This window comes from Taudactylus pleione, unplaced genomic scaffold (assembly GCF_031769625.1).
Source record: "Taudactylus pleione unplaced genomic scaffold, aTauple2 ptg000412l, whole genome shotgun sequence".
Classification (NCBI taxonomy): domain Eukaryota; kingdom Metazoa; phylum Chordata; class Amphibia; order Anura; family Myobatrachidae; genus Taudactylus; species Taudactylus pleione.
The window spans coordinates 619,537-741,650 of NW_028284814.1; the positions used below are offsets into that span (position 1 = coordinate 619,537).

Below are 122,114 nucleotides of genomic sequence, written 5' to 3' on the forward strand. Positions count from 1 at the left end.
CACATGATGCGCTTGAATTCACCTGCTGAGCACCACAGATTCCCAATGTATTTTCATTTAGGGGGCGATGTACTAGGAAAGTGATAATTTTGAAAAGTGATAAACTACCAGCCATTCAGCTCCTAACTGTCATGTTACAGGCTGTGTTTGAAAAATGACAGTCAGGAGCTGATTGGTAGTTTATCGCTCTCCAATTCATCACTTTCCAGTGCTTAGTACATCTGCTCTGTATTCATGATTGTAAGCTCTTGGGTGCACTGCAAACCCCCCCAAGTTTCTCCTTGCCCCCTCATGCCAGCACGTGTCTTTACAACGTTGGTGCTACTTACAGGAGAAAGTGATCTATTTATTCACATTAATTAAAAGGTAGATGAAGTTGTCTCATTGGGGAATAACATCTCTCCATCCCCAGCAGCCTCAGCACGTGCCACTTATCTGTATGAAGCATTAGACAATGCCCAGGTAATTGAGAAATTGAAACGCCGGTAACAGGATATGGGATCTGTCCATCACCCCTCTGGCTCAGCACGGCGGGATGTGACACATTACTGTATGGTTGGGACAACATTTTATTGACTTCATTCCTTGTTATATCTTTAATCTCGCTCTGCCTGTTCCGTAGTAGGTGCATCTCGCTGTCGTCCTGCTTGTGCCTGCGCAGCAGTGTTACCGTGCTGCTGCCTCTCCCATTCTAGGCTGTTCCTCCTTTCAGCCTGCAATCGCTCATTGTGCCATCTTCCCATTGTGTTTCATATGTCAATCTCCGTCATCTGTGGGAGCAGGGATGCTGTATTAACATACTGACTAAATGTGTTGCGGTAGCGCTGTGTAATACCGTACAAGAGGTTGCCTCATCGCTCTATGAAAACTGGTGGCAGAGCCAGATTAAAAACCCCCACGGGTCTCTAGGCAATATGCTGGTGTCGGCCCCCTCTCACCCCTATTTGTTAAAATAACAAAATATAGAAATGGGGGGGTGAGGGTGATCTGGGACCCCTTAGTACCTTCTGGGCCCTTGGCAGGAACTTAGAGCCTGATTCAGACCCGCTCGCACGCAGCCGTCAGCTACCGAAGTATGCAAATCCCGCGATCGCACGGCAAGGCATTCGCACGCCCACTATGTCTTGACGTGCGATCGCGGTGCGTATTTAGACGCTCACCAGCCTGTCTTAAGACGCCCACTTTCCCTTAGTGATACTCGTCATCTCCAGGAAGTGTAAGCAACAATCGGTAACATCGAGTAAAATAGGAACTGTACGCAGCACTTGTGGCTGACCGTACCCTACCGCAATCACCGCGAGTGCTTCAGTGTGTAATGCAGCCATGTGACGTGTATTATGACGCTGCGTCTTCATTATGCACGCCTCCGAGACGGCGTTAAGACGCTCACACACGCCTGCCTTCGCACCACCACACCCCCCGTTTCCATCGACCAGCCCCTGTCACCACCCACAAATGGCTCGTCCTGTCACTCATGCTAGTGAGGCATCTATGTACAAGGGACTGGTTCGCTCACGCGCATTGTGTCTTATACATATGCGTAGATTGCAAACATCGGCAGGCGATGTGCTGACGCAGCCTAGCGAACGAGTCTGAATCAGGCCCTTAGATTGCCTAATGGACACATGGCCGAGGGAAGTGGAAATAATATGTCATAATATAGAACTGCCAGGTTCTTATCTGCGGAATCGGTATGATTTAGCGTCGGACCCCTGGCCGGCGGTTCAAATCCTGACAGCGGCAGCCCGAAAAGGATGAAAATCCCGATCGTCCCTAGGTAAGTATTCACTAACCTAATTCTACCCCCTAACCCTCCCTTAGGGGTGCCTAACCCTAACCTTACCCCCAATGCCTAACCCTAATCCCCCCTCTAAATGCCTAAACCCAACCTCCCCTCCCCGCCGCCTAAACCTAAGTCCCCCGGTGGGTGCCTAACCCTAAGTCCCTTCCGGGGGTGCCTATCCCTCCCTCCCCCCCACCCCCCTAGCCTAACCCTAACCTCCTGGGGGGTTGCCTAAACCTAAGTCCCCCCCCCCGCGCTGCTGTTCGCGCTTGGCATCACTCCGATTGGGATGCCAGGCGCCGGTCTCCCGGCGTCGGTAAAATGACAGGCGTCTAGATTTTTAGACGCCTGTCATTTAACTCTCGCCGGGATGAAGCACTCGGGAAGCCGGCTGTCGGGATTAGGTCCACCGGCTTCCCGACTGCATACTTTATCTGCAGAGATTAATCAATATGGCGCCCATTATGCCTGTTCTTCGGGACAGCCTTGATCATTGCTACTGAAAATCACTCGTCAGATGCAACGCAGGTTTGGATCGATGGCAGTGATGTGTGCAGCATCGGCCATCTGAATAAGCGTACGTTTACTCAGAGTGGCCACCTGCTGCCCGCTTGTGAGGCTAGCAAATCTGTGTCGGAAGAAACCCACACTGACCCCTGCACTCCCAGAAAACGGCGCCTCCCCGTCTCTGGAAACGCAGGCAACGCCGCCCTGTCCCCGAGCGGCCACAGAATGTCAATTATGCTGCGGCTTGGAGGGGGGGGGGGCACTGCGTGCAATGTTGCAGGACTCTTTCTGCGCAGGAGCAGTACATGTCCTGCGCATGCATAGTCCACCCACTATCGGAGTTGTACGCAAACTATCGGCTTTCCGCACAATCCAGAATCTGGCCCTACTGTAGATGCCCGAAATTTATATATTGTGTTTAGTTATCGAAAGGAAAACAACAGAAAAGTAACAAAGTTCCGCGGTTATACTTATAGCACTGGTTTGGCAGAGCTGCCTCCTGACGATCCCCGTCACAGCCAAAGAACAAGGTGACTTTATCGGACCAAAATAAACAGCAACATGAATAATTAACCAGAGGAGTATAGCGAGGCACTGACAGACCTGTGTCCTCACCACACCATCTTCACACTTAAATGCAGTAGTTATATTTGTTGTGTCTTTGTACATAGAGTATACAGTACAGTGAGGGCTTGCAGGGACTTGTAGTTCCACAACATTTGCTTTTGCGCCACCAGTTCCCAAGTCTGCTGTATAATAAACATATAAAATACGACTTTTTTTTTATAGTAGCAGCTTTAAGGAAGTTGTTTTAATTATGAAAAACAAGGTTACGAAATACAGCTCCGTGCCTATAAATATTTATAACCGGCTTTTAGCAACCTGCGATGCGAGCCCTGCCAGTAAGCATTTTTTCCATGTCACATTTAAAATGGCTGCATCGGCGGCTCGCCGTCATCCTGATCTTTTTAGACATATATTGTTCAAAGAGTTGGCTACTTGACCAGTGTGAATTCTTGATGACTATTAGGGAAGAGAGACGATTTTCTGCTTATTAGTGACAGGAACTGAAGTCGATAAAAGTGGGAGAGCGGCAGCTCAGCGCCCACCTGAGGGAGATGATTAGGATCACGCGCCGCCATAACCCAAATTTAAATAACAATGAAACCTGTAAATGTGGACAGCTGAGGACACCCAGCATGGAAAAGCAATTTCACTGGCATTATTAAAAAGGAGTCAAAGATCTTACCGAGTCATTAAGCTCTCCTGCTCTTCCCCTGGATCTTTGAAGTCTCCTTATTGGAAGGTAAAACCAGTGTGGATCCAGCATCGATAGGTGAGGGGACAGATTGCCTCCACCAAAGAGGAGAGAGAATATATTAATTGGTGAGCAATAAGGTGAAGCCTAAATTGCTTTCACTCCAGTGGCTGCAGTCTGTGTGGGCATATACGCTTGGCTGTCCTTACTGACGTTTACTGTCCATACTTTGCAAAGGAGAATAAATCCTATTTATAAGTGTATCTCCGAATTAATTCCTTAGTAAAGGCCCCATATACGATGCGATTGCACCGTGCGAGGCAATTATGGGATCCGTCGTCCGACATATCGGGCGGTCCGCACACACTGTGCGATCGGGTGGCCGACCTCCCGATATACCGACTCCCCCCTGTCTCACCCGCATAGCAATCAATGGGATCACACATCGCATCCCCCTGATTTCATGGGATCGCCTGCTTTATCGCTCTGTGTATGGGGGCCTTAACTAATTTGTACCTCAGTACACTAAGGGGCCCATTTATCAATAATTGCGTTTGCATTGTGACCTGGGCGTGATATTAGTGCCCAAAATCCCCTTGCAGGATGCGTTTATACCACCCTGACGTATTAAATAGCACATGCGGGGATAGGGGCCCTGAAAGAGTGAAGAGACTGCGACAGCGGTCTCTTCACTCCTTCGCCAGGACTCCTGCACATGCCCAGTCTACTGACCACACATGCACGGCAGCCACTGCCAAGGAGGGTTCCTCAGGAACCCTCTCCCGGTAAATTGTGCAAAGTGTAGCCTATAGGCTACAGTAGCACAATGCCATCTTCAAATGGCGTTAGCTGCGGGGACCAAGCTCCGGGACGCTTCACATTCCGGAACTTGGTAAATCTGGCAGCATCGCATCCCCCGTAGAAAACTATGGGGGCTGCTGCGGGCGGAAAAGAAGATATGGAAATGGAGATATCTGCTGCCTTCCATCCTTCATACATTGGGGTGATAAATATTTGTGAATATCCCCCGAAAATATACAGTCACACAGAGACAGTGGCGGTAACCAGCAGTAGTTAATAATAAATGTAGAAAACGGCCCTGTCTATCCTTTTCACTGTAAAAAAAAAAAAAGTAACAAAACTTTGTTTGTCTACAGCAGGGATGGGGAACCTCAGGCCCAGAGGCCATATAAGGTCAGGGGAATCATTTGGTTTGGCCCTCTGAGCTTTTTTCTGCTAGCCTCATCTGGCTAGCAAGGTGCTTACAATGTCACACCATAGCCAGAATCTATGCAGCAGAGTCGCCTGGAGCATCCTTAGGACTCCTCAGTCGGTCACACCGCTGCCCTTACAGCTCCCCGGAGCATCCTCAGGATACTCCAGGCATTGCTGTAATCAGGGGCTGGCTGGCAACTTTTAGCCTGGGGGGCAAATGCATGCAGGCGGCCCTGGCAGAGTAGCGTGTAGCCAGGGTGTCCGAAGAATATGCGTGCTACGGCGCCCCCCCCCTCAAGTGTTCCAGGGAGGAGGTGGGTCCATATGGGATTAATGTAAGGTAAAAATAAAGATTAGGGCAGCCCCCTGTCGTAGTACCCTTATGCAGGCCTCCAGTAGTGCCCCCATTAGTAGTAGTCCCCCCCTTGTAGTGCCCCCAGTAGTAGTAGTCCCCCCCCCCTTGTAGTGCCCCCATTAGTAGTAGTCCCCCCCTTGTAGTGCCCCCAGTAGTAGTAGTCCCCCCCTTGTAGTGTCCCCAGTAGTAGTCCCCCCTTGTAGTGTCCCCAGTAGTAGTAGTCCCCCCCTTGTAGTGTCCCCAGTAGTAGTAGTCCCCCCCTTGTAGTGTCCCCAGTAGTAGTAGTCCACCACCCCCCTTGTAGTGCCCCCAGTAGTAGTAGTAGTCCCCTTATAGTGCCCCCAGTAGTAGTAGTCCCCAGTAGTAGTAGTCCCACCCCCCTTGTAGTGCCCCCAGTAGTAGTAGTCCCCCACCCCCCTTGTAGTGTCCCCAGTAGTAGTAGTCCTCCACCCCCCTTGTAGTACCCTTATAGTGCCCCCAGTAGTAGTAGTCCCCTCCCCCTTGTAGTGCCCCCACTAGTAGGTCCCCCCTTGTAGTGCCCCCAGTAGTAGTAGTCCCCCATCCCCCTTGTAGTGCCCCCAGTAGTAGTAGTAGTCCCCTTATAGTGTCCCCAGTAGTAGTAGTCCCCTCCCCCTTTGTAGTGCCCCCAGTAGTAGTCCCCCTTGTAGTGCCCCCAGTAGTTGTAGTCCCCCCCTTGTAGTGCCCCCAGTAGTTGTAGTCCCCACCCCCTTATAATGCCCCCAGTAGTACTAGTCCCCCCCCCTTTGTAGTGCCCCCAGTAGTGCCAGACACCCCCCCCAGTAGACACACGTAATATAAAAAACAAAATAAAAAAAAACACTTACCTGAATCCCCGCCGCCACCGCCATCTTCTCCGTCTGTCCTCCCGGGCCGGGCCGCTCTGCATTATGGGAGAGACGTCATATGACATCATGACGTCTCTCCCATTGCCCACTGCGGGAGCCGGAAGATGGAGCGGCTCCCGCAGTGGGTGCAGCAGCAGCTAATGACAGTCTGACAGACTCTCATTGGCTGCTGCTTACAACAGACACACAGCTGCTGGAGCCGGCGGCTGTGTGTTTGTCAGTGTAGCGCTGACCGAACTCCGTCCGGTCAGCGCTACACACGCGGTGCAGTCTGTGTCACAGTGACACAGACTGCACCGGCCCGCAGCCCGCATGACGCTGCGGCCCGCCACTGGCTGTAATCACTGGCGATTGTGGCCCCGCCCCTGTGTGACATCACATGGAGGTGGCGTGACCTGCATCGGGTCCGCAAATGTTATATATATATATATATATCAAAGTGGCCCTAAGCAGAAAAAAGGTTCCCCACCCCTGGTCTACATGTATCGCTGCTTATTGACTTATCAGGACACCGGCTAAATGCAATGGTCCAGATGGTCAGGTTCTAATACATCTCCAGCCTCCCATTGCACATGGATTGCTAATGCTATAATATGCATGTCCTTAATGCATATGCAAATATGTGATTGCACCGCCCCAATCCTCAGTAACCATCGGCCCTTACACCTACCCCGTTTTTCTAATAAACATAGTGGCCATGGGGTAAATGTCTGAGGGGACATACTGTGTATGGAAACCTATGCAGGTAAATGTCATGCCTGTGCTATGCAGGCTTCTGCGAGTTTTAAAGGGACAATCATCTAAAAGGTAAAACAAAGTCGGTTTTGCCTTTTTAAATGAGTATCCTTTTAATACATCGGCCAGACTCGCTGAAAAGTTGCCGATGTCTGCATAGCGCAGGCAATTACATTAAGCCCCATTTGTTTCCCAATATTTCCACTCGGAATGTGCAGCCACATTGTGTAATGACATATATGGTGACTATGCAGCCATTCAGTACAATGGCCCCCAGTGTAATCACTGAGGCATAAGACACTTCCACCATCGTCACAAACATTGTGAGCTCACTGGATCCTATATCAGCCCTCCATCTAACTGCTTCTGCTGTATGTAGGTGTCAGTCTAGTGGAAGCTTCCACATTGATTACTAGACCAAAATGAAATCTGACCGAAAGATGTAAAATCGCTACCACTAATGACTAAATAATTATGGGAAAAGATTGGCCATAGAATTTATTATATTTTTGTTTTATTCAGTAAAACCGCTGTAGCAAACACATACTGGAAAAAGTGTTCTCACCCTGGTGTAAAGGGAAGTATTGCTTAATTATAAATATGACTTTCACTTTGTCATTTCTAGAAAAGATCAGTAACAGACAAACATTAGCTATTAAGCAATAAGGACCCTGCACATTTACATGAATGGAAGTGGAAGCTGCCATGCTGCTTACCTGATAAAGGCTCATAGTCCAGTAGCCATGGAAAATGGTAGTTATGTGGTTGTCTTTACCAACAAAAAGCTTTGATCCTGAGCATCTTTCTGACACAGGGGATTTGTGTTTTATATACTGTATGCATTACTACTCTAGAAGTCCCAAAGGAGAATAGTGGTTATGTTGGTATGGATGGCCCATAAAGGATTAGTGCTTAAGTTAGTCTGGATGGCCCATAGGGGAATGGTAGTTATGTTATTATGGATGACCCATTGGGTAATAGTGGTTATGTTAGTATGGATATCTCACAGAGGATGGTGGCTATATTTGTACAGATTGCACATAAGGGAATCTTGGGTGTAATTAGTCTAGGTGGCTTGTAATGGAATGTGGTTATGTTAGTATGGATGGCCCAAAGAGGAATGTGGTTCTGTTAGAACCACCATTCCTCTATGGGCCACCCATACTAACAGAACCACCATTCCTCTATGGGCCATCCATACTAACAGAACCACCATTCCTCTATGGGCCATCCATACTAACAGTATGGATGGCCCATAGAGGAATGTGGTTCTGTTAGTATGGATGGCCCAAAGAGGAATGTGGTTCTGTTAGTATAGATGGCCCAAAGAGGAATGGTGGTTCTGTTAGTATGGCTAGCCCATAGAGGAATGGTGGTTGTTATTATGGATGGCCCATAGAGGTAGGGTGGTTATGTTAGTATGGATGGCCCATAGAGGAACGGTGGTTCTGTTAGTATGGATGGCCCATAGAGGAATGGTGGTTGTTAGTATGGATAGCCCATAGAGGAATGGTGGTTATGTTAGTATGGATGCCCATAGAGGAATGGTGGATATGTTAGTATGGATGGCCCATAGAGGAATGGTGGTTATGTTAGTATGGATGGCCCAAAGAGGAATGGTGGTTATGTTAGTATGGATGGTCCATAGAGGAATGGTTGTTTGGTTAGTATGGATGGCCCATAGAGGAATGGTGGTTGTTAGTATGGATAGCCCATAGAGGAATGGTGGTTATGTTAGTATGGATGGTCCATAGAGGAATGGTGGTTCTGTTAGTATGGAAGGCCCATAGAGGAATGGTGGTTCTGTTAGTATGGATGGCCCATAGAGGAATGTGATTATGTTAGTATGGATGGCCCAAAGAGGAATGTGGTTCTGTTAGTATAGATGGCCCAAAGAGGAATGGTGGTTCTGTTAGTATGGCTAGCCCATAGAGGAATGGTGGTTGTTAGTATGGATGGCCCATTGAGGTAGGGTGGTTATGTTAGTATGGATGGCCCATAGAGGAACGGTGGTTCTGTTAGTATGGATGGCCCATAGAGGAATGGTGGTTGTTAGTATGGATAGCCCATAGAGGAATGGTGGTTATGTTAGTATGGATGCCCATAGAGGAATGGTGGTTATGTTAGTATGGATGGCCCATAGAGGAATGGTGGTTATGTTAGTATGGATGGCCCAAAGAGGAATGGTGGTTATGTTAGTATGGATGGTCCATAGAGGAATGGTTGTTTGGTTAGTATGGATGGCCCATAGAGGAATGGTGGTTGTTAGTATGGATAGCCCATAGAGGAATGGTGGTTATGTTAGTATGGATGGTCCATAGAGGAATGGTGGTTCTGTTAGTATGGAAGGCCCATAGAGGAATGGTGGTTCTGTTAGTATGGATGGCCCATAGAGGAATGTGGTTCTGTTAGTATGGATGGCCCAAAGAGGAATGTGGTTCTGTTAGTATAGATGGCCCAAAGAGGAATGGTGGTTCTGTTAGTATGGCTAGCCCATAGAGGAATGGTGGTTGTTAGTATGGATGGCCCATTGAGGTAGGGTGGTTATGTTAGTATGGATGGCCCATAGAGGAACGGTGGTTCTGTTAGTATGGATGGCCCATAGAGGAATGGTGGTTGTTAGTATGGATAGCCCATAGAGGAATGGTGGTTATGTTAGTATGGATGCCCATAGAGGAATGGTGGTTATGTTAGTATGGATGGCCCATAGAGGAATGGTGGTTATGTTAGTATGGATGGCCCAAAGAGGAATGGTGGTTATGTTAGTATGGATGGTCCATAGAGGAATGGTTGTTTGGTTAGTATGGATGGCCCATAGAGGAATGGTGGTTGTTAGTATGGATAGCCCATAGAGGAATGGTGGTTATGTTAGTATGGATGGCCCATAGAGGAATGGTGGTTCTGTTAGTATGGAAGGCCCATAGAGGAATGGTGGTTCTGTTAGTATGGATGGCCCATAGAGGAATGTGGTTCTGTTAGTATGGATGGCCCAAAGAGGAATGTGGTTCTGTTAGTATAGATGGCCCAAAGAGGAATGGTGGTTCTGTTAGTATGGCTAGCCCATAGAGGAATGGTGGTTGTTAGTATGGATGGCCCATTGAGGTAGGGTGGTTATGTTAGTATGGATGGCCCATAGAGGAACGGTGGTTCTGTTAGTATGGATGGCCCATAGAGGAATGGTGGTTGTTAGTATGGATAGCCCATAGAGGAATGGTGGTTATGTTAGTATGGATGCCCATAGAGGAATGGTGGTTATGTTAGTATGGATGGCCCATAGAGGAATGGTGGTTATGTTAGTATGGATGGCCCAAAGAGGAATGGTGGTTATGTTAGTATGGATGGTCCATAGAGGAATGGTTGTTTGGTTAGTATGGATGGCCCATAGAGGAATGGTGGTTGTTAGTATGGATAGCCCATAGAGGAATGGTGGTTATGTTAGTATGGATGGTCCATAGAGGAATGGTGGTTCTGTTAGTATGGAAGGCCCATAGAGGAATGGTGGTTCGGTTAGTATGGATGGACCACAGAGGAAGGGTGGCTGTTAGTATGCATGGCCCATACAGGGAGGGTGGTTATGTTAGTATGGATGGCCCATACAGGGAGGGTGGTTATGTTAGTATGGATGGCCCACAGAGGAAGGGTGGTTCTGTTAGTATGGATGGCCCATAGAATAATGGTGGTTATGTTAGTATGGATGGCCCATAGAATAATGGTGGTTATGTTAGTATGGATGGCTCATAGAGGAATGGTGGTTCTGTTAGTATGGATGGCCCATAGAGGAACAGTGGTTATGTTCGTATGGATGGCCCATAGAATAATGGTGAGTATGTTAGTATGGATGGGCTATAGAGGAACAGTGGTTATGTTAGTATGGATGGCCCATAGAATAATGGTGGTTCTGTTAGTATGGATGGCCCAAAGAGGAATGTGGTCCTGTTAGTATAGATGGCCCAAAGAGGAATGGTGGTTCCGTTAGTATGGATAGCCCATAGAAGAATGGTGGTTGTTAGTATGGATGGCCCATAGAGGTATGGTGAGTATGTTATTATGAATGGCCCATCGAGGAACAGTGGTTATGTTAGTATGAATGGCCCAAAGAGGAATGGTGGTTCTGTTAGTATGGATGGCCCATAGAGGAATGGTGGTTCTGTTAGTATGGATAGCCCATAGAGGAATGGTGGTTGTTAGTATCGATGGCCCATAGAGGTAGGGTGGTTATGTTAGTATGGATGGCCCATAGAGGAATGGTGGTTCTGTTAGTATGGATGGCCCATAGAGGAATGGTGAGTATGTTATTATGAATGGCCCATCGAGGAACAGTGGTTATGTTAGTATGGATGGCCCAAAGAGGAATTGTGGTTATGTTAGTATGGATGGCCCACAGAGGAAGGGTGGTTCTGTTAGTATGGATGGCCCAAAGAGGAATGTCGTTCTGTTAGTATAGATGGCCCAAAGAGGAATGGTGGTTCTGTTAGTATGGATAGCCCATAGAGGAATAGTGGTTGTTAGTATCGATGGCCCATAGAGGTAGGGTGGTTATGTTAGTATGGATGGCCCATAGAGGAATGGTGGTTCTGTTAGTATGGATGGCCCATAGAGGAATGGTGGTTGTTAGTATGGATAGCCCATAGAGGAGTGGTGGTTCTGTTAGTATGGATGGCCCATAGAGGAAAAGTGGTTATGTTAGTATGGATAGCCCATAGAATAATGGTGAGTATGTTATTATGAATGGCCCATCGAGGAACAGTGGTTATGTTAGTATGGATGGCCCAAAGAGAAATTGTGGTTATGTTAGTATGGATGGCCCACAGAGGAAGGGTGGTTCTGTTAGTATGGATGGCCCATAGAGGAACAGTGGTTATGTAAGTATGGATGGCCCATAGAATAATGGTGATTATGTTAGTATGGATGGCCCATAGAATAATGGTGATTATGTTAGTATGAATGGCCCATAGAGGAACAGTGGTTAGGTTAGTATGGATGGCCCATAGAATAATGGTGAGTATGTTAGTATGGATGGCCCATAGAATAATGGTGATTATGTTACTATGAATGGCCCATAGAGGAACAGTGGTTCTGTTAGTATGGATGGCCCACAAAGGAATGGTGGTTCTGTTAGTATGGATGGCCCATAGAGGAACAGTGCTTTTGTTAGTATGGATGGCCCATAGAATAATGGTGGTTATGTTAGTATGGATGGCCCATAGAATAATGGTGATTATGTTAGTATGAATGGCCCATAGAGGAACAGTGGTTATGTTAGTATGGATGGCCCATTGAATAATGGTGAGTATATTAGTATGGATGGCCCATAGAATAATGGTGATTATGTTGTATGAATGGCCCATAGAGGAACAGTGGTTAGGTTAGTATGGATGGCCCATAGAGGAACAGTGGTTATGTTAGTATGGATGGCCCATATAATAATGGTGATTATGTTAGTATAGATGGCCCATAGAATAATGGTGATTATGTTAGTATAGATGGCCCATAGAATAATGGTGAGTATGTTAGTATGAATGCCCCATAGAGGAACAGTGATTATGTTAGTATGGATGGCCCATAGAATAATGGTGAGTATGTTAGTATGAATGGCCCATAGAGGAACAGTGATTATGTTAGTATAGATGGCCCATAGAATAATGGTGAGTATGTTAGTATGAATGGCCCATAGAGGAACAGTGATTATGTTAGTATGGATGGCCCATAGAATAATGGTGAGTATGTTAGTATGAATGGCCCATAGAGGAACAGTGATTATGTTAGTATGGATGGCCCATAGAGGAACAGTGGTTATGTTAGTATGGATGGCCCATAGAATAATGGGTGGCCATTAGGGGCACGGTGCAGTTTGCTTAGCTCCACCCACAATTAGTAGGGTTATGATTAAATGTTTTATTACATGTTCTGTTGGAAAATGCTCTTATAAACTAGTTATAATCTGATGAATAATTTCTATTTAAATAAGTTTCTTACTGCATTATTTATTGTGGAGGGCTATTGGATGCTGTTTATCCACAATGATGGTTTGTGGCATGTGGCATCATGTATGCTGCCAGAGCGCAGATGTCGCCTCCAACAAAACTATTGTATATTTTATCAATTATCCTTTCTGTCTCGTTTACAATATTAATAGCATCAACATGTTTTCCTGCACCTCCTCCAGTACGGCATCTTTTGCCCCCCTCCGTCAATCGTGCTCCTCTGACACCCTGCAGCAGTGCATGCCCTCTCATCCCTCCGGGTCACGGATTGCTGGCAGAGGACAAGGCATGGGTCACGTTTAATGAGATGCTAATGAGCTCTCTGCTGATCAGTCCCCTGGTAATCAGGACTCTGTGCTGACTGTGGGGTTTTGTTTCATGTAACTAATTTTATATTTAATCCATTGGCTGAGAATCCTCACTTTCCTCTGACACAGCTGGGACGTGCATCCAGATATGTCTGTGCAAATCACTGCCGCAACCAGCCACTTACTGGGCGAGAGTTCATATTCGGCATGGAGTCATAGTACTAAAGCTGCATACACACACAACGATTTTTTTAATGAACGATTTGAGTAAACGATTTTTTCCCTTGAAAAAATTTACTAAAATCGTTTACTAAAGTTGTTCATTTACTAAATGTCATGAACGATTTTTATGAACTACAAACGATTTTTGCATATTCCCTTAATGAAAATCGTTGAGTTGACAAGTCTGACTGAACGACAAACTACAAACGTGAACGCGCATGAACGATAATCGTTCATCGTTTGACTCAGAAAGTGAACGATTTTTGCCATCAATTATCGTTAAACGATATCGTTTAACGATAATCATTAAAAAAATCATTGTGTGTGTATGCAGCTTTAGCCATTAGTAGCTGTGAGAAGCTGTTTAAGACCCCATGGTGCAAGATACTGACGGTATCCCATTTATATATACCTCTCCCGTATAGTACATTGTTATTCAAAATCATTGAATTCTCTAATTACTTGTTATATATAATCATACACTTCTCCATTATACTTGTATTTCTACATAACTCTATACTTCTTTATTAAACTAGTAGGCAGATGGCTCTTTATACAGTAGCAAGAATTCTTTTTCTATCCCATAAACTAGAGATGACCATCAATGTTTTCAAAACATCGAACGTGGCCAACTGAAGATAACTATTGTTGACATCTATGGGCCGTATTCAATGAGACGCGAAAAGGCGACATTCATTTCCAGGATGTTTTCGCCTAAGCGGAAACTCAATGCACTGGAATAGGTGGAAACGTTTCTCCAATGAATGGCAGGCGGAAAAGTTTCTCCAATGAATGGCAGGCGGAAAAGTTTCTCCAATGAATGGCAGGCGGAAATGTTTCTCCAATGAATGGCAGGCGGAAACGTTTCTCCAATGAATGGCAGGCGGAAAGTTTCTCCAATGAATGGCAGGCGGAAACGTTTCTCCAATGAATGGCAGGCGGAAAGTTTCTCCAATGAATGGCAGGCGGAAAGTTTCTCCAATGAATGGCAGGCGGAAAGTTTCTCCAATGAATGGCAGGCGGAAAGTTTCTCCAATGAATGGCAGGCGGAAAGTTTCTCCAATGAATGGCAGGCGGAAAGGTTTCTCCAATGAATGGCAGGCGGAAAGTTTCTCCAATGAATGGCAGGCGGAAACGTTTCTCCAATGAATGGGAGGCGGAAACGTTTCTCCAATGAATGGCAGGCAGAAACGTTTCTCCAATGACTGGCAGGCGAAAAAGTTTCTCCAATGACTGGCAGGCGGAAACGTTTCTCCAATGAATGGCAGGTGGAAAAAAGTGCAAAGTTCTATTTTGGGGTGCAAATGTGGGAAATTGATTCAGAACCCTCCCACCCCCACAAATGGACAAATCTGCCAAAAAAAACCACGAAAAAATGACCTCAGAACACACCAAAAACAAAACGTAATTTTTTGCGCGAAAATTTAAAAAGTGGGGGGACAAGGATAAAAACTAGCGAAAGATGTTTCTTGGGGGGCTGTATTGATGGGGCAGGTGTTTTTAGGATTGTTAGTGAAACACAAAAATATGCTAGCACCCATTTTCAAGTACCCCAAATTTCCTGGACTATTTATTTTTACCCAAAAATACTGTTTTCTATCAGTCTTCACCACTTAGAAATATACTTGTAGAAAGCTTTTAACACAAATGAAGGACACAAAGTACTTTTATTAGGGCTAATAGTACTCATCTGTAATGATTTCCAGTGTCAGTGCTTCTTAGTTTGGGGTACAGACTGATTCCCCCAATCTATTCAGTACTTTCCGCCTGTTATACATTCGCCTATTTGCATTTTCACCTGTCCTGCAATTGAATAGGGCGAATCGTGGGGAGGTGCATGCCTTGAATTCGCCTCCCAAATAGGTGAATGCGGCGGAAAGTGCAACAGGCAAAAAGTTTCCGACTATTCACATCTGATTGTATACGGGCCTATGGCAGAGAACCAATGGTTCTCCGCCATCCATGGATGAGAAATAGCCGATATTTATTATTTCCCTTCTCAGTATGGCGCTTAGCTCCGCCTCCCGGTGGCTGCTAAGCCCCACCCCCATTATTTGATTGGCCGGCAGCCCACCGTGCCACCTGCAGCAGTGGGCATCGAGGGGGTGCCAACCATCGATGATTCACCATAGATGGTTTTTGTGCCATCGATGGGAATCACCGATGGTCCCATCGATGGACACCCCACTGATTGCCATCCCTACTATAAACTGATTACATCCTGATGCTAGATGTACACCAAGGGGGTGTAGTAGCGGCCGGCAGTTCAAATTCTGACAGCGGCAGCCCGGCAAAGGTGAAGATCCCGATCGTCCCTAAGGTAAGTATCGCTAACCTAACTCTACCCCCTAACCCCCCCTTCCCCTAGCCTAAACCTAACCTGCCCCGGGGGGGGTGCCTAACCCTAAGTTACCCCGGGAGCCCTAAACCTAACCCTCCCCATGGGTGTGTGTGTATATATATATATATATATATATATATATATATACACACAGTATATTCACTTATTTTGAAATCCACAGAACTTGCGGAAATAAAAGGGAATAATAATTTAATTGAAATGAAGAAGGTGAGGGTCTTGTTTACATTGCAGTAACGGTGGGCTGCAGCACCCCCCTGTGACGAGACCTAATAGAGGCTGAGATCTGTAGATAAATGATTGGATATAGCAGGGTAATAAGTGATACAAATAGACTAATGCAGCTGAATAACTGCTGCTGTTGGGACTTTATCCTATCAATGCAACTATCTTTTACCCAGTTACAGTAAGGACAGACCCTGCGTTATTGCGCTAACACCAGGTACCCCACTGTTGGCATTAGTTGGAAATCTCTCTGTAAATGGAACATAAATGTAAAGACATGGGGACTGATTCCCAATTGCGTGTAATGTGAGCAGAATCCCGTACACCCACTGCGAACAGAGTGCTAATGCGCCTATGTGCATTTTCTGAGTCGTGCGCACCTACGCCATCGCACCTCCCCATTTGTCCGTCCGCGAGAGCAGCGTCATCTTATCCTGGGCACCTACCCCATGCTGAACGCAGGAGACCCGTCTGAGTTTGGCGTCACACAACTAAGAATTGCAAGTAACTCAATACACGCCCACCACACACCCTAGCGCACCCACAAAAAATTTATCTTGTGTGCGATCGCATTATTGTCGCCCAGTTGTCTCCCAGGAATCCATCATAAGTTTGCACAGTTGCGTATGCAGCCCGCGACGCATGAGCAGCTGGCTAAAAATCGCTATATGAAAGGGTCCTAGACTGCACACCCTGAATATATATAATGGGAGGTGCTACCTGTTTAGACTATTAAAGCAGGCACAAAAAAAGACAAATCACAGGTGCACAACTCTAAATTACTAATTATATATAAATACATTATCCAATAAAATTTTCCAATAAATAAATAGAGGTTTTTAGCATAATCATGGCCAAGGTTACCCACCATATCTAGGTAACCTCTGTAGGGTAGGTCCCTAATACCCCTTTTACACCAGAGCAAAAACCTGGGTTATTGCTGGTTCTACCCGGGTCGCAGCTCAGTGTAAAAGGGTCCCTGAAACATAACCTGGGTCAAGTGACCCTGCAATCCAACCCAGGTAGCTACCAGGGTTGGACCCAGGATGGACCTAGGTAATGGTGCAGTGTAAACGGCGCAACCCGGGTTATCTGACCTGGATCATGCCTAAAATGAGCGGATTGGTGGTTGTGGAGCAGTCACCTCCCACTTTTTATGACCTCACAGGTTTAGCAGGGCAGACCTGAGCTCAGTGTGAACAGGGCTGACCTGGGAGTAACCCAGATCAAAGGTGCAGTGTAAATGGGTCTGACCAGGGTTGGAACCATGTCCAAAAACCCAGGTCGGACCTGGGTTTTTGGTGGAAAAGAGGTATAACATACTAGGGTTCAAATCCAGAGTGCAGGACACCCCCCCAAACCAGCTCAGCCGAGCAACCCCAGGGCATCGCTCTAATGAGAAAGGTGAAGTGTAAAGTTAGAAAGGTAAGAGCAGCTACATATATAGGATACAGAGGTGAAAATATAAATATAAATAGTAAAAGTATTAAAATGTGCAAAAAAGGAAGAAAGTGTTATAATGCGATGCCCTGATGCAGACCAACCAAAGCTATCCAGGGGACCCATGCCCCAAAAATCAACCCAAAGTTGCACTACAGTATATAATTTGTAGGACTTACCTAAATTGTGCCTGTTACTAGTGTGCATTCACAATACCAGACTCCATGCTTTAAACCAATAAGGGAGGGGTGCTAGTCCAGTCTATTTATTTACCGCAAAATGGTATTGCATAATGAATTTATATATAATTAGTAATTTGGAGTTGTGCCCCTGTGAAAATAGCTATATGCAAGCGTTTTTGTTTTTTTTCGGTCTTGCGCGCAAATCAGAATCTGACCCTTGGGGGGAATTCAATTAGTAGCAGGTTTTACCGCACAGCTTCAGCTCCCGGTAATGTGTGCGCAGAAATCCGTGTGAAGTGATGTTTCGTGGGCATACTGCAGTCAGGATGCTGGCGGACGAGATACCAGATGTCAATATACTGACGCCCGTCAGAATACTGACGCTGCCATCCCGATGAAAAGTATGTGGGTTAGGCCAAGGATGGGGGGGGGTTAGGTTTAGGGACCTCCCGGGGTGGGTTAGGGTTAGGCACCGAGCGGGTAGGGTTAGGCTGCGGGGAGGGGGGCTTAGGGTTAGGCACCAGCGGGGTTAGGGGGGGAGGGGGAGGGTTAGGTTACTTACGGGCCCTGTTGGGATCCTGAACATCGGGATGATGCTGTCGGTCTTCTGACCGTCGGCATCCAGCTCGCCGGTCAATCGTATGTATTCCAGTGCAGGCTGCTAACTGACTACCTCCTGGCACTTAACCTGGGATCTGAAGACGCGCGGTAAAGTCGCTTCTAGTAGAATTCTGACTTTAAACTTAAAACTACGGAGGACAGCTCCTCTCTGTTTGCCCACATGTAAATCCGCAGTTACAGCCGAGTTTACTTATTCTCCAGCCAGGTGTCAGACTCAGGAACCCACTGGCTGCTAAACCCTTTCACCCCCGGACACTTTACACACCAAGGGCTTTCCTTTTCACGTTTCACCGTCTTGTTCCGCGGGAAGTGGTCCTCATTCCCCAATAGAATACGTACAGATGATGTGTAAGTGGGTTGCTTGGCATTTAAACATCTGCCTCCTGAGATACCGCAGATTAACCACCCTCTGGGCCTGATTCAGGTGTGGACGCAATGCTGATGTTGGACGTAGAGGAGCGATTTTTTTTTTTTTTTGCTACTGCGCATACGTCTACGTCGCACCGTGCATTGGTCCTGATTGTGTACTGGCAGAGTTGCAGTTCTACTTTCATGCGCATGCAGGGAGAAGTGTAGTAGAGGCGGCTTATGGGTTCGTTGTGGTTGAGTACGCAGATGTTAGACCACTCACATAGGTTACTAGGGCCTGGACTTGATAGAGGGGCCAGGCAGAAGTGCGGGTTTGCCGCCCCCTGGCAGCAGACTGTTTCTCCCCAGTACAGAACATGATGCTGTGTGTTGAGCTGCAGTGGGTCCAGCTGCAGTCTCCTCTGGCTGTGTGGGGAGGAAGGGGGCAGCGATCACATGATCCTTACATTAGGCCATTCCCCTCAAAAGTACACAGGCCAAGCCCAGCTCTCTATGGCCCTGGCTCAAAGTGGGCATCTCAGTCCTTTGTACATTCAGATATACACAAGGGATGGACTTGGTAGATACTTTTGCATAAAGTCGCAGGCAGGCGACCACCAATACACAGCTGAATACGGCAGGTATTATCTTCTAGAAGGTGCTAGATAAATGAGAAGTAGAATCTGATTGGTTGCTATGGGCAACATCACTTCTTAATAGAACTCCCATCTTAGTAAATTTACCCCATGCTCTTGTCTGGGTGTCAGGGGAGAAAGGTGAAGTCTCTACCCCTTAGGGCATGAATTTTTCCTTTTATGTCCAGTATCTCCCTAACTTCCGTTGCTATGGGACATATCTAATTAGCTGCCATAAGCCACAGTTGTGCGAAAAGTTTACACTTCTGCAAACTTTTCACCAATAATGTGTATCGCACTATCCTATTAGCTGCGTCTTTTCGCACATGTGAATTCTCCATAATTAAAAGTAGCAGAAAGTTTTCACCATCTCGGAGCTGGTGAAAAGTTGTGCAAAACCCCTCTTTTTGGCCAAATATTGCAGGACTTGGTTCAGAACCCCTTGGGCACCCCACCCCTTAATGACTAATTAGGCAAAAATAATCTTGTAATTAGCTTAATTCAGCCAATAATTATGTCATTTTTGCGGTGTTAGCGTCTAATTGGATACGGCCCTATGTATTTAGAGCTGGATCTGTGCAAAAAATGTTAGTCTAGACTCAGCAGTGGGTGGGTGCCTGTGTGTTCCCTAGTCATCTGATCAGAACACTCTGTATGGAGTTTGCATGTTCTCCTGTGTTTGCATGGGTTTCTCTGTGTACACCAGCTCTCTCTTACAGTGGTAGGTTATAGCGTGTGTGTGCGCAGGGGCGATATAAAAGAGGAGGTGACCGCGTGCTGTCTCCGGGCAGGCTCCCTCTCTCTCTCATGGCGCAGTTACCTTTTATGGTGCCACAAGGGATCTGCTGCGCCTTACCAATGAGCAGAACAAGAAAACAGCGACTTACAGTACAACACAATGCAGGGCACGGACATGGCTTATAAACATTGCTGCATACGCCAACGTAACACTCAAATAAGCAGCAGGGCAGCAGCAACCAAGGGTTAGGTGCCGTACTCCCCCCACATCCCGCCATCTTCCTAGTGAAGTGGGGAGAATAATTCAGCTGTTCCGTGAGGAGGGGGTCATTCTATGATTATCATCATTTTGTCCCATCGCCTATTTAAATGTGTGCGATTCAAGACTTCTGCCATAAGCGGTTGGGGCCTAATTATGCAAATAGCCCTCCCCCCATCACCACCCACCTGCGTCTCCTCTCTGGGCTTCTCCTGCAGAGGAGATTACTAAAGTAATTAATAAAGTAGGCAAGTAGGGTGTAGGGTGTTCAGTGTGGGCCCTGCACTGCACAGCACAACCTGTGCCCTTTAAAGCACTAGGTCTGATGCCAGTCCAAATGCCCAAGCGTAGAGCGCTGCATACGCGCCTTGATGGAGCCTCTGTACGCAGACAGCTCTCACTGTCCATGAAATGGTCATTTCTGGGTGTCAGCTGAGCGGCTACCTTGCGAACGCATGCTAGGGTTCCGTGGCTTACCTGCATCCGACTTAGGATCAGGCCCCTTGGAGTGTAAGCTCATTTGGTGCAGGGGCTGATGTGAATGATTAAACATTCTCTGTAAAGCAATAGTATTACTAGCAGACCTTTTCTGCAAATTTGTCCTTAAGGCGTAACATGCAGTAATCTCATTACGCTTTTACTGTATATAGCAAATACAATGTCCTTCATTTCTAACTCATCGCATTTTGCATCCTGATTGGAGTGGGGGGGTGCGGGTCTGAGGCGTGACGACGCAATTGCATCATTGTAGTCCCGCCCCTTGCTATGTAGTGCCGATATTACCAGCATAGTGGATGCCATACTCAGGCGGAGAGACTGCACCTTCCTTAGGGGCACACGGATCTACACCAGGGAAGGGCTTTGTAGCTGCATTTTCATAAAGCCGAGACTCCCCATTGTACGGGCCCTGATTCTAAATAATCCACAGCCATAAAGCGAGGAAGTTGTGTCGGATCGCACTGCAATAACCAGGCTGACTCCATTGTGTTATGGCGGTATGGCTTAGTCTAAGATACACAGTTGGCATGCTGACAGGTTCTGCATCCGTGTACCATACAAAAGGTTGACAATGATTTGGACGACATGGAAGAAAATCAACATGACAAAAGGTAGACAGTACAGAAGGTCGACAGTTTCAAAAGATCGACACAGAAATGTTCTACACTTTTTTTTTTTTTTGTTATTTAGGGTTAGGGATAGGCACTTACCGGAGTGCTAGGGTTAGGCTGCGGAAGGGACGGTTAGGTTAGATACCAAAGGGAGGTTTAGGATTAGGGTGAAGATAAGGGTTAGCAAAAAAGAAGTCGACCATTTCTGTGTCGACCCTTTCAACATGTCGACCTTTTGTACATGTCGACATTCTGTGTTGTCTAACTTTTCTCATGATAGCCTTTTGGTGTCAACCAAATTATAGTTGACCTTTTGTATCACACCCCTGCATCCTGCTGGTCATTTAAACCAGCTGCGCCCCATGGTTTGGATGCCCACCAGACGGCCCAATTACCTTGTAAAAAAAAACTAAATAAAATCTGTATATCACCAAAAGTTATTTGAAAAATACATTAACAATGATTCCAAGTTAAACTAAGAGTACAGGGGCAGTTGACCCTTGGTGAGCTGCAGACAATGGTATTTTTGCTCCCTCCGAAGAGATTCCTTCTCTGCAGCCTTTTCCTATCTGCGGCTTTTCCCTGACAGAAGCAAATGAGAACTGTGCACATCGCTGTCCTTTAATCACGAAACCCCTCTGTCCCCCCCCTCCCGACCCTGAATCAATGTGAGCGAGTTAATCAGGCCTGCAACAAACACATTTCTGATCATTCAATCACATCTCCGAGCTGCTCCGCCAGGGCCGAAAACAGACCCAGGGAGGCGAAGTATTAACCAGCGTCTTAAAAAATGACCCGAGTCTCGGATGTGACAGCGGGAAAAGTACTTGCAATAAAATACATTTGGAAAGCAGAGATGGTGCAGGGGGATAATATACATCCAGGCTGTTTTATACACACTGGAATTAACTGTTAGGATGCAAAGGAAAGTAACCTACAATATAGATATACTGTATGTATGTTATAACACGTTCCCCTCCCTCACCTGTGTAGTAACTAATTTTCCTCTCTCACCTCTGTAGTAATACATTACTTCCCTCAAACCTGTACTAACACATTACCCTCCCTCACCTGTAACCTAAAAGCTATTGAGGAATCCTTGAAAACACATGTAATTACCCCTTTGCTGTGCTGTCTGCCTCATAAGCCACGTGAGGCTGAAGGCTCATACACACTACACGATGTGCCATATGAACGATATGGTGAAAGATTTCCCTTGAACTTTCTGTAGTGCAGGACAAACAGTGTTGGGTGTACACACTGAAAGACATCCTGCCACATCTTTGAACAGGCAATTCTTGACGATATCATCAGATTGGCCTGCATGTGCAGACAACAAAAGACATCATTAATGACCAGCAGTGGCGTAACTAGGGCAGGACCAGCAGGGTGCGTGCCGTGGGACCGGTGGCGCGGGGGGGGCTCCGCGGGCCACGGTCCGGCCCGCCCTAGTTAGCCACCAGTGTAGCGCCGACCGCAATGAGTGCGGTCAGCGCTACACATTTACACAGGACCGGTGCTAGGCTTCCAGCGCCGGTCCTGTGCTGCACACCTGAGCTCGTTCCCTCCTCCTGAGCGCTTGCCCAATAGCGCCAGGAGGCGGGCTCAGGCTGTGCATAACACACACATCGCCACCAGCGCTGGCGGCGATGCGTGTGTTAAACAGCAGCCAATGATAGTCAGATAGACTCTCATTGACTGCTGCAGCACCCACTGCAAGAGCCGGACTTCCGTCCGGCTCCTGCAGTGGGTAATGGGACAGACGTCATGACATCATGACGTCTCTCCCATTATGCTGAGTGCGCCAGCCCGGGAGGACTGGCAGGCGGTGGCGGGAGAGGTGTCGCGGTCCGGAGCAGCAGCGTGGATTCAGGTAAGTATGTTTTTATATATATATATATTTTTTAAAAACCTGTCAGCACTAATGGGGGCACAACGGGGGAGGGGGGTGGCTACTACTGGGGGGACCTCTACTGGGGGGGGGTGGCTACTACGGGGGGCACCATCATTGGGAGGGCCTCTACTGGGGGGGTCTATTACTGGGGGCACCATTATTGGGAGGACATCTACTGGGGGGGCTATTACAGGAGGCACTTAATCGGGAGGGGGAACCTCAACTGGGGACCACTACTTGGGGGGGGGGGGGGGACTACTACTGGGGGCATTATAAAAGGGGCCTACTACTAGGGGCACTGCACTGGGGGGATCACAACTGGGGGCAATAACAGGAAGGACCACTACAGGGACCACTGGATAGGGGGGGCTCACTACTGGGGGCCTGCATCAGGGGGACCACTACTGGGGGCACTGCATGGGAGGGGGGGACTACTGCTGGGGGCACTATATAAGGGGCTTACTGCTAGGGGCACTGCGGGGACCACTACAGGGGGCACTAGATAGGGGGGATCACTACTGGGAAAACTGCATGGGGGGGACTACTGCTGGGGGCACTATATAAAGGGCACTGCATAGGGGCGGGGACTACCACTGGGGGCACTATATAAAGGGCTCTGCATAAGGGGATACCACTACTGGGTGCACTGCATTGTGGGGACTGCTACTGGGGGCACTGCATAAGGGGGAACACTACATAGGGCACTGCATTTGGGGGGACCACTACTGGGGGCACTGAGTAAGGGGAACTAATTGGGGGCTGTATAAGGGGGACCACTACTGGGGATACTGTATTAGGGGCACTACTATGGGCCTGCATAAGAGGGACCACAACTGCATACTGGGGGTACTGTCTAAGGGGTACTACTGGGGTTAAGGAGCATATGGATAGGAATGTTCAGCGTGAAAATAAAGGGGTGTGTCATGTTGACACGCCCCATTTTTAAGTGACCACGCCCATTATTATTTTTTTCACGCATGCGCCTGCGGCGCGCACATATCGGGTTGTTGGGGGGGGGGGGGCGCTCCCTTTTCAAATTTGCCCTGGGCTCCAAATACCCTAGTTACGCCACTTGACCAGCCCCGCACATCGTTGGTCGTTCGTTGCATACACCCTGAACGATATGAACGATATATCGTTGAACGATATCGTTCATAAAAATTGTGTACTTTGTATGCGGCTTTATACAACTAGTGTTACACTCCGGTCTCTGCAAGCCCATGTGTGCTGGGAATCGTTCAGGTGGATCATGTGACCAGGGTGCTGTGACAATCCCCTACGGTGTGTCAGCAGATTGTACAAGCCAGCACCCATTTTTGTTAAAGTATGGATCTATTTCAGCCCAGTCAACAAGGACGGGGGGAACCGTGATGAAGCTGCACTAAACCCTGGCTAACTGATCATTAGGCAAGCGCGTATTTCTCCTCCTGCCAAATCATAACCAAGGCCCCTGTCATTTTCAGGGCAATTAGAGGCAAATGAGTTATTCTTGGGGGAAAATGTTCATCTGCTCAGTTTTTAAGTTACGGAGACTGGAAATTACTTATCAGGTGCTTTATGGTTATACCCAGTGGCGGCTCCAGAGGTATGGCTGCAGCGCAGTCCAAAATTCAAATAGGGGAGCCACACTAACTGCCACCCCAAACACTGCCAAACATAGATGGCTGGGACTCACTGGCAGTTGGTGTGACTCCCCTATTTGAATTTTGGACTGCGCTGCAGCCCCACCTCTGGAGCCGCCACTGGTTATAATATCTGGTTGCGCTCCCGGCAGCGGATGATGTCAGTGTCTTCACGTAATAGCATACTTGCCGACAATCTGGCTGCTCCTTCCGGGAGGGAGCAGCCAGATCGGCAGAACAGGGGCGTGGCCGGCAAAAGGAGGCGGTCCAAACGAGGTGAGGTCGGTTTGTGGGCGTGACAGGGGCGGGGCCACGCGATCACGTCATTTTAGCCCCGCCGCCGCTACACAATGCAGGAAAAAAAGGCATTGCAAAGCTGGGGGCGGGGCCAAAATGACGCGAATCGCGTCAGAGGCCCCCCTGCTGCGGGGGTTTATCAGGTAATTCGGAGGGGGGGTCGGGGGATCGGCGGCAGGCGGGAGGCTTGCCTGCCTTTACGGGGGGGCGGGAGCTGCATCCGTTTATCGGGAGGCTCCCGCCCGAATCGGGAGGGTAGGCAACCCTGCGTAATAGGCCGTGCCCAACTCATTTAATCAATCGTTAGGACTTTGTCTGGGGGTGTTAATTTAGGAGACGCTGTGCGCTGGTGAGGGGGGCGCAGCGAGCCCCCTCAGCCCGGCGCATAACCAGTGGGGGGCCACGATCAGCTTGATCGCTCCCCCCACAGGCACAGGCTTCTGTGGCAGGCTCCCAGTGCAGCCCAGCACACAGCAGCGTGATGTCACAAGGGGGGAGCGGTTCCGGATCCGGGCCCCTCCAGCAAGCCCAGGCTCGGGTAATTGGTACCCGCTCACCCCCCTCTCGGCACTCCTGGCTGCAGTACATTTAAAGGGATAGTGAATGGATTGTATACACTCTGATGAACCTTGCACAATTATTTCTGTCGCACATATATATATATATATATATATATATATATATAATAATTACGCACTCTCCGGATTGTTTGAAGTGTTTAGAATTTTTATTTTGGAGTTTTTTAACAACATACCATCATGCCGCCGACGTTTTGATTCCTTTGCGAATCTTTCTCAAGGCTGTGTCATAGGCAGTAATAATAATGCACTGTAATACAAATAGACACAATATGAGCAAACATATAGACTCCCAGGTCCCTCTAATATTACAAAATGACATTCCTTATGTACAGTATACTGGGCTAACACGACATAATATCTAAATGTCATATAGCACAGCACAATCCATATCAACCGCCATAAAAATATGAATTTGTCATAAATAAATGTATGGCAACTTTATAATATTCATATATACATTCAACATCCATCAAACAGCATATTAGCATGAATAAATATATAATAATGTTCAATTTACACAAAAACGTAATGTTGCACCGTGTATAATAATCCAGCTATAAATGTGTTTAGTATTTCTACAAAGTAGTTATTATCAGTGCTGACAACCACTAGTGTCAGATACATATATATATATAGAGAGAGAGAGAGAGAGAGAGAGAGAGAGAGAGAGAGAGAGATATATATATATATATATCACAGGAGCTCTGCACTCACCATAATAACTAACAATAATAATAATAAATGGGGTTTTGGTTCATGAATTGATCAATGCATTTAAGATTGCAGCCCCCGTCACGGGACCCCACTTTACTACAAGTCCTTACTCTATAGCTCAGAATTATAACATGGAAATTGCTATCACATTAGTGTTATACTCTAGGTATGCTATCTGGTTTAAAGCTCACAGCAACTTTGCTTTTAAAGGTGAGACAGTCACCTAGCACACCTGTTGCAAAGCACCTAGGAAAATAGCTGGTCACGTACCATGTTGCACCCCAAATCTAAGAATGGTGAGTGCCGTGGATCGAGCATTATATATATATATATATATATATATATACATACACACACACACATACATACAGTCAGGTGCTAAATATTGGGACATTGACATAATTTTCATATTTTGGCCTCTATTCACCACCACAATGGCTTTGAAATGAAACAAACAAGATGTGCTTTAACTGCAGACTTTCAGATTTAATTTGAGGGTAATTACATCCAAATCAGGTGAACGGTGTAGGAATTACAACGGTTTCTATATGTGCCAACCACTTTTTAAAGAAAGTGAAGAAGGACGGCTCTGAATCAGGGCCACAGTTCCCACCGCAATTGCTGGTACGCACACACGCAATGCGATGCTTATGCATGCGCAGTGCAAATTAATCGACCGATTGCGTGCGTATTAGTAACTGCGTTCCTTGTGGTATCAGGCCCTCAGTTATCTAGATCTCGTCCTCATGCAGTAAGTGTTCTTTGTTGTGAACTGATGCCACGCTAATGCTGGTGCTGTGATTGGCAAGGACGCTGATCGTCTATATGGAGGAGGACACCGGGAAGAAGAAAGTAAAGAGAGAACTTCTGAGGATCAGCAACACACAGCGAGCGAGCTGGCACCACGGGAGTCCTGGTCCCGCACAGGGCGCGGCTCACCCTGGAGCTGGCCTTGATAGGGACAGTAAGTTGCCTGCGCAGAAAAGGTGCAATCCCTATTTTTTTATTTCTAATAAATCCGCCCCTGTTAAGAACATTTAGTGATAGGGATGGCCATTGACCAGCGATGATTACCAACCATTGGTGGTTAGCCACCATTGGCCTCTAGTTTTGCCATCGATGGTAGAGATCCAAGGTTTTCCACCATCGATGGCACAGAGCCCCACAATGTTGTTGTTTTTTTCCTCGATGGCGCAGGGCAACGGAGCATAGCTCTGCCTCTCGATGCAACCTGCGAAGCCCTGCCCCCAAATCTGATTGGCCCACTGACTAATAGAGCAGGACTGAACAGCATTGGGAGAAACCATCAATGGTTTTATGCTGATGGTTACACAGTTACACACCATCAAAGTTGACAACCGATTGTTCCATCGATGATTAACCCACCAATGGCCATCTCTACTTAGCAACATTCCCAAATATATATCTGGCTCACTGATTGACAAATATTTTAAATTAACAAAATCACCTGGGAGAAAACTTCCTATTGTAAGACAGACTTCATAGAGAAGTTAAGCCGCCCATACACGGTGCGATTTCCACCTTGCGATGCGACGGGGGATCCGACGGCCGACATATCGGGCGGTCCCCACACACGGTGCGATCGGGTGGCCAACCGCCCGATATGCCGGCACCCCCCTCCCCCACCCGAACAGCGCTGCATGGGAGCGCACATCACATCCTAAGATCAAATGAACCTGCAGTAAGACCTGGAGGTGCGATGTACGACCCCACGGGAGCACGCTCTGTCCGATATCGTGCTCATGCACGGTACGATATAGTAGCGATATCGTACCAATCCGTCGTATCGGCTGCTATATCGCACCGCGTATGGGCACCTTTACTTTTGTCGCTTGTGAGTCTCGTCTACTCCTAAAATTTGAGGCTTCCTTGAAGTTACTGTATTATAAATATGTGACACCTAACCCAATTTTTAAAGCGTCTTTTGATTAAACATAACTTCTTGCCTTGGGGTACAATTTTAATAAAAAGGAAAACCGTGAACACTCGATGTGCTAAAAGTAACATGGACTTGTAAACACGCAAATCACTTATTGACAGGTGTGAACTCTGCTGATGCATTACAACACGCAATGAACAACATTTTTAAACATTTATTTATTTTTGCCATCTTCATCTCTCTGAGTTTTTTTATTTGATTTATTTTTAAAACCAGAATTATAATGTTTGCTAAATTACTGCAGGTTTGGTTAGAAATCAGGATGTCTGGGCCCCGAGAGGCATATTAGAACCCTCCAGGTTTCTAAAACAGGAGGTAACATATTACCATAAATACACACAGGGCCGTAGCTAGGGTAGTGCGGCCGGTGCCATGGCACAGGGCACCACAGGTCAGGGGGCGTTGTTTGGGTCTGTCAAATTTTTGTTTATTATCATTCTTGCTTGTAGCTTCCTCTTATTGCATCCCCAGCATCTCCTGGCCTCTCCTATCTCTTCCCTGGCCCTTCCCCATGAGGCCATGGCCCTTTTTTGGGTGCATTATATCCCTTTGAAAAATGAGGGGGGCACCAATGCTCTTTCTGGCACTGGGCACCAAAAAGTCTAGTTACGGCTCTGAAGACAGGTGTGTCACTATACATCTATCAGTCTTTCCGCCATGTGGCACAAGACACTCGGCATGAGTTAAACCAGGGGCGTATTTATAATGGGTGCAGGGTGTGCGGTGCACATGGGCCTCTGGGTCCAGAAGGGGCCTCCACACCGCACTCCCTGCTCCCATACTTTTTTTTTTTCATACTTACCTCTCCGATGTCCCACGGAGCAGCGCTGCTGAAAACGCCAGAAAATGGCCGCCGCTGCCACTTTCCTTGGGGTTTTGCGCATGCGCAGTAAGAAATCGCAGGGAAAATGGCCGCCGCTGCCATTTTCCCGGTGAACCGCACATGCGCAGTAGACTCCGGGCACACTCTAGAGCCCGGAGTCTACTGCTGCTGTCAGTTCGCTGACAGCAGCCGGGGAGAGAGGTGGGACCCCCGGAGGGTGAGTGAACACTCTCGTAATACGCCCCTGAGTTAAACGCTCTGCCACGGCTAGAGCCGCATACTTTTTCCTAAATAAGTTGCGCCAAATAGCCCTGATTGGAGCAAAGGTTTGCGAGGACACATCTGTCGTTTTGCAGGTTTATAACTTTCCCTGGATGGGTCAGAAAATGTATCGTGGCAATCATCATGGCTTCTGGAAGCGAGGACAATTGGAGGGCTGTGTCAGCTATTAGAAAAGGATTGTAGCCGTAATACCATCATACAATAGTAAACTATGATCATGATGATTCAAGTGCTCTAGAGATATAACTCATGGCCAAAGACCAGCCAACATTTTAAAAGGCCATTGAGAAACTTAAAGGAAAACACCAGACAATAAAGCTGGGCATACACTATACAATTATCTGTCAGATATCTGTCCAATCTGGCTGGTTGGAATGCAAACCTGGGAGTATGGGAGCAAATGACTACAAACGATTTTTTGTAACTTTCCCTTAATGAAAATCGTTTAAGTTGTTCAGTCAGAATGAACGATGAACTACAAACGTGAACGCACATGAACGATAATTAACTCAGAAACTCAACGATTTTTTAAAACGATTGAACGATAACGGCGTCGTTATAGTTAAATCGTAAAAAAAAATCGTGTGTGTACGCACCTTGACAAACCCATCTGTAGGTGCGGCAGCCTGGAGGATATTAACTTATGGGGCATGATTCTGGGTGGCATGCAGATGCTTACACAGCACTGTCTACGGACAGTCAACCGTATGCCACTTTTTGCAATGCCGCCACTCCTTTCCTGGTGTACATCCATTTCAGCATCTGTAAACGCAGTAATACCGACTGGTGCATCCTCCGACGCCATCATCCATTGCGCCATGGACACTTGCAACAGCCCCATGGTAGGTGCAGTTATTTCTCCGTCTGACCTGGGTCTCTTATGCCTTTGGCTGTGCAGTGACGCGCCCCCGACACTCTATTAACGCGCCCACCGAACTGACTATTTTTGCTTGCACTATTAGGCACCTCGCAGGAATGCCCCGTCACCTTTCAACAATTCTGACACTCAGTGTCGGACTGGAGCATGAGGGGCCCACCGGGATAATCAATGGTAAGGGCCCATGCTTAAGGGGAGTGGTCATCCACCAGAGGGGGTGTGGCCTGCCACCACAGACAGTTGGCTAACCATTAGGCAAATCTTGGTGTAGATTCTATAGAAGTGAACCAAGCCCCCTTGTTAATCCGTGGTCCTGCTCCACCAGATAACTGTCTAATAGTGTAACAATTTATAATTTGGGGTCTGAAACCTGACACCTAGAGGAGGGGGTGGGTCCACAGGCAATGGGGCCCACCGGGGATTTCCCCTATACCCCTGTGGGCCAGTCCAAACCTGCTGACACTGCACCTCTCAATCCCCACGACTAATGGGATATGCCCCTCTATGTAACGCATGTGCTGTACAAGTTTTTAGGAATTGCAAAAAAGTCAACTACGGGATCACAGGCACCGCGTGTCTCTCACAGCGGCACTGGGTTGTAAGGGTTCCTTATTTTGAAATACAATATAATAAAAAAATAAGTATTAATGAAGGTTGAAGGTGCTTGTCGTGTGCGTCTACTTCAACTGGTTACCCCTCTTTTCTGTCTTGGGGCCTGATTCAGAGACGGACGCTAATTTCTTTCCGTTACTGCTGCGTTTTTGCCCACAGTGGCTGTGCAAAATTTCTGCAAAAGCCGCAAGAGGTGTCTTTAGCAAATACATGCCCACCGCCCAGGGGCGTTTCTAGAGAGGAGGGGGTCCGTGTGCAGTCTCCGACACCGGCCCTCTCCTCTCTACCTGGCGGCCGGCAGCGCACTGAGCTGTGCGCGTCCAGCGCCGGAGTTATAGACTCTGGGCACTGTATGCACAGGTCACCGGCCATTTTCCCTGTACTGCGCATGCGCAAACGAAGGGGAAAATGTCCGCTGCGGCCATTTTCTAGTTGTTTCACAGCGCCGGTCCCCGCACCGACGTGGGACTTCGGAGAGGTAAGTAATATTATGGGTGTGCGGTGCAGGGCCCCCTTGGACCCAGGGGCCCGTGTTCCCCGCACACCCTGCACCCATTATAGATATGCCCCTGCCACCGCCAGCTTCTGTGATCCGCAGCTGTGTTCGAAGACACAGCTATTGGATCAACTGCATGAACCTCGGACATCCGAATAACCCTCGGGCTGCTTAGGATGACCGGCGAAATCACGTTGCCGGGCCCGTAACACTGCGTTCAGGGGAGCAGCCTCTGGCTTCGGCATGCCCTTAAAAGGGGGCCGACCTGCCCCCTTTTTTTTCTTCAACGCTCCACGTTGCCGCCCCCATACGCCAGAAGCATTTCAATCACGCAGCGTTTTTTGGAGCACTGTGTCTAATGTTGCAGGACCGCATATGCACCTGCGCAATGAGTCTCCTGTGCATGTACAGGTCATTAAACATCGGAGATTTATGTAAATATTAGATTTACGAAAATTTTTGAATCGGGCCCTTAATTCTGTGCAGTGGTTCAAATGGGTCCTGTCAGACAACACCAATTTTTTTTCTCTTTTGGATCTATAATGTATATATTCATTTATCCGAATAAATTCCCGTTAGTGACAACAACTGAGTCGCGTGTACTTGTGGGCACTGTTAAGGGAAAAGCGTGCACACTGCGAATTACAAGAGATACATTCCACAACCAGGAGTATATTTAACTGTACAGTTTGGGCAATAAATGGAGGAATTAGTACATAGGGCCTGATGTAGCCGAGGATGGAATTGCAAAGCTGTACACATGCCTCTTTGCAGTTCCATCCTTGCTAATATGCAAATGCAGCAGGAGGTGTCTGACACCCCCCCCCCCCGCTGCATCTGCGATCCCAGCACTGCGACCAAGGACGGAGCTTAGAGTCGCTATTGCGCCGGCCAGCTGAGTAAGCCTCAGCTTGTGCAGACTTGCCAGCATGCGAGGTCAGGAATCTGCGTTTCCGGGAACGCAGGCCTTTCCCGCCCAGCAACCGCCTCTGCCTGTCAATCAGACAGGGGCCTGCGCTCGATCTCGCAGGACTCTGTGAAGGGGCAAATTCCAAATAATCAGGAATCTGCGATCAGCAGCGCTGAATCAGGCTCACATAGACCTATACATCACACTCAGATGGGGACTATTACTGAGGAATGAGGGGCAGAGGTTTGGATCCAATAGAGGGACTCCCAGGAGGTGTGCAGTCAGCATGGTCACGTTAGGAAATAAAATACGCTGTAAAGAGAACTGTACACGGAGCCGAGTTGCCTGCAGAGTGCTGTGCACAGCAGTAAAGGGTGGGATCCAATGAACTGTCCCACTGATTATAATGAGAGGCTGATGGATGGGATCCGAAGATGAGAAATTTGCTTTGTGAGCTAATCTCATCTTCTGGAGGATTGCCTGTCGCAGACACCCAGCTCCTCGCAGGCTTCTGGGCAGAAATTAATCATAAGGCAGCAGAACTAGGGAGGAGGCCTCCAAGGGAGGGGCTGACAATACTTCCAACTCAGCAATCAGCAAGATGACGAACTACATGAATACCAATTGGGTGTTAATAATGTTTCACCATTTGGGGAACATGCAAAGAGGCTGGATACTATTTACCATGCGGCCTGAAAACCTGGTTTACATTTGTTTTTCATTTGATATCCTTCAGTTGACAATAATACCCTGGAAGTGGATAGATCCCCATCAGTATTTGTACCCTGACGTCATCAGTTACTGTCCAACGTCATTCCCTACTATTTACATGGACATAGAGGTGGGAATATAAACCTGTGTGTGGCAAGCGAAGCAAGCCACCGTGCCCGTAGCGTGGCGAGCGAACAGATTTCTTCTATTGGTGGCCTTTATGGGCATGGAACCGCACTTCCGCCCTTGCTCCATGTCACTTCCGGGTGCAAATACTGAAGGGGATCTATAACTTTCCATAACACCATAAACCGCTGTTGGTGGTCATGTGGCTCGGGACCAGCGGCCAGCAGAAACGCTATGAGTGACAGTGGTGGTTCTCAGCACGGGGGGCACACACGGCCATGCCAGGGACGCACATGCCATGTAGGATTGTAAAGTGGATCATTTGAGTGGACATCTCCCTTAAAAAATCAAATACACATACTGTATGTCCAGGTGAAAATGTGCTAAGGCATGACGTAATATATAAGGGTCTCATTCAGAGGCGGTCGGAGGATGCAAGCGGTCGCTCAGAAACTGGGCGGCCGCTTGCATCCTGACCGCCCGCCTCTGTTTCGGTCGTTAGGCTGTGGGTTTACCATCGGGGCTTATGACGAGACCCTAGGGTAGGGTCTCACTTGTCGTAAGCCCCGGAGAGCTTCTGGCTCTGTCAGAGCCGGAAGCTCTCCACTGACATCACTAGTGATGTCAGTGAGGCCTCCCCCAAACAGTAGGCGTTCCCATGGGAACGCCTCCGTTTGGGCTGCCACCCCCCCAGGCCCGCCTTCCAAACGGGGCAAGCTGTCAATCAACATCGACAGCTCGCCCCCTTTGGAAAGAGAGCCGGCTCCCTCGTGCGCATGCGCACTTGACAAACATCGAGGCGGCCGTGCGGTCGTAGTCCGTACGGCCGCCTCTGAATGAAGGCCTAAATACCTTTGTATAGGCCAATACTAGAGTACATGGTAGAGACAGAGGCCCTGATTCAGAGCCGGACGCTCTGACATAGCGCTCGCTCTGAATCAGGGCCGTCCATCTCTATTTTTAGAGCGGCCTCCTGGCCGCTCGCATAGCTGTGGGTGACCACCCACAGCTATAGCGAGCGGCCAAAAAGATGGTCTTGACCATCGCGACCATCGGGCTTGCAACGAGACCCTTGTGGTAGGGTCTTGTTTCCGCAAGCCCTGGAGTGCTTTCGGCTCTAACAGAGCCGAGAGCACTCCCACTGACATCACTTGTGATGTCAGTGGGGCCGGCCCCATACGGCGTTCCCATAGGAACGCCTCCGTCTGGGCAGCCACGTCCCCGGCACGCCCACCAAAGGGGGCGTGCTGTCACTCACCATCGACAGCACGCCCCCTTTGGTACGAGACCCATAGCGATGGCTTGGGTCCGTCGTGAGCATGTGCACTGGGCCAACATCGACCCGCTTACGAGCGTTCATCGCTCGCGGGTCTGAATCAGGCCCAGATGCTGCACTATTACATTGGTATACGTTTAGGAAGCCGGCGGACGGGAATGCCGACTGCTGGCTTCCAGACAATTTAATCCCGATGAGGGACAAATGACAGGCGTCTAACTCTAGACGCCTGTAATTTTACCGATGCCGGGAGACCGGCGCCCGGCTTCCCGATCGAGCGGATGCCGGGTGCCGCAGCGAACAGCCGCAGGGGGGAGGGTCAGGTTTGGGGCTCCCGGGGGGGACTTAGGTTTAGGCACTCTAAAGGAGGGTTAGGGGGAAAAATAGGTTATTTTATACTTACCTTTGGGACGATCGGGATTTCTTCCTCTGTCAGCCAGCCGCTGTCGGGATTTGAACCGGTAATTCATACCGATTCCATTACATTTACTATGCAAAAATAACAGCAGGAAAAAACGGGGGGAGAAGTATTTACTTAATAAGTAAAATTGATCCCACACGCCCCCCTCCTCCTCCTCTACCAACGCCAGTATGTCCCTTAGTGGCAGCATCCCAGTGTATTACATCATGTCTGCGGGATCTTTATATAGATAATAAGCAATGGTGGTATAGTGGACTTTGGGGTCATTATAAGTATATATATATATAATTATATATATATATCTCCTAATGCAGGGGCACATCTGTTCGATGCTGTGGAGGGAGGAGAGTGAAGGATGCAGAGGGTAACTGCGCATACGCCAAAGGCACAGGTCGGAGGTTGCGCCTACAGCAACAGCCCAAAACGAATGAAAGAGAGAAATACTGTACAGCTAGTACTGCACAAGAGAGAGTTGTACTCAGCCACCACTAGAGGGCTCCCTGCATCACTCAGATCAATCGTAGGGAACCTGATACACTTCAAGGGTCGCAGGCTAATAAGCTAGAACAAAACATTTAGGGATATGGTCGCTCAGCCGGCTGAGGACCACACCGATGATCCGATGCTGCGTCCATGGATCGCAGCTTGGATCATTAATGTATGCAGGAGGCGTGAGGCCTCCCGCTGCATTAACATAATAGCAAGGACGGAATTGCAGAGCTGCTTGTGTGCGACTCCGTCCTGTGATGAATCAGCCCCACGGTCAGAGCCCGGCTATATAGTAACATCATCATTATTTTATCACTGTATTAGTTATTTATATAGCGCACACACAGGGCCTTATTCAGAGATGGACGCAAAGCCGATATTTCCGCAATTGAGTGATTATTGGTAATCTGGACACAAGTCACACGGCGCGTGTCACGGCGCCTCAATGCCGGCAGCCCAGCGACTATTTTCCCACAGTGTGATTGACAGGGAGCGTTTGAAGTAGGAGTGGCAGCAAAAATGCAGGTGTGTCGCAACCTGTTTTCAGGGCATATTGCAGCCCGCGTCTGCCTTGAAAGCAGTCGCGTCACGCCGTACACAGCCAAAATGGCTCCTCAGGTGACTCGGCCATAGCCGCTTATTGATGGATCTACGACAGCGACTATGTCATTGCGCGAGGACGCTTGGATTGCAAAGCTGCAAGTGGACGTCTCAATACAGATCCCAGCAGCTGTGACATTTGCGTAATAGTGCACAGCAGCTTGAGTACACATTCCCAGCTTTGGTGTCATTAGCATCTATCTATTAACCAGGCCCATATTCCCCAGCGCTTTACAGAGAATATTTGGCCATTCACATCAGTCCCTGCCCCAGTGGAGAATACAATCTATGGGCCTGATTCAGACCCGCTCGCAAGCAGGGCGGCTCCGGGGCCCGCTACAAACGGGGCGGCTGTCGATGTTGATCGACAGCTCGCCCCGTTTTGTAGGTCGGGGAGAGGGGGTGGCTGGCCAATCGGTGTTCCTGAAGGAACGCCTGCCGTTTAAGGGCGGCCCTACTGACATCACTTGTGATGTCAGTAGTTGAGCTTCCTGCTCTATTAGAGGAGGAAGCTCACTGGGGCTTGCGGGAATGAGACCCTACCACAAGCGTCTCGTCGCAAGCCCGATGGTCACGACCATCGTGACCATCACCTTGCCGCTCGCAATAGCTGTGGGTGGTCACATACAGCTTAGTGAGCGGCCAGGAGGCTGGTTTTAAAAAAAGAAACGGCCGTCCAGATTCAGAGAAGGGCTCACAAAGAGCGTCCGGCTCTGAATCAGGGCCTATATTCCCTACCATGGGGAGAATATACAAACTCCACACAGTTAGGGTCATGGTGGGAGTCGAACCCAAGACCTCAGTGCCGTGAGTCAGTAATGCGAACCATTACCCTATGTCAAGCACTCCACATAGCAGGTAACCAGAAATATCTTGAGATCACAGAACATACTGAGAGTTGTAGTCCAATATTCTCCAGCAGCTAAGAGGTAAAGTTGCACTACTTGTGGCCTGCCCGTGGCCAGTCCATCTAAATGCCCAGATATACTGTGTCACTTACTCTGCGGAGAAGTTCTATCGGAGAAGAGGAAAAATAGACTTAGCCAATCCATTATTCAACATGAAGAATGCAAATTAGAAAAAAAAAAATTAATGATCATTTTCCTAGTCTCCTTTCTTTCTCCAGCTCCCCCTTCCCTCTCCTGCCTCCCACTAACCGAGGGGTTACTGACAGGCCTTGCATAATTCCAGAGCCGCCTGAGGGCTGATGCTGGCACAGAGACGCTTTGTCTATATATTATTGATGCAGAAAAATTTCCCAGTACTTTTACAAAAGACAACAAACAGGATGTGCGCAGCGGCTGTTTTAAGGTAATGGTGCAGGTTCTGGTGATAAATGTAACATAACGGGGTGCGAGATAAAAAGGAAAACAAACCTTCATGTGTGCTGTCAGGCGCATGGCGGTGTATGGCAGTGACCAGCGCTTTAATGTCAAAGAAAAAAAGCAAAGTGAACGTGTACAATACAGCGTAATAGAACAACTGCAGCGCAAATGCTCTTTGGTAACATTAAATGTCTGCTTTTGCGCAATTGGTCCTGGATTTGTGAGGAAGCAAAAAGATTTGCTGGACGAAATAAGGAATCAGATTGGGGGGGGGGGGTGCAGAAGTTTCCGGCTAAGGGCCTAATTCGGAAATGTGCATTCATCCGATGAAGAACGCGCATTTACGATGTTTCCAGGTCTGCAACTGCGCTGGTCCTGTTCTATGCATGTGCAGAACGGTTCCTGCAATTACACTCACAGACCCTCCCCCCCCTCCCCCCAAGCCGCAGTAGGGGCGTAGCTGGTCATCCAGCATGTGCCGGCAGGTGCCCTTGTGCTGCGGTGGTCACTCCAGTCCTCTCTTGCACCTGGCTGTGTGTGACTGCAAAGGGGCTGCTGCCGGCTGATCATATACACAGGTAGGTTGGTGGCCGGGAGCCTGGGACCTACGCTCGGTTTGGGGTGGCTGGTTGCGTTGCCTCTTGACTAGTCATTCTAGTGACTCAGAGACGGCGACATGAGGAGGAGAATCACCAATGGTGAGTGCGTATGTGTGTGGTAATGGCACACGGATAGGGGGTGTGGTCGCAAGCTGCTTCCGGGACACCCCCAAGTGTTTTGGTTCGGATTGGGTTCTGGTTTTCTTTAAAATTGATAAATACAGAAAAAAATAATGTCATTGGACCTGTTGACATGCAATTCAAAACCAAGTTTCCGATTTTAAATCCAAGTTCCGAACTTACAGAAGACCCGAATAGGGACAAGGATTTACTGGGATCCCCAAAAGTGATCCGAGCCGGGAAACAATTAGACTCGGAATCTCTAAGTTCGGGTGTGTTAGTATTTCAGGAAAAACGACCCGCACGTCTCTAGAGAGGAAAAGAACTCCCCCTGGCATGTGATTAGCAGAAAGCGCTTGCCATGCTGGGCAGTCACTCAGGATTACTGATTTATCTGGGGGGTGGGTTTGCACTGCTCATACAGTGTCTATGTCATACGGGCCTTCTCTCCCAGAAAGTCCGGGGAGCTCCCAGCAGAGTCGGACACCCTCCCGGACCCCTCCTTTGTCTCTTGCACACAGGAAAAAGTGACTTTGCACTGCAGTTGGGGGCAGATCTGTAAAGACTCTAATGATTTTATCATGGCCCACACAATTACTATTCAGACCCCACCGCCCCTGTAGGCAGTAGGAATTAGCTATATGAACAGCTCCTCTGGTGGTGCCCTGGGGTAGCTTGGCTGAGCTCGTTTGGGGGTGTCCTGCGCTCTGGATTTGAACCCTAGTATGTTAGGGACCTACCCGAAAGAGGTTACCTGGATATGGTGGGTAGGCCCATAACCTGGCCATGATTATGCTAAAAACCTCTATTGATTGCAAAATATTATTGCATTTATATATTATTAATAATTTGGAGTTGTACACCTGAGATTTGTCTGTTTATTTGCCTGCAATTGGTCTCATCAGGTAGCACCTCCCATTACACTGTATATATAGTCAGGTTGTGCAGTCCAGAAATCTTTCCCATATACTCCTTATGCAATATCCCCTGTAGCTGTGCCCATTATAAAATACCCCCAGTAGGTGTGCCCCTTCTGCAGTGTTCCCTGTAGCTATGCCTAGTATGCAATGCCCCCTGTAGCTGTGCCTATTATGCAATGCCCCCAGTAGTTGTGCCCCTTCTGCAATGCCCCCTGTAGTTGTGCCCATTAAGCATTGCCCCCAGTAGTTGTGCCCCTTCTGCAATGCCCCCTGTAGTTGTGCCCATTAAGCATTGCCCCCAGTAGTTGTGCCCCTTATGCAATGCCCCCTGTAGCTGTGCCTATTATGCAATGCCCCCTGTAGTTGTGCCCATTAAGCATTGCCCCCAGTAGTTGTGCCCCTTCTGCAATGCTCCCTGTAGTTGTGCACCCTAAAGAAGTGCCCCCCAGTACTAGGTCCCCGCTCCTGAGTCCCGCCGTCACTGCTGCTGCCTGCTGGATCTAACTGGATCCAGCAGGCGCGCAGGCTTCTCACATCGTGGGTGACATCATGACGTCACCTGCGCACTGCATCACTGGGAACACTGGCCTCTGAAGCGATCAGAGGCATCTTTAGCCCCAGCTTTCACAGTACCAGTGAGGGTCTGCCGAGCCGGGAGCCGCATTGAAAAAACAAAAGAACCGCATGCAGCTCGAGAGCCGGGCTGGCAACCCCTGACATAGGGCCTGATTCACTAACGTTCTCAACTGAGATTATGCACGCAATCTGGCGATTGTTGTGTTCTTATGCATCACAGGGCGCGAACCGGCCACTGCGATCAGGACTGCGATTGCAGTGACTACGCAGACCCATCGCAGAGTGATTGACAGGAAGTACAGTTTGTGGAAGGTGACCGGGGGTGGTCTGCGAAACGCAGGCGTCCCAGTGCTTTCGGACGACGATGCAGGGGCGTGCATAAATTAGCCACCGCTATGCCGTACGCAGTCTGAGGCCTCATAGCATGCGCTGAAGTTAGCAATTCCTGAGTAAGGTCAGAGCTTGTGCAAGTGTGCGTGAGGCTGCGATGGTACTCCATGTTACCGATGGTTTCGCAGTCTTGCTAAATATTACGGATGTGTGCTAAGTAAGGTGGGCGTCCTTGTGTAGTGCTGTGATGGGATAGCAATTGCAATGGATTAGCGTACTATCGCAGTTGAACTGCGTACGTAATCGCTACTGCATTCTCAGTTGCAATCCGTAGTCAATCAAGACCATAAGTAGCACTTACCCAGCTGTAATATGCGTCATACAAAGCGTATTGTGTGTCATAATTCTTAGAAAATGATATCAAGGTATAAATCCCCTTTGGGAGGTTGTTATATACATATATATTCCAAGAGAACTCCGCAGTGTAACTTTTTGGACATTTATATTGCTCCTCTTTCTGTGCTAGGTATGTTATTGGTATTTTTTACATGACTACTATATTTAGTAATGACAGGTCTTTTATATATAACTAGATTTATTCTAATTTTAATCAACTAATTATATGCATTTTTATCAGTATGATTTTCTATTTGTAATTATGCATATATGCGTGTGTGTTGTTTTTATATATAAACTTTTGGGTGTAGCTATATGTATCGTATGTATGCCTTTATATTATAATATAATATAATGATGAGATATTTGAAGGGATTGTTGCAATTAATCCATATTGACAAATTATGTAGAGGATTTGCCTGGAGCCCAATGACGATACAGGGTTTAGCAGTAAATAGAACTCAACTACCACCTGGAGTGTATCCAATGAAAGGACTTCTCATGCTATTTAAGAATGATATGGGAAATAGAGGGGAATTAGCTTGAAAAAGTCTAGAGTAGACGAAACGCGTCGCTGTCCCAGTCTATGACCATCGTGGAGCTGGTGGATTTGCCCGTCATTATTTTAGCCATGTACCCGGACGAGGAATATCTTGTTACCACTAACACTTCTGCCGCTGTTGCCGCAATTTGTGCTGAACTGAACAAGGGATATAAATACTGCTATTATACAATGCATACATACAATTACAGACCCCCTGGACCGTCCAAGGCACAAGCCGCCACTGCGTTGTAGCTATCGGAATATTTGCATATTGACATAAACCAAAAAGTTACTGGAAAACTCATATTTTTCATTGTGATCATTTTTCGTTCTCAGAACATGATTTTTTTAATTGATATATTTCCTGTGGAATCTCACTTATATGTAACAGTGTTATATTTTGCTGTCATTTGGGAGGTCCTGCTGCCCCCTGCTGGATAGCTAAAAATCCCAGACAACGTTTAGCGTCTGTAAATGATTATAATTCATGTTTATGTATAGAGCGCCAGCATACTCAGCAGTAACTGATTCGGTTTAGAACACAGCTAATGGGTATATTTACTAAAGGTTGAATTTAATCGATCAACATCGATGTTTCTGGGGCAAAATTACATGTTTACTAACGGACCATTTTTGATTTGGTTGTTTTTGTAAGTATTTAGTAAATGTGTGATTTAGCCCCAGAAACACAACAGTTTTTAACTAAAATGTTGCTTGATTTAGCTCATTGATAGCGGACATTGATCATAAGGGTGACGAAACATGGAAGCTCTCATACATTGTATCGGCCCGATCCGCCAATTGTTACCGGATCGGGCTGATAATTTGCCGTGACTGATCAGAGTCGGACATGAAAAATCTTCCAACATGCCCAACTGATCCCATCATTGTCCGGCTGTATTGGTCTCCCCTTCACAGTGGAGGAACAAGGATATATCTCCTGCCCCAGGGGAGGAACGCAGATATCATGGGCTTTACACTGTTTTCGGATTATGTCGTAGCCTGTGTCTGCCCTGAAAACGTTCATAGTGTATGGCCACAATAACTGCTGGGACAGACATGTTATCTGACAGTGCATGCCCAGCATTAGTTACATGGGGCAATTGTCAGCATGTGTCCAACATTGTATTACATTACTCAGAGTTTCTGCTCCCTGCATTAGTGCAACATAGAGGTGGGAAACAGGTCCCATTAACAAGTAGGACCGAAAGACTGCCGACTCTTAGCTGGTGCAAATATCTCCTTTTTGCAGATTGGAAGGGACTATTAAATGTCTCTTTTGTGTGGCAAAGTATTGTATAAAAAATTTTTCATCCCCATAAAGAAGAGCATCAGTGATCCTACATCGGGATCCCGGTGGTCAGAATCCCGATGCCGGCATCTTGGCAGGGTTAAGATGCCGACACCTGTCGGCAAGTATCCTAACCCTCCCCCTAGTGCCTAAACCTAACCCCCCCTAGTGTCTTACACTAACCCTCCCGATAGTCCCTAACCCTGACCCCTAACCCTCCCCCTAACCCCCCTACTGATGTTGGGATTCCAGCGGGCAGGTTGCCAACACCGGGATTCTGATTCCGTACTTCCCCAGCTCTTGCCCTCTACCACTGCTAATGCACCCAAGTTGCTTAATAAATCACTTCTTTCCAGCAAAATTCCAAGCGTGCTTGCATACATCGGTGGATCCAAAGCTACTTTTGTGCTTTATAAATAACCTGCATAATTTATATAGTAAACTTCTGATTGTGAATGTGATGTCTTTATGCATTATTATGTTGATTGATATCATATACTCTGGCAGTTGGGAAGTTACTCTGTTGTCTTTTTTTGCTAATAGGTTACTGTGGAAAGCAACACTGACACTCACAGGATAATCTTGGTATTACAGTACATCAGGTAAATATTAAACAGTGATTCATTAGAGATAAACACAATTCAGCCTAGCAAACAAGCATCTTACTAAATATGAGGTCTGGTACAATGAAATATAATAAAATATATAAAAAAAATATGATACAGATTTAATAGCAATAAAATAAGCTTTACCTGTATAAACATAATGCTTAGAAGTAACCATAGTGAAATTTCCCGATGTCAGATTTTTAGACCATATCAGTATGTTCCAGCATGTCACTGTGTATCACCTGATGGCATCTATTTAGCTGCACGTGTAAGCTGGACACGTGCGTTGCAATACTGTTGGACAATTGGCTTGTTATAGCTGAGTGTGAGGCACCATTAATGCAGCAATACCAGATAATAACCCTCTCAAAATTTGGTAACATCATGAAAACACCATGTGACATAAAATGAAGATGATCACTATCAGACTTTAGATAGCGCTGCCTGGACTGACCGCTGGCCTCAACCTGGATCTCCTAATTACTGCCTGGACCAGCCTGAACCACCTAATTACTACTGGACTAAACTATGGCATGGACATGGATCTCCTAATTAGTGACTGGACTGACATATGGCCTGGATCTCCTAATTAGGGTCTGGACTGACCTGTGGTCTGGATCTTCTAATTAGGGCCTCGACTGACCTATAGCATGGATCTCCTAATCAGTGTCTGGACTGACCTATGGTCTGGATCTCCTAATTAGGGCCTGGACAGACCTATGGCCTGGATCTTCCAATTAGGGCCTGGACTGACCTATGGTCTGGATTTTTAAATTAGGACCTGGACTGACCTATGGTCTGGATCTCCTAATTAGGGCCTGGACTGACCTATTGTCTGGATCTCCTGGACTGGCCTATGTTCTGAATCTCCAAATTAGTGACTGGACTGACCTATGGTCCAGATCCCCTAATTAGGGCCTGGACTAACCTCTTTCAGTGACGCTCCCGCAACACCCCTATAAGATGCAACATCTTCATGCATCTTTTAGCCACCCCGCCCCCCTGTTACCTCCCAGTCGGTGTCCAGGAATGGCCCATACATTGCTACTGCTGTGCATCCAAATCTGTACTGAGACTTTGTACAGACAAAATCGAGACACATGCGCAGTACGACTCAGATGCATATGCAGGCGAATAAGTATCGCCCGTTTGTGTGAAAATGGATTAGCCTCTAACTCAGAATCAGGTCCTATGGGACCATAAGTTCATACCAGGAGTCTGGGGGCGAGAAAGTTGTTAGAGGCCCCCTTCTGTTTGCGTGCACTACCAACACGTCAGTCCCAACAGCACTCACAGGCACGCCCTCAAACCCACATTCAGTGCCAACACCCCAGCAGCACCCAGTCACATGCTCCCTTCCCCCTTCATTCACTTCCAACCAGGCGCGCTGGCCCTGGGACAAGGGGCGTGGCCTAATCCCCCTTAGGGGGGGAATGCTGGGGAGGGGGCGCTGTGAGTCCCTCAGCCCGACACATAGCCAGTGGGGGGCGCGATCAGTGTGATCCCTCCCTTTACAGGCATAGGAGACTGCTGCAGCTGCTGCTTAGCAGCCGTGAGCAATCTCCCAGTGCAGCCCAGCACACAGCAGCGTGTGCTGGGCTGCTGTGATGGAAGAGGGAGGTGGGGGCGGCACACGATCCGGGCCTCCGCTGGGCCCCTCCAGCAAGCCCAGGCCCTGGTAATTTAGTACCCGCTCCCCCCCCTCTTGGCGCCCCTGCTTTCAACTACCCAGCAGCACCCAGTCAAATACACTCCTCCCCCTGCAGTCACTGTGAACACCCCAGCAGCACCCAGGCACAGTTCCTCCTACTACATTCACTGCCAACACCCCAGCAGCACCCAGACACACACACTCCCCCACCACATTCACTACTAACACCCTAACAGCAAGCAGACACACACTCTCTCCCCTGCTTTCACTGCCAACACCCCAGCAGAACCAACACACTATCCATCCCGGCATTCACTGCCATGCCAACACTACAGCAGCAACAACCAGACACACACTCCTCCGCCAATTAACTACCAACACCCCAGCACACAAGTACTTCCTGTTGCTGATCAGGGTTTTCCATTCTTGCTATTTGCTGCTCCCACAGCAATAGCAGAGGGATCAAGACCCGCATTTGTGAGGGGGAAGACTTTGCCATGTGCCTTTTATGTATACTGGTGTGGTTCTTTGCTGGAGATCATCCCTAGAGACCCAACTCCAGGGTGGGGGTCCTAGGAGAGAGAGGACCATAGCACATACTGTACCAGTAGGGCTCCCTACTTCGCACATAAAGCAGAACCTGGAGCAATGGAGGAGGTCAGTGTGCCCCCTAAATGGCTGGCACTCAGAGGCAACCGCCTTCCATTGCCTACTGTATTTATGGCTCCAGTTAAGAGAGAATAATAAAAAAAAACTTTACACCAGGTATATTTTTAGGAAATCAGTGGGCATGTGTGCAAGATCTGTGCTTGAATTCCTCCCCCTCCATATACATATACTCGCACCTGCATGAGAATGAGGTGTGGTCACACTACACAGGGATGTGCAGCCCTCTTCTACTCCCTCCAAACATACCCCTTTTAGGGAACACAAACTTGTGGCTGATCACTTAGTCTTAGTGAGAAAGACATGACGGTGGACAGCTCTCTCAGAACGGCACTGCCCTGCCATAATCAGGACAGCTGGCAGACGGTGCTGCTCTCTCCTACCCGCTGATGTATTCATTTCCATTGCCGCTTGGTCAGATCCTCCAATGATAAGACCATGCTTGAAAATGTATAGGTATTTCCTCCTGGAAAGTTGATACACAAGGGAAAACTCAAGAATATTCTTCCTCCCAACATTAAATCAATAGCACCCACTTCTAATAATTTGGCTTGCTCCCCCAACTAGCCCCACCATGAAAATAATAGCCCCCATATTCAATCAGAAACCACAATGGATTATTAGCCCTTACAGCATATTAATAGCCCTTATCAACATTAATGGCTCCACACGTAATAAAAAGAGACCCCATGTCAAATGAATAGCACCCAATTGCTACAGTGTAGAAATACATTTTCCCCATCACAAACACACACGCACACATTACATTATTCTTGTTCATACAATAAATACACTTATTTGATAAACAGATCAAATAAAATTCGCCATAGTGATCAAAATCTACTTCTTTAGTATTCACAAGCCTCTGGCTTTATGGCAAAAGGTCCACACTGGGGGGGTGTAGGGTGTGCAAGCTACTGGCATGGAGTCTTCCTGACTCATGGGCCCCGGTGCACTACTTTATAGATGTGCCACTGCTTGACACTTCCACATAACAAACCCCTCTATACATGTCAAGGTGGATGTTACCTTAGGGTGAATGTCTGTTCTATTTATTTTCTTCTTACAGATGTCCATGTCCCCCCCAACTATTTACTGAATGGTGCTTATGAATCTAATAGATAATAAATTGTATTATTGCAATATTCTAAAGTGGAATTAAAACGTAGCCAAACAGAGAATGAGAATACTCACAAAGCTAGCATCAACCTCTAGCCACCCAGAGAGTGATATTCACAAAACTACCATCAACCTGTAGCCAATCAGGGAATGAGAATACTCTCAAAGCTAGAACCAACCTGTAGCCAACCAGAGAATGAAAATACTCACAAAGCTAGAATCAACCTGTAGCCAATCAGAGAATGAGAATATTCACAAAGCTAGAACCAACCTGTACCCAATCAGAGAATGAGAATACTCAAAAAGCTAGCATCAACCTGTAGCCAATCAGAGAATGATATTCACAAAACTACCATCAACCTGTAGCCAATCGGGGAATGAGAATACTCACAAAGCTAGCATCAACCTGTAGCCAATCAGAGAATGAGAATAGTCACAAAGCTAGAACCAACCTGTAGCCAACCAGAGAATGAGTATACTCACAAAGCTAGAATCAACCTGGAGCCAATCAGAGAATGAGAATACTCACAAAGCTAGAATCAACTTGTAGCCAATCAGAGAATGAGAATACTCACAAAGCTAGAATCAACCTGGAGCCAACCAGAGAATGAGAATACTCACAAAGCTAGAACCAACCTGTAGCCAACCAGAGAATGAGAATATTCACAAAGCTAGAATCAACATGTAGCCAATCAGAAAATGAGAATAATCAATCTGTAGCCAATCAGAGAATGAGAATATTCACAAAGCTAGAACCAACCTGTAGCCAACTAGAGAATGAGAATACTCACAATGCTAGAACTAATGTGTAGCCAACAAGAGAGAATACTCACAAAGTTAGAACCAACCTGTAGCCAATTAGATAATGAGAATACTCACAAAGCTAGAACAAACCTGTAGCCAACCAGAGAATGAGAATACTCACAAAGCTAGAATCAACCTATAGTCAACCAGAGAATGAGAATACTCACAAAGCTAGAACCAACCTGTAGCCAACCAGAGAATGAGAATACTCACAAAGCTAGAACTAACCTGTAGTCAACCAGCGAATGAGAATACTCACAAAGCTAGAATCAACCTGTAGCCAATCAGAGAATTAGAATACTCACAAAGCTAGAACCAACCTGATGCCAACCAGAGAATGAGAATACTCACAAAGCTAGAACCAACCTGTAGCCAATCAGAGAATGAGAATACACACAAAGCTAGAATCAACCTGTAGCCAATCAGAGAATGAGAATATTCAACCTGTAGCCAATCAGAGAATGAGAATACTAACAAAGCTAGAACCAACCTGTAGCCAATCAGAGAATGAGAATATTCACAAAGTTAGAACCAACCTGTAGCCAATCAGAGAATGAGAATATTCAACCTGTAGCCAATCAGAGAATGAGAATACAAACAAAGCTAGAACCAACCTGTAGCCAATCAGAGAATGAGAATACTCACAAAGCTAGAACCAACCTGTAGCCAACCAGAGAATGAGAATATTCACAAAGCTAGAATCAACCTGGAGCCAATCAGAGAATGGGAATACTCACAAAGCTAGCATCAACATGTAGCCAACCAGAGAATGAGAATATTCAACATGTAGCCAATCAGAGAATGATAATATTCACAAAGCTAGAACCAACCTGTAGCCAATCAGAGAATGAAAATATTCACAAAGCTAGAACCAACCTGTAGCCAATCAGAGAATGAGAATATTCAACATGTAGCCAATCAGAGAATGATAATATTCACAAAGCTAGAACCAACCTGTAGCCAATCAGAGAATGAGAATATTCAACCTGTAGCCAATCAGAGAATGATAATATTAACACAGCTAGAACCAACCTGTAGCCAATCAGAGAATGAGAATACTCACAAAGCTAGAACCAACCTGTAGCCAACCAGAGAATGAGAATACTCTCAAAACTAGAATCAACCTGTAGACAATCAGAGAATGAGAATACTGACAAAGCTACCATCAACCTGGAGCCAACCAGAGAATGAGAATACTCGCAAAACTAGAATCAACCAGTAGCCAACCCGAGAATGGGAATACTCACAAAGCTAGAATCAACCTGTAGCCAATCAGAGAATGAGAATACTCACAAAGCTAGAATCAACCTGTAGCCAACCAAAGAATGAGAATACTCGCAAAGCTAGCATCAACCTGGAGCCAACCAGAGAATGAGAATACTCGCAAAACTAGAATCAACCAGTAGCCAACCAGAGAATGAGAATACTCGCAAAGCTAGAATCAACCTGGAGCCAATCAGAGAATGGGAATACTCACAAAGCTAGAATCAACATGTAGCCAACCAGAGAATGAGAATATTCAACATGTAGCCAATCAGAGAATGAAAATACTCACAAAGCTAGAACCAACCTGTAGCCAATCAGAGAATGAGAATATTCACAAAGCTAGAACCAACCTGTAGCCAATCAGAGAATGAGAATATTCAACATGTAGCCAATCAGAGAATGATAATATTCACAAAGCTAGAACCAACCTGTAGCCAACCAGAGAATGAGAATACTCACAAAGCTAGCACCAACCTGTATCCAATCAGAGAATGAGAATATTCAACCTGTAGCCAATCAGAGAATGATAATATTAACACAGCTAGAACCAACCTGTAGCCAATCAGAGAATGAGAATACTCACAAAGCTAGAATCAACTTGTAGCCAATCAGAGAATGAGAATATTCACAAAGCTAGAACCAACCTGTAGCCAACCAGAGAATGAGAATACTCTCAAAACTAGAATCAACCTGTAGACAATCAGAGAATGAGAATACTGACAAAGCTACCATCAACCTGGAGCCAACCAGAGAATGAGAATACTCGCAAAGCTAGCATCAACCTGGAGCCAACCAGAGAATGAGAATACTCGCAAATGTAGAATCAACCAGTAGCCAACCAGAGAATGGGAATACTCACAAAGCTAGAATCAACCTGTAGCCAATCAGAGAATGAGAATACTCACAAAGCTAGAATCAACCTGTAGCCAACCAGAGAATGAGAATACTCGCAAAGCTAGCATCAACCTGGAGCCAACCAGAGAATGAGAATACTCGCAAAGCTAGCATCAACCTGGAGCCAACCAGAGAATGAGAATACTCGCAAAACTAGAATCAACCAGTAGCCAACCAGAGAATGGGAATACTCACAAAGCTTGAATCAACCTGTAGCCAATCAGAGAATGAGAATACTCACAAAGCTAGAATCAACCTGTAGCCAACCAGAGAATGAGAATATTCACAAAGCTAGAACCAACCTGATGCCAACCAGAGAATGAGAATACTCACAAAGCTAGAACCAACCTGATGCCAACCATAGAATGAGAATATTCACAAAGCTAGAACCAACCTGATGCCAACCAGAGAATGAGAATACTCACAAAGCTAGAACCAACCTGTAGCCAATCAGAGAATGAGAATACTCACAAAGCTAGAATCAACCTGTAGCCAATCAGAGAATGAGAATATTCAACCTGTAGCCAATCAGAGAATGAGAATACTAACAAAGCTAGAACCAACCTGTAGCCAATCAGAGAATGAGAATATTCACAAAGTTAGAACCAACCTGTAGCCAATCAGAGAATGAGAATATTCAACCTGTAGCCAATCAGAGAATGAGAATTCTAACAAAGCTAGAACCAACCTGTAGCCAATCAGAGAATGAGAATACTCACAAAGCTAGAACCAACCTGTAGCCAACCAGAGAATGAGAATATTCACAAAGCTAGAATCAACCTGGAGCCAATCAGAGAATGGGAATACTCACAAAGCTAGAATCAACATGTAGCCAACCAGAGAATGAGAATATTCAACATGTAGCCAATCAGAGAATGATAATATTCACAAAGCTAGAACCAACCTGTAGCCAATCAGACAATGAGAATATTCACAAAGCTAGAACCAACCTGTAGCCAATCAGAGAATGAGAATATTCAACATGTAGCCAATCAGAGAATGATAATATTCACAAAGCTAGAACCAACCTGTAGCCAACCAGAGAATGAGAATACTCACAAAGCTAGCACCAACCTGTATCCAATCAGAGAATGAGAATATTCAACCTGTAGCCAATCAGAGAATGATAATATTAACACAGCTAGAACCAACCTGTAGCCAATCAGAGAATGAGAATACTCACAAAGCTAGAACCAACCTGTAGCCAACCAGAGAATGAGAATACTCTCAAAACTAGAATCAACCTGTAGACAATCAGAGAATGAGAATACTGACAAAGCTACCATCAACCTGGAGCCAACCAGAGAATGAGAATACTCGCAAAGCTAGAATCAACCAGTAGCCAACCAGAGAATGGGAATACTCACAAAGCTAGAATCAACCTGTAGCCAATCAGAGAATGAGAATATTCAACCTGTAGCCAATCAGAGAATGAGAATACTAACAAAGCTAGAACCAACCTGTAGCCAATCAGAGAATGAGAATACTCACAAAGCTAGAACCAACCTGTAGCCAACCAGAGAATGAGAATATTCACAAAGCTAGAATCAACCTGTAGCCAATCAGAGAATGAGAATACTCACAAAGCTAGAATCAACCTGTAGCCAACCAGAGAATGAGAATACTCGCAAAGCTAGCATCAACCTGGAGCCAACCAGAGAATGAGAATACTCGCAAAACTAGAATCAACCAGTAGCCAACCAGAGAATGAGAATACTCGCAAAGCTAGAATCAACCTGGAGCCAATCAGAGAATGGGAATACTCACAAAGCTAGAATCAACATGTAGCCAACCAGAGAATGAGAATATTCAACATGTAGCCAATCAGAGAATGAAAATACTCACAAAGCTAGAACCAACCTGTAGCCAATCAGAGAATGAGAATATTCAACATGTAGCCAATCAGAGAATGATAATATTCACAAAGCTAGAACCAACCTGTAGCCAACCAGAGAATGAGAATACTCACAAAGCTAGAATCAACTTGTAGCCAATCAGAGAATGAAAATATTCACAAAGTTAGAACCAACCTGTAGCCAATCAGAGAATAAAATACTCTCAAAACTAGAATCAACCTGTAGACGATCAGAGAATGAGAATACTGACAAAGCTACCATCAACCTGGAGCCAACCAGAGAATGAGAATACTCGCAAAACTAGAATCAACCAGTAGCCAACCCGAGAATCGGAATACTCACAAAGCTAGAATCAACCTGTAGCCAATCAGAGAATGAGAATACTCACAAAGCTAGAATCAACCTGTTGCCAACCAGAGAATGAGAATACTCGCAAAGCTAGCATCAACCTGGAGCCAACCAGAGAATGAGAATACTCGCAAAACTAGAATCAACCTGTAGCCAAGCAGAGAATGAGAATACTCACAAAGCTAGAACCAAGCTGTAGTCAGAGACTGAGAATACTCACAAAGCTAAAACCAACCTGTAGCCAATCAGACCATTAGACCAGTCAGTGTTGGATTGCTCCCGCGAGTGTAAGCTAACCTCCCGGATCTCGCTTATCTCTATGGTGAAGTAGGTGGATATATGATGATGTGATTATAGCATAATCAGGTTCTATCACAGCTGCTCAAGGACATCAGTTTCTTCATCGGGATGGCGGTGGGGGTGGTCTGATGATGTGAAATAGGACATTATGCAGGAGATTTATAAAGTGCCAACCAATCAGCTCCTAGCTGTCATTTTTCAAACAGCGTGTAACATGACAGGTGCTGATTGGTTGGTACTTTACCTCTCTCCACTTTCTCTCCAAGGCTTAGTACATTTACCCCTATGGTTGGAGCTAACCTGTAGTTAATCAAAGCATTTAGATTAACGAGTAATGCTGGACATACACTATACCAGTGGTTCTCAAACTCGGTCCTCAGGACCAGGTCTCCTTACAGAATCACAAGTGAAATAATTAGCATTATTGCAGGGTTAACCTGGGTAGCTCCTTGGTGTAAAAGGGTAAAGGGTTGGATTGCCGGGTCGAGTCACCCGGTAATCCAACTCAGGTAAATTGCAGGGTTTAACACGGGAATAACCCGTGAGACCCTGCAGTGTGAACGGCGCGCTCCGGGTCACGATGACCTGGAGCACGCCGCATACCGGCCGATTGGTCCGGCTTCAGTGGCTCTTGGAGATGACGTCATCTCCAAGCGTCTACTTCAATGCCAGAAAAGCCGGGTCAATGCAGACCCGGCTCCGGTGTGAACAGCGCCAACTCAGGAATATCCTGGGTCGGCGCCAGGGAAATTCCGGGTCTAATTCGGGTGGGAACTCTGCTGCCGATGTTCGCTAATCTGCGCATGCGTGTGCATCACAGTGTGCGTGCGCAAACTACTCTTAGCGATCGGGACCCGCTCGCTCGCCGTGCGAAGACAGCCCAGTGTAATGAGTGACAGGAGAGGCCGTTTGTGGGTGGTAACAGGGACAGTCCAGTGAAAACGGGGTTGTGAAGGTGCGAACGCAGGTGTGCCCGAGTGTCTCAACGCCGTTTCAGAGGCGTGCATAATTAACAGGCAGCGTCATAGTACACGTCACCAACCTTATTTTACACTGAAATCCTCGCAGTGCTTGCGGTAGGGTAGAGGCAACCACAAGCGCTGCTATCGCTTCTGATGGTGCTCGATGTACCAATGCTTTAATAGACACTTCCTGGAGATGACGTGCGCTAGTGGGCGTCTCACCATACGCTAATGGGCGTCTGCATACACAAAGTGATCGCTCGCCAAGACATAGTGGGCGTGCTTGTGCCTTGCTGTGCGATCGCCTGTCTTGACGTCACTTAGCTGAATTTGCATACGCAGGGAGCGAGCGGCCGGATCTAGCGAACGGGTCTGAATCAGGCCCCCTGTTCCAACTCCGGGTCAGACCTGGAATTTCGGTGTAAAAGCGGTATTAAACATCACACTTGCTTTAAGACAATCTGAGACCCATGTAGTCGTCCAAGCTGTAGCTGAACTAACCACAACATGATTATGTGCTTTAGTTTCTTGCTTATGGTGCATACACACGGTGAGATCTGTCAGACGAACGATTTTACCAACGATTTCAGACAGTATTAAAATGAATGGAATCGTCCAAATCTGACTGCAAACACATCAGATGTCAATATCGTTATTCGTTGCAGATTTTTTTTCAGATATGAACAATTGAATGATTTTTAAAATCGTTATCGTTCAGATCTGAAACAAAATCTGACCGTGTGTGTGCACCATTAGATTACCTGGCTCTCTATGACGTTGCATTACTGTGGATGGAATGCATTGCCTGCCCTCCAGTCATTCATCCCATTCTCCTGAGTCAGTATCTGGAGAGAATGTGAGGTGACGTAATACTCTCCTGCAATACCTCACTCAGGCACTAAGGGGCACTGCTGCTCTACAAATCTCATTTCTACATCCTTAACTGACCTACTCGCTGCGCCATCAGACATGAAAAGAAATGTGACTGGAAACTAATTATACTGAAAATAATGCAGAGTCTGGGTCTGATTGAGAGGCATAAGCTAATGGAGCCACAACGTTTTGCACAGCGCAACTGTGCCTTTAGGCGAATGCTGCAGCAGATGGGATTCGTATAGAGACCCCCACCATTTCCCAAACATTCAGTGCATCTCCTGTGCGCCTTTTCGCACCACTGACTCTAGTGGTGATACCAGGGGTGTCTTAAGAGAGGAGGGGGCTCATGTGCATTTCCCTCCTCTCTCCCCGGCGGCCGGCAGTGTACTGACCGCAGCAGTAGACTCCAGGCACCAGTCTGTGCCCAGAGTCTACTGCACATGTGCGAAGCGCGATTTCTCCGATGCGCATGCGCAAATGCCAGGAAAATGGCTGCAGCAGCCACTTTCTAGGTGTTTAGTTCAGCACTACTACAGCCGACGTGGGACTTCGGAGAGGTAATTATAAAAAAATATGGGTGCAGGGTGTGCGGTGGGAGGCCCCCCCGGACCCAGGGGCCGTGTGCACCGCACACCCTGCACCCATTATAAATACGCCCCTGGGTGAAACAGGTGGATGCACGGAACATATATGAACCCGTGGGTGTATGTGGGCATTATACAAAGGTTCAGCAGTACATAGTGCTGGAAATTTGGTGAGTTTGATCAGGGATGTGCGGAAAAGGTAGACAGGTGAGGCAGTGCCTCACCTGCCATACACTTTGTACTTTGTACTACAGAGTTTTGACTATAAAAATTATTAGAATAATACAAAGAAGATATTTATAATATTTTCTTTACATTTTTCTTATAATTTTTATAGTCCAAACTTTGGAGTATACCGAAGTATGACAGGGGAGGCACTGCCTCACCTCTTCGCACATCACTGGTGGCTACACAGACACCTAGCGTAGATCACGTCCTCTTCGGCAGTTGCACAGACACCGGTGACCATGTTCAGTCGGACAGTCTCCGCCTGCCTTAGGGTAGATGCAACGCCTGATTGTGTGACCAACAGTGCGTCTTTGTACATACATATCGGCGGATTTGCACCGCAGCCGGTGGGAATCCTAATAGGATGCCTATTGCCCACGACGTTAGAACAAAGACGCGTTAGCAGCTGCTACTGCGATACTCTGAATAACCCCTCTCTGTGCGTATGCTATGTAGCTGCGCCACTGCGTCCGATATCACCGCCGCGCCCAACTCAGAATCAGGCCCTTAAGAGGCCCAAACATCTGTGACTGATTTCCGTAATTCCCCATTCTGCCAACACCGGGGATATTCAACATGTTGAACAATCTCGATACCCTGAACCCAACCCAAAAATGGTCTGAATTACATGTTGAATTATCCCGATCCCCCAAATAAAGTGCTCCCATGTCTTCTGGTTTTCCTTGTTTTTTTTTTTTTATCATTACCAAGACAACAAGGTGGCGTAGTGGTTAGCATTGCAACCTTTCAGCTCTGATAGCTGGAAGGTTAACTGGTGAATGTATGTTTAATCAGCACGAACACCCCATTAACTGTCTGGAAAAATGTACAGGGGGCCTGATTCAGCTTCAGACGGAATTTGCAAAGCTGCTCGCAAGCAGATTTGCAATTCCGTCTGTGCTGATTTGGTAATGCAGCAAGGGGCATCACGCCTTCTGCTGCATTACGTATCCGAGCTGCGTTGTCCAACGCAGCATCGTATACTTTGCGGGATATCGGCCTGCTAAGGTGACCCATGGGGGTCACGCAGCTGGCCGATGCAGTTGAGATGAAGAAGCCATCGTCGCCCCCTCCCCCCCCCCACAAACGGCAGCAGACTGTCAATCACTGCCAGTCTGCGAGGGGGATGCTCCTGTAGCAGATTCCTGAATCAGACCCACGGTCTGATGGGAACACCACCGTTATATAAAGTTGCATAATGCATTTAGCACCCAGCAAAGAAGCATAGGGGGTAAATTTACTAAGATGGAGTTCTATTTAAGAAGTGATGTTGCCCCTAGCAACCAATCAGATTCTACTTCTCATTTATCTAGCACCTTCTAAAAGATACTTGGAATCTGATTGGTTGCTATGGGCAACATCACTTCTTAATAGAACTCCCACCTTAGTAAATTTACCCCATAGAGCTGCTTTATGTACTGAGAAAGCTTTACGTCATGCAGAATGTTGCTTTACCACCACTGTACCAGCAGGACCTGATCCCTTAGCACCACTGTTAAGGACTAGTAGAATTAAACATGAAGCGTGCTTTTGTGCCAGTCCCTGCACGTGTCGCCTGTAGCGCAGTCTTTCAGTAGATAAGAGAAGTGATGCTGCGGGAGGCAGTGACCTGTCCTCTCGTGTGATTGTGCGTGGTGTGAGGACAGGACTGCATGTGACAGGAGCAGTAACGTGATGTGAGGAGGGGTTCAGGTGTAAGCAGGGAGCCACACGTTGAAGGAACAGCATCCTCCATCAGGACACAGTGAAGCTCCTGTCAAACTAGTTCAAGATTGCGATGTCAAACACTCTCCTGTGTGAAATAAAGTTTGTTTCATTCAAATGGTTTTAATCTGTTTTTTTTTCTTCTTCCAATAGATGTTTATTAAATATTCCAAAAGAACAAGTGGGTACAAGGTGCAGCAGGCATAGAAGCCACCTAAACTAAGTAGGCTACACCACAGGGACCAATGAGACCTTTAACTTAAGTACGTGATACGTGACGCCGGCCGGGAGACGTGCCCACTCACCCGATTTCCGGGGGCCCCCCAGCAAGTAGGCAGGTATGACTAACTATGTATACATTCACACAAACACGCACTCACCTCAAGCTCATTGGCTGCAAGGATTCCAGCGCCGTCAGCTGATCCAGTTCCTTCTGATCCAAACATGTTTTGCCTTTAAAATGATTGCCGCTTTAAAATTATGGGAAAACTCGCAGGAGTTCCCGTGGCAGCTGTAGATCGCCACCTTTTACATAAGCCACTTGGTCTCATTGGGCGCCGCTGTGTGTCTGCCGGCCGCTAATGATTGGTCCCGCATCTGTTACTGGGCCTCTAATGATCGGTCCCGCATCTGTTACTGGGCCTCTAATGATCGGTCCCGCATCTGTTACTGGGCCTCTAATGATCGCTCCTGCATCTGTTACTGGGCCTCTAATGATCGGTCCCACATCTGTTACTGGGCCTCTAATGATTGGTCCCGCATCTGTTACTGGGCCTCTAATGATCGGTCCCGCATCTGTTACTAGGCCTCTAATGATCGCTCCTGCATCTGTTACTGGGCCTCTAATGATCGGTCCTGCATCTGTTACTGGGCCTCTAATGATCGCTCCTGCATCTGTTACTGGGCCTCTAATGATCGGTCCCGCATCTGTTACTGGGCCTCTAGTGATCGCTCCTGCATCTATTACTGGGTTGCTAATGATTGGTCCTGCATCTGTTACTGGGCCTCTAATGATCGGTCCCGTCCTGCACATTGAAGAGTGATATCTACATACGTGACACAAAATTTTAAAGATGAAAAAATAAGTGTAAATGGTTCTTGTGATACCCAAAGCACACACTCCAAGCAGTAGCTTTCTTACCTTAGGGACTCTTTTCCTCTTATACCCCTTTTACACCGGAGCTAAAACCCGGGTTTTTGAAGGGTTAACCCGGGCAGCTCCCTGGTGTAAAAGGGTAGAGAGTTGGATCGCCAGGTCGAGTGACCCGGCAATCCAACCCAGGTAACTAGCAGGGTTTAACACGGGCGTAGCCCGTGAAACCCTGCTGTGAGAACAGCGCACTCCGGGTCACGATGACCTGGAGTGCGCTGCTGGCCGGCCGATTGGTCCGGCTTCAGTGGCACTTGGAGATGACGTCATCTCCAAGCGACCACTTTCACTCCGCAAAAGCCGGGTCTATGCAGACCCGACTGCGGTGTGAGCGGCGCTGACTCAGGAATATCCCGAGTCGGCGCTGGCAAAATTCCGGGTCTGATCCGGATAGGAACTTTGGGCTTTATTCAGAGGCGGCCATATGGTCTACGACCGCACGGCCGCCTCGATGTTTGTCTAGTGCGCATGCGCACGTGGGAGCCGGCTCCTTCGTGCGCATGCGTGAGACCCGCTGCGACCAACAGCGCCGGTCGTAGCGGGTCTCTTTCCAAAGGGGGCGAGCTGTCGATGTTGATTGACAGCTCGCCCCGTTTGGAAGGCGGGCCGGGGCGGTGGCAGCCCAAACGGAAGCGTTCCCATGGGAACGCCTGCCATTTGGGGGAGGCCCCACTGACATCACTAGTGATGTCAGTGGAGAGCTTACGGCTCTGACAGAGCCAGAAGTTCTCCGGGGCTTACGACAAGTGAGACCCTACCCTAGGGTCTCGTCGTAAGCCCCGATGGTCGCGATGGTCAATGACCATCGCGACCATCACCCTAGCGGTCGTTAGAGCTGTGGGTGTTAACCCACAGCCTAACGACCGAAACAGAGGCGGCCGGTCAGGATGCAAGCGGCCCCCCAGTTTCTGAGCGACCGCTTGCATCCTCCGACCGCCTCTGAATGAGGGCCTTTGTTCCAACTCCGGGTCAGACCCGAAATTTAGGTGGAAAAGGGGTATTAGTCTCCCATCCTACTGAGTCTGTGAAGCCTGCTCCTGGCTCCTCTCCATGACAAATGTCATACAGGACCGGCTAGGCTTACCTGCACCCAGTGCCGTCCAGTGCTGCTCTGCGGTGCCTCAACACTCCCCCGGAGCATCTACCCATTAATGCCAGCGGGGAGGGTGGGGGCGGGGTATTCCGCTGGAACCGGCCGTGCACTGGTGAGTTCAGGCCGGGCTGAGCTATGGGTGATATATAAGGGTGGTGTTATAGAGGGGGTGTTATATAGGGATGGTGATATATAAGGGTGGTGTTATAGAGGAGTGATACATAAGGGTGGTGGTATAGAGGGGGTGATATACAGTATAAGGGTGGTGGTATAGAGGGGGTGATATATAGGGATGGTGTTATAGAGGGGGTGATATATAAGGGTGGTGTTATAGAGGGGGTGATATATAAGGGTGGTGGTATAGAGGGGGTGATATATATAAGGATTGTGCTATAGAGGGGTGATATATAAGGGTGGTGTTATAGAGGGGGTGATATACAGTATAAGAGTGGTGTTATAGGGGAGTGATATATAGGTATGGTGTTATAGAGAGGGTGATATATAAGGGTGGTGATATATAAGGGTGGTGTTATAGAGGGGGTGATATATAATGGTGGTGTTATAGAGGGGGTGATATATAAGGGTGGTGTTATACAGGGGGTGATATATAATGGTGGTGTTATAGAGGGGGTGATATATAAGGGTGGTGTTATAGAGGGGGTGATATACAGTATAAGGGTGGTGTTATAGAGGGGGTTATATATAAGGGTGGTGTTACAGAGGGGGTGATATACAGTATAAGGGTGGTGTTATAGAGGGGTGATATATAAGGGTGGTATTATAGAGGCATACTTGCCTACTTTTGAAAAAGCATTTCAGGGAGATTGTGAAAGTAACTCCGGTGGTAAAGTGGGCGTGTCATAAAATTACCTTACATCCACATGTAAACGAGCCCAAAAGCAGTTTATTAAATCTATTTGTTGATGTAAACACACAGATACTTTTCAGAAAATGCATGTAGCCATAGGAATCATTGGGGAGATGCATTATAGCGGCACGTTAAGTGCCACTATATCGCTTCCTGCTTCGCCTCTTTACCGAGGCCAAGCAGGAAGCACTAATGAGGAGATGTATGAACATCTCATCGGCCGGAGTGGGGGAGTGTTAACTCCCCCCTCCGGCGATTCCTGCCTGAGTACACAGCGCATCGGCCTAGTGCTGACGCGCTATGTCTCTGTCCCGGCCGGCTCCACTGAGCACGCGCGGGATCTCGCAAGTATCGCGAGATCCCACGTGCAGCCCTGGAGCCGGCAGCCCCCACAGCAGGGACAGCGCTGATAGGGCATTGCCAGGCTGTAGCTGTTGATAGCGACAGCTGCAGCGGGCGGAATGGTCAGGCGAAATGACCGTTCATACATTGCCCAGGCTATTGGCGCTGCTATCATAATGGGAGTAAGGTGCAATCAGGGAGATTGCTAGGCTCTTCAGGGAGTTAGGGAGATTGCTACTATTTCAGGGAGTCTCCCTGACAATGAGGGAGAATTAGCAAGTATGTATAGAGGGGGTGATATATAAGTACCGTCTTCACTCTAACAATCCCTGTGTGTCTCTCCAGCTTACCCCCTTCTGTCCTTCCAGCAGCTCCCTGCCCCTGTGTCCCCCACCAGCAGCTCCCTGCCCCTGTGTCCCCCACCAGCAGCTCCCTGCCCCTGTGTCCCCCACCAGCAGCTCCCTGCCCCTATGTCTCCCTGCCCGTATCTCCTCTCCCACCAGCAGCTTATTCCCCACCTGCCACGTGTCTCTCTAGCAGCCTGGGTCTTCGTGGCTCCTCGTTGCACTATGCAGCGGTGGTGATGGCATGAGGTCACATAAGCCGTGCCGCAAAAGAAGACCCCGGGACGCAGGGCGGCCCCACGAAGTCAGTGACAAGAGGGTCGGACCGCGAGCGGAGGAGGAGGTGGAACATGGAACCAGAAACCGAGCAGCTCTCTGTCTGTGGGACTTCTGTGCATGGATGTGGTGGAGGTGGAACTAGTGCCACCTACCATTACAGGTGATGGCACTCAGGGCTCGATTCAGACCCCATCGCTAGGATGCGTTTGCACGCAGCTGTCAGCAGCCTGAGTATGCAAATTCTGTTATCGCTAGCAAGACATTAGCACGCCCACTATGTCATGCCATGCGATCGCGGTGTGTATTTAGACGCCCACCAGCCTGACACAGGACGCCCACTTTCCTTTAGTAACACACGTCATCTCCAGGATATGTATTACACAATCAGTAACATCGGACCCATACGCAGCACTTGTGGCTGACCATACCCTACCGCAAGCGCTGCAAGTGCTGCTGTGTGTAATTCAGCCATGTGATATGTATTATGACGCTGCGTCTTAATTATGCACGCCCCTGAAACATCGTTCAGATGCACAGACACGCCTGCGTTCGCACCACCACACCCCCGTTTCCATCGACCAACCCATGGCACTACCCACAAACGGCTCGTCCTGTCACTCATGCTAGCGAGGCATCTGTGTGCAGGGTGCAAACGCTTCCCGAACGCATGGACTAGTTTGCACACGCGCACTGTGTCTTGTACGCATGCGCACATTGTAAACATCGGCAGCCTACGTGCGAACGGGTCTGAATCAGGCCCTCAGTTCCACCCTGTTCCAGCCCACTTTAACCCCTGGAGGGGGTGATATATAAGGATGGCGCTATAGAGGGGGTGATATTTATATAATAATGGTGCTATAGAGGGAGTGATATTTATAAGGATGGTGCTATAGAGGGGGTGATATATAAGGATGGTGCTATAGAGGGGGTGATATATAAGGATGGTGCTATAGAGGGGGTGATATATAAGGATGGTGCTATAGAGGGGGTGATATATAAGGATGGTGCTATAGAGGGAGTGATATTTATAAGGATGGTGCTATAGAGGGGGTGATATATATAATAATGGTGCTATAGAGGGGGTGATATTTATAAGGATGGTGCTATAGAGGGGGCTGATATATATATATATATATATTTATATATATATATATATAATAATGGTGATATATAAGGATGGTGCTATAGAGAGGGTGATATTTATAAGGATGGTGCAATAGAGGGGGTGATATATAAGGATGGTGCTATAGAGGGGGTTGATATATATATATATATAATGGAGATATATAAGGGTGGTGTTATAGATGGGGCGATATCATATGATACTTTTAGATTTACCTGAGAAATGTAATAAGGATAGTACTATAGAGAGAGTGATAGGAGTCATTTGAATTGACAGCATAAGTGTTCGGTGATATGTAATCATATAAGATACCGCATAAATGTGCTGTAGTGAGGATGGTGTTATAGCCGAGGGATGTAGGGTATGATAATAACATGAATACACACTCAGTGACGTCTGTGCAGACACCAGTAGCAGAGACAGTGAGGCCGGCGGTGATATACAGGGGCACAGAGAAGGCGCCGCTGTGTGTGTATGTAGAGGTGGATGACGCTGCTGTGCCCGGCTGGGTCAGACCCGCGCAGTACCGGCCGCTACCGCTGGGGGCGCGAGTCAGCTCATTACTGGAGGCGGCGCCGTGACCGCAGCAGCACCGGGAGACTGTTACTAGCAGCAGACAGGGAGAGAGAGAGAGAGACGGCCAGGACACCGGCAGCGCTGAGCCACGCTCCGGTTACAGCACACCGTAACGCCGGGACATGCTGCTGCTGGCATAGGCCAGGGATCCGGAATCACAGGGACCGGGGCCTCCCCGGTGCCCGGACACACGTTACCGGAGAGACGAAGCTGGGCCCCGGGGGGTGGCCTCGGAGGCGGAGATGTCCGGGAAAATAGAGAAGGCCGGTAAGTGTGAGGAGGTTGTTCCTGTGGAGGGGCTGGAAATCACGGCAGGCCGCGGTGGAGGCCCCGGTACGGTAGTAGCAGACGAACGGGGGCGCCTCCCGCAGCTCCAGGCTATCCTCTCTGCATCTGGCCGCTCCCTGCACCGCCCCGGGGAACACATTCTACTGAGAGTAGCGGCTCCTCCAGGCCGAGCCCACACTGACAGCAGCACTGGGAGCTATCACAGGGGAGCGGGGATGGCAGGGTGTAAGGGGTAGGGAGCGGGGATGGCAGGGTGTAAGGGGTAGGGAGCGGGGAAGGCAGGGTGTAAGGGGTAGGGAGCGGGGATGGCAGGGTGTAGGGAGCGGGGATGGCAGGGTGTAAGGGGTAGGGAGCGGGGAAGGCAGGGTGTAAGGGGTAGGGAGCGGGGATGGCAGGGTGTAAGGGGTAGGGAGCGGGGATGGCAGGGTGTAAGGGGTAGGGAGCGGGGATGGCAGGGTGTAAGGGGTAGGGAGCGGGGATGGCAGGGTGTAAGGGGTAGGGAGCGGGGATGGCAGGGTGTAAGGGGTAGGGAGCGGGGATGGCAGGGTGTAAGGGGTAGGGAGCGGGGATGGCAGGGTGTAAGGGGTAGGGAGCGGGGATGGCAGGGTGTAAGGGGTAGGGAGCGGGGATGGCAGGGTGTAAGGGGTAGGGAGCGGGGATGGCAGGGTGTAAGGGGTAGGGAGCGGGGATGGCAGGGTGTAGGGAGCGGGGATGGCAGGGTGTAAGGGGTAGGGAGCGGGGATGGCAGGGTGTAAGGGGTAGGGAGCGGGGATGGCAGGGTGTAAGGGGTAGGGAGCGGGGATGGCAGGGTGTAAGGGGTAGGGAGCGGGGATGGCAGGGTGTAGGGAGCGGGGATGGCAGGGTGTAAGGGGTAGGGAGCGGGGATGGCAGGGTGTAAGGGGTAGGGAGCGGGGAAGGCAGGGTGTAATGGGTAGGGAGCGGGGATGGCAGGGTGTAAGGGGTAGGGAGCGGGGATGGCAGGGTGTAAGGGGTAGGGAGCGGGGATGGCAGGGTGTAAGGGGTAGGGAGCGGGGATGGCAGGGTGTAAGGGGTAGGGAGCGGGGATGGCAGGGTGTAAGGGGTAGGGAGCGGGGATGGCAGGGTGTAGGGAGCGGGGATGGCAGGGTGTAAGGGGTAGGGAGCGGGGATGGCAGGGTGTAATGGGTAGGGAGCGGGGATGGCAGGGTGTAAGGGGTAGGGAGCGGGGATGGCAGGGTGTAAGGGGTAGGGAGCGGGGATGGCAGGGTGTAAGGGGTAGGGAGCGGGGATGGCAGGGTGTAAGGGGTAGGGAGCGGGGATGGCAGGGTGTAGGGAGCGGGGATGGCAGGGTGTAAGGGGTAGGGAGCGGGGATGGCAGGGTGTAAGGGGTAGGGAGCGGGGATGGCAGGGTGTAAGGGGTAGGGAGCGGGGAAGGCAGGGTGTAATGGGTAGGGAGCGGGGATGGCAGGGTGTAAGGGGTAGGGAGCGGGGATGGCAGGGTGTAAGGGGTAGGGAGCGGGGATGGCAGGGTGTAAGGGGTAGGGAGCGGGGATGGCAGGGTGTAAGGGGTAGGGAGCGGGGAAGGCAGGGTGTAAGGGGTAGGGAGCGGGGATGGCAGGGTGTAAGGGGTAGGGAGCGGGGATGGCAGGGTGTAAGGGGTAGGGAGCGGGGATGGCAGGGTGTAAGGGGTAGGGAGCGGGGATGGCAGGGTGTAGGGAGCGGGGATGGCAGGGTGTAAGGGGTAGGGAGCGGGGATGGCAGGGTGTAAGGGGTAGGGAGCGGGGATGGCAGGGTGTAAGGGGTAGGGAGCGGGGATGGCAGGGTGTAAGGGGTAGGGAGCGGGGAAGGCAGGGTGTAATGGGTAGGGAGCGGGGATGGCAGGGTGTAAGGGGTAGGGAGCGGGGATGGCAGGGTGTAAGGGGTTGGGAGCGGGGATGGCAGGGTGTAAGGGGTTGGGAGCGGGGATGGCAGGGTGTAAAGGGTAGGGAGCGGGGATGGCAGGGTGTAAGGGGTAGGGAGCGGGGATGGCAGGGTGTAGGGAGCGGGGATGGCAGGGTGTAATGAGTAGGGAGCGGGGATGGCAGGGTGTAAGGTGTAGGGAGCGGGGATGGCAGGGTGTTAGGAGTAGGGAGTTGGGATGGCAGGGTGTTAGGAGTAGGGAGTTGGGATGGCAGGGTGTAGGGAGTGGGGATGGCAGGGTGTAAGGGGTAGGGAGCGGGGATGGCAGGGTGTGAGGAGCGGGGATGGCAGGGTGTAAGGGGTAGGGAGCGGGGATGGCAGGGTGTAAGGGGTTGGGAGCGGGGATGGTAGGGTGTAAGGGGTTGGTAGCGGGGATGGTAGGGTGTAAGGGGTTGGGAGCGGGGATGGTAGGGTGTAAGGGGTTGGTAGGGGGGATGGCAGGGTGTAAGGGGTAGGGAGCGGGGATGGCTGGGTGTAGGGAGTGGGGATGGCAGGGTGTAAGGGGTAGGGAGCGGGGATGGCAGGGTGTAAGGGGTAGGGAGCGGGGATGGCAGGGTGTAAGGGGTTGGTAGCGGGGATGGTAGGGTGTAAGGGGTTGGTAGCGGGGATGGTAGGGTGTAAGGGGTTGGTAGGGGGGATGGCAGGGTGTAAGGGGTAGGGAGCGGGGATGGCAGGGTGTAGGGAGTGGGGATGGCAGGGTGTAAGGGGTAGGGAGCGGGGATGGCAGGGTGTAAGGGGTAGGGAGCGGGGATGGCAGGGTGTAGGGATCGGGGATGGCAGGGTGTAAGGGGTAGGGAGCGGGGATGGCAGGGTGTAGGGAGCGGGGATGGCAGGGTGTAGGGAGCGGGGATGGCAGGGTATAATGAGTAGGGAGCGGGGATAGCAGGGTGTAGGGAGCGGGGATGGCAGGGTGTAATGAGTAGGGAGCGGGGATGGCAGAGTGTAAGGGGTAGGGAGCGGGGATGGCAGGGTGTTAGGAGTAGGGAGCGGGGATGGCAGGGTGTAGGGAGCGGGGATGGCAGGGTATAAGGGGTAGGGAGCAGGGATGGCAGGGTGTAAGGGGTAGGGAGCGGGGATGGCAGGGTGTAAGGGGGTAGGAAGCGGGGATGGCAGAATGTAAGGGGTAGGGAGCGGGGATGGCAGGGTGTAAGGGGTAGGGAGCGGGGATGGCAGGGTGTAAGGGGTAGGGAGCGGGGATGGCAGGGTGTAAGGGGTAGGGAGCGGGGATGGCAGGGTGTAAGGTGTAGGGAGCGGGGATGGCAGGGTGTAAGGGGTAGGGAGCGGGGATGGTAGGGTGCTGGGGGCCGGATGTAGGTACGGGGAGGGCGGGGGGCCGGATGTGGGTGCGGGGTACCGGATGTGGGTACGGGGAGTGCGGGGGGCCGGGTGTGGGTGCGGTGGGCTGGATGTAGGTGCGGGGGGCCAGATGTAGGCACGGGGAGTGCGGGGGGCCGGATGTAGGTACGGGGAGAGCGTGGGGCCGGATGTAGGTACGGGGAGAGCGTGGGGCCGGATGTAGGTACAGGGAGTGCAGGGGTAGATTTTAGCTCAAGATAGAAATTTTAGAAGTACAAATCCCCATGGGCACTGATCCCAGACCCCACTATTATATAACCCTAATGGTGCGTACACACTAGACGATATGCTCCCTGAGCGATATCGTCTAGTGTGTCCCCGGCAGGCTTTGCTCAGTGTCGTTCATGACATTGAGCACAGCCACTGAACGATATCATTAATGATATCGTTCAGCACTGGGCTCTCTCCCCCATTCCCTGACATGCAGCAACCTGACGAGATCGTCAGGTTGGCCTGCATGTCAGCCCGATGAACGATGATGACGAACGACCCGCGGAAACGCGCGTCGTCGTCATCGTTCATCTTTTTGGGCTTAAAAAAGGACGATAAAGTGGACGACTGAGCGATAACGATATCGTTATCGTTCAGTCGTCCACTTTATCGCCCAGTGTGTACGCTCCTTAAGTGAGGGAGTGTGCCAGGATAGCTATCCTGATAAATGTGAGGCATAAAATAATTTTTAAAACAAAGTGTATTAAATCTGTATCTTTAGGCTGATGATTGCACATAGCAATACACTATATAGACCCATTCCATGGAGGTGCTGCTGTTACTTCCCCCATTACTTTGATTTGGGGTTCACGGTGAATGTTCCTGGGTAAGAAATCCAACCTCGTGCCCTCATGCCAATCGCTGGCAGCCTAAATAGGAACATGATATTTTGAGCAAGTCAATGTTGTTGGGCAAGAATAAAGGTGTAAGAGATTCTGACCACTTACGATGTTTTCATGGTTTTAGGTAAATGATTTGTGAAGTTTTTTTAAACTTTTCATCCATTGTCAGAGTTGTTATCTAGGTGTGAGAGCTTGGTGGCTCCTGGGGATGACTGCAGTTGTCTTCATATGTTACAATGTAATCACTATCGTAATTCCAGCGTCTTGCTGTTCATTATAGAAAAGTTTGGCCAATTCTGCTTTTGATAGATAGTGAATATAGATATATAATGTAAAATGTATTATGTATTGAAGGGTTTTTAACAACATTTAATAAACACATGACCTCATCCTTTCTCAGTAATTGTTTATAGAGCTGTTTCCTTTTGTTGCTCAGGGTTATGACACATCTTGTAATTCCATTCATTTGTACACGGAGAGCAGATTTCTGTGTAACCAATGACGCATATTATTTTGGGTAAAATACTGTATCGCACCAGGCCGCCCACTGAAACCGCTCGATTGTCCCGGCTTCAGTGGCGCTTGGAGATGACATCATCTCCAAGCGTCCACTGCCGGGTCGACCTAGAAGGGAGCAGTGTTCCCTGCCTCCGGACCACTTCGGAGTAAGGTAAGGGGGTCGCGGAGGGGAAGGGAGGGTATGAAGCGCTGGAGAGCTGGGTCGGTGCTGACCTGGCTCCGGTGTGAACAATGCCCTGGTCGGCGCTGCAGTGTAAAAGGGGGTCTGATCTGGGTTGGAAACGTGTCCCAAATCCCGGGTCAGACCTGGGACTTTGGTGTAAAAGGGGGTATTAGACTGTAGGCTCTCAAGTGCAGGGCCCTCTTCTCTCATGTGCTTTTCATTCCCTCACTTATTCCATCACCTCGTCCCCACTGCCTACAACCACACCAACCCCTTGGGTACTGTGCCCTGCTGCTTATTTGGGTACTATGACAGCTGATGCAGCAATGTTTATAAACCATACCTTTGTCCTGCAATGTTCTGTACTGTAAAACTGGGTACTCACCAAACGGTGTGTACTCGGCCGGGGTGCCGGCATTGACAAGTGCATACACACTTTCCGATGTTGGGAACGATGGCACGTGAGGGGGGGGGGGGGAAGCTGGGGCATGCGGCAGCATGACATCACTAACGACATCCACAGATTGAGCTGCAAATACAGAACGACTGGGGATGTCGTTAGCGACCCGCAGGAGCGCACATCGCGAGCGATCTAGTGCATACACACTGGACAATAAAATGACATTTGTAGTGACCGTGTGTCGTTATCGGCAAAATTGTTTAAGGTGTTTATTAGTGAGTACGCACCTTTAGTCACGGTGTTCTTGTTTTGGTCATACGTTTCTGTTTATGTACTTTGTAAGGCGCTGTGTACCCCTCCTGGTGCCATATAACTAAAGGATGATAATAATAATGTAAAAATCTGTTGGCTGGTTTGTACAAACCACTACATTTGTTATTGGACTGTATACATATTGTAAATTCTTAAATGTTCCAAAGCATTGTAAGAAGTAAATAATTAGAAAATCTCTTCTATACTTAAAAATCCTGAAAACACCAGTTGATCTGTCTGGTCACTGACGTTCATATGGAATATGCAGAAAAAGTGAATTTCGTACAAATGAGTCTAAACAAAGTGCAGTACAAGCGGCACCGACCCAGGGATAATCCAGGTCGGCGCTGCAGTATCGAAGCAGTCTGTCCTGGTTTGAAACAATGTTCCAGATAGCGGTGTCATACCTGGAACTTTAGTGTAAAAGGGGTATTATTTAAATGTCTTCTATAAAGGAGGGCAAGGAGGATAGACTCTTCTGGTACATGGGCTCTGTGCCTATCAAGATTTCAAAGGGGGTCTATTTACTAAGCAGTGTCAGGAGACAGAGTGAGAAGGTGCCAGCCAATCAGCTCCCAACTGTCATCTCACAGGCTGTGTTTGAAAAATGACAGTTGGGAGCTGATTGGCTGGCACCTTCTCACTCTGTCTCCTAACACTGCTTAGTAACTAGACCTCATAGTCACGCTTAAGCCACTTTTAGCTAGAAACGCCATGCTGCCTCCACCAACTGGAGCAAACCGTCTCCATGCGTTTTCTGTAAGGATCGGCATGTTTGTGGGTAATAGGTCAATGCCATAACACACCTGTATTTACTCGGTGGGCTCACGTTTCTTTTCAGCTTGGTAATGAGCATTTCTGTGTTGATTCCCACCAATTGCAGTCACCTACGGTATTTCTGGCATTACTCATGTATCGAGAACCTGTGCTTTGCAAATCACCGCATTTGTTTTGAACCTTCCTTATGACTTGCTCAGTAAAGAATTCTCGGAACCGCCTGAAGGCTTCTTAGGAAAGCAGATCTCGGAGGATATTCAGAGTTTAAGATTTGACGTCAAATTCAAAATACTGTCAAAATCTGATGGTTTTAAATGACCATGAGCTAAACGTATACATAGATTTTATCTTTAGTCTGTGAACCTGTTAACCACTTCTATGGCTCATATCTGCTTCTTAACTTCTAATAAATTAATATAAATCTGTCACCATAAATTAACATTTACCACAGTTTGTGCCTTCTGCTACTTCTTCACAGACAAAGCCAGTTCAAATTACATGGTGGGGACAGATTCATGAGGCAATCTAGTAGTAAAAAAAAAAAAAAATTTCCATCCATTGTAATTATCATTCCTTTTATATGGCGCCACAAGGGTTCACCAGCACCTAACATATTACATAAACTGCCGACTAAACTGATAGACTTACAAAACAATGCAGAACGTACGGGTGTCCTGTTACATCCTTGCCGATCGCGCTACAAACGTGCACACGCATCACGCCATGCGATTACCCGCAGCAGCGTATGCTACGGTACGTTATGGCGTGCACGGCGATCGCACCATGCATTCCTTTGGAGTCGCGGATGCGAACGTAGTGCCTGTATTCACTCAAGGGCCTTGCTCGATAGAGCTTACAATCTAGAGGTGGGGTAGCAGACTCAGGCTTGACACAGAAGGGAGAGAGAGTGAGCGAGGAGCATGGAGAATTTAGTTAGCATGAGAGTTAGATAACTGTAATAAGGAAGTGGGTTTTGAGATCCCATTTAAAGCTTTGGAGAGAGGTGGAGAGCCTGATATGGACAGGGAGAGAGTTCCAGAGGTGAGGTGCAGCACAGGCAAAGTCTTGGAGGCGGGAGAGGTAGGAGGTAATTAGTGGGTAACAAATGTAGGTAGGAGAGGATAGGGTGAGGGCTTTATAAGCGAGTATGGGGAGTTAGTATTATGTTTTGAAGGTGATGAGGAACCAGGGTAGGGCCTGGTGGAGATGACCCAAGCGGCAGCATTGTTGACAGATTGGGGTGGACAGAGGCAGGAGTCGGGGAGGCTAGGTAAGAGGAGGTTACAGTAATCCAGTATAGAGATGACCAGTGAGTGGATGAAGGTCTTCATTGCCTCCAGGGTTAGAAAGGGTCTGATCCCGGAGATATTTTGAAGGTGGAAGGAACAACCCTGGGAAAGGGACTGAATGTAATTTAGGAGAGAGAGAGAGAGATCAGACATGATAAAATTAAATTTCTTTTTAAAAACGGTCAGTTTTGCCAGAAAAGTGCTGTAATGTAGATTTCTATCTGTAGCAATTTGTTTGCATGTTACTGACCACTGGATGTATTACATGTTACTATTTCCGGTTATCCCTCCAATAGCATCCCATCACCTAGATTCCTCTTGCGTTTTTATTTTGCTTTGTGACTAGACTGTTATGAAAACGTCTGGTACGGGACATAAACATTGGATTGGTGCTATAAAGCAATAGTCTTTTGTACCACCCAGAGGAACCATCAGCGAGAAGAGAAATCCTGTGCAGATGGCTTTGGGTAGCGTGTACCATTGTTATCTGTAGCTTCTGTGGTCTGTTCCTCATACACCTGTCTGAGTATATCACATAGGGAGATGTACGCTGAATTCTACCATATATTAGATGTGTGTGGGCACATGCTTGTCGAATGAGCACTAAAGCTGGTTCTATCGGCAGTGATATTGCAAACTGGCATGTACAGCGCTTTGATACTTGGGTGTCTTTATAAATAAAGTATATAAATAAAGGATAAGAATAGACCCATTGGACTATTAGACTGCTCTTGTTTTCAAGGCAGAATTTTCGAGTTCAATGATTGTATTCTTGTTACCACGGAGAATCTAAAATATCATATGGAGTATAAACATTGCTGGTGTTTTTCTCATGGTGACAGTCACAACAGATTATTATGTTAATCTTTGTATTGACGCTGACTTGATGGTACAGTAATTGGGCTGTCTACTCTGCCTGTCACCCACGTTCAAGCCGCTCCTAGCTGTCGGGAAGGAACAAAGGGGGAGATGTATCAAACCTCCTGAAAAGAGCAGGTGGAGGCGTTGCCCCATAGCAACCAATCGGCGTCCAGCTATCATTTATCTTGTATATTCTATAAAATGACAGCTGTAATCTGATTAGTTGCCATAGCCAGCTTCTCCACCTGTTCTCTATACACCCCCTCAGACCCTAGTGACTATTTTTCTGGGTTTCAGGGTCTCTTGCACTACAAGGGTCCTTGGGAATGAAACCTGGATGGATCTACTCGTGGGGGATTATGGGGGAACGGTTCTAGTTGGTGGAGCCTCCGTCGTAGTGATGGTCTCTGCGGCTGAGCATTGCTGTCTGTAAGTTTGGGTTCTTGTGTTTGCTAGTTAGTTGTGTTTGTCCTGCTACATTCCCCATTGCCCAGGACAGGATCCTGCTGTGTTTTACAGTGTTTGCATGTCGGTAGCTCTTGGGCCCGCCGCACGCTAACATCTGGCCAACAGATGTTGGCACCTGACATACAATGAGAGAATCTGTGGAATGGCTTACGGACTCCATAAACACTGCTGCATCCTATGCTAGAGTCCATGCCGTGATGTTATCTATATATAAACCCACTCTCTGCCCAGATTCTGGTACATGTGAGGTCTTATGGTGCATACACACGTAGCGATTAGTCAGCGATACAATATCGCTGGCTGATCATCCTGCACCCTCCCTGGCGTGCTGCTGGATGATCGATATCGAACATCTAGCAACTCACCGACGACTATAGCGATCCGCGATCAACGATCGCAGGTCCCTATAGTAACCTGCTCAATATCGAGCTAGTTGACCTGCATGCACGGCCGATGGACGATATCGCTATCGTCCATACGTGGGCGCGCATCGCTGGTCGATGGTGAGTTGATAGGGACCATTTAAATGACAGATTTGAACGATAATGTTATCATGCAAATCACTCGTTTATATCTCTACGTGTGTACGCACCATTAGGTGGCTTAAAGGATATATTGGCTGCACTTTTTCCCAGGCTCTCGTATTTGTCCAACAATTAATATCCATATCTCTATACCCTAAATCTGTGTCTGCACCCACACTGGGACACCTTCCTACCCTCATCTACATAATATGCTAGAGCCATGTCTACAACCCCTTTGGGTTGAGAAAAATTGCTAACCTACCCGCACACTTCAGCTGCCTGGTATATTCAGGGGTCAATCCTATTGGCTGCGAGTAACTGAGGCCAGATGCTTTTCTTATGTTACCTTGCAACTTGTCCACCTTGCACCTAATAGGATCAGCCTGTGGCTCTACAGCTGTTGTGAAACTACAAATCCCATCATGCTTTACCAGCTAATCGGTGGGAGTCTATGCTGGGACTTGTAGTTTCACAACAGCTGGAGAGCCACAGGTTGGCCCGGCCTGCATTAGAAGATAAAAGTTAAAGTAATCATATGCATTGCTGTATGTTGCTGTTGACCGAATGTGGAATCTTCACCTAAAAACAGTGAAAGCCGCTATTTTTTATGTATTTATTTACACTAAAACCGCATGCAGGCTATCAATCGCCACCAAGGCACTGCCTGACTAACATTCATTCGGTCTGACTTGTATTCATGAGTTAATTGCGCCTTATCAATTGATAGGCTACAGCAATGGTGTCAAACTCGGGCCCTCCAGCTGCTGTGGGACTACATATCCCAGGATGCCCTGCCACAGTTTTAGCAAGCCCTAATAGCAAAACTCTGGCAATGCATGTTGGGATGTGTAGTTCCACTGCAGCTGAAAGGCCCGAGTTTGACACCACTGGGCTACAACCTCCTAAATATTAATAAGTTCAGCCCATAGATGAGAGTTTGCATGTCGGTAGCTCTTAGACCAGTCGTATTGTTCTGAAAAGCTGCCATTTATGTGTGAAGAATAAATAAAAATATATCATTAACTGTTGTATTTGTAGTGAGAAGTATGTTGGGCAGTTTTGTACAATGTATATAAGTTTTGTAATGAGAAGCTCTTTGGTTAATGAGAGCTAAACTTTCCGGTCTTCCCGATTGTTTCGCGGATACCACAAATGAGCGCTGACGCCTGTCTCATTGCTGAAGAGAGAGGAAATGCCAGGACGAGACTGAGTTTTCGTTGGTTGGAACAACGCAGCTGGCAATCAGTAGGCTTCCTCTACAGCCAGCTATGATGATATTGTGCTATAGTTTTAACTACCTATTTTTTTTTTTCGTGTGTTCATTCGCTCAGCATTTTATTTATGCCATCACAGAGGGTTAAAGCAAAGAAGCCTTTTGCGCTCTTCTTTAAATGTGCTTTAATAACATTTGTGGTCTCAGAAATTGCTTAAAGAAAGGATAAATGCCTTCCGAATGTACAAGATCTAAAACCAACTATCCGTTCAACAAGCACAGTAAGTGGATATTGCCGAAGACTAAAGGCGCACATCCACTAGCAGACATAGAAACGACTGCACGATTACGACATTGTAATCGTGCTGTCGTTTCTCAGTCTGGTGCTGGTGCTTACACTGAATGATCAGTCGTTCCAGTGCAGGCTCATCCATCATCCCCCTAACATGCTCATCCTGACGTTATCGGCAGGTTGACCAGCATTTTCTTGCAATGATTGATGTCGGAAACGACCAGCAGGAGCCCACATCGCTGGTCTTTTCCGACATTTACATCCCCGATGTGTGCCCGATTACTGAACGATTGCGATGTCGTAATCGTGCAATCGGGTAGTGGATACGCGGCATACTACTTCAATGCAAACTGGTTGCCACAATGTATGATTATATTCAAATAAAGCCTCAGCAATATAGTCACTGTATGTGTATAGAAATCTGCTGCTGCAAAGTACTTTCTCTTTCTTTCAGTAAGCTATTTGAGACTGGTAGGGTACAGGATGCCGGCGGTGAGAATCCCGATGCCAGCATAGCGACTGGGTTTGAATGCCGACATTAGTCGCTAAGTACCCTAACTCTCCCTCCCCCTAACCACAATACTTACCGTCGGGATACCGGATTCTGGCGCTGGTATTTTGTGCGCCAACAGCCAGAATGCCAACTTCATCCCTTTTGAGACCACAATTTTTTAAATATTTTTGAAACTACAGTCCGTTGCTTTTATTTCTTTTCTTTACACTACAATTGGAGATATTGCACAATCTTTTTATGTCAGCTGAATTCTATTACAGTATTTACTATAAGCTCCACAGGGTAATAATTTTTTTTTAATTTTTTTATTATTCGGGTTCGCCTCAAATAGCCATGAAGGGGGTGCGAGTCGCCGTTGCAATGGCATTAAAGCGCAGGTGCCTCATCTTGCCCCAGACCTGCTGGTTATTGTACTCCGCCCTTTGCGGCTGCGAACACCAATCAGCGAGTCCTGAGCTAGCGTAAGTGTAGCATATAACGGACTCTCAGTGCAAGTCTAACTGAATGGACTCCAGACCGCGACTTTACAGTGACATTTGTGCTGTCCGCTCGGCGATGCGTAGTTTGAGGTCACCGTGATATATTGCGGTCCCTGAGACCGCGCTGTCAGTGACTTGTGTGTCTCTGGTTTCTGAACTATTCCACACACACATTCCAGTGACAGAAGCTTTTCTTCTAACTTCCTGTTCTGCTTTCTCCAACTATCCCAAGAATGTAAGAAATTAGCTGTATATTTCCCCAGTAGCTAAGGGAAAATAATACTAGTCCATTTTATAAGGTAATGGTAACTTGATATGAAATCTAAAGAAATAGGGTTTTTTTGTTTTCTTGTTTTAAGAGTTTATTCCCTTTTTTTATTATTTTGTTTTATTTTTAGACCTCCAGTGACAAGATGCAATATTATGACAGTCAAAATGACTGTTGTACTAAATTTAGTATACTTACGGTAGTGTTCCCGCTAGGCTGTTTTGAGTGGGACGCCGCATCCTGCGGGTGGAAAAAGTTGCGGCGACCTATCACCGCCATGTGCAGACGCATGGCATCTATTCACTGTGAGTGGAGAGAGCTTGGGGGAAGCCCCAGCACCTCCGTAAGTACTGGTCACACCCCCAAGAGTGACTATTGGGGAGTGTCTCCCTTTTCGGGATCATGCATACCTTCGATGGGTGCATAGACTCCCTGACCGCCCCCTTAGCACCCTGCCCGTAAGTCTAGTGGGAACATTATTACTTTGAAGTATAGCATAGGGTGTGAGAGACCCCACATTATTCGCCATGTTGATTTTTTTTCGACCTGGTTCACGGAAGGTTAAAGAACAACGATCTGATTGGTGAGTGTGTGGCACCATTACAATTCCATTAGAGGCATATATTGGAGAAGTATGTCCTCTCCCTTACTTATTCTGATCATTGCATTTCCTCCCTAACCTCCGGCCAGTACATTCATTTGGTTACTATTGCTCATGATAAGTGTGTAACCTTTTATTTATTTACAGACTAAACTTTTATGTTTTCTAGTAACAACTTTTTTGAAAAAGATCTTTGGAACGCTACGCTACGAATCACAATCGTTAGTAAAATTTAAACAATTAGAAATAATTCTTCAAATAAACTTGGTCAACTCTGTCTGTATGAGATCACTTTTGGGTAACATAAAGGTAGGTGCCGAACCAGGTGGGGTAGAAGATGCCCACGCACACTGCGCAAGTGTAGTCGCTGCGCTATTGCTCGTTGCACTAAACCGCCGTCACTGCTCAAACTGGCAATGTCGCAACTTCGGCTACACGAAACTGCAACTTGTGCGCTACAAGTCACGTTAAACATAACGTGCGAGCGTCGTGCGACTCTGTTGCTCCAAGCAGATTTTCGTGCTCCATTTTACCATCAAATGCGAATAAAATGCACAAGCCGCTTCCGCTGATCAAAATGATATGCGGCGTGTGACACTGCGGGCGCATCTGCATGCAAAATGCTACGTTACAGTTGCACACAATATAGGCATGCCGCATATCCTTTTAATCAGCAAAAGCTGCTTGCGCGTCCTATTTGCACCACTTTTCGACGCATTTGATGGTAAAAAGTGGCACGAAAAGACGCTTGCTGCTACCGAGTTGCACAACGCTCACACATTGTGTTTAACGCGACTTGTAGCGCACGGGGGGGTAAGATGTATGTGGACACAGTGTTCATTCTAGCACCCTGCACCTGTCGCTCTCTGCTCTGGTGCTTCTAGCATACTTTGGTCTGTATCTCAGCGTTTTGTTGCTTTAGCTGAGTGTGCTAGAAGCACCAGAGAGGAGAGCAGGCACTCCAGGCAGGAAAGTGGAACTGCACGGGTTGTGACAGGTGCAGGGTGCTAGAATGAAGACTAGACCCATCTGTGATATCAATATCAAACCGCTTTTGTTGTGTGTCACTGCATAATAAATATATACATACACACAGTGGTGGTAGATATATATATGTCCTACAGGTTATATGATTTTGTTTTTTTAAACTCCGTAAATTGTGATTACTGTATGATTGTCTGTGAGAGGGGTATACACAGCCATGTCACAGTGAAGCAAAGATAAATGGATGTAGAGCCGGTGGGTAATTCGCCGCTCAGGGAGAGCGCTCTCCTTCATGTTAAATCCTTTGCTTATGAATCTGTTTTCATTCCAAACTCCCAACAGGTGCTGAACACACTTGAGAGCGAAAACCTGAGTCTCTCACAGGCAACAGTCTGTTTGGCAGGGGCGGAGGGAGGAGGGAGGGGGGAGGGGGGGGTGGGGGGGCAGGGCAGGCAGTGCCGTGGCGCCAGTTATGATCTGTGAGCAGGGATGTTTGGCAGAAGGGTAAGTACACCAGCTGAGGCTGCCTTTGGTGAGGGAAACTAATCTCCGAGGCATTTGTAATGCTGAAACATGACTACATCTAAAAATACTGTGTACAGTTGTATGGTAGGCTCACAGGGACCATATTGGAAATGTAAGTGAACCCAGACATTTTATTAAGCCTTATGACATTCGTATCTGAATTGCATTACCTATTATTTTTTCAGCACAGTACGTATACAAATCCTAATTCCTTTTATAATGAATAAGTCGTTCTCAACTCGGCGCGATGCTGAAAAGCACCCTCCTGAGGAGCGAGCAGAAATCCGACTTAAGTGCCGGCCGCAAGGCTGTTTTCCGGCTTGGCGCGGCGCTAACAGCCACACGGCCGGCACTTTAGTCTGAGATTGAAGGTTACCGCGAGCAAACGTCCAGCTTAAGGCGCGGTAACCGGCATTCTCAAATTTCAAGTGGTTCTAGTCGGACTTAACGGCGCGGTTAATTGAATAGCTCCGGGAACTCGCTGAATTGAGTTGCCCCCTGTGAAAGCAGACTAAATATTCGCAATTTGGCTTCTTCAAGGTAAATAGGGATGTAATCTAAGTGGTTCCTTCAAAATTAAGTTCTCTGACGTTTCAGAGTGATTTGGCCCTTTTTATTTATTTTTAATTAAAAAAAAAAAAAAGTAAGCTTTCAACAAGTGTATGTTTGTAAATGGCCATTCATAATTAAAGGCAAATACATTAGGGCCAGATTTAATTACGTGAGAGCTGCCGTTGCGCCTTATTCTGCCCGTTATGGTAGGCTGGTACTGCTGCCGGTAGGACGGGCCTTCTGTCAGATAAGGTGCAGAACAGGCTGTGCCAAGCAGTACAATTCTTCCTATGTGTAGATAAACCATTATGGCGAAAGGCAACTGATGTGTCCTGGAAGAGGAGGCCAGATATTAGGCAAATCGGTGAAGAAGTAGAGATCGGGGAAGTGGTTAAAGTTCTGCCAGACCTTAGGGGTACTGAGTAGCGGAGGGTGGTATCTCAGGTGATAAACCATGGGGCACATACCTTGTGATAGGTGGCTTGGGAGTTGCATTTCAAAGTAGTAACCAATGAAATCAGAAGCCACTTTACTATACACTTATTGAGCCTGAGTGTCATTCCGCCAACCAGAATTCACTGCGCGCTCTTATCCCCACTGGCAGCGCTGGGGGGAGGGGGAGCCGCAGCAATCCAGGTAAGGACATTTGCCCCTGCTACTTAGATAAAATGGTTACATTAATTTTCTCATGGTATAAAGCTTTTTTTTTTTTTTTTTTTTTTGATTTCTGGGGTGTCTGACATTCTATGTATGATGATATATTATGTATTTTTTTAAATAGTTTTCAAATCCTTTTCTCTGATATTCTATATTAAGCACCTGGGTTTGAGATACAGTCAGTGTTTGTTTTACTTTCTCCTCCTCCGTACAACGCTGTTCAGGGTTACACACTCCTCCCTTATCACACAAGCATTGGTTGAACAAGTAACAAATGATTGCAGAAGGGGAGTCCTGCACCTCTGTTACAGATGGGCATAGTAAGTCTCCGCCTGTGGTTTCCCTGATCCTCAGATACTAGTTATCAATGACTGCTCCAGTTGGCGCTACTTGTCTGATCCAGCCAATCGCCAGCTCTGAGTGTCCACTACACAACAAGGTGGGATCCAACAGGATCATCGCTGTCATTCACTTGGAATCGGCAGTATTTAGATGTGGCAGTACCTCCTCTTTGGTTACTCTTGTTAAACCCTTCCTGGCGAATTACAAGGCCAAGGGCAACACAGACGGTGTAATGGTTAGCATTACTGCCTCGCAGCACTGAGGTTGTGGGTTTGAGTCCCACCACAGCCCCAACTGTATGAAGTTTGTATATTCTCCCTGTGCTTCCGTGGGTTTCCCCTGGGTCCTCCCATACTCCAAAAATAAACTGATTGGCTCCCTCAAAAATGAACCCTAGTGCATAGGTTCTCCAACTCTGTTCTCAGGACCCCAAACAGTGCATGTTTTCCAGGTCTCCTCACAGAATCACAATTAATAATAATTAGCTCCACCTGTGGGTCTTTTTAAAATGTCTCAGAGCGTAATGAATACACTTGTGCTCCTGCTGGGTGACCTGGAAAATATGAACTGTGTGGGGTCCTGAGGACCGAGTTTGAGAATCACTGCCCTAGTGTGTGTGAGCATGTGGTAGGAAGTATAGATTGTAAGCTCCACTGGGGCAGGGACTGATGTGATGTCTATATACCAAAGTGCGGGATTTTAGAAGTGGAGCCCGTAGCAACCAATCGGATTCTAGCTATTATCTTCTATAAGGTGCTAGATAAATGTTAAGTAGAATCTGGTTGCTATGGGCAACATTTCCGTTTCTAAAAACCTGCACTTAAGGAATATACCCCTCTGTGAGGAGTGACCCATTTACACTATGGCTGGAATTCAATTGTTTTCGCGGCCCGGATCTGCCATCTAACGTGACGGGAGATCGTGGGCCGCTATTCAATTGTTCCAGCTTTTCGCGCTGATCGCGCCCAGAGTGGTCGGGTTTAGCCGCGTAAATCGGCAAACCCCGGCCAAAGTGCTGGGCGCGATCGCGAAAAGTGCCGTTTGGGCGCCCAAACAGGTCACTTTTCGACGATTTCAGCTCGCTCCCCTCTGTGGCTGCGAGCTGAGATGGAGCGCTGGCAGCTGATCGCGCCCGACAGGAGCAACAATTGAATAGTTCGTCGGGCGCGATGGGGGCTGGAAACAATTGAATTCCGCCCTATATACTATGAAATATAGGGTTATTAGAAGCCATGGGGGTTTATTACCCTATAAAATCAGGCTGTAGGCTGAATACTTTTACAAAAGTAACAGAAATCTGAAGTGCCTACTGATATGTGAATTTGGGGGGAGGGGGGTCATTATTCTTTTCCTATTGAGCATGGAAGAGAGGACCCCAGTTGTCACCGTTTGTCCAGATTACTTGCAGGATTACATATATCGCCATCACCTATGAATTCAGAACATAAAATTTTATTACAATGTTCCTTCCTCCCTCCTATCAGTAATGTCTGAGCAGGGTCGTCTCTTGGCTTGTAGGTATTGTTGGAGGAGGGTGCTGCCATCTTTGGGAAGGGTTGGCTGTGTAGTTGATAGATAACGTGTATCCTGGCCTTATCCTGCTGTGAAGGAGTCTACCAGGGCCCAGCTAGAGGCAGTGTACAGTGATGATAAACTCCTAACAGAGGGGAGGCTGTTGGAAGCCGGTAATCTCAGGTCAGGAGTGTTCACTAGACTAGGGGGAAGGAAACACATCCTATCACAGCCACTCTTATCAATAGCCGTCTGACTGCTGCAGCTATATAACTCCTTTCATGTTTCTGAGCTGGACCTAAACTTGGATAACTATTCATCCAACTACACCAGTGTTTCCCAACCTCGGTCCTCAAGGCACACTAACAGTCCTGGTTTTAGTGATATCCATGCTTCAGCACAGATGGTTAAATTAAAATAACTGAGGTACTAATTAAGACACCTATGCTCAAGTATGGCTATCCTTAAAACTTGGACTGTTAGTGGGCCTAGAGGACCGTGGTTGGGAACCCCTGTACTACACTATGGTGGACTTGCATCCTATACAGCTGACCTTGCTAAAGCTTTGTGCTGGAACTGGGCAGATGACAAAACCCCCCCCCCCCCCCTCTTTTTTTTTTTTTATATCCTAGTAGAGGCTCATGGGAAAGATGAAGCATTTGGGACCCCACAGTGGTTTTAGTCTATACTCCCCTTTTGTCATTCCGGCAGCTGTATGATTACACACATGTTGTCCTTCCCACAGGGGAGCGACTGTCTGGGGGCGAAAAGCTGCGACTCTCCTGCTTTATGCTAATTGGCAGAATTGTGTCAGCAGGGACCATTTTGCTCCAAACTCTCCTACAGACTTATTACAAGTTGGGGCAGATATCTGCATATAGATAACAGGGTTTGTTTAGCAGGAAATCGTTTTATTTACCTGGTAGACCAGGCCTGGCCAACCTGTGGCTCTCCAGCTGTTGTGAAACTAAAAGTCCCAGCATGCCTTGCCAGAGTTTTAGCATTCCCTAATAGCAAAACTGTGGCAAGGCATGCTGGAACTTGTAGTTTCACAACAGCTGGAAAGCCACAGGTTGGCCAGGCCTGTGGTAGATGTTTGAGCAGAAGGCAGTGAGGGGAATGCTGGTTGTCCCTACATTATAAAATGAGGGAGCTCATTCACAATGGTCTGTTGATTTGTGGAGCTGGTTTTTTTTTTTTTTAATGAAGGCAGGAAAATGCGCGGGAAAAGGGACAAATAGGCGCCTTAGGTGCAGGTCTCACCATAATAAAAGTTAATAGTTTGTCAAATGGTAGAACACAGCTGCCTGATTATTATGCCCAGGTAACATGCGTTTTCAGTGCAGTATATTGTACTGGTACAAGCGCGAAGCATTGAGATGTGTTGGAAATAGGTTTTGTCCATTTTCCCAGTGCTTAACCAGCCTGGATAGTCCCATCTCCCAGCTCATAAATTGCCCTATGCTCTCCCATAATGTTTTATGTAGCGTTACACTATTTTACCGTGTTCCAAATACTTATGCGCAAAAGAAGTAGCCATGTTGTGGGCTGTGCCAGTATTCCTAAGAATAGTGACATCACAGCAGTTGCCCTGCCCACCACAGAGGCACGTTGAGCCTAGTTAATGTTGACTATTCCTGCAGACCCCAATATGACTGCACTTATCAAATGAAGCCTTTAGTTCCCCCCCCTATAATCTGTCAGATGAGATGAGCACAATTGCTCCCTGGAATACTCTTCTGTTGCGGACATTCATATACACTGATGCAAGCAAATGCGGGCATCCTTGTTACATCCGGTATAGCGCTGTACCCTCGTCCAGTGATTACACAGCCGCCCTTCTCAGCAGTAGGGAGTCAATTTACTAAAGGTGAGAGTTTTTAGAAGTGTAGATGTTGCCCATAGCAACCAGTCAGGTTCTAGCTATTATCTTCTAGAAGGTGCTAGTTACAGTAGAATCTGGTTGCTATGGGCAACATCTCCACTTCTAAACTCTCACTTTATAGTATACCCCCTGCTTTTCCTCAGGCACTATGACTAAGGTTTTCTTGACAATATAAAAAAAACAAGACTGGGTTTACTTATATCCATCTAAAGCTGCATACACACGTAACAATTTTATTAACAAACGATTTTCGTTCAGATTTTCCCATGAAAATCGTTAACAAAAATCGTTGGTTGGTTACTAAATTATTGAACGATTTTGTGAACGGTTTTCATGATCGATGAACTATTTTTTAAACATGCATACAGTGAATGGACATCGTTCATCGTTCATTCTGTACAACATGAACGATTTTCTGAACGAAAATCGTTATGTTGGACAGTCAGAATGGAGGATAAACTACAAACCGGAGCGTGCTTGAACGATTATCGTTCATCGTTCACCCCCAAAAAATTAAGTTTTTTTTAAACAATTTAACGGTAATGACGTCGTTGCAGTTAAATCGTTCAAAAAATTGTTACGTGTGTACGCAACTTAACAGTGACGTGCGGTGAGGTCAATGGCTGGAGAGGCACAGCTGTATAAAAAAACGTTTTTATATCAAGACTCTGGAGTATGACGGGGAGTACACCCCTGACTGCACGTTCCTGCCATTGTATGTAGACATTACTACATTTATGTATTGTCTGCTAATAATCAAACCATAGTTTTCTTAAAGTGCAAAGTAATGGCAAAACGTTGTACATTGGTGAATAGACCAATAGTGTGCAGTATTATGTGTGTTCAAATTCCCTTTCAAGATACTTGTCATTGACATTAAGAGAAAATGTCCCTTCCCCCACTTACTGATGGGCATCTGGATATTGTACTGCTGTAAGCAGTGAGATCGTCTGTCATCCTATCTAGAAAATAAAGAGTTAAAATCCGGCCTCAGTGATAAATGTGGAGAGGGTCCCTTTCTTGAGACACCTTTCCTGGCTTAACGCTGCCAGGTCCCAGCCGTAGAGATCAGATCAAATACTTATGTAATAATGGCGTCTGGTTGGTAATGTTGTTAATGTATTACGATTGTCAATACAGTACATCACTGCTAAGCCCCCCCCCCCCCAACAGGGGTCCTCGTTACTAGCCGGTATGGAACCATGCGGCATTGACAAGGGGTCCCAAAACGAGGTACGCCCGCCAATAACCTTTTTTGCCGGAAGGGAAGTGTTGTTTAAATTCTTAAATCTGCAGTTTATTTTATTACTAACCATTATTTATATAGAGCACACATATTGTGCAGCATTTACACAGAATATTTCAGTCATTCACATCAGTTTCTGCAGTGGCGGACACATGGGGGGGATTTGAGTACCCAGAAATACTCATGCTGACCAATTCGATTTTTTTTTTTTTTTCTTCTTTGAGATTGAGACAACAGTATCTCTGCCTCTGAAATGAGGGCTGCGGCTTCTCTGATCGGAAGAACGCTCTGTTCTCTGCAGTCATACAGATGGGCGAGGAGAAGCTGCTGCGCGTGCCCAGCCTTAGCCGCTCCGACTTCACATGCCATTCTGCTCTGCTGCCCCCGTGTCTCCTCCCTTCTGCTCAAACCTAGGGAGACGATACAAACTCCACACTGTCAGGGCCTTGGTGGAAATGGAACGCAAGTCCTCACAGCAGGACCGAAACTAGGATATCTGTCACCGTGGGCAAGGCAGTAATTTTGCGCCCCCTCCCTTCCCATACCTGGATTTTGTCCTTTCTCCTCCGTAAGGCAGTGCACTAGTCAGACGTCCCTGGTATAGTCACTTACATTATTCCGCACACCATAATGCCCATTACACATTATGCCACACATTGTAATGCCTATTACCAAAGTGCCACTTACACATTTGCCCTGACACCATTTTATGCCCCACAGTAAGGCTTCTAATTACTTCTAAATTACCTGCTCGTTGTCACGAGTTTTATGCCCATCACCAAGGGTCTCATGCTCGTTGCTAGTGGTCTCATGCTCTGGGTCTCATGCTCGTTGCCAGGGGTCTCACGGAGAACATGCAGCTTTTTGCATCTTCTCCCAGCAGCACCACTGTTCCCGGCACTTCCGGTAACGCTATGTGCTATGCACTGGCCTAACAGACACTAGAGGTACAGTAGGACCTTTAGCATCTGTCTCCTCCTAGGCGGTGGCCATTTTTGGAGGGCCGTTTTCAGCAGATTCCATGCAGACGAATAGTCACTGAGTCAGCCCTTCAGCACCCCCTCAAATCCGGTGCCTGTGCACCTCTAGCCCCCCCCCCCCCCCCTATTTGCGGCCCTGCTCGCAGCTGCAAAAAAGTCACTAACCATCGCGCCATCCGTGCTGCCCCATGTCAGACTGAGCCACATGCAGTCTCCATGCTCACTTTTAGGCATTCAGATCTGCTAAATAAAGCTGTTTGCTTAGCACAAATAATCAGACCAAAGGCTCACCATGGACCGTCTTGATCCGTGTGGATGTGAAGCCGCGTCAGTTATGTTTGAAGCATGTACAGTGAGGTTACTACGACAAAGATTCCGGGGGCCTGGTGATACGTTGTTAACCAGGATGCCCCCCCGTCAAAAAAAAAATTGGTTACAACTGTGGACCTTTTTTTATACAAGGTTCCAAAATAGGTGTAGATTTTGGAGTGGAGTGTCTTGTCCTTCCTAGACTTCTCCACTCAGAGGGAATGTGGATTTGCAGCAACCCCCATGAAATGCCATTCGGCAAGTCATGCAGTCATTTCGGCATCTAATAAGGGCATCTACTGAAAAGGTTAACGTTTTCATCTTGTAGAGGGTAATTACCAGTGATTTTAAAATAGCTGAAGCCGATACCGTCCCCTTTAACAAGGAGGATGGGCTGAACTTGATGTTCTGAGGAGAAATGTTCATTTCAACTTGCAATTTAGCCACAACGTGCTCTGCAATTTATCTGTCAGAAGTTTTGTCTCCTATAATTATCATTATTATTGTGACTATCGTCACTCCGTGAAATAGAAATGTCATGCAGATCCCAAACCAGGGGGATTCGACATGCGGCCGGCCCTCCTAGCTGCTGTGGGACTACACATCCCAGCAAGCCCTGCCACACTTTTAGCACGTCATAATGGCAAAAATGTGGCAGGGCATGCCTGGATGTGTAGTTCCACAGCAGCTGGGGGGGCCGCATGTTGACTAGCCCTATCCTAAAACCATTGACCTTAATCTTCCATACTACAATATGATTAAATTCATCTATCAGTATTTTCTGCCATTTTCAGGAGTGGAAATATCAAAGCTGATTTATGGTGGGATTTTTCTTTGCCCCCATTCGTTCTGGAGAAGAAACTTTGTTTTTTTTTTAAACTAGACCATTCCATGTATGGATTTGGGGGGGGCTGGGTGGTAACTTTACCCACAAGAGTGTCATTTTTGTCTACACAGATGTTTAGAGTTGAGGAACTGTGTACCGCAGAGACCCAGGTACCAGTCGCTGGCACCTGGAGTTTGTCCAATGTTTGTGACCCTTGCCCTATTTTTAAACCTAGCTTTCAGCAAAGGAGTCGGACATCGTACATAACGGTAAATACTTTAGTTTCAGGGTTAGTACTTAGTTAAGCAGTATTCAGGCATTTAATATATATTAATTGCGCCTTGCAGGCTTTTACTTGTGTGGCGCTATATTATATTGTGATCTGTTCGTCCTCTGTGCTGAAGTAAAGTCCTATTCAGTGACGCTGGCTGAATCAGTAACGGGAGGGAGAACTATAGTGAAAAGTCAGCAATTAATAATGGATTCGATTTCCGAAAAATACATATTTGAGTTTAATACCCAATCGCAAACTGAGGGAGGGGAAAGGTGTAGGAGTCAATACATGCTGTTATAAACTCCTGCCCTGTTCCGCTGGCCACATGCTGCAGGATGGGCCCGATATTTGGCTGATTATTATTGAGCGGCTTGTCTTGAGCAGATTAGGAGGTGACGCCCGCTTCTGAGGATGCTAACGGGCCCAAATTATGCTGGAGGTAATCCAGCCCGATGGTCTCTAATTCGGTCACCTACACACGTGAATAAATTGGACATTGATCCTGTGCCTGAGTAGCAGGACCAGCTCCTGTATGGCGGCCTTTTCATGTTACTGGTATGACGCCAGCCAGAGGGTCCCAAGCAGTTTAAATGGACCTTTCCGTTTATGGGGGGAATTTAATTGCACACGATAATTTTTTGCTCTGTAAAAACAGGGCTTTAGGTGAAACAAAAAATCCCCAATAGTTCCGGCTATTGGAGACAATTGATTAACCTCTGGGGATCAATTTACCGCCGCTAATTGAAGTCCCCACTAAGGGCCGTATTCAGTTAGTTTTGTATCCGCGAAAAAGTTCCGCCTGCCTGACTTTTCGCTTACATTGCGTGTTTTGGACGCGAAAACTTATTGTGCGTGTCCCTGCTTTCCGCCGTATTCAATACCTAAACAGGCGCAAGCGGCGAATGCAGAACAGGCCGAAAAGTACTGTCAGACTTGGGGAAATCAGACTGAACCTCCCCAAAAGAGATGCACTAACATTGGGGATCAATGTAGAAGTGTTCCAATAGCCCTAATAAAACTATTTGGGGTACTGAAGTTGTTTAAAATCCTTTATATTAGCGTCCTTGCAAAAGTGGTGAAGAATGGCATTAAGCAGTATTTGTTGGTGATAATAAGGAGTCGTGTCAAATTTGGGGTACTTGAAAATGGGTGCTAGTTTCAGGGCCAGATTAAGGCTTTTGTGGGGGCCCCCTTCAAGCCACCTAGAGCAGAGCCTACGCCCACTCCCGAAGGCCCCACACGAAGCCACCCCCTGCCCAGGCTACATGAAGTCAGGAGCAAACACATAAACAGTATACATACACTAACACATATATACACATTAACACATACATACACAGTATGCACACTAACACATAGTGTTCACTCTAGCTCTGGCGGCAGGCAGGGCGCCGGAGCTAGAGAGGGCAACCTTGTGCGTGCGCCCAAAAAGGGGGCGCGGTCATGAAAAGGGGCGTGTCTATAAGACGCGTCCCCTTTTCGTCATACTTGGGGGCGTGTCCGGCACTTGCGGACACGCCGGGCAGCCCCCAAGCGCTGCAGAAAGGGAAAATAGATGCCGGGCGCATGCGCCTGGCGTCTATTCTCCGGCAGTGACCGGGTCACCGCACGTTTCTCCACCCGCGGGACACTGCGTCCCGCGGGTGAGGACGGCACACTAAAACGGTACACATACATACTTACCCTTGATGATGCAGCAGCTGCTGCTGGCCTGATACAGGTAGCAAAAGGATCCGGGCACCGCCTCAATTCATTAGGCTCCGCCCTCGCAATGTAAAGCGATTCGCGGGGATATGGGGGCGGGGCTTCCCACTGACTCTGCTGCTGCATGCAGTCTGTCGTACAGCCGCAGCTCCAGAGCCTCTACCCAGGAACAGGTGCCGCTCGCTGGACACCTTTTCTTGGCAGGGTCACATCGATCACTGTGTGTTGGAGCCCTGGGGCAACCGCCCCTGTTGCCCCCCCGAACAGGCAAAATTTTCGTACACAAACACTCCAACGGCTTTTTGCTCTGAATTTAATACGGCCTTAGTCTGAATTATCTATACTTTATTCACTGATATGTGTGTATTGAGGAGAAATCTGTTTAACCCCCCTACTTTATTTGTTATAATAGTGTGCCCCTATTTTTGGTAATACTTTTTTTTTTTTTTTTAAATTATTATTTAATATGGGCAGTTTATTGCAAAGTCTGATTTTGTCCTCTGCTGATTCGCAACGTGAAACATTGAGTAAATAGTAAAACCATTTATTGCAGGGGTATTTGACATGCATCCCTCTAGCTGCTGTGGGACTACACATCCCAGCATGCCCTGCCACAGTTTTGTTGTTGGAGCATGCTAAAACTGTGCCAGGGCTTGCTGGAATGTGTAGTTCCACAACAGCTTGTAGGGCCGCTAGTGGAATACCCATGATTTATTTGCAATAAACCCCTGTCAGGATTTTGAATTAGTGGTGATGGCCCTGTAATATTCTGAAGATCGTATCGTTCTGATCGATGGTACCTGCAGAAATCATCTTACAATCTTCAAAAGTCCTTAAAAGGCTTGGCATTAATTGGTGCATGGAGCTGTGAGTTATATATGAGGACCTTCATCTCTGTGTTTAACTGATGTACATTCCAGTACAGTGATAGTTTCCTGTGAGGGTCATACATGCGAGCTTATGTGTGTGTGTCATACATGAGGGCAGAGATGGATTATGGAATATTTGGAAAGTCTGACATGGACGAGTTCAATAGACAAAATAAATCAGAAAGGAAGAAAACTATGGACCTTTCTGTAGGAATAAACAGACCATTGCTCTTCTCTTCATCTCTTACAAAGACCCATGTGGGACGTATGTGAAGTCATTGGCTGTAAATTGTTGGGTCCACACAGGTGATATTAATAGAACTTTGTCAATGCAGCACATGCAAACTTAGGGCCTGATTCACCATGGATCGCAACAGCATCCGCAGATCTGCACATGGTGTGTACTACGCATGCACGTGCGTGAGTTAGCATTGCGATCTCGCTGCGATCACTTACGCAGACACAAAGCCATCGCAGACCGAAGGAAGGGACATCAGCGCTTGGGGGTGGTGACGGGGGAGTGGTCGGTGAAACACAGACGTGCTTGTCCGTTTGAACGCCATTGAATGGGCGTGCATAAACTAGCCACTGCAACGGCATACGCAGCTTGTGTACTCACTGCGTTGGGCGAGGTTAGCAATTTCCGAGTAAGGTCAGACCAATTGTAATTGTGCGTATGGGACCGATGTTACTCGATGTTCCCGATGTATACGCAGGACTACAAGGTATTACGGATGTGAGATAGCGCTAGTGGGCGTCTCTATACTGGCTGTGCGACAGCTTTGCAATTGCATTCATTAGCATATTTTCGCAGCAGACCTGCGTGCGGAATCTCGGCCGCGCAATAGTGATCTGTGACTAATCAGGCCTCTAGAGTAGAGGCCGAGCAATGTGTGTATCTGCAAAAGGGTACAGACTAAAGCTGGGTACACACCTCAGTGACGTAATGACGCAGTGAACAATATATTACATCCTCGTACACCATGCGTGATCCGCCGTACGATGGCGCAATATATCGTCGCATGCTTAAAGTAACGTCACCGCGCCGTACGTTACATCGTCCCATCTGATGTGCAGCACATCAGATGGGACGACGCGACGACGCAGTTCATCAGCCGATGAGTTGTGTGTACACACTGCGCGATGGCCGCAGGTACGATGGCACGGCAAATCGCGTAGTGCGTACTCTGCTTTAGACTCACTTTCCAGCTTTGCTGCGTCTGTCTCTGGTTTCCTCCTCACATAATAGGAAGTGATCTGAGCACGACGTTACCTCATCTCCTCCTAGAACAAAGAGGGTGCGATGGAAGAGGTGGGGAGCATGTTTTATTGTCACAGCGTGGGAGAGAGGAATGATCTAAGTAACCTTAACACTTGCCCGTTCACAAGAAATCTGGGAAGTCGCCTAACACATCAGGAAACTGTGTAGGATGCACTTCTGTGATTTCCTGACAGTGCCGTGAGCTAATACTGCACATCCTCATAGGGTTATCGGGCACCAGAAGTCATGCAGATGTCCTATATATTGTAGGACCTTTCAGTCAAATGATTTTTGCTCTTTGAACAATCTGTCATGTTATATGTATGGCAGTTTGGGTGGCAGTTGGAGCAGACGTATACAATAACCTTTATACCTTCCAGACTTGTATCAGAGAACATGTCCCATTGGATTGCTATTAAAGGGATGTTAGCCTGGACACAACCAGGGCAGATGCCCCGTCAGGGGACTTTTAAATCAGAGTTTATAAAAGGAAATCTCTAGCGGGGCTTATATGTTGGGCTTGGTGTATTCGCAGAAGGAGAGACCCCTTGTTTCAGAGCGTAGAGCCTCCTCTTTCTGACGCCTTCCTACATCTAGCCACAACATTGTCAGACTTGTCTAAATTGTAACACACTTAGCAGTATTTCCCATCCTCTGTCCTCTAGGCACACTAAGGGCGGAATTCAATTGTCTCCAGTCCCCATCGCGCCCGACGGAGCTATTCAATTGTTGCTCCTGTCGGGCGCGATCAGCTGCCAGCGCTCCAGTTCAGCTCGCAGACCCAGAGGGGTGTGAGCTGAAATCGTCGAAAAGTGACCTGTTTGGGCGCCCAAACGGCACTTTTCGCGATCGCGCCCAGCACTTTGGTCGGGTTTAGCCGATTTACGTGGCTAAAACCTACCACTTTGGGCGAGATCAAAGCTGGAACAATTGAATAGCGGCCCGCGATCTCCCGTCACTTTAGACGGGAGATCTGGGTTGCAAAAACAATTGAATTCTGCTCTAAAAGTCCAGGTTTTAAGGATAACCGTGCTTGAGCACAGATGGTTTAATCAAAATAACTCTGGTACTAATTAAGTCAATTGTGTTCAATTATGGCTATCCTTAAAACATGGACTGTTGGTGTGCCTTGAAGACCAAGGTTGGGAAACATGGTCTCAGAGGGTGATTTAATTGTTTTCATAGGCGGCTGGTAGTGCCGGGCGTCCAACGGAGCAATTCAATTGTTGCTCCGTTAGGGTGTGAACAGGCCTTTATACACAGAACATATTAAGGGCTTGATTCGGAGGTGCGCGCAGTTCTGTTTTTCGTGGAGTCGCAACTGAGATAATATGCAAATGCTACTTTCAGCCTTCTCCTTGTGTATTAGCGTGTGCCGGGACGTGCAAGTACTGATGCGCCCCTTTTCAGTGCCCGTGCAAGCTACAACACCACCATTGGTTCTGAACAATCCACCCCATTCGTACACAATCGACGCTTACACCAGCCCAATGGCAGGTGCCCTGTCTGTCTGAACTCCATCTGAGAACGCAGCCGCCTTCACTGACCTGCCCCCGCCACAAAATTTTTTGGCGTGCACTTCAGGTCACCACCCATGGTTTTGCTTTGCCCATCTGATACCGGCGGTCCAATATCGAACAGTGCGTTTGTGTGCACACCCCCCCGGGTAACACAGGCGCCATGGGAATTTTCAGAATACTTTGCGCATGCTCAGTAGCAAATAAACCTACTCAAACCGATGGATCCAGTCTGGTCGTGTGGAGTGGTGTTTGGTCATAGACTGATGCATAGGAGCCAGCTCTGTAGGTACCTGAGTGCTCCGACCCCCCCCAAATATTTGTGATGCCTGCAGTCCTCTCTATGTATAGTATTGAGTACATGTAATGTAATGTGAGCACCCCCAACTATTTAAAAAAAATTAAATAAAAGTTGTCTCATGGACTGATGGAGCACTCCACCCCTCGTGGTGATGGTGAGACCACTGTAAAGATCAGCGTTAGATACTCTGTTAGAACGTGGACTTGTCACATCTCTGATCTCCCTTGAAGAGTAACAATCAGTCTATGATAAGGAGCATACTCCATAGGGAGGGTGGGGGGCCGATTTTGGCCCTGCTGACGAGAGAAACGGTGACGAGATCCCACAGATCTACAATCTTAAAGGGATGATCTTTTATTAGAGTGCTTCAGGGAAATTAAACTAGATATAAGGGATAGGGAATGTCACAATGATACCTGTTCGATTATTTTACAAAGAGGTATGTATAGATTTTCTGTCTTGTACGTCTTACATCCTATACGACTACTACATAAATAACTACTAAAATAGAAATGTGAGTTTATTCTAAAGTCCCTTTTTTGTGATCATTACAAACGTTTGAACGTTCTCAGACTCCTGGATGAGGCCCTCTGTGGTCCAGGAGTTAGTACATCTCATCGCACAAGTCTGTTACCTCTCAGTGAATCCGCAGAGTAACTTCTGTAGTGTTGATCTACTCTGCTGCCGTCTCTCCTCCCTTAGATAAAGCCATCTCTTTGTTGGTGAGTATTCACCTGGCCAGGACTTGCTTCCTGTGGTGACCCCTGTTCGTAAATTAGTCTGGCAGCACTTATCTGGTAACGCATTCTGGTATCTGTGACATGCAGAGGCCATTATGTCAATGTCCGATTCAGTCCGAAGGGGGGGGGGGGGGGGTTTAGGTGCCTCTATTGTGGCACCAACAGTGCTGTCTCCCTCTCACTTCTAATTGGTCTATTAAAATGCCCAGTCGCCTATTTTTACATGAAGTATACTCAGCAGCAAAACACGCAACCCCGACCACTAATGAAGCTCTCTTATGTTCAACAATTTAATATACTGTGGGGGATATGTACTAAGCTTTGGGGAGTGATCAAGTACCAGCCAATCGGCTCCTAACTGCAGTTTTTGAAACACGGCTTGTCTGTCACTCCCAGGCTTAAGTACATCTCCCCCCCTGTATGTGTATCATTTATGGCACCACTAGGACAAATGTTATGTATCCGCCGGAGTCACACTGGTCTGTAGGAGGACTTTATGGCTGAGCGTCTGCGTGTCTCAGGGAGCACAGAGGTGGTGTTTACATAGGAGCTGATCATTCATTACTATTCCTAACAGATTCTGCCTTTTGTCTTGTTCCCACCTCGTCTGTCTCGCTCACATTTGCTATCCCCTCCCCACTCCCAATTCTGCTATTTTCCAATGTACATTTTTTTTATTTCATTTATCTCTAACTGTATAAGGGTCTAAAACCCCCTCCCCCCCATCTCTCTGGCTCCAAGGCCATGGCCAGTGACAGTGTGAGTTAATGGCAGTCTGCATCACTTCATCAGCTGAATTTAGTGTTGCTTAATGTCCAGCCAGCAATAAATTAAGCTTCCACAGCAAAGCCATAGGCGCAGAGCCCTGTTTGGTCCCGCTTTCCGCATGGCTGGCTGGTAACAAGGCTTTTGTTTCATTAGACTGGTGGGAGTGATAATTACTAGGATGCGCCTAGCGTGAAGTTCAGCACCAGCTACCCTGCAGGATTAATTAGACCCTTCGCTGGATTTAACCCTGTAACAATGAGCCAGATACACTCTGTCAATGCTCAAATGGTATATGGCAGTGGTCGGGGAACAGGGGTAAATTACCCCACATGGGGTAAAAATGAAATTTCTGGGGGTAATTGACGGACAGCCGGGCATGCATATGAATCATTCAATAATATAGAATGATTGATATGTATGCCCGGCTGTGCCGCAGGGAGGGTCTAAGCCGGACGCCCGCTGATATGTTATTACCAGCGGGCGCCCGACTCCTTCCCTGCAGCGCCGCGTTAGCCGGAGGCTGGACTTTTCTTCTGAACTCCATCTTCTTTCTCTCTCCATGCGCACTATGGGAGAGGCGTCATGACGTCTCTCCCATAGTTCCGAGGAGCAGCCGGGCGGACAGGACGGCGGCGGATGCAGGAGCGGGGATTAAGGTGTGTTTTTTGTACAAGCGGCACTATATGGGGGCACTACTACAGGGACACTCTATATGGGCATTACTACAGGGGCACTATATGGGGGCACTACTATATGATTTCCTTCCTTTCAAGTCAAGGGGGTAACATCGGCGTATCTAAATACATTTTGGGGTAAAAGGTAAAGTTCCCTGGTATATGGCATAATGTTTTTTTTTTATTATTTTATTTGACTGGACATTAGCTGTCCAAGCAATATTAGAAGGCTGGATTACGAAAAGACTCTTTATGTATGCGTTCTCATGTCTTCCACATGCTTGCAGAATTTAAGAGTCTATCAGATTTAAAGCCAACATTAACAGATATTATAAAACCATAATATCATCTTGGTAACTACGTGCCGAGAACAGATCAGGATTATCCCATCTCCCTGATGTTCTGCCTGTATGTGCTACTCTAAACTATTGCTCTGTTTGTTTTTGTTTTTTTTGTCCAATAATAAAACACACTAAACCAGGGGTCAGGGAACTTTTTTACATTTTACCCCAAAATATATTTAGATACGCCGATGTTACCCCCTTGATTTGAAAGGAAGGAAATCATATAGTAATGCCCCATATAATGCCCCTGTAGTAGCGTCTCCATATAATGCCCCTGTAGTAGTGCCCCCATATAATGCCCCTGTAGTAGCGCCCCCCATATAATGCCCCTGTAGTTGTGCCCCTGTAGTTGTGCCCCCATATAGTGCCCCTGTAGTTGTGCCCCCATATAGTGCCCCTGTAGTAGCGCCCCTGTAGTGCCGCTTGTACAAAAAACACACACCTTAATCCCCGCTCCTGCATCCGCCGCCGTCCTGTCCGCCCGGCTGCTCCTCGGAACTATGGGAGAGACGTCATGACGCCTCTCCCATAGTGCGCATGGAGAGAGGCGGAAGCTGGAGACCAGAAGAGAACTCCACCCTCCGGCTAACACGGCGCTGCAGGGAAGGAGCCGGGCGCCCGCTGGTAATAACATCTCAGCGGGCGTCCGGCTTAGAGCCTCCCTGCCGCACAGCCGGGCATGCATATGAATCATTCTATATTATTGAATGATTCATATGCATGCCCGGCTGTCCGTCAATTACCCCCAGGAATTTCATTTTTAGCCCATGTGGGGTAATTTACCCCTGTTCCCCGACCACTGCACTAAACTATTGCCTGATAAATGGAAAGGATGAAGGTTCCCGTCGCACAGTCCAAGTTTCCAGGCCATGCCGCTGATTGAGCTGGGGATGCTGACCCCACCGGGCAGCCGGTGGTAGGAGAGGAGTAACGTGACGGCCTGAGCTGGGATGGACAAATAACGTGCTCTGATCACCTATAGCTTAGTGGCCGACAGTTGTCCACCGGTGTCGAGAAAGTGGTTTCAAAGAGGAGAATTAATTTCAGAGGGAAGTGCCGCCGGGCATTACAGCGACATATCGGTCACTTACGGTAGAGAAGAGAAGACCGGCAATGCTGCGAGGCGTGATGTGCCGATGTCAGGGAATTGAATTCTGTAGTTTAGGGAGCAGTTAATTTGCTCGCCATGGCCCTGAAGTTGCCCCGGAGCAGCCGGACAAAGGCGCTGTGCGACCAGTAACATTACTACTTTTTTCCTCACACCCCCATAGCGGTGCTCAGGACAATTAGTCGAGATTTCCTATCGTAATAGATGTGCGCCCATTGTGGTGAAGTCTGGCCGCACATCACTAATCGTTCAGTCGTTCATTGTGTACTGTGCAGTGCCTACACTGAAGCATATGTCGTTCAGTGCAGGCACCCTCCATCATCCCCGAACATGGCCGATCTGTCGTTATCGGCAGATTACCCGGCATGTTCGGACAAATGACTGATGTCGGAAACGACCAGCGGGAGCGCGAATCGCTGGTCGTTTCCGACATTTTAGTGCCCGATTCACGCGCGATTAATGGATGACTGAACGATAATTATGCCGTTATCGTTCAGTCGTCCATTAATATCTGCTAGCGGCTGTGCGCCTTTAGAACGGAATCGCACAAAGTACCAAAAGGTTGCAATACAATGAAAATATATCACACACTCTGGTTCACCGGCTTCTTGACACTTTCTCTAAGGAGTTTGTGTGTTGAAATCTAGATAAGATTACTGCGTGCTAATTATCCTGATTTTAAAATAAAAAAAATTGTTAAATCCCAATTGACTGTAAAGATGTTTGCAATGTAGAAGCTAAATGATACGTATAATTTTATGAGCTGTGAAATGCACTTGCAGGATGGTTCAGTTGTACATAATGTTTTGTTTGTTATTGTCCAGTCTTGTTTTAGTACCTTTTTGTTCCCAATTGTAAAGCATAACGGTATATGTGCTATAAGTAACTAACTGATAAATAAAGGTTTGGGTACAGGGGATGTAGTTTGGAAGCCGATGATCTCAATCCCGACTACCCGCTTCCAGACGTTCTAATCCCGGCGTGGTACTAATGACAGCTGCGGGGAAGGGGGTGGTTAGGTTTAGGCACTTGCGGGGGGGAATTAGGTTAGCAATACTTACCTTAGGGACGATCAGGATTTTCACACTTGCCGGTCAGCCACTGTCAGGATTTGAACCTGTACCCGGGTGTAGTAGGTAATACCTATTGCACCCGGGTACAGGATGCTGCTGGTCAGGATGCCGACAGCAGCATCCCGACAGTCAGAATCCTGACCTCCTCCTACTACCTAACCATATACCTAACCCAAATATTGACCGCTTCCGGTGGTCAAGGTCCTGGCGCCGATATGTCACCTACATCCCTAATTAACGGATCATTCCATTCAAGGCACCAGTCACCTTCTCTTCATTAGAATACAACCAATTCTGCTTCTGCATGATACCTCTAGGTGCCGATGGATCAGTATTATATTTATTACCAGTTATTTATATAGTTCACACACATTCTGCAGCGATTTAGAGAGAATATTTGTCCATTAACATCAGTCCCTGCCCCAGTGGAGCTTACACTCTATATTCCCTACCACATGCTCACACACATACTTAAACACTAGGGTTAATATGTTTTTGGGAGCAAAGTAACCTACCAGTATATTTTTGGAGTGTGGGAGGAAACTCACACAATCACAGGGAGAATATACAAACTCCACACAGTTAGGGCCATAGTGGGAATTGAACCCATGATCTCAGTGCTGTGAGGTAGTAATGCTAACCGTTACACCGTCTGTGCTGCCATCTATTATAGTATAGAACAGGGGTAGGCCCTCCATCTGCTGTGGAACTACACATACCAGCATGCCCTGCCGCATTTTATGTATGACATTATTTTATGCTCTGCCAGGTTGTAGACTATTTGACCTGCATGTTTGCAGGCTGCAGAGCTTCATAAACTTGTATTTTTATCTTTGACTCTCTTCGGGCTCGATTCAATTCAGCGCTATGCTGAATAGCCCTTGGAGGCTACTCCAGGAGCTATGCAATTCACCGCGGATTAAAGCCCCCTGAGGGTGCAAGAAGAAAACAGACAGAAGTGCTGGCCGCGTGGCTGTTTTCCTGCTGAGCGCGGCGCTAACTGCCACGCGGCCGGCACTTCAGTTGGCGAATGCCAGTTCTCGCGACTTAACACCCATATTAAGTCGCGAGAACCGGCTGGAAACTGTCGGACCAAACAGCGCAGTGAATTGAATAGAGCCCTTTCAAGTACACGTGTTAAAGAATAAACTTTTTTTTTTTTTTTTTCCCTCTGTTCACATATACAGAACCACCTTAGTATATGTTCTGTTTATTCTTTGTTCCTATTTTTTATTTATTTTTTTGAATCTGGGTATTTATTTTGTCCCCTCTTTTTGTTGAGGCCCTTCGGATGGCATGGCACATCAGTGGGAGTTGCATCCAGTCGCTGTGTGTTATTACAGCCATCCTTTCCTAGTTTAGTACTGCTGATTTTTATATTTCAACCTTTCAGTTGTCCCCGATCAGCCTACTACAGCACGATGGTCACAGTGCACAGCATAGATCCCAGTGGAACAGCAGCGTTCCGCAGGGTAGAATTTGCAGCTAGATGGAAATCTCCGAACCCACTTCACGCATTCCTGTTCTGCAACAGAGCTCTGCCAGCTGCTGTTCTCTCTGCCATTGGAAATCGTACTTTGCCCGGAATAACCGATGCCATCACCAAGCGGTTTCCGTGGAGACAGATAAACAATGTGCAGGACGTTTCGTGGTACCAGCCAGAGAACGTGCGCTGTCCCCAGTTATAGAGGGGAGTGCAGAGACCTCATGTAGGGAGTAGTTATTGCCCCTGATGTACAGTATGGCTGTGTCCTATTTATTAATGTGGGATGTTTTCTGACTGATGAAAGTAGATAGGACAGCTCAATGTGGACCACAGCTTTGTCATAGAGCAAAAATGCTACAATTTGTAGCCAGTGGGCAATGTACAGCACATACGTGCCCCTAGTGTATTATATACCCCCACATACATATATTTAAGGATCTTATGAACGGCAGGAAGAGGTACCCAAGCCCGATCCCCCTGTGTACAGGGGGCAGTACAGGAAAGACCTCCTCCAATGTAGGCTCCTCTAACTCCTTAGCTCTGCTCAGGCGCTCCAAATAAGGACAGGGCTCATTTCTCCATTCAGAAACCGGGCAGGGACTTGCGCCCTGCTAAATGAAGCTAGCATGAACGCTACCTCCCCTCCCTGCGTTATACCACTCAGCGTCCGCAGGGTGCTCCGTCTCTCTGTAGTAGATGGGTTAGGATTTTGTTTCAGGCACTTCTAACATAACTGAGCCACTGATGTAATCATATCAAGCCTTCCGGCTATGAATATTTTCTGCATGATATCACGTGCGGGGGGGTGGGGGGGGGACTGATTCACCAGCAATAGGCAGGTGTGACATCAGATTGGCTTCTTGTACTTGTTATGGCAGGTATGTGCAAACAAATGTCATAACTTGGACTTTTCACTCTAGTACCTTCTTATTATTAGGACAGTGTTTCCTCATCCATGCGCTAAGCTGCTTTACCTGCTAATGAGCTTCAGGTATGCTGTGTGTTCAGGGAATCGACATCTGTCGGCAATTAGTACAGCTGCGCCAATCCCCCCTGATCATTACAAGTGCCACAACCAGGATTGCATCAGGTCTTTCTTTGTACATACCCTAGCGATTTGGTATTGTAATGTTTTTAACTTGCTTTATTACTGAGGAGGTCACTGAGAGCTGTGTGAGCCTAAAGCTGTGCCAGGGTGTGGTGGGATGTATAGTTCAATAGCACTGGGATGACACTAATTTTCCACCCCTGGCCTAGTAGGGCAACAGGCTGGTGAAGTAGGTGAAGAGCGCAGGCTAGTACTTAGTTCATTACAAAAAGCAGATGCTGTATTTTTAAAGTATACGCGTCTGAGCCCGTACTCTGGCCCTGATTCAGAGCCGGACGCTCTTACAGAGCGCTCGCTCTGAATCAGTGACCACCCACAGCTATAGCGAGTGGCCAAAATGATGGTCTCGATGGCCATCGGGCTTGCGACGAGACCCTGTGGTAGGGTCTCGCTGCCGCAAACCCAGGAGTGCTTTTGGCTCTATCAGAGCCAAAAGCACTCCCACTGACATCAGTAGTGATGTCAGTGGGACCGGATCCAGACGGTAGGCGTTCCCATGGGAACGCCTCAGTCTGGGCAGCCACGCCCACCAAAGGGGGCGTGCTGTCAATCACCATCGACAGCACACCCCCTTTGGTGCGAGACCCATAACGACGGCTTGGCCGTCGTTATTCGGGTCTCGTGCATGCGCACAACGGAGCCGCCTCCGTCGTGCGCATGCGCACTTGGGCACCATCGACCCGCTTGCGAGTGCTCAGCGCTCGAGAGCGGGTCAGAATCAGGTCCTCTGTTCATCCAGTTCCTGAGAACTAGAGACGTCACCCAAAAATGTTTATGCAAAACTATACCTGTCCCTGACGCAATGGTTCCGATGTATCATGGGTTGAATTAATATTCAACCTGTCCATTTACTAGCTGGTGCAGCCATCAATCCATGAAGTTCCTAGACTAAATGAGGTGGCTGCTTGCACTAATTGTAGGTGACCGTTACCATTTTAATACTCAGTTCTATGCTTCTTTGTCACTGCGCAATTTCTTTGTGTGTGTGTGTATTCAGTTATACAATTTTCTTCAGCGCCTGGCACTAAAGGTGCCTACACACATAGCGATGTGCTCACGTTCCCACCATGTGTACGATTTGCGACTCACGATTTGGGCATATTTTTTTAACACGATCTATCGTTCCGATGCATCTGAATCGGCCAGATTGTGTAAAATATCGCTGTGTGTGTGTGTAGGCACCATTAGTCGGCAGATGTCAGTTAGCATGCCTTAAGCCGGGTGTTTAGTTGATCTATGCGGCATTTTCCAATTTAAGTGCCGGCTGCAAGTTGTTCGCTCCGCACTAATCTGAAAACAGCGTAGCATTCCGGCACTTTAGTCGGATTTTTGCTCGCACCCTCAGGAGGGTGCAAGAAGTAATCCTTTAGCTGGGCTAACTGCAGTGAATTGAGTAGCTCCAGGAACTCCTTCCCGGGGCTATTCGTGCTGAATTCAATCCCCCCCCATCGAGCAAGATAGGGAGAGAGAGACAGTACATCTATAGATAGATATATGTATTATGTTTCTGGAGGGAGTTCGATTCTCTTCGTGGGGATGTAGCTCCCGGCTTAAGTGCCCGGAGCTATTCGGTTACTCACTCTCTGTAAACCTGCGATTGTCCTGAGTTCTGCTCGCACTCTCCTGAAGGGCAAGCAGAAAGAACTCCACGCCAACTAGTGTCTTGGGGCTACTAGTGCAGTAACAGCACCGTACCCAGCACTTAAGCCGGGAAATGTAGTTTACCGCTACTAAGTCCCGGACAATATTCACAGTAAACGGCATCTCCCGATTTAAGTGCCGTGCGAGATGCTGTCAGTCGTATAAGCTCCAGGCACTTAGCCCTGGAACTACATTCCCGCAACGAGAATTTAATTCAACCCCCCCTTTTGCTTCATGTATACAAAATCTATAAAAGGATGTAAGAACAGAGTAATTCCATTCCTTACAGCTTTCGTTCTTACTCCCATGGTTCAGAGTCACCTCATTTGGGACTTTTTTATTTGTAAATACTGTTGAGGTGAAATGAATCACTAGAACGTGAGAATGCCCTAGTCCTGTGTCCTACAAGTGACTTTATCTAACTCGGAAATATATATGCAAAAATGTTAGAACTTTTGAAAAATAGATATTTGAAAAAATTAATCTGATTAAGACCGGAAACCATAATTTGTGTGTGTAATAGGCTTCCTCTCTAGAAGTGATCCGAAGTCCTCTGCAGCTATATTTTCAATATCGCTTCCATGCACCTTTGTAGGACAGTTGCAAGGTTGCAGTGATACATTTTTACATCAAGGACTACCTGATTTCCTATTAATATGGACAGCTACATTTAACATTGAAAGTACATGATGGAGGGGGATAGTAAAATGGAGACAGAGAGGATGGTAGTCTACTGAATGGCGAGTTCTGCAAGATTTGTAGGACATAGTCCTATAATTCACAAATACATTTATATTTCCATTTAACAAAATTGCAATAAAAATAGTTACATTTGTGTTTTTGATGTTCAGACCTTTTACAGAAAGTTTCATCTGCATTTTGCATAGTTCTCTCTACCGTTAGATCTTTGTGGTAATGCAATAGTGTATTTACTGACCCTCCAGCTTGTGTCAAAGTTCATTCTAGCACCTGCCGCACCCTGTGCAGTTCCTCTCCTGCCTGGGGTGTCGCTCTCTGCTTTGGTGCTTCTAGCACACTCAGCTGATGCAACAAACGGCTGAGATACAGACCAGAGTGTGCTAGAAGCACCAGAGCAGAAAGCGACACCCCAGGCCGGAAAGAGGGACTGCGTAGGTTGTGACAGGTGCAGGGTGCTAGAATGAACACTAGAGAAGAGTGTGTCGCACTGGGGGAAAACTCCTGGGAGGAGCTCGGTTCTACGCCATGGACGCAATGTGCGAGGGAAACCTGCAATGCTGGCACTACTGGGAATGGCCAGTGTGTCCACAGCCTGGCATCTTTTTAATTGCATGCCTCCCCCGCTTCCACCTTCTTAATTCATTGGGCATCTTACCGTCCAGTAAATTGATAAGCTTATAAAACTTACCCACAACTGGATTCCCTTACATAACCTATGTGACCAATGGTCAGAATATGTGCAGAACATAGCTGGACCACCGATCCGGAACCAGTGCCTCATATGTTTGATTTTCAACTAAACTTGTGTTGTCATCAAAACACCTCCCCCCCCAAATCTCACATCTCACCCCCATAATCTCAAATCTCACCCCCATAACTTTAATTTTTAACATTCTGTACAGATGTGTCCACATACATCTATCCACCGTGCGCTACACAAAACGCGGGAGCTCTGCACGATCAGTAGCGTATAGCATCTTTTCTTGCGACATTTTACCTTCAAATGCGTCTTATTCGCACAGTGGTGTGTATTAGTAGCACAAGCTGCTTCTGCTGATTAAAATGATATGCGGCATGCCTGTATTCTGTGAGCGGGCGCATCTGCATGCGGAATGCTACGTTACTGTTGTCACAGCCGCTGACACTGTAACGTAGCATTCCGCATGCAGATACAGCCGCTGACACTGTAACGTAGCATTCCGCTTGCAGATACACCCGCAGTCGCTTACAGAATACAGGCATTGCCGCATATCATTTTATTCAGCAGAAGCTGCTTGTTCTACCCAGTTTCACCGTTGTGCGAATAAAGAAGCATATGCAGGTTAAACAGTCCCACGAAAAGACGCTCAGCGCTACCGAGCCTCACCACTGCATGGTGTGACTAGAAGGGCTACTTTAACGCGCAAGGAGGCTAAATATATGAGGACACATCTGTAAATTTGTGTTTTGATCACTTTCCTCTATGGTCTAATGCGGGCCTGGCCAACCTGTGGCTCTCAGCTGTTGTGAAACTACAAGTCCCATCATTCCCTGCTACTGTTTTATGATTTCCTAACAGCAAAACTGTTGCAAGGCATGATGGGACTTGTAGTTTCTCAACAGCTGGAGAGCCACAGGTTGGCCTGGCCTGATCTAATGGATAGATTTATCAGATGATGTTGATGTAAAATTTGTTGCGGGCAGCACCGTCCTTCCATGCCCTGATCTAATACGTTCCTGCGTGAAAGCAGAGGCTGATCACCACCGGGATCAACGACCGCAGTTCCCTCTGCTGGTTCTGTGTTCTTTCCAAGCATAACAAAGGTCATATAGTAGCAGCTCAAATGAAGAAGCTTCTCTCTGCAAATCTAGCAACGTCTACAACATTGAATATAAACTATATATATATTTGTATGTGTCTATTTCTGTCTACCCACTACTTTTTCATTTCCTGCTTTGTGCAGAGCCTGAATAGATTGTGAACGTCGCTGCAGGCTAGACCTGATTTTAGCAGACGGTTACATAATGTGACTTTCGTAATCCGTGTCCGTCAGTGCAGGGATGCTCGGGGAGTGACACCCCTGGGTACACAGTGCAGCCTGCACGCCGCTGCTATTACACCCCATCTTTTCAGTTTTAACATCCGTAAAACAATACAGTCTGCATTCGAGGCTCCAGAGAGACTGTGGCAAAGTGACCCAGTTATGGGTGTCTGCCAGCAGCCCGCTTTCCCTGTAAGAAAACAAAATATGGAGATATGGGTGTTGGGAAGGTGGGAACGAGCATCTAGGATACACACTGTGGCGTATTCTCTACATGGATCAGTGTCTACTCCAGGGGTGGGGAACCTTTTTTTTTGTCCGAGGGCCATTTTAATATATATAACATTATTCGAGGGCCTGGTGCAGACCACACTCCCTCCCATGTGATGTCACACAGAGGCGGGACCAGAATCGCCAGTGATCACAGCAATGCCCAGAACATCCTGAGGATGCTCCGGGGAGCTGTACGGGCAGCGGTGTGACCATCTGACGCGTCCTAAGGACGCTCCAGGCGATACTGCTGCATAGATTCTGGCTGCAGGGTGTCAATCTAGGCACCCTGCTTTCCAGATGAGGCTAGCAGAAAATAGCTCAGGAGGGCCACACCAAATGATTTCGGGGGCCTTAAACGGCCCTCGGGCCTGAGGTTCCCCATCCCTGGTCTACTCTAATAACAATGGTGCTATTTTTTATTTTTTTTGCCTTGGCAACCCCAGACAAGTGCCAGCTCTTTCCTGTACACGTCTAGAACGGCTGCATATAGCCCTCACCAGAAGCTCCTCGCCCCACAGCTGAGAGATTTAATTTAAGGTGTGAATCCTATCTGGTCACCGAGATATCTGAGACATTTACCAGCGTACAGATGACATCTGTCTCCCCTGCCCGTGTAAGGGATCGGTAAGATTCCTCGTCGAGTCATTTATAGCCACATGTCCATTGGCTCGTGGACTGTTGGTAAACCCCGTCTGTTTGTTCACAGGCCTCCTTATAAATCATTGGTCACTGTTAATTTATGGGCTATTTATTATGTCTCTCATATATCTGCTTTTTATATCTTTTGTATTTGGGAACTGTTGTGATTTTCACACCAATGCAAGATGTGTTTTTAGTGTCTGATATTGAAAGCCACTAGTGTATTTGTGCTAGATTGATTTATAGATTACCAGTTATTTATATAGCACACACATTTTCCATAGCGCTTTACAGAGAATATTTGGCCATTTGGTGTGCTTTATAAGGATATTAGAAGCTCTATGGTGATCTGTAAGCAAATGGTCGTAGATGTTCTGGTTATAGAGCTCCGAGGTGACTTATAATATCTTTGTGATTGAGAAGGTAGTGTTTGGTAATTGTCCTCAATACGTTAGGGGCCGTAGAATGTCGGAGCAATGATCCTGCCTGTACAAATAACTGTTGACCAGAGTATTTTTTTATATATTGTATCATGCGCCCCCTAGTGTTAGGATGTTTGAGAGACTGTCAAGCCATGAACCTATAGAGTGACTTCAACATACCATCTCCCTCTCTCCATCAACACACAGGATGGCTCTGCCTAAATGAGCTTACACTCTAATGCTGGGTACACACTTAACGATGTGTGTACCCAGTGATGCGTCAGACGACCGCTCCGCCATCGGGCTGACATACAGTATATATAGCATGGCGTTGTCGGCTGGATTGTCATATCGAGCTGCATGTAGGGAAAATTTGACTGACAACCAGATGGGAGCGTGCTTGGTGGTTAGTAGTGCGTTCACACTAGCTGATGTTGATCCGATCCGCCAGATCGGCTAATGTGTACCCAGCTTAAGGGGCCCATTCGGTTACCCGTGGGGGCCCTTGGAACAGCTTTGCGGGATATGTCTCAGACCTTGGAGGTGCATCATGTAGAGATCAGCCTGCTGTATACTTGATAAGCAGAGGTGGTTGAATGAGAATTGTAGCTGGTGGTAAGGAAAGCACGTGGGCGGCTACCGCGAGACATTATTTATTACTTATATATTTATATAGCGCGCACATTTTCTGCAGCTCTTTACAGAGAATATTTGGCCATTCACATCAGTCCCTGCCCCAGTGGAGCTTACACTCTATGCTCCCTATCACATGTACACACACACTAGGGTTCATTTGTGTTGGAAGCCAATTAACCTACCAGTATATTTTGGAGTGTGGGAGGAAACCGGAGCACCCGGAGGAAACCCACGCAAGCACAGGGAGAATATACAAACTCCACACAGTTAGGGCCGTGGTGGGAATCGAACCCACACCCTCAGTGCTGTGAGGCAGTAATGCTACCATTACACCGTCTGTGCTTTAGAGCATTAACACCCATCAGTATTGGTGCCTCGTAATTACACGTCTTGTGCACAACCCTGGTTTTTTCTGATAGGAGTTTGTCAATCATTCATAGGTAAATTAAACCTGAAGTCCAAGTTGCTTTATGTTCTGACCTAATCACGTCGGCAAATTACGGCCACAGAAACTGAAGATCCTCTTTTTTTTTTTTTGGCAGACAGAACTAACTTTTTTTGGGCAAATCCGTCGTCTTGGATTAATTGTATCAGTAAATACATCATTATTGTGTTTTAAATGAAAAGCCTTTTTAGAGGTGTTTTTTTTCTTCTTTATTTGACAATATAGAGTGTTTTAAGTCAGAACTCCTGAATAATGCAATTCTGATGCCATGATGTGGAAGTTTTTTTATCACACACCTTTTAGTCCTAGGTGGCACTGTTCTGCTAAAGTATACATTATACTGTACCATCTCCCTTTAAAGTCTGGACTAGCTGGGATAAAGTTGATGGACAATTAAAGTAATACAGATTATTTCTGCCATGAATCCAGAACGAGAAGCAAGTTTTTGTTTTTGGCTTTCACAACCTCAAAAACAATCAAATGTGAAGTTAGATATCCGAGTTTAAAAGAAGATTTCTCTGCTGAGATTGATTAAAATGCTTACGTGGTTGTAAATCCCAGTGTGGCGTTACCGTACTGAAGTCCGTAGTTTACTCATTGCAAGTTTAGTGCAGGCTGTTCTACGCCTCATTCCCTCCCCTCAGAGCTTGTGCACCCTGCACACAAACATGATCTCACAGCTGCTGAGAAGATATACAGCGAGGATTGCGGTCTTTGGCCTCTGACTTTGACTCGTCAGACTATTTCTAGCTGTGGTTTTTGTATTATGCTAGGTGCTGTCACTCCGAGCTTGCAGCAGCTGCAGGGACTAGTTTAGCACTTTGTGACTCTGCTTCATGTGTTCCTTCGTCTTCCACTTCCAGGTTTTCCTTTTGTAGGTGGGGTAACGTCGGTCACGGCCCATACCTGTCCCCAGAATGTTCTGTTGTACCCTAATTTTGCCTGCCTTGTGGAAGTGAAGTAAACTAAAAGGGTACATAGACTTCACTAGTTACTGAGCTGGATTCTGAAAAATGGAGAAGTAAGTTTTGTAATTCTGTGAGTGATACTCATTTTTTTTTTTTTTTTTGGTGGTTCTCCTATAAATTAGTTGTCTATTTGCAATGTCTCCCATATTGAAGCATCGTTTTCTTCAATGGAGAGTGTAACCTGGTCTGAGCCAGTCAGTCACCAAGTTCTTTAGTGGTCACATGATGGCATTGAAAGGTGTCATGTGACTGTAGTTGTAAGACCATTAACACTATATAATAGGTGCTTGGTACAACTCCAAGGAAAAATTGGACAAAATGGCATTGCAGCTCGTCTGACGTTATTTTATTTTTTACCTTGCTTGGACTGCTAAATACGTCATGGTAGCAAGAGAGTCCTATTTATTGTATTTTATTTACAGTACCTAATTACAAACTAAGCTAACTTTTTTGTTATTATTTTGATGCTTTATAAGTAGCCTAATATTTTATTTTTTTATTGCTGCACTTGGGACGCTGGGTCAAGTGGTGCGGAACACATTTTGCTCTATGAGGGGGTATACTGAATAATTAAAAACATGCGTTAAAGAGTGCACGGGTCTACTGTTCCCGGAGAAGAGTCACTGAGAAATACAGGCTTGAAGGAGGATTACATACATGTGTGCACTGAGATCAAACACACAAACATGGGAGCCTGCGGCAGGAAGAAAGATGTCCCGCCCCCTATTGCTTATTCACTTATGCTGGGCATACGGTATACAATTATCTGTCCAATCTGGCTGGTTCGAATGAAAACCTGGTACTGTATGGGAGCAAATGACAATCATCAATTTGCTCACAATACTGGAAGTATTAGTCGGTCAGAATGATATGTCAGCCTATGGCCCCATGCTGCAGTATTAGTCGGTCAGAATGATATGTCAGCCTATGGCCCCATGCTGCAGTATTAGTCGGTCAGAATGATATCTCAGCCTATGGCCCCATGCTGCAGTATTAGTCGGTCAGAATGATATCTCAGCCTATGGCCCCATGCTGCAGTATTAGTCGGTCAGAATGATATCTCAGCCTATGGCCCCATGCTGCAGTATTAGTCGGTCAGAATGATATGTCAGCCTATGGCCCCATGCTGCAGTATTAGTCGGTCAGAATGATATCTCAGCCTATGGCCCCATGCTGCAATATTAGTCGGTCAGAATGATATCTCAGCGTATGGCCCCATGCTGCAGTTTTAGTTGGTCAGAATGTTCTCAGCCTATGGCCCCATGCTGCAGTATTAGTCGGTCAGAATGATATCTCAGCCTATGGCCCCATGCTGCAGTATTAGTCGGTCAGAATGATATCTCAGCCTATGGCCCCATGCTGCAGTATTAGTCGGTCAGAATGATATCTCAGCCTATGGCCCCATGCTGCAGTATTAGTCGGTCAGAATGATATCTCAGCCTATGGCCCCATGCTGCAGTATTAGTCGGTCAGAATGATATCTCAGCCTATGGCCCCATGCTGCAGTATTAGTCGGTCAGAATGATATGTCAGCCTATGGCCCCATGCTGCAGTATTAGTCGGTCAGAATGATATGTCAGCCTATGGCCCCATGCTGCAGTATTAGTCGGTCAGAATGATATGTCAGCCTATGGTCCCATGCTGCAGTATTAGTCGGTCAGAATAATATGTCAGCCTATGGCCCCATGCTGCAATATTAGTCGGTCAGAATAATATCTCAGCCTATGGCCCCATGCTGCAGTATTAGTCAGTCAGAATGATATCTTGTGTATGGCCCCATGCTGCAATATTGCCATTTGGACCGATATGTCAGCATGTGCTTCCAGTAGAAATGTATTGCATGACTATTGGATAAGCTGGTGATTGGGGTCTGCGGATAAGCAGCGATGGCCGGTATATGTGTCTGCAAGGGGTCCGCTTTCGCCTTAACAAGTGTTAAGTGAAGCTGTTACTGCACAATTATAACACTGTTCTGCGCAGACGTGACTAGCGAGCACCTTTTCATACAGTCACTGTGAGGAGCACTGCTAAGCTATTCATTGCCGGCAGCATTGCCTCTGGGCATGTGGGGGAAAGACCAGAGTAATTTTATATATTTTGGACACAATAAAAAAAGAAAACAACAATGATCTGGCAAAACCACCAATCCCAAGAATTCAGTATTACCAATCACATTGCAGTACTATTACATTATTGTAGTCTTCACGATGCACAGTAACCCTGAATGCCGGGAAGGGAAGGGAAGGGGGGGAGCTTTGGCAGTTAACAAAATAATATTTTTTTTTATTTTTTTTTTTAATCCCATTGTTCCATAATCCGTTTGAGCACTTGTCAGTCCTAGAGAACACGCTAATGATATTCCTCTGTTGTCGTCTTCCTCCTCAGACAGCCAGCGTTCCCACCTTTCCTCCTTTACTATGAAACTGAAGGACAAGTTCCATTCTCCCAAAATCATCAAACGGACTCCCTCCAAGAAAGGCAAGCCGGCCGACCTGACTGTAAAGACAGAGGAGAAACCTGTTAATAAAGTAAGTCTTTGCCTTCACTTTATCTGAGTGATTGATCTTATAGGACATGGGTGGGGAACCCCTGTCCAAAGGCCATTTTGATATATAATAGTATTCGCGGGCACGGTGCAGGCCACGCCCCCTCTGTGTAACATCACACGGGGGCGGGGTCCCAATCGCCAGTGATTACAGTAATGCCGGAGAGCTGTAAGGGCAGCGGTGTGACCATCTGAAGCTTCCTAAGGACTCTCCAGGTTGGTACTGCTGCATAGATTCTGGCTGCAGGGAGCCATTCTAGGTACCCTGCTAGCCAGATGAGGCCATCAGAAAAAAGCTCAGAGGGCCAGACCAAATGATTCCGTGGGCCTTATACGGTCCTCGGGCCTGAGGTTCCCCCTCCCTGTTATAGGACAAGTAAATCTGGAACCTTTTTTGCTTTATGAAAAGTGTATAGCAGGGATGTTCTACATGAGGCCCTCGAGCTGCTGTGAAACTACACATTCCAGCATGCCCTACCACAGCATGCCCTGCTCTAATAGCAAAACTGTAGCAGGGCATGCTGGGATGTGTAGTTCCACAGCAGCTGGAGAGGTCTGCATGTTGAATACTAAGTCTATTGCAAATGTATGTACAAGGTAAATCGCATGCAAAAGTTTTTAGACTCTGGGAACTTTCCCAGCACAATTGTCTGTCACTTGTAGCGTGGGGTGAGCAGGTGGGGTGCCCAGGCCTATTGAATGATCATCGTGTGATTTACAGGTGACAGAAGACTGCAGAACCTATTGTAACCCCTCCTATACCTATAGGGGAGCCTGTATGAAAAATATCCTGATTTTCAAAAGGGGCATGAAGGAATCCAACTTCTCCACCACCTCTTCCCTGTGGTGTCCAATCTGTGGTGCTGATTAGCAATGAGCAGGTTTGGGAGACACCACGAGGATACTGGGAGGCGATCTCACATGTAATCAGATAAACCTCTTTGGCTGGTTCCGTGTTACTGAAGAACATTGTTTCCTCCGCACTTTCTCTCCTGCTTCCTAGGAAGTTCTTTGTTCCCTTTCTTGCTACCAAGTCGTTCTTTATTTGGCTGCTATAGATAATTTCAGGCGTGTAATCCTCTTTGGCAGGATGTATGGGGTCACCGCGATTTCTCGTTGATCTCCCACCCTACAGCTGGAATGTGGGCTCCTCTGCTGTCCTCCTTACGAGGCCGGTATTCCACCACGCCCGACAGCTGAGATGGTCCCCACCCAGCTGCTTTGGAAGTCTGTAGCTTCCAGAGCCAAACGTCCAGCGTGCCACCAGCAAGTTCTGAGCGTGAGCTGGATATCCTCTTCCCTTTTAACAAGAAGGAAACCTAAACCATAGATTTATAAATCCACAATAAAAGACCAAGGGCTGTGAGAGTAAAACGCAGCTAAAACATCAGCAAAATAAATTCTGCTCGAATGATTTATTCTCTCTCTGTGTCAGGTGGGCGCCCGCTGGCGCCATTTTCCCGGGACCCTTACTGGCTGTTGCAATTGTTCTGGGGCCGCAGGTGAATCGCTTCCCTATAGAACATGGCTGGGCAATATGCAGCACTCCGGCTAGGATCAAACTACGCACCCCAGAATGCACTGCACCAGTTTTAGCTTGGCCATTTAGCAAAACCATGGCAGGGGCAATACTGGTCAGTCTACTGATATTGTGGCTATATCTGTTTAATAATTTGCTGTGGTCTGTCCCGTCTCCAACCTGTATCGGTGGGAGCCGTACGTCTAACTGCTTCCACTGCTAGAGAGACGGGACAGACCCTCTCCGGAGAGGAGGAGGGCACACCGGGAACAGGTAAGTACATACAGCTGGAGGAGGGGGCAGAGCAGGATGGACCAGCTTACAGAGAGGGGTGCTGGGCGAGCAGACTGAGGTGACCCGGCATATGCCGCAGGTCCCTTTACTAGTAATTACTCAGGCTGAAAAAAATAATGCCCTAATTTCTTCAAGTACAACTTATTATTATTATTACTGTTATTATTATTATTACTGTTATTATTATTATTACTGTTGTTATTATTATTATATTTGTTATTATTATTATTATTATTGCTGCTATTATTATTATTACTGTTATTATTATTATTACTGTTGTTATTATTATTATTATTACTGTTATTATTATTATTATTACTGTTGTTGTTATTATTATTATATTTGTTATTATTATTATTATTGCTGCTATTATTATTATTGCTGTTATTATTGCTGCTGTTATTGTTTATTATTATTATTATTGCTATTATTATTATTGCTGTTATTATTGCTGCTGTTATTGATTATTATTATTGCTGTTATTATTATCATTATTATTAATATTGCTATTATTATTATTGCTATTATTATTATTATTGCTGTTATTAGGCAAATAACAATAAAATAAATGCAATTGGGGGGGGGGGGGTCAACTTAAAAAAAAAAATAATTCTTTAACTGTGTTGATTCTAAAGCAGGGGTAGGCAATAATCAGCCCACCAGCTAAGGTTGAACTACAGATCCCAGCATGCCCTGCCACAGTTTGAGCATGTCCTTATAGCAAAACTGTGGCAGGGCATGCTGGGATGTGTAGGCCCACAGCAGCTGTGGGGCCGCCTACTTGCCCACACCTGATCTAGAGCACATGTTCTCAAACTCTGGGCCTGATTCAGACCCGGTCGCAAGCGCTGAGCGCTCGCAACCTGGTCGATGGTGGCCCACTGGGCATGCACACGATGGAGCCGGCTCCGTCGTGCGCATGCGCGAGACCCGGATAGCGCCTCTCACTCCGTCGCTCCGGGTCTCGCAACAAAGGGGGCGAGCTGTCGATGGTGAGTGACAGCTCGCCCCCTTTGGTAGCCGGGCCGGGGGCGTGGCCGGGCAAACGGAGGCTTTCCCGAAGGAATGCCTACTGTTTGGGATCTGTTTCCGGCTCAAGGGCTTGCGGATCGGCTTCCGGCTCAAGGGCTTGCGGCCACGAGACCCTACCACAAGGGTCTCGTTGCAAGCCCGATGGTCACGATGGTCGCGATGGTCTTGACAGCTATGCGAGCGGCCAGGAGGCCGTTCAAAAAAAACAAAAACCCGGACCTGATTCAGAGCGAGCGCTCTGTCAGAGCGTCCGGCTCTGAATCAGGGCCTCTGTCCTCACTACCCCAGTTCATGTTTTCCTGGTCTCCTCACAGAATCCCAAATGAACAATGTCGTTCACAGACATATGAGAGGTACACAACCGCCAACGCGCTCACGATATATCGGCTGTTCCATTGACTGGCCGAAATATCGCCCACTGTGTACCCGGCTCTAGAGCGGAAGGAGAGATTATGTGGGATGGGATGATATGGAAGAATGACCCTCAGAAGTCTGGAACCTGTTGGCAAGAATTTATATTCTTATTACTCTCCCATTAGGCAGATCAAAGTGACACCTTAACTAGGCTTTAATACCTCTAAAGCAGTGTTTCCCAACCTCGGTCCTCAAGGCACACTAACAGTCCTGGTTTTAAGACTAGCCATACCTGAGCACAGCTGACTTAATTAGTACCTCAGTTATTTTGATTTAACCATCTGTGCTCAAGCCTGGATATCCTAAAAACCTGGACTGTTAGTGTGCCTTGAGGACCGAGGTTGGGAAACGCTGCTCTAAAGCTCCTACTGTCCTGTACGGTGAAATGTGTGACACCCTTACTGCAAACTAAATATATTATTAATTACTCATTATCAAGAAATACATTTACCATTATATATTTTTTTTTTACGTTCAGCAAGGGTTAGGTGGTCTCTTTTTTCTCCAAATCAATACACCTTAAAGAAAATGCAGTCTACGAAAGGCTGTCGGACTATTACACGCTCCTTGATAGGGAATATGCTGCCAAGTAGTTGAAAATGAAATTTTCATGAAATGCTTCTAGACCAGCTTTAAGTGGCGTACAGTCATAGAGAGGGACTGTACCCGGCTGTTGCTGACTCATTCATGGGTAACTGGCTTAGCTGTGGTAATGTGGGCGATTTTATAATGGTTTTAGGTTCATAGTTTTCATGTACGAGCCGCCTACAGTGTCATTCAGGATTTGGGAAAGTACAGAAAGATGATGAATTATTTTCATAGAATTTTTGGGCTAGAATTTTAAAGTTTAAAAAAAAAAAAAAATAAATAAAAATTATATATATATATGTGCGCAGCCCCCTTTGTACAGCGCTATGGAAACGTGTTCTGTCATCCCCTCTCTAGACTCTCAGCCGCCTGGAGGAACAGGAGAAGGAGGTCGTCAATGCCTTGCGCTACTTCAAGACCATTGTAGACAAGATGGCCGTCGACAAGATGGTGCTTGTGATGCTGCCGGGGTCGGCCAGCAAAGTCCTGGAAGCCATTCTGCCCTTGGTTCAGGTGGATACGCACTCTCAGCAAAGGTTTGTGGCTCCGCTCACTTTCTGTAAAACTGTGGTTGCCGATCCCAACAAAATCTTTTATCGAGTCGCTTCATAAAATCCTACGTCTACACCGCCACCTTTTGTGATGTTCACAGGCTTACCGACAGCTCAGTTATTTATACATTTGAGGACATTTTTCACGTCCTCATATAGTTACTGTAGGATACTCCCTTAGTTTCATGCCTTCAGATTTCCTCCCATTTTACTTGTTCCTCCGGTGACCTTCACCCGTCGAGTATAGTACATAATCCCATGGTATGCGGTCAGGAAGCAGGCGGTCGAAATGCCGACCACCGGCTTCCCGACTGTCAAATCCCTGCATGGGGCTAATGATAGGCGTCGAAATCCCGACGCCTATCATTATCCACCCGCCAAAATCCCAACGCCTGGCATACCGAGCGAAGGTAAGCCGGGCGTCACGAGCGGACAGCCGGGAAGTGGGGGAGGGTTAGGTTTAGGGGCTCCCGAGGGGACTTAAGTTTAGGCACCCTTCACCCCTGGAGGGTTAGGCACGCCCGGGGGGAGGTTAGGGTTAGGCACGCCCCCCCCGGGGGAGGTTGGGTTAGGCACGAGGGGGTGAGGTTAGGGTTAGGCACGAGGGGGTGAGGTTAGGGTTAGGCACGAGGGGGTAAGGTTAGGGTTAGGCTCCCCTAATGGAGGGTTGGGGATCTTCAGTGTTCTGCCTTCCGGCATCGGTATTACATCGGCGGTATGTCATGCCGATTTCCAATCCCATCACACAAGTGCCTGCACATCATCATTCATTTGAGCCAAGGTTGATTCATGTTGTAATTGTCTTCTGCAGAGCGTCTGATGAATAATGGTTTGGCTTATTTGTGTCATTGTAATTCCATTTTTCTATTTTTTTATCTTCTTACTTTGTAACACTGTCTCTTAAACCATTTATCTAGTTTCCTGTATTGTGACTTTTTAATGGCTTTTCCATTCAACCCCTCCCCCCTCCTCCATTTAATTTACATAGATTGCTTCCTGGTTTGGAGGAATAGTCTCCGGTACATATTGCTGGAGTGTTAGTCCCAGCGCAGTAATATGGCAGCAGTGCACCCTGTACTTGCCCCGCCCACTAAACCTGTGACATGATGACATCACCCCTCGGGGGTGTGGCCACCACCTCTGGGAAGTAAAGTACAGCCCGAGGCGTGCCTCTCTACCGGCTGCAAGGTGCCAGCTCATAGCCTCCCTCTACTGGCTGCAGGGCATCATTCCAGACATACTTCTAGCCACGTGTATGTGCCGTGGAGGGTCGACTGTGCCACACTGAGAGCCCTGTTCGATGGCACAGGTTGCACACTTTTGGTTACGCCCATGGTTAGTCTTGTGTTTAATGATATTTATTATTGACAGCACTGCGATCTCCTCCTGCTACAGTCGGGTGTACCAGTCTCTTGCCAACCTCATTCGCTGGTCTGATCAGGTGATGCTAGAAGGGGTGAACTCTGAGGATAAAGAGGTGGTAACCACTGTGAGAGAGGTCATAAAGGCCGTCCTGGACGGGGTCAAGGTGAGGATGGTCCCAGACTTTCCATAGTTGCTTTAAAATACATAAATATAACACAGTTTTCCCTGCAGTTAGCACCGTGCACAATGGAGGGCGCTTCTCCTGGCAGCTTTGTCTGGTAGTTGCTCTTGGATACGATACAGATGTGCTGCATAATGGACAGAAAGTTTGCCTGCCTGCTGTCGTATATCTAGTACACAGGTTCTCAAACTCTGTCCTCAGGACCCCACACAGTGCATGTTTTCCAGGTCTCCTTCCAAAATCACAAGTGAAATAATTAGCTTCAGCTGTGGATCTTTCAAAATGTGTCAGTGAGTAATGAATACACCTGTGCTCCTGCTGGGTGACCTGCAAAATGTGACCTGTGTAGGGTCCGGAGGACTGAGTTTGAGAACCACTGATCTAGTGACATTGGAAGTAAACGAATCTTGCTCCTGAACCCGTTGAAAATTCTGATTATAGGGATTCAGAAGTGGACGCAGCGGCGTTGTCGGACGCAAGCAGACAACGTTTCCAGCACGCGCATGCATCCGAGTCACACTGTGCAAGCGTTCTGGTGGTTACAGCCGGGAGTAGCCGAACAATTTTGGGCGCAAGAACTTGGGGATTTCAGTAGGCTTCCCTGAGAGGTAACGTCGGCGAGCGTCTTCTCAAGATCCCGCGATCAGATGGCAAAATTGCATTTGCCGTAGGGCCGCTGCAAGCTTTGATATTGCGAGCGATGGTGCGTCGGAAACCGCAGTGAGGCAGAATAGCGCTGCTGCCGCTGGGCGTGGTCTCAGTGGGCTCATACTTGGTCATGCGCATAAGGAGATGCAAATGTGAGATGTATAGAAAGAAAACATTGATCCTACAAAATTATTCGACAGGATAAATGAAATACTAGGGGTCTATGCACTAAGCCTTGGAGAGAGAGAGAGAGAGAAAGTACCAACCAATCAGCTCCTGTCATGTCACAGGCTGTGTTTGAAGTAGCTGGTTGGTTGGTACTTTATCTCGGTCCACTTTATCAACATCCAAAGCTTCACTATAGTTTGAAAAATGACAGGAGCTGATTGATTGGTACTTTATCACTCTGCAGGGCTTAGTGCATAAGCCATGGAGAAGGAGATATGATATGTGCTTTGTGGTAACCCAATGACGCTTACTGTGATAATGGCGATCCTGCAAGGCTACGCAGACACTGTTGGCTTACCTATCCTTGGTATTGGGATTTGTCTAGTTCTGGTCTACAGTTGTCTGTACTGTGATGACCAATGAAGTGGTGTATATCTTTTCTTTTCCCCTTTTAAATATAGTTTTATTTTTATGCTTGTTCTCTTTCATGTGACCATTCCACCATAGGTGTAATAATATGCATACTAAGCTTGCCTGCCTAATGGTGATATTTTAAGGGGGTGGGTGTTGGCGTTCATTAGAGAAGCCCCCATTTCTACTAATGACCGCACTGGTCGCTCTTTGTGAAATAATGAACTATTTACATATAAAGATCAGCTGCATTTATAATGATCTCTGCAGCATTACTGCGTATTATAATCTCCCTTTGTGGAGGCCCGTTTACATTGACCAGGTGACCAAATTCTAAAAAGGTGCCTACATACAACAAATAATGCTGGCAGGAGCCTGGCTGTGCTGTAGCCTGGTCTCCTCCAATCATATGGTGACACTGAGAGGCGAGCTCCTTGTCCCCAGATTTAGACTTGGTCTAGGTGTCCATCTGAGCCAGGTCACCTTGTCACTGTAGAGCAGGGGTGGGGAACCTTTTTTCTGCCGCGGGCCATTTTGGATTTTTAGAAAATCATTCGGGGACCATACAAAGTTATTAACTTAAAAATTTGCCTCCTATATTTGGTTAAAAACGTTATTAACTCGCCCTTAATGCGATGGCTGGAACTGCTTCTCTTTGGTATGTTGCCAGGCAGAGTCTGGAGGGGCAGTCCCTATGGATGTGTGACAGGCAGAGTGATAAGGCAGCCCTGGGGTCCTCTCAGTCCTACCCAGCCTGATGACAGCACTGACTGTACACACCCCCTGCTGTGCCACCACTGCCTGCTTGCCCGCACTGTTAGAGTGAAACCCTACACCCCCCTGCACTAACCAGCTCAATGGCAGCCAGATGACAGCCCTGATTCTCCCCTCCCTCCCCGTGCGCTGCCTGCCTGTCGCCGCTGATAGGGAGAGAGCCCCCTGCACTAATCCATCCAATGACAGCCTTGACACCCCCCACCGCTGCACTACCTCCCGCCGCTGATAGCCAATGACAGCCCTGACACACACCCTCCCCCCGCTGTGCTACCTGCCGCCGCTGATAGCGCAGTGGGGGGAAGGGGTGTGTCAGGGCTGTTATTGGCTACCAGCCGCCGATGACAGTCCTGACATCCTCTCTCCCCCACCGCGCTACCAGCCGCCGATGACAATCCTGACATCCCCTCTCCACCCGCTGCGCTTCCTGCCGCCGCTGACAGCCGCTACACTACGCTGATTCTGCGGCTGCCGCTGACAGCCGGCCGGGCCGAAAGATCTCACCTTATACGGCCCGCGGGCCGGAGGTTCCCCACCCCTGCTGTAGGTGGAGAAATGTTGCAACAGGGGGCGCTGTTTCATTACAAACAATTGTTGATAGGTCATAGTACCTTGACGAGTCCACTCTCCCTAGTAAACTGAGATATTAAAACCAGTTTATCATTAACTGAGCCTATGCCAATGGTGTTTAATACAATGTACCTTCATGTATTAGGGGTTCCAAGTAGCCCTGTGCACATTTAAATGTGTTCAGTATCCTGGAACACACACTGGGTATCAATGGTCTCACTCTTTAAACCAGATTGGAGGTCCAGCTTTAGGACCCCCACAAGTCAACTTTCAATAATCTCAAGACCACAAAGGTGGGGAGTATACTAGAGGGCACCTGTTGTATTTGCAGTGTGGCACCTCCGTTCAATGACGCTGCCTTTTAAATCAAATGCTGCAATACCTCTGGCTGTCTTTCTGAATGGCTCCTCCATCCTTGTCCCCTCGGGACACCATAGGGTTATCATTGCGTGCACATCATTTTGCAGGCCTATCCATGAAGTACTAGTCCTCTGTGATTTGTAGCAGGAGCTGATGGGTTAAGCCCAGCCGTGCGCCTGGCAGGGCCTGCACATCCCCTCTAGCAGGACACAGCTGGCGTCTGCGTCAGTGAGGTCATCCAGGCAATAGTCAGAGATTTGGAAGCCACCCAGGCCTCCCCCCTCCCATTCTGCACACAGCTCCATGGCTGTGATTTCATCCTCCTAGCTCACTGTGTACACCCCTGCTGTCCACAAACCATTGGGGTCTCTGCCACCCTCATTATCACATCTAACCCCTGGAGTACTAAATGTGATCATCGCCTGGTCTCTCCAATATCTCTGAGCACTGCTCAGCTTGGCTTTCTATATCACTTTGTACACACTTGGTAAACCAAATACCTACAGCAAATGCTTGTAGACCCTTTCTCTGATACACCAAGGCTGACATTCATGCACTGTCAGAAATCATCTGTGCCAGATTACTGCATGTAAGAGGCTCTCTTCTTCTCACACACTGATCAGTTAGGTATCTGGTTGTTCTGCGGTTTCTGTTGCTCTGAAGATGTGTGAAGCTATGTTATGTACAGCTGAACTTCCTATCGTATTCCTTCCTTACCTCCAGGAGGTCCGCACCTGGCCTGCTGGTCCGTGTACAGACAGACCGTGTGTATGTATGTACTTTCATGTGCAGGGCATCTGAAATGTTGATGTGCTTAGTATCCACAAACATGTAGCACATGAAGGAATCATTTAATGGGGGTTAGAAAGGTCACCTCATCCCAACTTGAAAAGCTGCTTTGATCTTATAGCTAGAACTCAATTCTCACCAGCTCGACCCAAGTGTTGTCCTGGAAAACGTTGCTGAGAGTGTGATCTTCCTCACTATTGTACAGGAGCCACAACCCAGCCTCAAGTAACAAGCATTACAGGAACCGGACAAGTAATTGCCATTAACAGGGATACCTTTGTTGATCATCTCCAGTATTTAAAAGTGCTCCTAAAAACCAAGTTCTTTTATCAAACAAGATAATAAGGAAAATGTTGGTGTGAGTACGGCACTGCGAGGTTCCCGGGCCCTCACTATTTCAGTATTAGTGAGAATTAAGTGGAGTAGTTCTTCTGTGCATAGTACAAGGGAACACATGTACCAACGTATATTTATGCTTTACCTCTGTACAGGCCTCGAGCAAACTTTCTCTTGCGTTGCCATGTTTCTGGCTCTCCTGATAGTGACAACAGCCCTAATGATTCATTTCTTTACATTAGTGCAGGACCGGCCACACATGACAGGAGGGCCCTTAGACGGCGATACAGTTATCCGCAGCATATCAGCGAAACTGTATGCCGCACTTACGGTACCTTCTTACTCGCGGATATTTGTTTGCAACCCCTCAGGACTACGTACAAAAATCCACAAGATCGGACCACGAGGGGGGCGAGTTGAGGTGCCGTTACAACAGCAACTCGCCCATCTCGCGGCTAATTGAATTGACCTCATTGTGTAATAGTAGGAAAAAATATATATATATATATATATATATTATAGGCCGACTACGGCAAGATGGACTCTACAAATCTGTTAAAATCTTGCATCAAGAATATTTTACACTTTGGGGTAAATTTACTAAAAATGAGAGTTTTTAGAAGTGACGCTGTTGCCCATAGCAACCAATCAGATTCTAGCTATTATCTTCTAGAAGGTGCTAGTTAAATGTTAAGTAGAATTTGATCGGTTGCTATGGGCAACATCTCCACTTCTAAAAACTCTCTCTTTTTAGTAAATTTACCCCTTTGTCTCAAACAATTTCTTATAGACAGATACAGGGGAAAATGTGAAAAAGCTAAATAAAATGGGGTGTGATTAGCTCAACTACATGACCTCTACATTGCATGGAATAAGGTTACTCTTTCTCGATGGCACTTTCTTTGTGTACAGTGCTGGCAGTGTAGAGCGGTGTACGGGAGTGTCACCGCAGGATCCGTGGTCACGTGGTGGTGGCGAGCCGTAGGCCGTCTGCCTTTGTCGTGCGGCAGGTCCACCTGCCTTTCTCTGACGTTAAGTGGGAGTTGCACTAAACCGCTAATCTGTTATAAGCGCTGGTAAATATGTTAGTAGTCTAGTCGGATTTAATAAGAATGGGTCTGTTAATGCCTGCCTGTAGTGAGCTTTATGTGGTGTCTGTATTTTCTAGTACATATTACATCTTCTGTCTACTTGCAGAATGCTCTCCAGTCCTTAATATTGTGTCATTGTACAGTCAGATCGTAAAGCGGAACTGTGACACAAACACTCCGTGGAAGCAGATAGTTTGCAGGCTGTCAGTACGCCACTGATGGTACCTGCGATTTGTTGTAGCTGGTCATTGATCATCATTATTAGTAGGGAGCATCGCCTCTGTGTGTTCTGTGAGAGCTTTGTAGGTGCTGTCCAGGAAACACAAGAAGCTATATAGCCGTATATGTATACACAGACGGGCAAACCTATTAAGGTACGCCAGCCTACAATGCAAAAGTAAATCTGTCGCTGAAGTGGATGAGTAGATTTGATCTTCAAGTAAACACTTATATCTTATCATTTAGTCCTGTCTGTCTGCATGGGTAATATCACCAGATTTCTTCTTTCAGGAGCTGGTCCGGTTGATGATAGAGAAGCAGGAGCGCCCATCGCCCACTAGCCCTGTGAAGCCGACCTTGCCCGCTTCCAAATCGGAAAGGTATGTCTTGGGTGGCTTCATGCGTTTCTCGATAGTTTTACAGCAAGATTGGCACAGATGGGCCCGCTCAAGACGGCCATGATTGATGTGATCCCTAATCTTCATAGACCACTGTGTTGTGTTTTCTCCTCCATTGACCAATGCCGGTAGCTGCGTTCACTTTCCCGTTTTCATGTGATGATGATATAACTATTTTTTTTGCATGCAGCACCCAAGAGTTGCCATTGTCCGAGAGAGAGCTGGAGATTCTCAACAAGACCCCCGAGCCGCCTTGCAAGGAAGTTCCAGTAGATAGTTTACAAACCGATGAGCTGGCTCCACCCAAACCCCCGTTACCCGGCATACGAGTGGTGGAAAATTGGTAAGTTGTGACTCTTTATGACACAGAGTGTTTGTTTGTTTCTTGTGTTAAATCATTGTTTCAGCAACTTAAAGAGGTTGTTTAGCTGTCATTTATTTTTTTCATCGGCAGTCTTGGCACAATGGGCCTGATTCAGACCCGCTCGCAAGCTGGTTAATGGTGGGGTACTGCGCACACGCGGCACGCGCATGTACAAGCCCGGAGCGAGAGAGAAAGTCTCTTGCTCCGGAACTCACTACAAAAGGGGCGGCTGTCGACAGCTCGCCCCGTTTTGTAGGCGGGGAGGGGGGGTGGCTACACAAATGGTGGTGTTCTCGAAGGAACGCCTGTCGTTTGTGGGAGGCACCACTGACATCACCATTCCTGCTCTGTTAGAGCAGGAAGCTCTCTGGGGCTTGCGACAGACGAGACCATACCACAAGGGTCTTGTCGCAAGCCCCGTTGGTCGCGACCATCACTTGGCCGTCCAAAAGCTGTGGGTGCTCACCCGCAGCTTAGCGAGCGGCCAGGAGGCCGCAAACAAAAAAAAAACACCCTGATTCAAAGCGAGCGCTCTTAAAGAGCGTCCGGCTCTGAATCAGGCCCACTATGTCTAATGCACCGTGCTACCTTTATATTGTGTCCTGTTTTTATTTTTGTTTGTATTAAATGCGGTTTCCCTTGAGTGTTTGTCAGTGTTTATCAGCCGGAGATTTTACTCTGTATATAGACCTGAATGACCTACTTTCACAGATCTGATAAGTTGTTCATCTGAGATATAATGTGAAGCTTGATCCATTGACTGTGTGTGTAAATATGGGCACACACGTAAAGATTTTCTGTCCAACCATCCACCTAGTTGATTGGTTGGAATGACAATCTGGTAACGTATGGGAGTAACTGATGATCAGCAATTTGCTCCTAAATGCCAGAAAACAGATGAAAATGGTCATCAGACAAGTTTGTTAAATGTTTGAACAAATTGTTTAGATCAAACAACAGTTTTTGTCCGTTTTCTGGCATTTGGGAGCAAATCGCTGATTGTCATTTGCTTGTAAAAGAAAATAAATGTTTTATCTGTTTCCTTTTACGCTGTCCGGCATAGGAGAACTATAGACTATGGATTAGCATGATCATATATCGGTTCTCTCTCTCCATAGCCCGCCTCCCGCATTACCTCCAAAGAAGCGACAATCTGCACCTTCGCCCACCCGTGTGGCTGTTGTAGCCCCCATGGAGCCGCGCTACTAGTGGATCTAGTTTACCCATCGGCACACATACCCAGGTATAGGAGATCCCAGACAGATGTTATATAGCACTTTGAGAACCCTGCTTATTTCTACATGGAATGTTCTACGCCGCTTATGTTTTCCTGCAGGACTTTGAAGTGAACTGTTACGCACATCGCCGATTGTCTGGCGGGAGCCAGTCCTATGGGGCGAGTCTCCTCGCCTGTCGCCGTGTAGCAGCATAGGGAAGCTCAGCAAATCCGACGAGCAACTCTCCTCCCTTGACAGGGACAGCGGACAGTGCTCCGAAATACCAGCTGTGAGACCCTAGGTAAGATGGGAACTGTCAGGCATAATAATAGTGTTCATTTAATACATGTCGTTATTCCGCCCGAATTCCGAATGTTGTTATTAACTGTTCCACTGAAGTTTGTACACAAAATCCACCCCCAACCCCCCCCTCCCTGCCGCTGCATGAGTACGGCCGGTCTGCAGATATCTGTCCATCGGCTGTACAGCACAGCCAATGCGATATGTCTGTGAACGACATATCGCGGGTACACACTGGCCGACGGGCATCAGATTTATTGAACGGTCAATTGATCGGCCAGTCTATCTGTCAGTGTGTACCCAGCTTTAGTGACAGCCTGTCATAGCGGGTACATATGGTATGTATCTTATTGTGCTTATTACCTGTGTAAGTGTTATATGTTATGCGAATGTTCAGTGTGGTGTTCAGAAATACCAGGGTCTATAGTACATAATTATACAATGTTCCACAGTGCTTTTGTCAAGGTATATTTGTGTACAATCGTATGGCATGTTTGTTTGGTACAGCGTAGGG

The 122,114-nt window shown here is 47.4% G+C and overlaps 1 protein-coding gene across 1 annotated transcript; it reads left to right on the top strand.

The window, feature by feature from the left end:
- Positions 1-61,445: 61,445 nt before the first annotated feature.
- On the top strand, positions 61,446-121,599 carry LOC148506258 (rap guanine nucleotide exchange factor 1-like). Its single transcript, XM_088447041.1, has 8 exons — positions 61,446-61,849; positions 107,852-107,994; positions 112,216-112,394; positions 113,781-113,937; positions 119,613-119,701; positions 119,910-120,062; positions 121,202-121,326; positions 121,420-121,599. The coding sequence occupies exons 1-7, from the start codon at positions 61,825-61,827 to the stop codon at positions 121,290-121,292; spliced, it is 837 nt and encodes a 278-aa protein (XP_088303167.1). The 5' UTR covers positions 61,446-61,824; the 3' UTR covers positions 121,293-121,326; positions 121,420-121,599.
- Positions 121,600-122,114: the final 515 nt, after the last annotated feature.

What these genes read in the sequence shown, in the direction of transcription:
- LOC148506258 (XM_088447041.1), top strand. Translation starts at nt 61,825, where the DNA reads ATGTCCGGGAAAATAGAGAAGGCCG. An exon ending in CGGGAAAATAGAGAAGGCCG is followed by an intron (nt 61,850 to 107,851) that starts GTAAGTGTGAGG and finishes CTTCCTCCTCAG; the next exon opens with ACAGCCAGCGTTCCCACCTT. An exon ending in AGGAGAAACCTGTTAATAAA is followed by an intron (nt 107,995 to 112,215) that starts GTAAGTCTTTGC and finishes TCCCCTCTCTAG; the next exon opens with ACTCTCAGCCGCCTGGAGGA.